At 36.6% G+C, this 113,354-nt stretch overlaps 2 protein-coding genes across 2 annotated transcripts; both read right to left on the reverse strand.

The window, feature by feature from the left end:
- Nucleotides 1–9,500: 9,500 nt before the first annotated feature.
- Nucleotides 9,501–83,705, reverse strand: COMMD10 (COMM domain containing 10). Its single transcript, XM_058169654.1, has 7 exons — nt 83,490–83,705; nt 74,479–74,569; nt 72,361–72,471; nt 71,028–71,183; nt 58,116–58,226; nt 13,738–13,797; nt 9,501–12,828 (listed from the first exon to the last, which is right to left on the reverse strand). Exons 1-7 carry the CDS (start codon nt 83,522–83,524, stop codon nt 12,790–12,792), a joined length of 603 nt encoding a protein of 200 aa, XP_058025637.1. The 5' UTR covers nt 83,525–83,705; the 3' UTR covers nt 9,501–12,789.
- An 8,895-nt stretch (nt 83,706–92,600) lies between these two features.
- ARL14EPL (ADP ribosylation factor like GTPase 14 effector protein like) lies at nt 92,601–111,394 on the reverse strand. The gene is made up of 4 exons (XM_058173449.1): nt 111,360–111,394; nt 107,014–107,130; nt 95,074–95,216; nt 92,601–92,900 (listed from the first exon to the last, which is right to left on the reverse strand). The coding sequence occupies exons 2-4, from the start codon at nt 107,107–107,109 to the stop codon at nt 92,684–92,686; spliced, it is 456 nt and encodes a 151-aa protein (XP_058029432.1). The 5' UTR covers nt 107,110–107,130; nt 111,360–111,394; the 3' UTR covers nt 92,601–92,683.
- Between the last annotated feature and the right edge of the window lie 1,960 nt (nt 111,395–113,354).

A 113,354-nucleotide genomic window follows, 5' to 3' on the forward strand; every position in this document is an offset into this window, starting at 1 on the left:
TAGTAGTGTGGTGTTTTGGAAAAGAAGCTACATAAAATTAGGTTTACAACTCTTAGAGCTTTTTGCTATGTAGTTGCAGTGGGCTTTGGCACTTAGATCATTTGACATGAAAACTCCAAGGTCTTTAACGGGATGGGGGTCGTCTGTAAGGTAATGTCCATCTAGTATGTACTTAGTTTTAGAGTTCTTTTTTCCTATATGTAAGACTGAGCATTTGCTGGTTGAAATTTGGAGCTGCCAATTTTAGACCAAGCGGTTAGATGGTCAAGGTCGTTTTGAATGATAGAAGTGTTGTCTGTGGTGTTAAATAGTTTGACATCGTCAGCAAAGAGAACACAATTACTTGAGATATGGTCACAAAGATCATTAATGTATAGAATAAAGAGTGTTGGTCCAAGGACGCTGCCTTGAGGAACGCCACTCTTGACAGGAACAGGATTTGATAAAGCATTGCCAATTTTGACCACTTGTTGTCTGTTAGACAGAAAAGCAGATATCCATTTGTGGAGGGGTCCTGAGATGCCATAGGATGTTAGTTTAAGGAGAAGTTTATCGTGTACTACTGAGTCAAAAGCTTTGCAGAAGTCTATGTAGATTGCATCTATTGATTTGCCTTGATCTAGATTTGAAGTCCATATGTTTTTGCAGTGGAGAAGTTGTAAGTTACATGATAACTTTTCCTGAAACCAAATTGTTTGTTGGAGAGTAGGTTGTTAGTTTCTAAGTGTGAGGTAATGGATTGATTGATGATAGATTCCATGACTTTGCAGGTGACGCAGCAAAGGGAGATCGGTCTGTAGTTTTCGACTAAGCTGGGGTCTCCTTTTTTGAAGATGGGGATGACTGTGGCTAGTGACCAAAGTTTGGGAAGAGAACTGGTAGTGAAAGCTTTATCAAAGATAATACTTAGGGGTTCAGCTATATTAATGGAAAGTTTTTTTAAGAAATATGCACATAGACCATCAGGTCCAATAGAAAGCGATGGTTTTAAGTTGTGAAGAGCTTTACCAACGTTGTCTTCTGTGAAATCTATATGAGTTAGATCATCATAGTCATTGCTGGTTCGTTTGTGTATATTTCGTTTGTATATTCTTTCTTCTTCTTTTTTTCAAATTTAAAAGAGCCTTCAATTCCAAGGCCTAGAAAAAACATGAAGATTGGTTTAGACTGGGCCCTACTGATACAGTGAAATATATATAATTATATTTAGGGCTGATACAAGTTCACTCAATGGATTTCATTTTTCTAAAATGTTGGTATTTTTTAATCTGGCTAAAGCTTTTGTCTCTTAATAATTTTATTAAACTTATCAAAGTATAGAATAGATATGTAAATTGGGAAGATAAAAGGCGAGAAAAGAAATTTAGGGTAAAGAGGAAAAAAGAAAGAAAAGCATTGACTTCTGATTCCTTTTAGACAATAGAATAAAATCATTACATTGCAGCCTCAACTTTTTAGTTTTACATACTTAATTTGTACTAGCCATTTCTATAACAACAAACTTGTCTTATCAGAAAAATTGAACACCAAAGTTTCATTTTTTTCACAACTCAAGCAGCAAAATCAAGAAGTGCTTTCCAAGTAGAAACAATATTGGATGTATTCTTTTCTCTGCCATCTCTGGTAGTTCTATCAGTGTTTCTAGCATTCAGCCATAAGATGAATTAGAGTATCTTTGTACTTTTGTACATAAAGCATTCTTGCTATTGTCAATAACAACAAAGTTTCACCTTTTTCTCGAAGTTCTTTATCCATTAAGCCTAAAAGAAAAGGCTCTGGTTTAATCTTTATATTCACTTTAAGAATCTTCTAAAATGTTGATATTAAAAGGGAAGTATATCAACAAAAACCTGGAGTGTTTCAAATCATCATCCTAATGGCAGGATTATATTTTAAAAAGAATGAACTGTTTAAGCCTAAACTGCTAAGTCCTTGGGGCTATGATGCCATCTACAGCCTTGCCAACAGTCAGGTGCTCCTGATTGGCTAAGACGTGAGCCATGTAAAAGCGGGAAACCCAAAGCCCCGTCATTGGTGTAGCCATCTGACAGCTCCGTATATAAGCAGCTGTCAGACGGCACTTCTTGTTGTTGCCCTCACTGAAGTTTAGCCAGTTATTGTTAGTTGTTAGCAATTGCACTGTTAGCAATAAAGGTTGATGTTGAATTGCAAATTGTCTGGCCTCAGTTTGTACCCACCGAGTCTCCCTACAGAGCATAAACAGATTCACCTTTCAGAATAGAATACAGATATAAGGTTCCCCTGTTTGATGCTTGGTGCAGGTTCTGCAGTGAAAAACCAGAATAAATCTCTTTAGCAATGGAACAGCAGAAGCAGGTTACTAAAATGCATAAGAAGAAGATGAATTTGCCATTCTCCAAAATGCAATGCCAGCAGCTATGCCAACAGTAGACCAGCAGATGGATTGGAAAGATACTACTCGTTGCCTTTTAATTGGATCCAGACTTTTTAGTAATACCAGTGTTTAACTGTAATCAGTAAAAATGTTGTTGGTTTTAACTTCATTATCATTCAGGTTCTCTACCTGATCCATTTTATAGATTATGCCATTGACAAACAGGATACAAGTCAGCAAGAAACCAATATCCGACATCCAGCTAACCCAAACAAATTCAGCACCTGTTACACACTGTGTCACATTCAACATCTTTTTTCTTTCTGACATTTTAAAAATAAATTTCTAGCGTATCCTTATGTTAACTTAAGCATTTTCCCAATCTGATTTCTCTTCAGTTCATACAATTCTTTGCCTTTGCTATTGGACTTTTCTATTTATAAAAAAAATATTAAACACAGAAAACAAATGGGGTAATTAATCTTGAAGAGGTATAATCCTTTTCTTCCTCCACAGGGCCTTGAGAGGTCACCAGCATAAATCAGCCATTTTGCTTAATTACAAAGGAATGTTCTGCCAGAAGCTAAAGGCACCTGCAGCTTTGGTAGCTGTTAAGTCTGCATTATAGTTTTAGAGAAATATTTTAAATGGAGAATTATAAAAAAGTCTTTGATATTAAGGTTAAAGCCTTCTTCCTCTGGATTTAAAATTATTTGTATAAACAAGTCTAACCATACTCTTCCTTTCATTTAACAGCCATTACTAGCTGTTACTATACTCAGGCCATCTGACCTTATTACACAAAGATCATGAGCTACAATTGGAAGCTTATCTTGAGTCTGTGATATCATTTGAATCCCAAATGGTCGCCATTTTGTATTTCCAAAAACTGGATTTTGAAGTTTATAGCATTGTTTGTTTTAGAACATTTATATAGCCGCCCATCTAATATTAAACTGTGAGTGGATCCCAATCAACAAGTAAAACAACTTCAATAGCCCCTGATCCAGGTAGCACAATAAATCTCCAAGTTAGCTCCAATTCTGCCCAAGAAGCCACATAATGAGGAAGAAAAGATGGCAGCATCTCTAGCTTGAAAATAGGTGGAAGAATTAACTTACAGCAGTGGGGAGAAAATAGTTGTATGATTATTTTTTTTGAGAGAGTTCTATCACTTAAACATATAGAATTTGATTAACTCATGCCTATGTTGTGAAGAATGATGCATTATTTCTAGATTTAAGGAATCCATCCTTCCTTAGACCAAAGCTGGCTGAGGAATTCTGGGAGTTGAAGTCCACAAGTCTTAAAGTTACCAAGGTTGGAGACCCCTGTCTTAGACAGAATTTCCCACATTGAATAGCTACTTCCTGCTGTCAGCTATTATGAAACAGGAAAATGTAGGGCAACTTGGGAAGTCAAATGAATAAGGCTTTTTGCAGGATGAAAATATAGGTCTGTTTAAAAAAAACACATTCATATTTTGCTACATTGCGCATTTTGAAAACAAGGATCTATAGTATCAAATGAAGTAAGAAACAAGGTCCTTATGTGTTGAATTGCTGTTCAGATAAAGTGTGAAAAAAAGATAACACAGACTCTCATTCATTCTTTATATGGATGCTTGGAAAGCAGAATACGTTGCCAGTTGTATCCTATATGCTATACCCAGAGTGCAGCAATTTTGGGTTTGGTTTTTTGTTTTGTTTTGTTATTAACCACACGACTCTTCACCTCTTAGCAACACATTCAGCGAATGCGTGTGTACAATCCAACAATTTCCCCCTTGTATCTTTCCTTTAAACAGTATTGATATTTGATTTTTTTTTAAAAACGTATTTGAAATAACGCTGATGGATAAGACAAGGCTCTTTTCCCAGATGCATTTTACAGACTATTGGAGTGAAGTGTTAGAAAGAAAATGAAACACTTTGTCAGTTCAAGAAGTGCTAAACAAACTAGCCCACTAAAAAAAGGGGGGGGGAGTGAGGCCAGGGGGAAAAGCGCTTAAGAAAAGCAAGTCCTTTAAGCAGGGATCTAGGGAGGCAAATAAGAGATTAATATGGAGCTGAATCCACTGAGTAATTTTCTCATGCAACCAAGCAAAATTAATGCTGTTCTTCCTGAAAGGCCCATTCAGTTCAAGAGGTGGGATGTTCACTGGATTTCATCCACTGTATTATAGGCAGAGGAAATTGTTTTCAGAAATCCAGGAAAGTGGGGACATGGTCAGTTCCACTACTGAAGGATATTATTCAGCAGCTTATTATTACAGTGGTATTATCACTCTGCCTGCCCTTTTCCCAAGAAGCTCTGTAAATGGCAATATTGTGCAGAAGATTTCACTCAGAAATAATATTTTTTTCCCCTTGAAACCATTAAAATTCATAGATGATTAAGGTGTTTGAACGAGCACTTCACTTATGACAGCTTAGTCTTGATGACAACATTTTCAAACCTTTGTTTGCTTTTTCATGTTTTACAGACTTTTAAAAACTTTACATGAAAGTGGAAAAATTTAATCTTGTGGTACAGTTGTTACAGGTGCATTAAAGGCAGCATCCCTTAGTGAGAGAGGTACATAAGGAGGTCATGGTTTTGATGACAGAACTACTGATGACAGGAGAAACATCAGTAGAAAATTTCATTTCTCCCAGAATGACAGATTAACACTTCTCAAGTGTTTAAAGCTCAAAATTATTTAACTGGGTGTAATAAGGCACAGCATCTATTTTCAGTTTTGCTTTCATGCAGATAGATGATGATAGATAGGTAAATAAGTAGGTAGGTAGGTGGATAGGTAGGTAGGTAGGTAGGTAGGTAGGTAGGTAGGTAGATGATAGATAGATAGACCCCTGATCTAGTTGAAATACTCAATCTTGTAACTACAATTATCTGTAATAAATCAAGATAGAAAAACACAACCTGGTTCATAAGAAAGTACTTGCAGTGCTAAGTCTTGACTGATCAATCCACAGACCCATAATAATGTCAGCTTGAGATAAGGCACACATCGATAGGATCTACCAAGTATCTACTCCATTTTGAACATAAAATTGAGTATAAAATGACTTAAACATTTACAGAACTATTAGACAGTTTGCTAAATTAAATTAATTTTATTATGTTATAACAGATCTCATATTAAAATTCAACCTCCATGGAAAGAAACTTCAAGGTAGCCTAGACAGGTATCTGTAAATTGTTTATGATCCAACAATTTGAAATAGGAAATCTGTTTTTAATGCTTACCTTTCAACTTACAGATCTACCTTAAGAGTAAAATTTGATATAGTTTGATTTAAATTTTTCAGAAATGATTTCACTGAATTCAACATATTCTATAACTTGTCATTCCAGTTTATGACACTTCCCCCACAAAAGAGAGAGAGAGAGAGAGAGAGAGAGACAGACAGACAGAGAGAGCGCAAAATAAGTTTAAAAACCAATAGAAGCCATAATAAAACTTATATAGTTTATAGTAATAAAACTTACTATGGATGCAAACTTTTTTTTTTGTTTGATTGATTGATTTGCTCACTAGGACTTTTTTTCTTCCTCCTGATTATATTTCTCAACATTCCCAATGAACTTCTCTCCATGAAGCTTTATTTCACATTAAGCAGAATTTAATAAATCACAGAACTCATCACCCAATGGGCAAAATTCTCATTCACGCTTAGTTTCAATTCCATAGACAGCAGATCAGACAAAAAGAACTGCAAGCAAAGTAGCCTATGAGGCCCAAGATACAATATGCCAGCATTTCATGCTTCATTATTCTAAGCTGTTTCCTCTTGGTTCTTATGATCATCAAAACAGGAAATCTTATTCCAAAATGATGGGCTTCTGTTCATTACTGAAACCACTACTGAAACATCATATAACTGCATGAGTTCTTTACCTGCCATTCCCATATCTTGCATTTTCCCAAAAGAACTCAGTGTGACATATATGGGGACCTACTGTTTTATTCATACCACACTCCTCTTAAATAAATTAGGCTGAAAGTGATGAAGTTTTGCTCAAGGCTTTTATGTTAGTTTCTTGGTTGAGAAGAATTTAAGCACAAAAGATGTTCTTCAGATAATAAACATCTGCAGCTACACATTATTGGAGATAACAATACAGAGAAATAAACAGAGCAAGAAGCTAAGTGCCACCAGTGGCTATAATCCAATAAAAAGATTTAAATGTTTTGCTGCTGGAGAAAAAGGCCTATTTAGTTGAACCTGAAAATTAGAATATGTTAATAACACAAAGAATTGAGATGGGGGGCAGGGGAATGTCCAAAAAGGAGGAAAACCCAATTCATTTTAAATTGGCCCTGAAACCTATTTAAATAGAAATACGTATTTTGAATTGTTAGGCTTCTCATAGGTGAGTGCACCTGGGGAAAAACTCAATCCCTTTTTGAGTTTTTATGCATTGCTTAAGAGTTACAATTCAAATCTGAAGAAAGAATGCTGTGTTATCAAATAAAAATTTAATAAAAAACACTGAAAAAGTTTCATTTTGCAAAATTAATTACAGTAACTAGTTACTTGTCTAAATAACTACGCAACAGAGCTACCTGCTTTCTGCCAGCTCTGATTGTGCCGATTGCTTCCTTACTAATCTAATTATAGACAGAACTTACAGCCAGAAAATACAAAGTAATAAAAATGATGCTAACCTGTTAATTGAATGAATGCAACATTCTGACACAATGTAAATTTCCTTGTTTCATTTGGAAGATACTGCTGGCACGTCACCCAGATAATTGTGAATGTCGACAAATTCTAAAGATTTCACTGACAAATGATATACTGTGGCCAAACTAGACAGAGCATAATTTACAGAAACAGAACCCAACTGAAGCACAATAAGCAAGGGCCCCCAACCCAATTTATGTATAATGGGGTGAGGATTGATAATTTGTTGTCTCCTGCTACTATACTGAGGGAATCCTTCCAATTTGATCTGCTTCAGAAGATTTTCCATATGCATGAACAGAATCTTTTTTTCCAGAAGATAGCAAGTGGATATGCAGCAGGGGTGCTATTCAACAGGTTCTGACAGGTTATGGAGAATCGGTAGCGGAAATTTTGAGTAGTTCGGAGAACCAGCAAATACCATATCTGGCTGGCCCCAGAGTGGGGTGGGAATGGAGATTTTGCAATATCCTTCCACCAGGAGTAGGGAGGAAATGAGGATTTTGCAGTATCCTTCCCCTGGAGTGAGATGGGAATGGAGATTTTGCAGTATCCTTCCCCTGCCATGCCCTCAGAAGCAGTAATAAAAAAAAAATGAATTCCACCACTGATATGCAAGTCAGTGAAACTGGACTATGACTATCAAAAGAAAGCCTGCCTTTCCCTTTACAGGTCACACAATTAGCACTTACTTTTTATTTTTATTTTCAAGTATTTATAGTTTGCCCCAATCCTAATGGATTCCAAGTGGATAACAAGATGAAGCACACAATTAAAAAAAAAAACCGAAGGCAAAAAGAGTGAGGTAAAAAGGCTCTAATCACAACGAAGGATCAAAAGCAGGCTCTTAAAAAGCCATATAATAATTGCTGAGTGAATCAAGTATCCTCCAGGTTTGACCCAGTCAATCTGATAGTAATAAGAGCAATAATTAAGTAATCTCTGTAAAAGTGTAGGTCTAGGTCTAACATGGCCTTCCAGCAGATAGAAAATTCTTTTTTTCAGAATCCACTCATGCTAAAAACATTTATGCCAAGTCATCTGTTTAAAAGTCAATTTCTTGTGCTTTTAGAGGTCTGCTTAAATAAGACTCCTGAAAAATTTATTCTTTCTTTTCTCAGACTTACCACGTTAATAGTGGCATAATGACATTTTTAGGGAATATTTCAGATAAATTCCAAATGCTCAAAATAAGAGGATTTCTTCAGTTCTTGGGTAGACATATTTAGCAACATGAAGAAGAATCCTGTAATGTGTTCAATGAGTACAAATTATACCATTTTAGTTTTGACGATAAGTTATATCTATCTAGTTTAGCAAAAAATAAAAAAATAAAGTATCTAGTATCTTAAGATTTTATATTCAGACCTGCTTAATGCAAAAATGCTCCCACTGCCTTTTTGACATCTTACAGTAGATGTTTTATTGGCCAAGTGTGATTGGGCACACAAAGAATTTGTCTTGGTGCATCTTTCAGCATAAATTATCACAAATTCTGGAAATAATTCATATTTTTAAGATGGGCAGATGTTTTGCTTTAGTCATTTCATAAATTCTACATAACTATAGAGTACAATTATCTATTGTATTTATTCCATTTTAGTCTTGCTTAAAAGAAAGTGGCATTTAGCTCCTTAAAATTATAGCTGTACTTTTACCATTAGCATTTCTGTACAGAATTACGTTTCATTTGGCTTGCAGAGATTAGGAACTTATGTCTTAATAAAGAACATGAGCAAATTCTTGGCCAGCAAATCCAGTTTTTCTTACCCTGGCAGCAGCTCTCTCCAAAGTTTCAGACCAACCAACAAACCAAATTTAATTTGTTAATAAGCAACATAAAACAACCTGGAAAATTAATAAAAAGATGAAAAGCAGAAAGTGTCGTATTTTCAGATCTTCAACATCCTCTTGTTAAGTAGATCTTAACACTTAACACAGCTAGCTACTGGAAGTGAACACAATGTGTTCTGCATCAAAATCATGTCTAGTGTTTTTTTTTTGCTAGTTTAGTATAGTGCAGTGGTTCTCAATCTATGGTTCGCAGACCCCTGGGGGGAACAATGTTGTCACCATGGTTCTACAGAAGCTAGAAATGTTATGATTTAAATCTTTGAGTTATGTCTTGGGGGTATATGGCCATGGTCCGTGGCCACACAAGGTATTTAAAGGTGTAGAAAAGGTTGAGAACCACTGATCTAGTAAAGACACCAGGCTGTAAACCAGGACTCTGAACTGCAGGCCTGTCTTAGGCATGAAAGCCAATTGGGTGACCATAGGCCAGTCACACTCTCAGACCAACCCACCTCACAAGGTTGTTATTGTAGGGAAAATAGGAGGAAGGAATATTAAGTATGTTCATTTTGAGTTATTTATAAAAATAATAAAGGCAAGGGACAAAAAAAAACCCACAAACAAATCAGATCAATAAAGATAATTGTGCAGTAAAATCTTGTATTGACTTGTTTTATTTTAACATTCAGGCAGTATAAATACTTCAACATATAAGAGCCTCTGAAAATCTGAAATTATTTTAGCCCCTTATTACTCAGTAACATTATAGTCAATGCTGCAGACTGCTAAAGCATGCAATATGGAGGTATTTCCCAATCCTCACCATCTAAAACATCTACAAGTTATTTGAAGACTTCCATCCATACATACATTGCTTGTTTTTTTTAAATTATCAACTATGTTAACAGAATTTAATGTGTTGAATTGCAATACTCTTAAAGTACATTAGCCTAAATGAACTGAAAGATTTTAATGCTGACTGCTTGAAAATTATATATATGGATAATTTGGAAAGGTAGAGAATTGTATAGCTTTAATAATCTGATAAATTTATCAGTTTATCATAATCTCCAAGCTAAATGAAACTAGATGAATCAACAGCATGTTTTGTGCTTGTTTCCAACTGTGCCTCGAAATTAATTTTGCTTACAGATTGTATATATCCATATTTTCTACAAAATAGGTAGAGCAAAATTGAAGGTTACTCCTAATTGACTGGGGTGAATTTGAAGTGAGTTTAAGAGTTTGCAGAAATAATTATTTAGACTGGTTTTAATAAGAAAAAAGTCCTTCTGCAATGCAGGTATGGGTATTTTTCAATCAAAATAAGAAAGTTGCAGAAATATTAATGCAGTATCTTGCAGAAAGTTGAAGTGTTAATGTGCCAATCAATAATGCTTGACTTGAACACTGCAAACTAATTTGTCTATGAATCATAATTTCTAAGTGACAATAATCTGATATTGCATTTTCCCCCTATAAATATAGCCTTTAAAAGTTTTAGAATATAAACATATTTCAGTTAACTTACATTGCTTTACACTGACCTACATTATGTTTATTTATAGAATAAACTTAAAAATAAAATTCTGGGGTTAATTCAATTGCATTCCTATCCATTAATAGGACCAAAGGCATTTATGTCTCAAAATCCTTTCCAGTTTTGTATAAATGGCTAAATCATCCACAGGCAATGTCAATCATGACAATGCCATTAGGGAAGTACTGCTCACTCAACTATCAATATAGCTACTTGTGCCCAGTTTTGTGCTGCCTCTTTTATGATCTTTCCATATCATGTGTGTATATACACACACCTAAGGTAGTGGTGGTGAAGAGGTTGCTACTTCACTTCACTCCAAGAGTTGGAGACTTCATTTTCCTTTGTGTCCACATTGTAAGGCTCCATCTTCAGACAAGATTCAAGTCCGTGATCCATAATTCTCCATTCACCATATCAATAACAGGAAGCAGGAGATTCACTTATATAGCCACTTATAATCTCCTTGCAGGGTTGGTTACAGCTGGAAGATTTATGTTGCAGAAACCGTCCACCTTAGTCCATCAATTAGTATCTGTCTGGAAGGCCCTGTCTGGAAGGCCACCTGGATGTAGATCAGAACTGTTTTAAGCCTTGGCCTCAGACCCTTCTGAATCCTTTGTCAAGAGAGGAAGGACTCCTGCCAGAAGGTATAATTAAGACTTCTGCTTCAACTTGCCTATCCTTCATTACTGTAATGATTGCAAACTTTAAAACAAAGATGTGTCACTATGAAATCTATGTGGTTTCTCTGTGTTGCTACTATCTCTCCACTGGGCTCTGCCATCTAACTGTCATGGCTAGAGAGAGGACAGGAAAAAAATTGCTCACTGATCTGAAGAGGAAAAAATACTTCTTCACTTTTATGACTCCTTGTCCTTGTGCTAGAAGCCTGAGGGCTGCAGCTGGAAAGCTTCTCCACTGGCTTTGATTGTCCACTTGTGTGTGTGCCAAAGTTCCTTGTTCACAGGGACAGCCTTCAATTCCTAATAGAAAGCATTTTGTATTTGTTCATATCACTCTGTCACTGATCTGGAGGGAGTTTCCTCCACATGATGACAAAAATCCTACTTTTTGTATCAAAGAGGTGAAGTTAATCTTTCTGTTGGGCCCATTTTATACTGGAATGACATTTTGTTTCTGGCATTGTTCAATTAAGCATCTCTCCAAGTCAACTGCACAACCATAATAAACTACTTGAGTTTGTGGGCAAAAAAAATTAAAAAGCATTCTCCTTTTACTGGTCCAGTAAAGGATGCATGAATTCTTAGAAAAAAGTGGAATTCCTTAAATGAATACCAAAAAGGTGTTGCTGTGTTCACCTGAGGCCCAATACATTTCCATATTACTAATGAAACTTGCTCAATCCTACTCTAAGTATAATATCCCAGATGTAGCAATGGCAATTAGTTATTATACCAAGGACACTTGGCAGAGACTTTTAACCTTCTGCCAGGACTTTTAATTGTCATTGTTAAATGCACTTATTTGTGCACTCAGCAGCTACTTTTGAACGAAAATGAGAAACCTAGGAAAGCTAAGAAATGCATTACCTTTCCCAATTAGTAATGTAATGTGTGCATTATAACTCATCGGCTTCTTACCATTAAGGCACCCTAAAAGGCACATCAACAATCTGCATCGACAACAGTTTCCATCGTCATTGTAGCACAGGACCTCGTCCTCGCTGCCTTGGATTTACTAAAAAGGGCCTTGTTTTTTTAATTTTAATTTAATTTTAATTTCTTTCAAGCTGGGAATCTACAAAATCAAATCTTAATGGTAAAATGTTCATCAAGTAAACAATTTGTTAAGAAATTCTCATTATTCTCTTTTTGATGCATGAGAGGGCAATTGTCCTTTAAAGCGTTTTAGCAATCACTGAAGCATTCAAAAACAAGCAGACCTTGCTATTTGTCATAGCTGGGAAATCTGGCAGCAAATACAAAAGCATTAAGTAATAAACTAAAATAGTCCAAAGTTAGAGTATTTGTACTGTTTTTATGGACAAGATATCATATTGGAGCCAATGTTTTAGTAATTTAATTATCTTTTTCTACTGTTTAAGCATACTTTGGATAATGATTACATGCAGTTTATTATGCTACAGTATTACATAAACTGCCATCCACAATGGAAATGCAAAACAAAAACTGAAGACTTCATAATTCAAAAGTCTGCACAATAATATAGTACATTGCGTCACAAAAAGTTGAATACCCTGTAGTCAAGTGTAACCAAAACTTTCTTAACAATGATTTTATTTACCTAATGTGAATGATCAAAGAAGCTTAAATCATTTATTGATAGCAATCCATTGAGTATTTCAGCAAATATATTCAGCCGTTATATCTTCAGTATCAAAACAGTTGGAATGTGATGGAGAAATTAGTCTTCACATAGTATCACGTCAGTGAATCCAGCTGCATTTGTATTGTTTCCAACTATTTGATCAAAATAGAACAAAAAAGGTATTTAGGAACATAAAAATGGAAGAGAAATAAAAAAATATGCAAATTAAATAAAACCATACATTGATGAGGTAATTCATTAATAATCTGTATTACTATTACTATTAATCTTCCATCATTCCTATCACCAATCTCCTCCCACTTACAACTGTATGACTTTAACTTGTTGCTGTATCCTTACGATTTATATTGTTTCCTAGTATGATTCGATTGCTTATTTTGTATCCTATGACTATCATTAAGTGTTGTACCTTATGATTCTTGACGAATGTGTCTTCTCTTTTTATGTACACTGAGAGCATATGCATCAAAGATAAATTCCTTATGTGTCCAATCACACTTGGCCAATAAAAAATTAATTCTATCTATCTATCTATCTAAAGTAAAAAACCCATTTCTCATTATTAAAGTCGACTTTTTAAAAAACTGCCCAATGACCATTTATAATGTATATGTTTGCAATTTGGAAATGTATGGGTGAATTCATCATCTGCATAATGTAAATAAATATGTTTTATTGATATATGTTTGCAATTTGGAAACCTATGGATATGACTGGGTGAATTCATCACCTGTATAATGTAAATAAGTATGCTTTACAGATTTAAGCTTTTCAGAATTTCTTGCCCTTTTGGTTCTTGTTAGAACTTGCTGGTTCAAGTTATAGCAAACACCACTTTGTTCAAAGCCATTTGAAACAGCAAATGTAAACCCTGTATATACAAGATATAATTCAGAAGAGCTTTGCTTTGGGGGACGAAAGCATTATGTGTTTACAAGCAAGAACAAGTCAGAACTATCAAGTTGATTAAATAAAGTCTTACTAAAGCAAAGTAAATGTTATCAAAGGCTCGAAAAATCTAGTAAAACACCAATACAGACCTTGTTATAGAACTCAAACAGTTCTTTATGATTGAATTCCACAAATATTTTCTCCACATTCTGTAAAGATAAAAAGATGGGCAATAAATTAGTCCACACAAATATAGTACTGTCTGTACCTTCAGCTTATGGCGAACCATTACTGTAATTCTGTAATTTCCTTTAAGGAAGGAATCTTTTACATCTTCATAGAACATGTAAAAATAGCAACATTTTTTCACACTATATATATGCATAATTACCAAAAAAATGATTTTTTTAACTGTTTTTTTGTAAGTTATTCTCTAAGTCATAACAAAATAAATGGCTAGGAAAAAATAATAATTTTATTATCTTTTTTGAGGAACATCTTAAAAAAATTATACTTCCATCTCTGCCAAATGTCATTCTGACAATCAATAAATGTCATTATAACAAGACATTAGATACTGTGCATGTTACTGATTTATTATGGTGGTATGCAAGCACTGACATAACATTTCACATTAATTTAACTGTCAGTATCTTATCATGCTGAACTCTCTACAGACATTTACCCAGACCTCCAACCCAAAGTTTAACACAAAAAAGTGCTTTAAAACTATTTTTAAATATTAAAGACAAAAGCAGCTCATGATGGGAAACACAGAGGATGAGGCAGATGGTAGATAATAACTTTCTGCACCAATAAATCTCTCCTGATTTGCTAGATAATGGCTACGCAAAAACTGTGTTTTACATTTCTAAACTTGTATTTATTTTATTTTCTATATCCTTTGCCTATGTCATATTTCACTTGAGATAAAGAAGAATGTTTCAAAAGTGTTGATTTTTCTATAAATACAGTAATTCTGTACTAACTATACAATATTCTTCATCATAACTGCTCAGGAACATCTACTGTAAAGCACTCCTATTTTAGTATCTCAACAACTCCATCAGTAGGTTAGATAGTAATTTACCTGGAATCATACCGTAGGCCATATATCCTCTCACTCAGCTCCAACACTCTAACTTTACATAATGTTAGGTCTTCTATTCCTAACAGATTTTTTGCTAGTCAAGTTTTCCTGGTCAAGTAATATTTTGGACAGCTGTTAATCTTATACTTCTAATATTACTTCAACTTTTTCCATTTTATTTTTCATTTTAGATTTCCTTAAATATGTTCTTTTTTCATTTTAATGTAAGATCTTATGGATTTTGATTTTACTTCGAAGTTTGGGCAAATTAAAGGACACTCTATTCAATCGGCCTAAAATATCTATTCGCGTAACCTTCATCTCAAGGTTTGTATAAAGATTAGGAATTTAGAACTACACGTAATCCTCAAATTATGAGCGAAATTGGGAGCAGAACTTTTGTTGCTAAGCCAAGATGGTTGTTAATTAACTTACGCCGAATTTTACCACCTTTTTTGTCAGGGTTGTTCATTAAATCTACCTACCTTCACTGACTTTGCTTTTTGGAAGCAGCTGGGAAATCACAAATGATGATCATGTGAGGGATGCTGCGACTATCATAAATACATGCTGGTTGCCAAGCACCCAAATTATGTTCAAGTGACTGCAGGAATGCTACAACAGTTGCTAATGAAGGCCCAGTGGTAAATCACAATTTTCAGCATCATCGTAACATTGAACAGTTAGTAAATGAACGGTCGTAAGTTGAGAATACTAAAATATGAAGTCCATTGTGTAGATATGAAAGACTGAAGGATGAAACTAAAGCAATTCCTTTAGTTAGCATTTTGTTCATGGCAAGTAAAATGGATTCTATGGATTCAGTTCTGCCACTAGACCAGTGATGGCTAACCTTTTCCGGACCCAAAGTGCCCAAAGAGCGCGCCCACACCGAACCCCCAAAATACAATAGCTGCACACACACACACACACACCTCTATGCATGCGTGTGGCAGAGACCTGGAGACAAGCTGGCCAGTGGGAGGAATGTGCGCATGCGTAGCAGAGCTGAACTGGGGTGACAGCTCGTGTGCCATTAGAGAGGGCACTATGTGCCACCTCTGGCATCCGTGCCATAGGTCACCATCAGGGCACTAGACCAATGATTTCCAGGTAATGGGATAAGCAAACAACACATATACTTTGAAATCGATATTAAGAAGTATAAAATCACTGGGACCAGCAGGTTCACGTCACTGCCTCCTCCTCTCTTCTGCAGAAAAATGTCCCATCCTAGTAATTAAAGGAAACTTATATCTATATGAGAATCTAGCCTTACCATAAGGAAAGAAATGAAATGTTATGCTCAAAATGGGGTACAGAATTAAAAAAATAGAAATGCTAGAAAAGAGTTGCAGTCTGTAATGACCCCTGCTGATCCTCTATTTAAAGAACATAAATGTTTTTTAAAAAGGAAAAATGTAAAAGATTCTGATAGGTCACAAAATGAAAATAAGTTTATGCTGGTCTACTATGACATAGTAAACTCTTCGTTCATTCCCAAAATAAGTTAACAGATGCTATTTGAAGGAAAGGGGAATACATTTTTTTAAAAAATACTAGTGTTGCAATGGCATAGATTGTCATCTCCATCTGAATAAATATTCATAAAATTCCAAAAACTGCACCTCTATTTTGGGAAATATTGCTATTTATTCACACTAAATAAAAGTGTAACCAGTTTGCTTAACTGTCAAATGAATTTTGGTGCTGGATTAGTATGTGCTCCTAAGCTGCCAAAAGGCTGACAGTTTATAAATATAAAATTTTATAAAAGAAAATAATTTAAAATGTATATATTTAACAAATGAAAAGAAAAAACTCAGACAAGTCATTTCTATACAAAATACTATTATTTGAACGGCTAACATAAACGTTTGCTTTGTATTTCAAATTAAAATTAGGTGGGATCCACTTGACAATTAGGAAATTTAAAACTTCTCATACATCCCTCTAAATCTGGCTGATCCAACAGTGAATTGGGGAGAACATTTGTTCTTGGATGAAACTGGTTTTCTAGATCCATTTCCATTTGGTTTCAGGACTGCTTATGGAACAGAAACTATCTTGACTGTTGTGTAAGGATGACCAGGGCCAGAAGAAAGATGGAAGAGTACCATCCTGTTAGACTTTCTAGAACTCTCATCAGCTTTCTATACCATCAAACATGGTCTCTCTTGGGTAGACTATCAGAGTTGGGATATGAGGGTAAAATGTACTATAAATACGCTTCCATACTTCCTACTTGGGTGACCATTTCCAAAAAGTATTGCTGGGAGACTATTCTTCTGCCTCAAAATTATAGTCCCCCAGGGCTCCATTTTACTCTTGCTGCTGTTTAACATCTCTATAAATGCTGGGGAGGTTATCCGGCAGTGGGCTCAGGTGCCATCATTCTAATATATCTAGGATGATACCTAGCTCTATATCTCCTTTTCATCTAATACAGGTGAGATGGTTGGTGTCCCGAGTCAATGCTTCACCTGGGGAACGGTCTGGATGAAGGCCAATAATTTAGACAAGATGGAAATACTGTTTGTGGATAGAGTTGTGCCCTTTCACGGAGAGATTTCCAATTATTCTAAAGAAGGGGTGTCAAACTGGCGGTCCGAAAGCCAGATGTGGTCACGCCCACCCCAGCTCCACAAAGGGAAAAACCGCCACAATACATGATGCAGTGAGTTTGACACCCATGTTCTAAAGGAACAGTTCTCTGTTTGGGGTTTGTATTCTTGTAATAACAGAATATTAAATGTCTGATTGTGCTGCACCTCTTTACCTTTCTTTTACTCCTATAAAATAGGAAAGTAACTGTCTAAGCTTTTTCTGAATATGATCTGTCTATTGTTCCCTTAGTTATACTTCATTCATCATTACTTTAATTATGGAAAAATCAAGATCATCTTCCTTATTTTCTGCATAAGGACAGTATTTTGTCATTTACAGTGGCTGATAGCCCATTTCCAGATCCAATTTAAAATGCTGGTTTGACCTTCAAAGCCCTAAACTGATAGATAGGCTCTCTCCCTTGTAGAGCCTTACTTTGTCTCCTTTGGTGCGGGACCTGGAGGACAGCCTCATTAGATGTCCTTAAGGTCTAGGTAGATACATACAGGAGAAGATGCTCCTTCAGATAACCTGTTTAGCTAGGTTTCATCTAACAATAATTAGCTCAATGATTTCTCTTTTGCATATTACTCATTCATACTGCATACTCAATTTTCTGAATGATTGATTGACGTTATTTTAAAGTGCAGTCAGCTGGGAAGGCTGATTTTGTAAAATAGGTGCCAGACTTGAAGCAGAAAAATCTCAGCTGAAATCCCAACTCGGCTATGAAGCTGACAACTTCAGGATCTCTTCGGCATCCATTTTGTCATAGGAATCTGGGCAACATGTAGATCTTTTTTTTTTTAATCTAGCACTTTGTGAAAACTTCTTATCTACACTACTTCTTCAATTAGTGCCATCTCTTTTTTTCCATCTAGTCCATAGCATACTTTGAAGATAAACAACAATTCAAATTATTATGAGTTGGGACTTCATTGTTAACTTGGAATAAATCTCTATCATAAACGCTACAGGAGGAGGAGGAGGGAGGAGGGAGGAGGGAGGAGGAGGGGGAGGAGGAGGAGGAGTTGTTCACTGTTCAAATTCAGAAGGAACACAGGGATCAAGTAGCTATTTCAAATTGTTAAAGAACACATTGCACTTTTTCCCAATTGTAGTCCATGTGATCATAGATATCGGAGTTAAATTCCTTTGTGCATCACACAAGTTGAGGGTGAAGGTTCAGAGAACCTACATCCAAGCTACAGATATTTGCCACTATTGCAAATCACACAGGTTGTTTCATGACTCCACTGAATGTGTCAAATATCAAAGAAATCATAATCTGGTATGCAGATGTATAAGATTGGGATGCCTAGTAGAGTGCTTATCTGTTATAAAGGGCATGAACATTGTGCAGAGAGGTCTTGCTATGAGTGTCATAATTTGTGAATACCATCATGCAGTCACTTACAAACGAGATTTCCAAATGGTGACTGCTGCACTTTGAAATCCTCAATCCTAATAGTCAAAACATGCATACAATTAAATCATTCTTTTCATCCAGGCCTTTTTGTGTGAAGGGTAGAAATAAATCTTTTCCCATTTTCTTTTAATGCAATGTCTGAGAGTAGCTGTTTTATTGTTTTCAAATATGATTGTAAATTGCTACAAGAGATTTTATGGGTTTAAAGGTTTAAGTAAATAAATACTTAATATTTAAGTAAATAAATATTATTCTGTTTATAAGATTATATTATTACTAGATGGGATCTTACACTGGAAATTTTTAAGAAAATGTTGGATAGCCATTTGTCTGAAATGGTGTAGGGTTTCCTGCCTGGGCAGGGTGTTGGACTAGAAGACCTCCAAGGTCCCTTCCAACTCTGTTGTTATGTTGTGTTGTGTTGTGTTGTGTTGTGTTGTGTTGTGTTGTGTTGTGTTGTGTTATGTTATGTTATGTTATGTTATGTTACGTGAAGAGAATACACGAACATTTTACAGATATATATTTTTTTGTTTACATTTATATCCCGCCCTTCTCTGAAGACTCAGGGCGGCTTACAATGCTTTTCAACAAAAGCAAAACAATGAGGCAATTTACTGTCTTTTTTAACCAAGCCCTTCAAATGGCATCATTCTTCTTTCTTTCTTTTCATATTTTTAGAACACCAAGAACAAATCAGGTTACTACTTACTTTATTTGAATTTGAATAAAAGACTCATTAGTGGCAAAATATAACAATATCATTTTAAAAATCACTAGGAAAAAGCTTAGGTGTGGGTATCCTGTGAAATATATTGATTAGAACTGCTTCTAAAACTCCTTAAGGCTTGTCATTGTTCTGTAATACTGATTCTTTCAACTAAGTAAAAAAAAAACAGTGATTCAAGTATGCTTGTATCAGCATTCATCTTCTCCAATGATACGTTACAGATTAAAAACTGAACTTTTTAATGGACTGTATTTTTTCTCTCTCCAAGCATCTTGTATCAACTATAAAAGCATGGAAACTTAATTACATTACCTAGAAATCTGAGAGAGAGAAAGGAATCAAAACAGCAAACTGCCTACTTCAGCAATGTTCTATTTATCTGGAACAGTAATATTTTAATTAGAGGAATGAATTAAGGTACCACTTCATCTTTTAAAGGACATTACTGCTTAAACTCTAGAGTAATGAAGGAATTTAAAGTAAAAAGGCAAAATAATGCTTTTATATAGTAAACTAAACTAAACTATATATACTATTATAGTTTTTAGTTTAGTTTAGTTTACTTTAGTTTACTTTAGTTTACTTTAGTTTACTTTAGTTTACTTTAGTTTACTTTAGTTTGCAGCTTGGGCCACATCTCATTTCTAACTGGCATGAAATTATAACACTGTATTCCAGAGATTTTAATTTGGGAGCTGTGAGTTGTAGGTTGCCCACATCAATAATATTTATCAGTTCTAATATTTCTGTCCATCATGTTGTAAATGTTCTTCTATCTTCAAGTGATATTCTTAAAACTGACTATAAATATACTGCCTTCCTAAAGTACAACTAGAGGTCCAAGGTTAGCTTGCTTTAGAATAGTCATGAACATTCTAAGATGATGTCAATTAGGCAAAAAAAAAAATCAATGCATATCCTATTTCTAAAGCAGAGCATAAAATAAGTGTAGATCAAAATCAATTGAAAGTATGTGACTCAGCTTTAAAATACAGTATTTGCCAATGCACTGACAGAAATTGATGTGAAATTTGGACTAAAATAGATTCATCAGCTTGGCTCTTTTTGGAACTGCCAGGAAAGGTATTGCACAATTACTAGATGATACTGCATTTGATCTGTATTCAAGTGGAATCAGAAGCTTCCCATGTTATTGTATCTTTTCAGTGTGCTGGACTGATTAAGGTGCTGGACTGGGATTCTACCTTAACCACAGAAGAACATTGGTACTTCTGGGGTAGTCATGTTTTCTTAGTTCAAGCCACCTCACAAAACTATTATTATCTTTCAACAGGTTAAGAAATAAGATTCTTAAAAATTCAGAGAAGGAATACAATTAAGTACATCTGTTTTTCCTTACTGGGTGCTGGCTGATAAAGAATAATGGATGAGGACTTTGTTTTTAGTTATGAGAGTTATGGGGAGAAGAGAGTTTATGTTGTATTTAGAGATGGCAATAAGCTATTTAAATCGCTTTTATTTGCTGCAATGAAGAGGGAACTTTCTTTTCTCTCTTTTTTCTTTTCTTTTGTATTTTCATTTTTGTGTTTTTGATAGTTTGGATTAATTTTCATTTGTAATTCTTTATTAAAATTATTTGAAAAGAAACCAAAACTGCTGTGGGAGGAGATTCTTTGATGAAAGGTATGAGTCTAACAAATGAAACAATATAATAAATACATGATATGGCAACAAGCCTCCCATGAATTAAAATTCAAAATGTTATGACAACATTGTAAATTAGTTGAATATCAGTGAAAGAAGTATTCACTCAGACAAAATATTCAGTTCTATTTATTTACTCAATTTATATTATTTCAGCTCCAGAAGACAAGAGCAGTTTCCAGTGATCAAAACTCTTTCAAACAGGGGCAATCAAGATTGCTAAAAGCAAACAGGAATTTTAGGAAGTAGCCACTGATATGTCACTCAAAAAGACTGCAATAATAAAAGAAGCTAAAATTTAATTTCCAGGAAAAGCATGGGGCAAAACAGTGCTCAAACAGGAGAACAAAAACTCTGTAAACAGAGGAGACTCCTTGGAAACTGATAAAGGCAAAACTAACCTTTGGGACGAATAAATGTCAATTTATGACCTAGAAACATCTAGAAAGCCAAAAACTAAGAGGAAATGCTCCCAAAACTTTGATTGAAGGTGGGAGTATATGACCATCAGGCATATCAAGTCAAACATTACTGGAGAAGTAAACTGGAGAAATGTTTCCCGTATGAAGTTAAAAACAAAAAAAGTGGTAGGCAAGCTATCATAGTTATTTGTTTTAAGGTATGCTAGTTCAATTCATGGATTCTGCTATTTTTAATGTCTCTTGACCTTTGTATTGTAAGTTTACTGTCTTTATGCTAACTTCATTCTTATATGCTTTGTTGCACCAAAGCTATTTGAACCGCAAATCTTTCCCATATGGGTCTGTGCATAATTTTTCCATAACTTTCTGTGAATACTGATCTTTGAATAGATTGTTATGATGTATAATGCTAAAGATAATATTTCATTCAACTGTAAAATTTTTATACAATCTTATAATTTTTCAATTACAAGATTATCATTTCTGTTTCATCTTTTTAAAAGAACACAAGTCTTTTGTTTACTGACCATATGCCTCAAGCTTACCAGACTTAGGAAGTAATAGCATGATTATTATTGTTGTTGTTGTTATCATCATAACGATTCACAAATGGATTCCCAATTTACTGGTGAATAATTTGGTCAGACTGTAAACAACCCAAGAGTCTGACCATGGGCAATGCCCATTGGGCATTTCCTTTCTTTCAGGTAGTGGGATAGTGCCAATGGGAAGTCCCATGTGACCCATAATTAGAAATTTGGACAAGTCAGGCAGGAACGAAAGGACATGGTTGAAAAAAGCCGTTGCTAACCAGTTTTTCACAATGCTCAGTTCTGGTTCCAGATTCTTCCTTATCTTCCCACATTGCAGGAGCAATGTCAAACCACTGACCCATGCTGATTTTCAGCTCTGGCAGCGTAAAGCCTTTGAGCAATCTAAGTTTCATTTTTTGAAAGAAGAAGAAGAAGCAATTCCCACAGTCTCTCGCATCTGCTCCATTGTTCTACAACAGTTTTGTTAAAAATAGATCAAATGTGGAAACTGGGATGTGATGCACATGTTATTGCATTAATACCATCTTTGTGCAGTGGCTTCTATCACGTTGGCATAAACTAATGTTTCATCTACTCAGCGTTACAGAGTTATCTACTCAAATAACACTGCATTTATTCAAAGAAACGGAATATTTCATTTCATTTACATATTCAAAATAACTGCATCATTTTTTAAGGGCAGTAATTTATCCTCTGTATTGAAAGACTAATAAATGTGAATTGATGAAGTCTTAAGCACTGGTTGCAGCAAGATCTATGAAGTTAAATGGAAGTTGACGTGAAAAAACAGAAATGAAAAAGTCCGAAGAAGAAAACATAGATTACAAACTGAACTCTGACATTAGCAACTGTGTCTCCCAAGTCATTTCTAGTAAATCATGGAAGATGACATACATCTTAGGTTAGGGAACTAATGGAACCCTTGAAAGTCTTAAGTGCAAGGCTAATGAGCCAGGTATGCCATGAAGTCTGCAAATGGAATCAGAAAGGCTATCACTGGAATGATACTTAGCTGCAATGTTCTCAACAAAAAATGGAAAAGGTTGCAAAGGCTGTTTGTGTCTACAAAAAATTAGAAAACCCATCTATTAAATATTATTTATTTTAAGCATTCATAAAACACATCACTGTCTACCAAGTCTTTTAAAGAAGTATAGATCTAAAATTAAAACAATAGTACAATCAAGTAATCACAGATTAAAAGCCAAAATAAAACAGTCTTTAAAAACAAACCAGAATTATGTTTACTTTCAGAAACTAAATAGGCTAATATTTGGACAGTATTTGGCTAGTATTTGGACAGAATAAATAGACTTTGTAGAATTTATGGTAAATGAGGTACATGGATTTTTTTTTACATATTAAAAATATTTAGTCTAAGACAATATTGAACCTCAACACAGCATTTTATTTTTGCTGAAACAGCCACAATAAGGTTTACAGAAAGGAAAAAAAGTACTGTAATTTTATTATAAATAAAGAGTGAGCAAATAATTTTTCTTAATTACATTGATCATTATTTTGACATAATGCTAATGTGATACAGCTAGGCTAATGCTACAAGTGTTAATAACACCTGATACTGAAACAAATGCTCTGACAGTTTGGTATGCATGTGTTATTTTTTGTGTCCTAAAATAAATAAAAAACAAAATGCTGTTAAAAACCGAAGAGAAAATAAGTATTATCCCTAATCATCAAATGGCTTATGTTTTGTTTTTTTTTTTTGTTTTTTTACAGTTCAAGTAATTATTACATTTCAGGAGAAAAATTATTAAATCTGTTTTCATGTTATATCAGTTTGGAACACCAGGTATAAAACACATTTTAAAAAGTACATGTGACACAAAATTTAATGCAGATGAACGCTCACAGAATATTTCATCTAGTAAATTCAAAATTCAAAGTATTTTTAAAGCAGAATCTACAGTCTTATTTGAATTTTTTTCTTTGCCTTTCAGAAATGGAGTCAATCAGCAAACCCATCTGTCCATTCTAAGAAAGTTAATTTCAGTGACCAAGTATCAATTCCTCTACATAAAAATAAGAAAACTGGCATTTCATGCAATACATTTAACTAGTTCTTGGAAACAAGATGTTAGCTTTATTCTGTAAGCTTTATTAAAGTATATGTTAGGCATACATAATTTCAAATTAATTTTTTAATCAAAATACTTATGGTACTTTCTAGTCAATATATATTTTAAACAAAAAGGGCCAGTAGCAGATAACATATATTAAAAATAATGTTATTACTCTCTGTAGAAGGCACTGCAAACTTATAAAGCAAAAGGGCTGCCAATCGTTTTCTTCAAACTGTCAGTCTGAAACTTCCTCAGATGAACTCAGCTCAAATTATTATTTCAAATTAATTGTGATTATACTACTATTATTCTATACATTGAGGGTATAATACATCAAAGGTCTTCCTAGCAATATGGGAAAAGAAAAAGATACTGAAGATACTGTATTATTTTTGGGGGCATTTAAATCATATGCAGCAATTGCCATGAAGTATGCAACACCACAAATATCTGATGAGTATTCTAGTCTTCAAGGAAAAGGAAGACAAGCATTAATGACCAAAGAACAAAAGGGAGAAGGAAAGACATCCCAAAAGCCAGTGGGGAAAACCTGAATTAAGCAGAATGACTTAATGGTTTCAAAGCAATCAATCTGCAGTATGCAGTATGGGTTGGACCTCATTAACATTTTTCTTTCTTCACTAGCACTTTAGATTTCAACAAGTAGTAATGACATATCCTGTTAAAAAAGTACAAGAAAGATTCTAGACTAGAGCCTTTTGAGCGTTTAGTGCTAAAGTAACATGTTTTTTTTTAAGTCAAATTTATTTTTCAGCGACTTCACAAACCTATCTGTAGTAGACATACAAAAATGGTTTGGTAATGTCTTCTCTTGGCATTTTTTAAAACTTTCTAAACTAATTTCTAATTTGAAAACTGCAGTTTCTATCCAAATGCTAACTACAGGTAGTTCTTGCTTAATGGCCATACATTCGGTGACCACTTGAATTTACAACACCACTGAATAAGTGGTATTTACAACCAGTATTCAGAGTTGCAGCTGTTGCAATGTTCCTACATCCACGTGATTGCAATTTGGGTGCTAAGTAACCAGCCGACAATTAGAGGTTGCAGCATCTCTCAGTCATGTGATCACCACCTTTCTACTGGCAAAATCAATAGGAAAGCTGGAAGGGGGAGGGTCACAGGTGAGGACTACATGACATCATGCTTAATGTGCATGATTAACTTAACAATAGCAATAAGACGTACTGGAACTGGTGTCACCAAGCAGCATGGTTATGTGTGTCACACTTTACAATCATTCTATTTAGTGTCAGAACTTCCAGTCCCATTGTTACCACTGTTAAGTGATAATTATCTGTATGTACAGCCCTGTTTGGTTTTCAAGATCAGTACAAATTGATTAGCTGCATTTCTACTTTATTTCAAGGGATCATTCAAACTATTAGCTGTGCTATGAAATCCTAAACCAATGTTTTTCAAACTTTGCCATTTTAAAATGTGGGTACTTCAATTCCCAGAATTCTCCAGCCAACATGCTGGGGGATTCTGGGAATTGAAGTGGCCAAATTTGAAAGTACTCTAGACAGATTGATGCTAAACTTTTATGAATTGTCTTTTCCTATACAAGAGGTTACCAATACATTTTATTTTGTCCTTCAGAGACTATGTTCTGTATTCTACTGCCCTTCACATGCACAACTAGTGAGAATAAAAAACAGAAACCAATCAGTTATGTCAGAATTGCAAAAGTTCCTCCTTTCGGCCTTTTTTGCCTTTGGAAAAATAGTAAAGATGTTTTTTTCCCAGGTATTCAGATTGTTATAACAATATCTCTTTTCTCTGCTACCCTGCTTGTTTAATATGGAAAGAATTTTAATTCTCCCTTTTTACATTGTTCAGTAAACACTGTTTTTAAACATTCCAAACTTCCTAAAGGGCATTCATAGCCAAAGGGTAAAATGGAAATCTCTAAACAAAATAAACATTAAATACATTAAAATACATTTTAAAAAATGAGGAATAGTGGAAGATCTCAGAAAAGACAATATCATGTTTAACACGATTTTGAATTCAGGCAAGACTTTCTGAGCCCCCCCCCCCTTTTCTATGACTGAACTCAAGAGGTTAAAAAACTTTCTTTTGAGGTTGATTTAGTGAAGGAATTTGGCTTCATGCTCCTCTTTAAAGGGCAATCTCTTATACAAATATTTATACAGACATCCAAGCATTAAATCTATGCCAATAGTCAACTATACAAAGTGTATGCATTTATTATTCATCCCTTACTCCTTTAACACATACAAAATAGAAATAAAATGAACTTCCCTTTGAATACGTGATAAATCACTTGCTGCTCAAAATACATAATTGGCTTCCACATCTGAAGAGACATACAAGTGCTTCAGATAGCCCAATAAATCATAATATATCATGACAAGAAATGAACCAGAATATTTCACAGGATTCTCTGCATATTCTCTTGTTTTCAGATGCAACCCTGAGATCGCTTATGGTTCTGATTGTTATTTGATTGAACTTTACAATATGCTTAATCTTAACTAAGATTTATCTCTAATAAGGCAATTTCAGACTATAAGTCTAAACTGATACAGTAAAAACGTATCCAGTATAATAGTGAAATGCACTACGTCTTCCAACTGAGTATTTCTTTTTTGCTGACCAAAAATTCTATGAAATGTTTGCTGGGTTGATTTTTCTAATGTCTAACATGCATTTAATGAAATGCAACTGGCTTTGCCACAAAGTTTACTCTTACATCTGCCTCCTACTCCCCACTGTATTGTACTGTACCCACTGTACTGTGAAAACAACAGCAGTTTAGTACTATAATCAAAATATTGCCACACAAAGGCCAACCTTTATCCACAGATAAATTATATTTATTTTTCATAAATAAAAATCCGAGATTTTGTTGCTGTATTACTAAGAAAATACTGGGAAAAAGTAACTATACATCATTAAAAAAGGAAAGGAGAGTGTTCTTTAAATGACATACTATAATTGTAGTCTGTATGTTTTGGAGTCACTGGGCATATGTGGACTCATAAGATCATGTCACAGACTCTCACAAAATGGTTGCTATAAAGCTAGGCCCAAAACCACTATTTACCAGAAAGTAAGCTATTGAGGAATGTTTTCATTCTCTCTTCTAGTCTGTGGGATGCTTCTTATCACCCCCAGCATATCTTTGCCTCTTTTCTTGGAAGGTGAACAAACTTTCAAGACAACAACAACACTCGCATCCAACCTAGACTTTCCACTTTTATTTTCTAAGATTTCTGAAGTGGTTTCATGGAGCCATTCCTGCAAAAAATAATAATAATAATGCTAGAAGCTGGGATTTTGTTTTCAATATGCCAGCTCTGCATTTAAAATTAAAATAATCTAAATAAAATTAATATGTGCAGCAGAGGACCTGGCAAATGAAGATACCACATTACGGAGCTAAAGTTATTATACTAATACTGACCACTCCAATTTTTATTTCCAATTTTGCATCTAGCTTTGTTATTTCATTACAGGTAATCCTCAACTTCTGACCGCAATTGAACCCAAAATTTATGGTGCTAATGAGATAGTTGTTAAGTGAATTTTGCCCCATTTTACAACCTTTCTTGCCACAATTGTTAAATGAATTACTGCAGTTGTTAAGTTAGTAAAATGGTTGTTAAATGAATCAGGCTTCCCCCCTGACTTTGCTTGTCAGAAAGTCACCAAAGGTGATCATATGACCCCAGGACACTGCAACCATCATAAATATGAACCAGACGCCAAGCATCTGAATTTTGATCACGTGACCATGGGGATGTTGCAATGGTTGTAAGTGTGAAAATCTGTTGTAAGTCACTTTTTTCAGGGCCAACATAACTTCAAACAGTCACTAAATGAACTGTTGTAAATCGAGGACTATGTATAGTACAAAGAAAAAAAGATGGTCGTTCATCAACAAACCACAACTAAATTCCTTCTCCAAGCAAATTTCTCCACCCATTTTCCAATCTTTAGGAAACATTCTACAAGAATATACAAAATTTTATCTATTTTCATTGTAGTTGTTTTGCCAAGTATATATAGCTTCCAATTGTTTTCTCCAGCTTCTTGCCAAACATGGCTATCTTGATCCTAAATGTTTAAGATCCATCCATACCCTCGGTTGCATCATAATTAACTTTCTAACAAATTATTGGCCAACAAGTATGCATCATCATCTACACACAGAAGTGTGTCTGTATTCACATCCCCAAACACATAGGAAACATGCAGTCATTATCCATGTGTGTTTCAATTCCATTCAGGGTTTCTTCCCTGGTTTGTTTTATGGTTTAGAAGCATTTTAAAATTACGTGTCTAGCTGTTCTGAAAAACAACTTCCATCATTTCCAGCCAGCTTCACCCACAGTAATTCTACACGATGGGAACCAAATATTTCATCTTAAGATTCATATCAACTCATCATAGTGTATGTGTAGATAAGCCTTGAGTGACAAACCAGAGAAGAAAAAGAAGAAAAAGTGTATGTACTGGTTTTCCTCATTGACTTTGCTTGTCAGAAGATCACAAAAGGGAATCACATGACCCTGGAAAAACGGAACCATCATAAATATGAGTCAATTGCCAAGCATCTGAATTTTGTTCATGTGATCATGGGGATGCTGCAATGGTTTAAGTGTGAAAAATGGTCATACATCACTTTTTTCAAAGCTTCAAACGGTCACTAAATGAGCTGTTGTAAATCAAGGATTACCTGTACTGATTTTGCCTTTGAAAATGGCTTTGATTTAAATTTAGCATTAAGCATGACCAAAAAGAAACAATACAAAACCTGACCTTGGCTAAATAGTGTATCATCTACCTTTGTTATATTTATTCTACTATCAGTGCCAGCATAATAGCCATGCTTCCCTACGAAGTATTTCATATAAAGACCCTCCTTTCAGCATCTTCTAGATTTTTCAGTTGCTAAAACAACTCCATACCATTAAAATTACACCCATACATTAACTTAGATTTCTAGAGGGAACCACACAGAGTTAAAAACCCTCTGGTAATAGCCTACTGGGAAGAAAAAGTGCTATAATATAAGCAGTAGTGCTTTTAAGTAGGTTACCTGTGTCACATCTTCAAGATCTCATACAGAGAACTGGACAAATGCACATTATATTTTAACACATCAGCTGAGATTAACAATATGCGGAACGATACAGTTAAAAATCTCTTAATAATTTAAGTCTTACTCTGTTGTACTTTTATAGCATATTGAAGGATTTTCTTTTTAAAAAATTCCCAGTTGAACAGGTGGACAGAATGTTTAAAAAGTTTTAATAACGCTTTTAAATCATTATAATTCATGTCTTGGAATAAAAAAGATAAAAGTATAAAAGATGAACTAATTATTTAGTTTGGATACATAAGTTAACGGCACAAAGGAACATACCTAGAAATTCATTCTCACAGCAAGAGCTTGCATTCCCTAATATGTCTTAGGAAGGACTCCTACAGTTAATTCTTTTATTTTCTACACAGGACTCCATCATTATGAATATATGACTACAGTTTGAAGCTGCATGAACTCTTGAATAGATTTCGAATCAGCCAAATAATAATTACCTACTGCTCTGATATTGAGGTTTCTGCTGGTAGGTTTATAAAATGTAAGAACTGGAATTAATAACTTGGAATAGCAACTTTAAAATAAATCTCACTAACTTTTCCTATAAAAGCCTGAGATCAAACTCAACAATTTCTTATATATTATGTTAGAAGCCATGTTTGTAAATGCATGTACAAAATTACACAAACGCACACTACACTAACATTTTCAACAAATGGAGGCAATTTTGCCAGTCAATGACTTAGAGATCAGAAGCTGGTAATGCCTAAGCCAAATATGGTTAGGATATTTTTGAGGAATATCATCTGGCTCCCACTTGTCAAGCAGAAGACACACCAAAAAAACAAAACTAACCCTCAGTCAAACAAGGGGCAGCTTTACATATGGACAATCTGCTATTGGAAAACAATAGCATAACCTCCAATCTCATACTGTCCTTCTACAGGGAAGCTCCATACCAATCTTCCATTTGCTATTGTAAAGAAATGGCCTTCAAGAAAATAATATATTGTTTTGAGGGATTAGGAAGAATGGGGAAAAGAAACAAATTCTGCTGCAGATTTTTAAATCTACATAAAAGACCTTGGAAGTCATAAACAAGGAGGTTGGAGAGCTGCACATGGCCCTGTGTATGAATTGGGGACTCAGACGGTCCACAACCACTATCACAATCCCCTATCCTATTTTCATGAGGCTGCTGCTGAGAAAAGGAGGCAAAGAAGCTCTAATTCATGAACAGATTTCACATTTCTAATTCACAGATCTTTGGGAACAATTTTAAAAAGGGTATAATATAATATATATTTTAAATAGTAAACGCAAGGAAGAGAACTATTTGAAATAACTTGCTTCATATTTAATAAGTTACCTTTAAAAGTAACATGCAATGATGTAACTTTATGTTTTACAGTATTCATGAAAAGCTTTATCACTGGGAACTGAATTGAGGTCAAATAGCCAGATGAATATTTTTTTAAAAAAAATATTATTCCATTAAGAATGGTTCTTAGTTTCTGTATGGACATGCACCAATAGCATGGTTGTTTTTTTTTGGGAGGAGGGTTGCAATAAACTAGAACTGGTTTGTATCTTCTTCCACAATGATTTTTTTAAACTTCCCTACAGCTTTGGAAGTTCTTGATTATCTACCAAATGGGTACTAATGGGGACCTTGTTATCTTTTTCAGGTTAACCAAGGACAGTTAGAAATCTTTGGTTTTCCTATTCACACATTTCAGAATAACAATTTTATGTTGTGCTATACTTTTGCTTATTATATTTATATACTCTTAAAAATCATTGAAACGATTAAGTCAAAGTTTCCTTTTCACAAGCAACATTCAAATTAAAGTATTTGTAACAAAAGCAGAAAGACACCCAGTTTGGTATAGTGGTCAATGCACCAGTTTGTAAACCTGGAGACTGTGAATTCTAATCCTGCCTTGGGTATAAAGCCAGCTAAATGATTTTGGGCACGTCAATAGCAAAAACACTTCTATAAATATTGCCAAAAAAGTTGCAGGGCAGTCACCAGGAGTCAACAGGACTTAAAGGCACAAAAAACCCACAGAAAAAGGTAATATATATATTAAACTCAAATTTCAAAAGCTTTTAGGAACTGAAAATATTGGACTTTGCTTCCTCTCAAAAGTTTTCATCTCAGTGAGTCACTGTAATTTTAAGAAGTTATGCCTAAAGCGTCTTTCCTCATCTGTTCTGGTTATCTTTTGATTTGATAATTCACATATTAAATCTTCTGGCAAGAAATATTCTAACATGAAACACTCTAAGCTAAAAAGCAGAGTAAATATGTGTTCAATAAACAATTGCAGATGGCACAGAAGTCTGCTGGAAGTGTCCTTGAAAAGTTAGTTTATTTTGACCACTTTCAGGTGTTGTGTTTTTTTTGGGGGGTGGGGGGAGAATCCCATCTGCTTATGGAACTGGATGCTATCTTTTCTAAAAACAGACCACTGGTATAAGAAAGTTCCTTTATTTATTTGCTTGCTTGCTTGCGAGGGAATGGCACTAATAGTTCAATATAGGCAGTTCTTGATTTACTGCCACAACTGGTCCAAAGTCAAGAGCAAAGGGCAAGGAAAGTCCACAGGTAAGGAAAGTCCACAAGGCCAAAGGCAAGTCCATGAGGCAAAGCCAATCCACAAAGAAAAAGGCAAGTCCATCCATGAGGCAAAAAGCAGTCCGCAAAGTAAAGGTAAGGCCACAGGCTGGAGCACAGGTCAAAGCCAGGGAAGCCAAAAAATTGTTCCTGACAAAGACAAACTCCCCCACTCCCGGCTTCTCCTTAAGTCAGGTGTTCTTTGGGAGAGGGGGGGGTGACCTTCTCCTGGCAGCCCTCCTTTGAGCTTGCCTCCATTTCGCTCTCCTGCCCTTGGATCAATTGGGGGAGGCAGCTGTTCCTCATCAGAGGGGATGTGCTATCTATCAGCACCACTGCTTGTCTGCAGCCAATCCTCCCCTCTCTGTCAGGTCGACCACCTCCCCCAATGCCTGAGGGGCCTGGGACAGCATCTTCCTCATCCCCTGGCCTCTCCAAACATACCAAGGGAGATATGCCATCCCTGTCGGATAGTCCTGGGCCTCGGAACTGGGCCAATGAGGCATGACATACGAGCTGGTTTCCAAGGGCTTAAAACGTGATCACGTGACCACAGGTATTGTGCAATGATCATAATGAGGATGGGTCATAAATCACTTTTTCCAAGACCACTGTAATGTTGAACTGTTGTTAAATGAATGGCCGTAAATTAAGGACCACTTGTATAAACTTTTCTGCTCACAGGCATAGTTGTAGACTGTTATCAGTCTTTCTCTTAAAAGGTTTTTTTTTAAATAGACATTAAACAGTTAATACTCCACTTGTAAATCTCTTCTCCTATGCCTTCAGGTAAGTACAGAATGGAAGCAATATAATATTTGTTTTTACAAAATAATATTGACAGAAGTTGTGACATTTCTCCCTCAGTTCCTTAAGCAAATGTTATCTTTCTCTTCAATTTTTATACTATTTAGTGAGATATTTCAAGGTACCAATATTAGTAAGTTTAACTGATCCAATTTGATTGATTTAATCAGAATATTAAATAAGCCATTACACACGTTGAAATGTTTTATGTACATATCTTTAACGCAATGCCCCTTTTGAACTACTACTAACTTCAAAAGGAACAGAGTGCCATTTGGTTCTTCAAAAAAAAAGTTGTGTAAAATAGGACCAAACAAATCTAACATAAAGCTAGATTCCATACCAACTGTAATTTAGTAAGTCTATGATGTCTAACATTATTCAAAACCAAGTGATACTAGGCTCATCATGATATTATCAATGTCCTTGTCATTATTAGAATCTCAGGGTGAACGAAACATTTATTTTGTATTCTGCTTTTATTAACTCAAGGCAGTGAATATATTCAACACATCTTCCTCCTCCTATTTTCCCATAACAATAATCTTATGAAGGGGAGTTGGGCTGAGAGTGTGTGACTGGACCAAAATCACTCAACTGATTCTCATGGCTAAGGCAGGTCTTGAACTCACAGTCTCCTGCTTCCCAGCCTGGTGCCTTAACGACAAGACCAACTGGCTCTAATCAAATCAGGTCATCTTCTCTCTCTTTCTCTAGGACCTAGGAAGCACATCCTGAAAAAAGGAGATTTTCAAATGTACGCCAAGTTGCTGTATAGCTTAAAGACATGCTTTTCCTGTTTTCATAGATTTGTCAATTAGAAGTCACCCAACCAAGAAATAAGTACAAAGTATAGTAATCGCTAGCTGCTCAGCAGGATGCAGCATTCTTAAACTTCCTATTGCAGATTCCTTAATGGTTAAGAGATATTTGAAGAATATTTCTAAAAACATTTTTACTTATATGTGAATCTATTGTGAAACACACATGGGGGAAACTTTGTATTTATTACTGTTTTATTACAGATTTATCTTCTTAAAGAGAGGGACTGGTTCCATTGTCCCTTAAAGAAGTGTTGAGTCAGCCCTGTCCTCAAGAAGACATTATTAGATCAACCATAAGACTCAATCATACCGGAAATTTATGTACAGTATCCAACATTCCCATTTTAGGGACGTTTGTGGAGAAGGTGATTGTACAACCGTTTCAGATGATCCTGACTGAAATAGGTTTCTGCCCTTTTCAGGCCTGGGTTTGGGACTGAAATAACATTGGTCACACTTTTAGATTATCTTTGACAGGAACAGGATGATGGTACAGATAGTCCTTATTCAACAGCCACTCTTCCAGCAACTTCCATTCAAAAGTTAGAAAGGTGCTGAACATGTGGTACTTATGACCATTCCTCAAAGTTCTGGCCATCCCAGCATCTCCATAGTCATGTGATTGTGATCAGGGTATTGGCAATCAGATTGTACTTATAGTGAATGCAGCATCCGGTGCTTACATGATCACCATTTGCAACTTTTCCTGCCAGTTTCCCACAAGCAAACTCAGTGGGGAAGCTGACAGGGAAAGTTGCAAGTCACTTTGATAAGTCACTTGCAGCCTTCCCCACACTGCAGCAACCATCCCAACCCTGGTGCACTCATTTCTGCCTCGCAGGCCCCATGCGTACTCTCCTCTAGCCAGTAGGAGTCATCCCCAGCCCTGGCCCACTTGCAACAAATAGGGAAATGGGAATGGATAAATCTCAATGTCACTGTTCTACAGAGATTATCTCCTCTTTTAAAGTTATGTTCCTGATAGCATAGCATCTTAAAATATGTGAGAAAGTTATTTTAATCTATTCATTATTTTTTCAAAATGCTAGTTGAGTAGGAATAATTAAAACTGCAAACTATTTGATATTTAGCCTAGACCCGCATCACTCAATGCCATTTTCCAACTTTGTTCCAGGAGCATAAACCACAGTGCTTACATGTTTTTCTTTGTAATAATTTAAATAAATCTCAGTGAGTTAACAGTAGCTAACCTAACCATAGAGAACGAATTTCCTGATTCCTAGCCTAAGAATTTAACAGTAAAGCACAGTAAAGCACACAGATATAGTTAGATTTATTTTCAAGTAAATCCATTTAGGACCTCAGTCTAAAAAGAAACAACATATTTTGATTTTCCTTAAGCTAATATTTCACACTGAAGCTCATATTGCAATATGTTAAGTTAGAAATGCTAGGGGCCAATAATTTTGAATTATAACTTTTATTTTTATTAACCATTTACTTAGCCTCATTAGCTTTCACTTCAGCAAAGGGCAACATTCAGCTAATTTTGGTAGATTTCTGATCCAAGAAGAGTCAGCTCAGGTTAGGATTTAAATGTGAGTGCTAAGGTAATTGGTTCAACTAAAAAAAAACCCCAAAATCACCAAAGGGAATAACAACCATTTCTGACAGGTTGTCAAAAACCTGCATGGAGGTAATCATCATGACTCAAGCTCAACTCAACAGCTTCTTTATCGGTGCCCTCTGGTGGCTCAGGCTGCTAAGACAGTCTGTTATTAACACAGCTGCTTGCAATTACTGCAGGTTCTAGTCCCACCAGGCCCAAGGTTGACTCAGCCTTCCATCCTTTATAAGGTAGGTAAAATGAGGACTCAGATTGTTGGGGGCAATAAGTTGACTTTGTATATAACATACAAATGGATGACGACTATTGCTAACATAGTGTAAGCTGCCCTGAATCTTCGGAGAAGGGCGGGATATAAATGCAAATAAAAATAATAATCTTATTGCAGCTTGCTTGGGCTCCTGTGTATAGCTATTATACTATATCTTCTTGGCTTTCAGGTTTCAAAATATTATAGGCACCACACATACCAACATATGGGATCATTAATTTATTTCAACTGAAACTGATTTCAAAACATTTTCCTTCTTTAAGAAAGAGTTAGAAATGTAATTATTTGAGGGCAAAGATCAACAGTTCTTTTAAGACAAAATGAGCTCTATTTTATTCTACATAATAGCAAAGATCTAATTACCTATCCAAATACTTCCATGCACCCAAAACTGTTTAGTAAACAGCTGTCCCCTATCTCAATCAGCAAAAAAAAAAATGCTTGAAATGAAAACAAAAAAGGACTATTGGGGCAAGGAAGGGTCGATTTGCTTTTGAAATCCCAGTGGATGAGGGTATGTCCTTGTGTTAGACTAAAATGTTTCTTTGCACTGTGCCCAAAGCAGCATTTATATAATGCTTTCTATGTACTGTTGTACAGGTATCATTATTTCAATAGCTATGTACTTATTTTACTACATGCCAATCAATAGAAAGTAGCAATTTTTAAAAAAAAAATGTTTATCTGTGCATTCAGCAAAGTATAAAAAATTTGGAAATACTGAAAATTCTTATTTATCTCCAAAATTATAAAATATATCACCATTATCTGATCTTCTGCATCTGTTGCTGAAAAGATAACTTTTCTAAAGTATGAATTTTAAAAAACATTAGGAGGCAAAATTCTTTATTTTTTTGGCTTAGCATGATATACGAATCCAGCCACTGCAGTCTATAATTTAAAGTAAATTATAGCTTGATTTTATGCCGACCATGCAACTATGACTTGTTCAGCAAACCACATTTAAAATAAATCATGGCTTGGTATAATGTGTGAATCTAGCCAAAATAATCGCTTGATAGGCACTCCATTCTAAATTATGGGTAAGTAGGGATTTTTAAAGGAGACTAATTAAAAGTGGAAACAATCCAAGAACACAGATGCACCTCTCATGCATTTATTCCAATCAGGCATATTTAGAAAGCTGTTCTCAAGAGACTTGTTTTACATTGTAATGGCTCCTTAATATAGAAATACATTAAGCCTTCGATCGGTAATAGGTTATTTTGCATAAACATTAACAAAATACATATCCATATATATCTTGCGCTATACGGTACCCAATCTGTTACACAGCATCTCTGGTGGAACACGCTATTTTTCCTTGAATTTCTGCTTAAAGAATCTTTGTCTTCATAAGCATCTAATCAAGACGTCTGGGAGCTACAAGACTGCTATGAATGAACAGGCCTGAATACCAAGTTAGAAAGAGAAAAGGGGTAATAATCAAACTTATTCAAACGTCATTGGTCTGTGTTTTGTTATCATTTTTTGTTCTGAATCATTTAAAAAAATGTTTGTAATTGAGAAAATCTTATTCCCACACTCAGTAACATACTATCAAGGATAAATAAGGTACATTTCTTAATTATTTTGTCCTCCCCACCCAATAAAGAGAAGATGGTGCCAACGAAGACTTAGAGGCAAGAGGTCAGAAATAGGAATGGATGGCTTCCCTCAACAAATTGGTGGCAGTAACAGTGGGATTCTCCTAACATTTACATTGTTTAACTTATACAATAATTTTTATATTTAAAATATAAAATATAGCTATATAATAAATATTTAATTATTTCTTTTATAATTTATAACATAAATAAAATTTTATTTCATAAATATATACATAAAATATAAACATTTAATATTTATGTTATTATTTATTTAAAAATAAAATAACGCTTAACCTATAAAGTAACAAAGTGGCAGGGGAAGAAATCAAATAAATAAAAAACATGCTCTCATCTTCCCAAAACAAATGTGTTGGCAGTGATTTCTCTCCCTATCATTTTCTATACATTGAATTATTGCATCTTAATCAAACCAGGTGCAGCGCAAATATTACAAACTTCAAATCTTGGACTTCAAATTTTGTTATCTATAACTAAGGTGAAATACGGTTCAGCAATAACCATGGAAAAGGAGTAGTTTTGTTTGAACAATTCCTAGATTCTCAGTTTAGATACCTAAAAACTGATTAAAATGTTTACCAAAAACCTGAACAGCCCTTGTTTTTAATACTAGTGAATGCTAAAATACTATCTAAAATGCCAAACTATGGACCTAGTCTTCGATTCTAAATAGAAACCGTAGTTTATGCATAGAAAACTATAGACATCTATTAATTTAATGGCAGCCGCTCTCTGGTACTTTCCTCTTTCTGATCCTTACTCTTGCCAACTTTCATGCATTCAATCAAAGGATCTGAAAGAAGACCTTGGATTCATAACAAGCATAATTTCCTTTAAGCTCTCCTCATGCAAGCTAGTAAGTAAAGGATATCTGCAAATGAAATTATTGCCAACCTGAATCATACATTTTCTACTTAAAACAATGTATTTTCTATAAAGCAACGTTTTTCTTTACTAGAAATACTTGGTTATTTTTTCCAAATAAATATGTATAAAGGAGACATGGAGTTCAAGTATCAAGTGTTTGTTTATAAAACCTATACCCAAGATTTGATTAAATATATGCATATTGAAATAAAGCCAAACTTTTTTACATTATGACAAGGATAAACATAGCACAAATTCAGAGATGAAGTATGAAACCGGTTAGACTTTATACAGAAAGAATTCAAAAACAAACCCTCAACGATTTATATTGTGTTGCATTTAATAAACCAGAAAGAATTATGATAACCTACCTGAAGACCTTTGCAAATTTAGTTACCTTTTTAAAAAGACAGACACCCCTTTTCTTCCAGCATTCATAATTATTAAGTTTCTGAATACAAGCAAGTAGGCAACATAGTAAACCTCTAGATTATTTAATGCAATCATTCATTCATCCATCATTAAAAACCAATGGAATAAAAAGATCTTTAGCCATGTTATCTATAAAAGCTTTTAGAGTACCTCACAAATTTATGCATAGATGGCTCTTTCAAGTGACATTTAACTTATTTTTCTGCCTTACTGACATTTATTGAATGACCTACTTTGGCTGAAATTATTAGAGTGAAAAACTATCTTCAGTATTATAAATAATGTTGACCAGACATAATGTCTTATTTGAACAATATGCAAGTACTAATGTCCCTGGTTGGAGAAGGTTAGTTATTCCAACATGACTCTCAGAAATTGGCAGTGATGAGCAATCCAATTAGAAAAGGTTCAGAAGGACATTTTAAAACAAAACTGAAAAGCCAAAGTTGTTATATCTCTACCATTATGAATCAGACACCAAAATATATCCTTACATAATGACCAATATGATACTGAATTCACATGCTAACCCATTTGATACGGCAGAAAAGCTTTAGCTTAGATATATTTTTTAAGGCTCACTTTCCTTCGAAAGTTCATGGATAGCACTCTTTCTCCTTTCATAACAGCTAGTTGAAACTGAGGCCAGTGGCTTCCTGGCCAAGTTAAAAATTTTAATTTGCGTCTTTCCTGCTCTATTTCAACCCCCTAACTGAGCTTTCCCCATCTGCATGCCCTGCAGATATGTAGACTTTGTCCCAGAATGACCCAATCGTTTCAGAAGAATTCTGGAACTCATATATTGCCAGAATCCCACATATCTCAAGGTGGGAAAAACTTTTGGAGAATTCCTCTAATCCAGTGATGGCAAACCTTTTCAGCACCAAGTGCCGAAAAGGTTGCACGGAAACATTGTGCACATGCTCATCAGGGCCGTGCTCTGGAAAAGCAAAACTTGTGGGTTCTAGCGCGCATGTGTGTGTGATTAGCTGGCCAGCGTGCATGTGCAGGCTGGTTTTCAGCACTGCCACGTGCACGGAGGGATCGCGCTCCAGGAAAGCTGAACTTGCGGGTTCTGGTGTACATGCGCAGCCAACAATCAACTGGCCAGTGTGCATGTGCACACTGGTTTTTGCACCGTCCCGCATGCAAAGGAAAGCTGATAATCGTGCGCACATGCGCACCAGAAATCTAGAAGATAAACAGGCAAGGCTGCGCGTGCCAGGAGACATTGCTTCACGTGCCACTTTGGGCATGCGTGCCATAGGTTCGCCATCACAATTCTAATCACTAAACAACTCTAACTGTGGCTCTAATTTACAAAGAATTCTACACGTCCTTATAATGTTTTTCACAGTGCTTGTTACCTAAATAATATACATAATTGTATGTCTTTTTAATTTACATTTTTAATTTTACTTTTTTTTCTTACAAACAAGGCACAATTCCTTTATTTTTGCAATCATTTCCTTCACTCTGTTATAAAGCAATACAAATTTAATGCAGCACAGTACAGGAATTCAATAAACATCATGGAGATTATCTACGTGGTTCCTAAGAATCAACAATGATTAGATAGCACGATCACTCAACGGAGGAGAGAATAAGGTTTTATAGGTAAAAACCAACACTTTTAATTTTACCCAAAAGTGGCAATAAATGAAATACCCATAATATTGATGTAGCACTGCTGCAGCACTTGTTTTAATAGCTCTTGCCTGCCAAAATACGGAGCTGAATTTGCACCAATTAAAGATTCTAAGTAGTCTTCAAAGACAATTCCAGAAAAAAAGAGGGGAACATTGATGTTGTCCAATTTTAAAGTAAGAAGGGCAAAATAATAGTACTAACACATCTAGTCTAGAAAACTGAACCCTTCTTTTAAATAGGAGTATTTTTAAAAATATATGTATTATCAAGGTAATTAACATAAACCCACAATCATACAACTTTGTTAATAAATTAAAAGGCTATGATTCATTTTTAAGCACATTCTCATGATACAATGCATATTTAAGCACATTCTCATGACAATTGCCCTGTATCATGTCTTATACAGGGTAATTGACAAAGGCATTTAAAGCTCCTATTGACATACTATAGAATTGAAAATGGCTCTTTTCTAGGCTATTAACATTGAAATCTATAGGCTGAGTTTTATATTAACTGAAATGAAAGAATAATTTTTACAAATGTGTCAATTTAATAGTATAGCAACATGTATTCTTTAAAAAGCGGTAGGTGTTAAGTGCTGGAGGACACAGTGGGCATCCTGTCCTGATGGTTAATGTTTCTCAAAAATTATGTAACATCACTGCATCTCTCAAGAATCTGAATGTTTTCAACAAAACTGTGCATCTTAACAAATTCTTTAAATAGGAAGAAACTTAGTTTACGAATGGAATAATAATTTCTGAAATATAATTCCCTTTCTAATCATGAAATTGAAGTCCAAATTGGTTTTTTTTTAATAGTGTTGACCCAGCATTATTATTATAATCATTTTTTACAGTTCAAGATATATAGCTGAATATGTAAAGCAAATGTTCAGGTCATGTAAACAAGCCATCTGTTTTTTACATTAAGTCTCTCTGTGATCCTTCTTTCTGGAAATGAATTAGCCCATAGATCATGAAGATAAATTTGCACATGATCCAACTTGCAGCACTATTAAATATTAATGATTAACACTAATAAAAAATATTGATCACAACGTAGTTGCTCCTAAAATAATATGGACTGAGAAATAGAAGAGAATACACTTATTTAAAAAACGTTGTCAATGATCGATTAAATACATGGGGCTGTTCTTAAAATGTTGGCCTAGGATTGGGAAGATGCAGACTGGGTTCCAATTTCATTCATGGAAGATCACTGGGTAAAATTGGCCAGTCACTATCTCCTAACCTAACCTACATTTATAGGTTATTGTTGTGGAAAACAGTAGAGAAACGCTATTCGAACGCTATGTAATAGGACTATGAAAAGAATCCACAAAGCTTGTTAGCACAAGCGAATCCAGAGACATTAAAGCAACTGTATCCTTTGGAACGCTTGGGTGACTGCTTCAAGACTATCCCTGGCTGTCTTTGTATTAACACAGAAACATGTTGGGATTGTCAGAAATGAAGTGGTTGTGTATGCGTGCACCAACAGCCAACAACGGGCTTAGAAGCAGCCACAGGGGAAAAAATCAAAGAATGCAGCTGCTTTAAGGCTTCAAGGAAAAAGATTTTACTTGTGCTAATTTATTTACATTCCTGGGGGGGAAAAGTTGATATACATACCTAATGAATAATTAAAAGAGAACAAAATTAGAAAAGCTGACAGAAAGTTTATTATTTTTTTAAGTGAAAAACTGAACTAAAACATGAATCGCAGCACTACAGCCAGCATCTTGACTTCTTTTACCAAACTCTGCGGACAGAACTGGCCATTACTCCGATCATAAAGCACCAAGTTGAACCTGTCCTTGGATAAACAAATCAGTACTAAATTAAACATTGGAGACAAAACAATTATTTTATGAGATTTGGATAAAACATCACTGGGTATAACTTTCTACTCAGAGATCAGCCACATACTCCTCCATTTGTAATCTATCTCAGATTTCCACAGATACAATTCATTACCTGTTTTCAGTCTGAAAAGTCACAGCTGATAAGACCAAGATCAGTTATTTTTAATGGAAAGTTTAATTAAGAAGCCAAGTAATGATCTAATAAGAGTCCTATGTTTACGATGTATAATGCTAAAAAATGCTTAAATATGCCTTCTTAAAGTTTCAAAATCATACCTAAGGGATAGCTTTTTTAAAAATCCTTTTGAATTAGAATCTGAAACCACAATTAAGAGAAAAAGATACAGAAATACAAAGATACCTTGTTTCCTAAAAAAAAAAAAGCTTGTTTAGCTTACAATCAAACTTAATTAAAACTCTTTACATTTTAATAAGCCCCCTGATGGAATTTATCCTCTTAGTACATTTTTTACCTGGGTGGTCATTATGTCATCACTTAAATGCTTTACAAAAGGGCCTTATTTACTTCAAGCAATGCAGAACAAGTTCCCATGAATGTGAATGGGCAAGGAAATGTTTAGGGAAGAAAAACTGCCTCAAAAGAATAAACATTGCTACAATGGCCCACTATTCCAACAGAATATAAACTTCATCTGAGCACATAATTCAACATAATTCTATTTTGTTTACATAGCAATTTTATGTCCAATACTGTAATAAATGTTGCGATCATAATGCAGTTATAATCATAGATATTTCCTGCCAGGATTATCACTCGTAAATGACTTTTCAGCTGAAATTTTGTATGAATAGGCTGGCATCCAAGGTCTTCCCTCTGGATGATCATGATTTCAGATTATACTATTTTAAACACAACTGAGAAAGGAAATTACTACTGGCTTAATTATCACAGAAAATGATTTTGAAACACTCAGACTTGTCCATGTTTGTTCATTTATTTCTAATCCCATCAATAATCCCATAGAGCAAAATGGTGAAACCCAGTCCTTCTCTCTCTCTCTCTGTCTCTCTCTCCCTCTCTTTCTCCCTCCCTTCCTCCCTCCGTCTCTGTATATTTCAAAATACTTTCCCCATTGTTTAGTCACAACAGAATACAGATAGTCCTCAAAAAATAACTAGTCACTTAACATCTATTCAAAGTTATGACAAACCCCACCCTCCAAAAGCTATACACATTATGGCAGCTGCAATCTCTCATGATCATTCATCTTTATGACCAAACACAGGGACACTGCAGTGCCGTTCTCTCCACTCCCCCCCACAAGACCCCCACAGGTCTTATTCCTGTTTACCATCCCACCTCTACCATCGATCGTGCCACTCCGCCCCTCAGTGTATGTGGGTTCCTGAGTTTTATCCCAGAATGGGCACCATTTTCCAAGCAGTTGCAATGGGGCAACAGCTAGCTTCATAGAGAAAGAAAGAAAAAAGCTGCCTCCACTTTTCTTCATCTGTGGATGGCACTGCTAAGCCAGATTGTTTTGAAATGTTTCAGCTTGTCTTTCATGGGTTAATAGCAGGGGTGTCAAACTGGCAGCCCCGCAGGCCAGATGAATCACACATAGGCCAAACCCACCCCAGCTCCACAAAGGCAAAAAACATGACATCAACATGATGCAGTGAGTTTGACAGACGTGGGTTAAAGCCATCAAGCGCAATTCACAATTTCAAGGAGATCGGCTTTAATGGAAGTAGTCATTTCACTGAAAGTAGCCACGTCCAGAGCAGAGTTTGCACAGAAGAAAAAGAATGCTAAATTTTGCTTTTCGAATTGGGCTTTCTCTGCACAGTTTTGGGACGCTGTGCAGAGAAACACATAAATAACACATATATAACCTCGCAGAGGTCACCAGGCTTTGTGGCCTACCATGTGCTTACAAAATGTATACCTTTTCCTATAGACATCTGTTGCAAAACCTCAACCTACCTTAATAAATTATTTTCCATGTCCTTTACTATTGTATCCTCAGAATTCATTAGAATGGATTGAGTTGGATTGCCCACATTCTTCTTATACTCTAACATGTTTTTCTCCTATTTCTACAAGAATACTATTCTTGAGAATGTTTTAAATAAGATCAACTTTAATTTTCATGCCATTCACATATGAGTTAAACCAAAAGAGAATGCCCTTATAGCGAAGTTTTAACCTTTTCTGTTTAAACTATTATGTGACACACATTATAGTTTCCCACTCTGTTGGTATTTTATTTTCTTATTTCCCAAGTTAAACATCATGCTGTTTAGATTACCTGACCTGTTGATGAAAACCGTAAGAAACAGTTGCTGTAGAAAATGTGGTTATGCATGAGGATATATTAGTCCATATTAATCAGTTTGAAAAAAGAAAACAGAAGTTCATGTAAATGCTATCTGCTGCAGATTGGAACAAAATTATCGCTGCTGACATGGGTATAATAATTCATTTACCACCTGTACATAGATCGTGAATCTTGAAGCCAGAACATCCACCTAAAGAAAAAGCTAAGTTAGTTAGTTGGTAAGTGAAATAGAAAAGTTTTGAAATGGTACAAGAAATAAGAGAGTTTCTAGAGATGTATAAATTCTAGACTACAGGCAGTATATTATTCATGTATGTGGACTTTATTCAGAATGTGAAGTGTTTTACTTAATACTCCAGCAACTATTTTAAGGTTTGATATTTGGGTCAGAAATTCTCAAACTGCTCTAGCAACTACTAAGAAATCATTTTGTTGTTTATTTTATCATTATAAATCACAATGCAATATAAATTGTTGAGGATTTGAGATTGCATTATTAAGAATCAGAGCTTTAAAAGAAAATATACATATTAAATCTTCCATGAGAAGTGTCTGCAGTTTCTTTGTTCTTTGAGAAGAAATTAGGATAAATGTTGGCCTGAAATGAATAATCTTTGATGCAAACAGATATTGTGTGTGTGTTTGTTTGTTCGTGTATATGTATGTGTGTGTTTTGGTAGAGGAACAAGAAATAGTTACTATGTATTGATATAGCACTTTGATATCCAGATTGAATATCTGAATAATTAAAACACCTAATTGTTTTCATTAAAAACATAAGATTAATAGAACATTAACACGTATTTCTACAGAAATCAATGCTCACTGTTGCAGTTAATGAGGTTTTCGCCTCGTTGTGAATATCACATATATTGAACCACTAAACAACTCTTAAAATTCTGCATATATATTTCTTTTTCTTACATTTTCCTATTATAAAATTTTTGTATAATATTTTTGAAAAAGTATTATTTCAAAGAAAATGCCTACAAATGCCAGTAATTATATGTTTGCTTGTGAGACAATCAATTCTTTTGCATGGATTATAGGATTTCATTTGAAAAGAAACCCATGCTAGACTTCTGTTATTCTTAAATTTTAGTTATCAAGCTAGGATGATAATGTTAATAAGAAAAATCTGTTAATTTATTTGGAATAAGACTTTCAATTGAACAGAAAACTAAACTATTTGAAACAAAAAGAATGAAATATTCTAAACAGGACCATAACATAGCACATGTGTGTTTGTGTACTTTTTAAATTTAATGTGATGTATGAATTCTGTTTCTTTCTTGGGGTGGATTCAGATATAATGCTAAGCTAGGCATAAACACATCGTTTGGTGGCTTAGGGTTATTCCTATCAAGCTCGCAAAAATAATGTAACAGCAATTGGAGAAAAGCAGAATAGATGCACAGATACTATTCTGAGATTTGCATATTCCAGGACAAAAGACCAAATATTTTGTTTGTTCCAAATTTATAATTTTCTACAACAAATCTAATAGCAGCTTGCTACAATATGGGATTGGTCCATTTTATCGAACTATTATGCTGTTGTTTTCATTACTCTGGTCTTATACTTTAGTTTTCTTAATTACTCAGAAATCAACTACCATGTTTCCCCAAAAATAAGACCTGGTCTTATTTTTTGGGGGGCCCCTGTTTTTTCCACACAGGCAGCTGCAGAGCGTCCAGCAGGCCAGTGCCGTCACCACAGGATGAAGCAGGAGGCAGGGCAGGGATAGCGCCATGCCGCAGCACTGCACGCTCCACCCTTGTTGTCCTACATCATCTTCCAGCACTCCTCTAGCTTTGCCCGCCCATGCTTATTCGCTCCTGCAGCGGGAAAGAGGCAAGAAACTCACTCAAGATTCCAAGACTCTGTCCATTGCTGCGCCAAAATGCCAACTCAAGGAGAAGGGATTGATTTTTCTGTGATGGTTTCAGGAGGATGCGCTGAATCCATTCAGGACAGCAAATTGCTGCAGATCTGCCACTGAACGATCAGGCAAGGAATGCACACCCCCGCCCCATGCCCCCAGCCAGGCACCAAAGCGCCACCACAGCCGCAGCGGAGTCTGTGTACACACCTACCACCTGTTCATCCTGCATCATCCTTGCTCTCCACAGTATATTGCAGTTGATCTGAGGCGCAAAGATGATGCCGATGCCCTTTGGCCACCTGCCTTCCTCTATTTCCTGTTGCAACCTGGTGGGGGGATGACCTGCCGGCTCCCGCCTCGCATCCCATGCCTCTCCCCAGTTCTTCAGCCATGGCCATGCCAGCTTTCCCTTTCTAAAGATGAAGCAATCTGGCATGGGGGAGGAAGGCACACAATCCTGCCTGATGGATGTGCCACATGACTGTCTGCCTCATGATGGTTGTGGTGCAGGCAAACAACAACAGACAGTGGGAGAGTGGGCGGGCTCTTAACTAGGGCTTATTTTTGGGATAGGTTTTATTTTCAGAGAAACACGGTATAAACTCAGATGATTGCTACTATATATTTCTGTAGCACTTGCATCTAAAGTCTTACGAATGTTTTAAAATATTTTAAGATATGAGACATTGGGAAAAATGTTCTTTGTATCTTTGCAAAAGTGACAAGAAACTGTAATGGAAAGAAATATGAAATTATTTTACTTATTTGAAGTTAATATATACTTTCTGATAACTCTTAATGGATTTTTGCTGAATAACACTGAATGATGAGCCTCTCTTATTTGCTAATAGATAAAAGATGAGATATGGAATGAAATGATTTCTGGCTGAAATATTAGAGGAGGTGTTAAGTTACTGAAAATATTTTTACTTGTCTTGATGAAAAGGGAAGTCATTTCTTTCTATATTTTTCTTTAATATATTTTCCCTCTTTCCCTTTTACTTTTTCTCTGTATTTTTACTTTTCCTTAGTTTTATATATGTCTCATTTTGTATTAATTTTATACCTTTCTATTTTTAAACTTGAAGAAAAATTATTATAAAAAACAGACCCTTATAAATATTATCTAAATATTGAAATAAACAAATAAATATGGCCATCCAATCAGAATCAGCCTTTCCAAAGTACTGTAACTACTTTTAAAAGTAAAGCAACTAAAAATAAAATAGTACCTTTACTGTCTTACATAAGATCAGTAAAAAAGATGGTGCCAGGTGTTCCATATCATAGGCACCCTTACAGAGAAAAATTGCCTTTGGGTGTATATCTCTTTTATTTCTCACTGGGACCATAAGCCTTCCGTTTTGTATTCTCAACACAAACCAGGTGGATTTAACTTGAGGAGTCAGCTCCATAATATCCGGAGCCTAAGCCACACAAGGCTTTCTAGGTCAAAATTAGTATTTTGAATTAAATTTGAAAGCCTGCTTGTAACCATAACTGTTGCCACAGAATAACCTTATAACCTTCACAGACCAACTCTCATATTTGGCTGTTGTGTTTTGTACCAACTGTAGCTTTGAGTCAATTTCAAGGGCAGTCTCATGAAAAGTATCATACAATAATTTAAATGTGCAGTGATAAGGGCATTTATTGTTTCCTGGCTTACTACGGGTAACATCTTTAGTCAAATACATTTCTGGACAAACCAGAACTCAAGTCTTGCTGGGTTTTAGTTTGTTTCTATCTATTCCAATTTCTAAGCCTCCAGGCATTAAAAACTACCATAGTATCTCTGGTTTGGCCCGATATGGCAATGTAGAATTGAGTTCCATCAATGTATTGATAAAACTTTATCCCTTCTTCTGTTGTTCCCACCTCTCTTGTCTACGAAACCGGGGGTCTAACCAGGACTGATTGTCCACAGCTGGGTCTGGAAGCGTTGCCTGGGCAGGGGGAGATACAGGAGACAGAGGCCTCGTCACCTCCTCCACCTGGCCTGCCTCTGGCTCCTGGAGCTGAGCCAGAGAGGCCGGCCCTGCAGAGGGGAGCTCCGACGGCCCTCCCCACTCACTCTCTGAGTCACTTTCTGGCAGGGGGGCAGGCCCGGGGGGGGGGGGCTGGAGCCACAACACACCCTATGCTTTACTTTTGTCATTCTTGGACAGCAGCAAGGATTAAAGGTGTGATTCATTTCTCCTTATTGCCTTTAACTGGATGATTGCTAAGCAAACACAAGTAATATTTTTGTACTTGTGCTGGTATAAATGTCTCCAATTTCTCCAGATTCAGCTTGTTTATTGGCCAAGAAAAGGGCATATAAAATAATGCTGAATCACTGACCTCAAGCTCCTCTGGACGCAGCCACATAACCTTCTATGTGCAGAGATCCATTTGAGTAGAGTAGCCCAGCATGTAATATACAAAATCCAATCTATCTATTCATCTGGATATCAATCATTTTCCTTGTGAGGAGATTACAGTTTTCATCTGGGAACTGATTATTCTTGGCAGATTATTTCTCTTCCTCCCCAGATAGTCCCTTGTGTTCTTCGGATCTATTTTGGAGGGAATTCTAGATTTCAATATTATTTTGGAAAGATAAATCAGTGGGGGAAAGCACACATAATAGGCAAATGGATTTGCCAACAGTGGATATTTCACAAGCATTGAAGATGAAATCCATTACAATTCATTCAATAACAACACTATATCCCAAGGACACAAGTACAACAGTATATGACAGTGATGGCTAACCTTTTTGCTGTTGCATGCCAAAAATGGGGATCGCGTGGGGGGGGTCGCGCACATGTATGCCCACAGCCATAATTCAATGAGCCCCACCCCCCACACATGCGCACATCTCCCCCCCGCACCCCCCCATTTTTGGCACGCGATGGCATGGTGGGCCTGTTTTTCACCCTCCTCAGGCTCCAGAGGCTTTCTTGGAGCCTGGGGAGGGTGAAAATGGCCTTCCCTTCCCTCCCTAGAGCCCTCCAGAGGCTGGATACAGCCCGTTTCCCAACTTCCGATGGGACTGGAAGGCCCGAAAATCAGCTGGCCAGTGCGCGCATGCATGCTGGAGCTGAGCTAGGGCAATGCTCGCGTGCCCACAGATATGGCTCCACGTGTCACCTGTGGCACTCATGCCATAGGTTCATCATCACAGGTATATGAGCTCCGTATTTTTATAGAAATGAATTAAAGATAAAGAAATTATGAAGAGCCACTTATAATCTGATATGGTCAACACAACTGATTTATATAATATATAGAATATCCTACCTAATAATGGCTCCTGTATTTTCTAAAAATTCATAATGCATGAAGCTGTAATTAGGCTGGCTTTCTTGAAAGAAACAGGAAAAAGCAAATTTGCTCCAAAAGGGGGTAGAGAAAGCAGAAGGAAATAATTATTTTCATTGCTATGTGGTCTCAGCCTAAAAACTGGCTGTCATTAGATACAGTGAAGGTGGGATGACATAGTTCAAAAGGAAGCATATTGAGAAAATGTTCACTAAATTTCTCAGTAACTGATACAAACAAGATAAAAAGAAGTTACAAACTTAGGAAAACATAATATTCATTTAAAATATCATTGGCATGTTTCTTATCAACTTTAACTAGTGTTCAATCTTATTAATTATGACTACTATATTTCAAATAGTTTTTTTATTATTAAAATGAAATATTTAACAGTGGAGAAAATGACAATAAACTTACAGCAATCTCCCACCAAAAGGAGGTCCTTTTACCATATTCTCATTGATTACAAAATGTGTTTTAAAGGTAAGCTATTGGAGCAAAATATAAATTTTCGTATCTGGTAAGTATGATTATTTAGATTTTATCAGGCAGTAACTTAAAAAAAAGAACCGATCAAACATATTGCTTCTTTGTATTTACACTGTAATATTATCTGATTTTATTTGATTTTACTTTAATCAAAACCATCAAGAAGACTATCTAACATAATAAGCTGATTTTTAATGAGTTGTTCATTCTGCATTGCAATGCTCTATCTAATAACATATTGTTACTCTCTTTACCATTCAGATAAGGGAATCTTGTAATAAAATCAAATTAATTAGCATAATGGATTTAACCTTCTGGCATATATTATCAAGTACAAATAAAGGCAGTCAGATCAATGGGATCCATGAGATGGGGCTAGATGGGGCTAGTGTTGTGATTCTTGTTGTCTTCAGCTGCCTCTGCATATGTATTCATTATTATTTTGGTTCTTTTCATTTTGACGACCACCCAGAGTCAGTATTGATTACAATTAGCTGCTGTAATATCTCCACACACAAAAGTTATGCCAAGATGTTTACGACAGAGATATTGAGAGAAAAGCAAAAGACCTGGTAAGACTTTTGGCTAATCGCTTAAAACGAAAGAAACATAGGGAAATGATTCAATTATTAGAAATAAAAAATGAAATATATAAAACTTCAGTGGAATAATAAACTATTGATTTTCAAATTTAATTCAAAATTATAAACCAGAGAATGTATCGAATGAAGCTATACAGGTCTTTTAAATTTTTGACTAAAACTTGAATTTTTAACTTCAACTAACCATCCAGAGTCACTTAACACTCAGAGTTAAGAGATGGGCAGCCATAACTGGAGTACATCTCTTTTGTGGCAGGTATTTACTGCTTGTCACATTTTCTGAAGAACTGAAGTGATCAATAGAAGAGATTATCTGTAGCTCAGGAATGAATTGTGGAGGACTTGGTGCTCTCTGAGCTTAGATGTTTGCTTGCAGACATTTTATTACCAATTAGGCACAGTAATTGCTGTATGCTGACATTACCTAGTTGAGTAATGAAACATCAACAGAACCCAATAGAACTGAAATGAGGTTAAGGCAAAAGAAAACTACTTCAATGATACATTTAATTTGGTCATGATTTATATTTAAAAGCATGTTTTCATTTTTCAGTATGGTTGAAATACAAAAATACCATAGTGTTAGGGCTTTGGAATCGATGAAGGAATAACATCACTGTTAGACATCCACTATCACTGTAGCATTACACCATGGTCCAACAATTGTGAAACAGATTGTTTCAGTTATCCGAAACTCTTTTGACCTTGAAACATTTCCAAAGTAATAGAAATAGGACAAACTGTCTCACTCTCAAAATTTTGTTTCCAACTAAAAAATAGTGTTCTGTAATTCGAAATGTATATAAATTGTTTGCACATGTCTATTACCATATTATTCCAAAATTGGCTAAAATAGAATTTTGTTTCATAAGATAAAAATATGTTAATAAAATCATTTACTTTAAATTTGACACAGAGAGATTCCAAGTAAACATATCTATAACTGAACTGGAAGTTAACAGCAATACTTTTACATTAAAAATAAAGAAATATAAAAAAAACCTAGAAACTATGCTGATGAAACCAATAATTTTGAACCCAGAAAACTGATTATTTATTCATTTATTTATTTGCTCTACATCCTAGCTTTCTGTTCTGGAAAACCTTACAGTAACATAGTTTGTCTTCTGTTTAAAATTCTTCCCACAAATAAAGACTCCTGTAATATCACTATTTAATACAATTTTCAGAAAACTAAATTATATTTTGTCATTAAGATGATTTCATGGAAGCATCTTGGGGAAAGTTAGATTAAATACAAAACGGAACATTTTATCACGTTTATTTCTACCAGAAGGTAGTAGATCTGAATTTATCAAAATCGCTATTCATCATTTCATTGGTGCTAGTTTTAAAGTTAATTTTTACATGGATTCTGGCCCTGTGACACAAATATAATAATACTGACAATATTAAGCTCTAGATAAGTGGGAATAAACTCCTGGAGAGGATCATATTGGCAAAGAACTACAGTCCAATATATCTGATTGTATTATTGTATTAGTGGGTCAATCAACTAATCCATAGAGTTCGGTTCTTTCATAACTGCATCTCAATCAGTCAATTTTTTTTAATTAAATAAATTTAAAACTTGATTATTCTTTTCCACTAATGGAGTATATCAAAAAGTAGCAAATTCCCATATCACAGTAAGGGTTATTATTTCTATTTTCAACCAATCCCATTTTAAATTAAAAGGCCAGTTCTTAGAGTTTGACTACCAATATGGGCCAGTCTGGTGTAATGGTGAAAGCATCAAACTAGAAACTGAGGAAACGATGTGTTTTAATCCTGCCTTAAATATAAAGCCAGCAGGATCACCTAGGGCAATCACTCTCTCACCTCTAAGAAGCAGGAAATGGTAAAGCACTTCCAAAATCTTGCCAAGAAAACTGCAGGCAGTCACCCAGGGTCAACACTGGTGGCTCAACAGACTAATGCAGTCTGTTATTAACAGCAGCTGCTTGCAATTACTGCAGGTTCAAGTCCCACCAGGCCCAAGGTTGACTCAGCCTTCCATCCTTTCTAAGGTAGGTAAAATGAGGACCCAGATTGTTGGGGGCAATAAGTTGACTTTGTATATAATATACAAATGGATGAAGACTATTGCTTGACATAGTGTAAGCTGCCCTGAGTCTTCGGAGAAGGGCGGGATATAAATGCAAAAAAAAAAAACAACCCACTGACCTAAAGTCCCCCCCCCTGAAAAAAAGAGCAAAGGGAATCAATACCCCCATAGTTAGTTTTTGCTTTTGTGATCACACTGAGAAGTGGAACACCATGAGAGACAAGCCACCATGGAGTTAGTTTCATTTGGATCCCCATTAATAATTACTACCAATAGAGCCATAATAGGTTACCACACAATTCGTCAAATTCATGTTTCCTAAATAGGGAGATTATTGACAGGGGGCCCATGAAGGGACAATGCTGGATTTTAAAATTATTATTATTATACATCTGAGGAGAAATCAACGATATCAGACTATTCATTTTAGTAGCAGCCCACTAATGGAATAGAAAAGATAGAATAGAAAAAACAAACATAGCAATAGCAATAGCACTTAAACTTGTATACTGCTTCACAGTGTTTTCTAGCCCGCTATAATCAGTTTACAGAGTCAACATATTGCCCCCAAAAATCTGGGTCCTCATTTTACTGACCTTAGAAGGATGGAAGGCTGAATCAACCTTGACCCTGGCGAGATTCGATCTGCCAAACCAGTGGCAGCCAGTGATTGGCAGAAATAACCTGCAGTACTGTGTTCTAACCACTGCGCCACCACGGCTCAATCATATTGCATTCTTTGACAAAGTGACAAAATTAGTAGACCAGAGGAATGCTGTCGATATAATTTACTTGGACTTCAGTAAAGCATTTGATAAAGTAGACCATAACCTACTACTAGATAAAAGTAGAAAAATGTGGGTTAGACAGCACCACGACCAGATGGATTCATAACTGGCTGACCAACCACACTCAACGTGTAGTCCTTAAAGGAACTACATCCACATGGAGGGAAGTATGCAGTGGAGTACCCCAAGGCTCTGTTTTAGGCCCTCTTCACTCTTCAACATCTTCATCAATGACTTGGACAAGGGATAGGTGGGGAACTCATCAAATTTGCAGATGACACCAAGCTGGCAGGAATAGCCAACACTCCAGAAGATAGGCTCTAGTTACAGAAGGATCTTGACAGACTTGAACATTGGGCTCTATCTAACAATATTCAACAGTGAAAAAAGGAAGGTTCTACATTTAGGCCAAAAAAACAAAATGCACAGGTACCGTATATGTGGTGCCTTGCTCAAGAGTAGTACCTGTGACAGGGATCTTGGAATCCTAGTGGACAACCATTTAGATATAAGCCAGCAGTGTGCAGCAGCTGCTAAAAAAGCCAACACAGTTCTGGGCTGCATAAACAGAGGGATAGAATCAAGATCATGTGAAGTGTTAGTGCCACTTTATAATGCCTTGATAAGGCCACACTTGGAATACTGCATTCAGTTTTGGTCGCCACGATGTAAAAAAGATGCTGAGACTCTAGAAAGAGTGCAGAGAAGAGCAACAAAGATTAGGGGACTGGAGGCTAAAACATATGAAGAACGGTTGCAGGAACTGGGTATGTCAGTTTAATAAAAAGAAGGACTAGGGAGACATGATAGCAGTGTTCCAATATCTCAGGGGCTGCCACAAAGAAGAGGGAGTCAGGCTGTTCTCCAAAGCACCTGAGGGTAGAACAAGAAGCAATGGGTGGAAACTGTTCAAGGAAAGAAGCAACTTAGAACTAAGGAGAAATTTCCTGACAGTTAGAACAATTAATAAGTGGAACGACTTGCCTGCAGAAGTTGTGAATGCTCCAACACTGGAAATTTTTAAGAAAATGTTGGATAGCCATCTGTCTGAGATGGTGTAGGGTTTTCCTGCCTGGGCAGGGGGTTGGACTAGAAGGCCTCCAAGGTCCCTTCCAACTCTGTTGTTGTTGTTATTATTATTATTATATATATGAATACTGTGAACTGCAACCATTACATCCCAAAAATGCTGCTCCATTGATGGGATTTAACAAAATGTTGCTCACAAACATTTGCAAAAACGTTTATTTTCAAAGGATGGAAGTATTTTAGAATGAGCAATAGTTTATCCTTACTAACTTGGAAAGTACAAAGATTGCTCACTGTCTTTGCCTGATGCAGGATCCTTCCTTTCATTCCCATCTAGCAATAATAATCTAAAATGAGTTTATTAGGTTTTATTAACTATGGCAGATTTTTAAAAGAAAAAATCTGAGCTAATAAAAATATTTGTAGATTTGCAATCTCTTGATATTCCTTCAGTTAGAGTTAATTCCTTTTACAAATATATTTCACATACTAAAATGCTTTTACCTTTCAGACATTAATTTTAAATATCTCTTGAAGTATTTATTATATTTGAAATACAAATAAAAATTGAACCAATATTTACTATTTTAATTTCATGTCAGCTAAAGACATTAGATCTGAATACTATCAATTGTTCTATTGTATGCAGATTAGAAAAGTAAACACAGTTTCCCTCAGCTACTTAAATCCACAACTGAGTCAATATTATTGAGGGGGGGAAACACACCCACAACATCAAAGAAACTTTAAAGAGCTCTATCGCCCTCTAGTGAGCCAATGCAATGAATTTAGGTCAAGGAGTATTGAAACAAAAGTTACTATCAGTAAACTCATGCGTTTTAGAATTCATAATATATCCTTGGCTAGAATTAATCTTAATTACGGAAAGGTAAAAAGGTATTTAAGAACATATGAAAACAAGTTGTGTATGGTCCATTAAAGCAAGAATTAAATCAAAGAAAGAATTTATTTCCAAAGGGAATCATCACTTTATTCCAAAAAGCAACATACTTTTACAAAAAGCTTTCTACTGTACAATTTTGTTCCAGTTCGCCTTCTTATAATTTAAGCTGCAAATTAACATGCAGTGCTACTAACATTTGCTTGCGGTAAGTGACACCCTTAAGGGAAGGGAAGATTCACCAATGCTGATAAATCCACTAATTTGGGATGTTTATACTTTGCTTTTCAATGCAAAGTAGCTCATTATTTCTAAAAATTGGTATTTGCAGAGTTCCTTTAAAGTAGCTAATATGTGAGTACAAAATGAAGCACTTCTATTTGCTTACTATCAGCCTCTGTGTCAATAATGCATACATGAGCTAAGCAAAACCGCAGCCTATAATACAAAGATCATCTTTTGGTCCAAGGATGCATAATAGATCTGCTTTAGGGTTTTTTCTTCTTTGGAGACCAAAATTGCTATCACTGTCCATTTATCTTAAGATTTTGACTGAAGATATTCCCATAGGACAAGTTAGGAGGGAAAAAAATTTTTTCCCCTGAATACAGTGTCTCCATTTGCACAATTTCTCTACCACCTCAGCCTCTTGATTCTGGGAGTATAAATCAATCTCAACAAGCAATCCCAAAATCAAATTATTTATTTAATCAATCAATCACAATATCAAATAAAGCTATCCACCTTCACTATTGGACCTTCAGTCAGGAGTTTAGGATATGCACCAACAGCTGTTGCTGTGTTTGATTTCCTTCTATATTTGTCATTAATCTTTAGTACCTGCACAGTTGCATCATTCCATTGGTTATCAGATTTTTAGTCCACAGATGTTTTTGAATCCACAGATGTTTTAGGTGTTCAAGTTACAATGGTAGCAATGGTAGTTATAAGTGCAATTTCTTCCAATCTATGAGGAAAAACCCTTGAGGCTACAATATAGTAAGAAGGCATATGTAGAACTGTTCTTTGTAACTTCCAATAAGCTTATAACACAATTGCTCATTTCTTCAAATAGGGACCACTACGCCATCGATCCACTACTGGCACAAGTTTCTATCTGCCACAGGCATAATCTAAAATGCTTTCACTTACAAAGCTTTTTAAAAATTGGACTATACGTAACACTTTGATACTGAATCACTTCTAAATTCTTCCATTATCTTTAAGATCAACCACAGGCATACCATTATTATAATACTAAGATTCTCGATTTAGCTGTGTGCCAAGTTCAAATAGGTAAATATGGAGCAGGTGTTCTTGCTGATTCCTGCATATCAGCTAATTCTTCAGACTGCCAGGAGTTTGATTTTGGCCAGTTCAAGGTTGACCCATCTTTCCGAGGTCAGTAAAATGAGGACCCAGATTGTTGGGGTCAATATGCTGATTCTGTAAACCATGTAGAGGGCTGTAATGCATTACTGAAGTGATATGTAAGTCTAAATGCCATTGCTTATTGCTGCATCTTCAGATCTTTTTTTTTTTTGCAAAAAAATCAAAATTTAAATCAAATTATTTTCATAAAGCACTGAATTCTCAACTCAACATTCAATAGGGTGGAACAGTACAAAATAATCTTCATTATTTTATATAATTTTACCAATATTCTGAACAATTGTTGCCTGCTCTTAAAAGAGGGGAGGAAATTGGGGAAAATTGTACAATGAAATCCAACTTTACAATGACAAGATTAATTGTGGGCACTTTCATATATCACTGTTTCCATCTCCAATCTGTCATAAAATCTGAAGCTGATCCGCAATCATTGTCAGTTCTACTGACATCATATCACCCAAAACACAAAAGAGAATATGATGAGCTTATCAATACTCACAGGCTAATGTCCAAATAAATGTTATTCTACCCACAATTCTGGAGTAACAAAAACCTCTTCATCTCTACTCTACACAAAAGGAAAATCAATTCCTAGCAGTATACATGGTTTCCATTATATATTTGTCTAATAGGTTAAAAAAAAGTTAGCAGAGGGGAAAGGAAAGTTTTAAAATTGTCCAGTCATGATTCCATTGTATTTAAAAACTCCAAAGGATTATGAAAATAAAAAAAAACACCAGCATCTCAGTAATTTCATTAACGAATATAATCAAAGTTGTAACACCATATGGTGGCATCCCAGATGAGCATGGGTATAAATTCCTCAATACAGTGTTGCTTGTTGCTAAGGTGGCAAAACAATGGATAACAAATCAGTTTTAGGAACAAGGCACTGAATTTCAGTGTGGTGAGGAGTTAAAAGAGGGAACCAAATGAGTAGCTTAAGTCCAGGGACATGGAGACAAAATGAGAGGAAAGTTCTACCAATGAGAAAAAAGATCACACAAAATTGTGCAAAGAAACACTTCAAAAGAAAACACCTTTGATATAATTTCCAATGAACCAGAAATTAATCATTTTAGCTTCCCAAAATGAACCAACACTATAAGATTAGACCAAAATAGTGTAAATCTTTTGTTTAGAAGTATCCTCAGCTATCTATAATTCAATGCCCCATTTAAATTTGCATCTTGTTTCTAACACCTGAAGTATAAAGGCTTAGTGTTGTCCACATCTGCCTCTACCCGTCAGCGCACACTTATGCGGCGAAAGGTTTGATGGGTAAGCATAGGTCGCAAATGACCACAGACAGGCTGTGGTCCCAAATCCCAACTGCACCTTGTGCAGAGAATGCCCCCTGGCCAGAATGTTAAAATTCACAGACCTATGAATGCAATAACTATGCAACTGTCTACGAACAACAGATACATATGTTCCCTCAGGTGCAGTGCTCGGTCCTTAATTCATTCGTTATCTGCAAAGCTGCTAGAACACAACTGAAAAAAAAAATGTGACAAAGAGCTCTTACCTTTGAATCTTCGCTGCTGACTCCAAGTTCTAAAACAGCTTGAGGAGATTTTTGTTTTGCCTGCATGGACTGAGCCATCTGAAGGTTAAGTTGCCATCCGATTGTCTCAAGCTACAAAACACATATCATATTGATTATTAATGTGGTAAATAAAGTATGGCAGTATTTTGTTTTTCAACAATGCTTAGGAACAATTGTCAGGCAATGTGAAGCACAGAGACAGAAAGAAAAATAATTCTACCATCTTTCTTCACTTCTCTATACCGTCTGCCGGGCTTATTTTTACAATTATGTTAAAGAATAAACATTACTTATGGTTGTGATAACAACCTCAGAATGAAGTAAATTACAATTATCACTGTTATTAAAACACACAAAACCGCAAATATTTCTTAAAATCCCAGTTACCACAGATATTAACTCCCAAAGCCTTAAAATGTGACTAGAGTGAAGCTATTGCTGAATAAAGAAAGATTAAGTCAATAGATTTTGTTCTTTAACAGTACTCCTGTTCCTTGCCGATTTGTGACAGTATTAAATAAATAGAAAGGACCCTGATTTCTTAGCCCTAAAAAAGAGTTGGACCTTTGTATTATGCAGATCATATTGAAATATTTTTATAAATATTTTTTAAAAGCTAACATCTCAAAAACTTTACCAGCTTTTGCACACATAATCTGAATTTTGCATTCATAATCAGGAAATCCAGTATCAGTTTTAAATATATATATATAATCTTAATTTTATGCAATATTGAAAAGCAAGTTATTTATATTTCGTTCATATATAAATATACATTCATATATCATTTATTTAGATGTACGACAAACACATAATATATGCTATTTTAATTTAAACCAATATATTAAAATATGTAAAACTACAAACAGAAAGAATTATTTTTAGAAATTGGGGAAATAAAAAATGTATTTCTAATGCTGCATTTACATTTCTCAGTGAATTACTTACGCAGTCTTGTACCTGTTGATATAAAATATATAGAAGAATAAAGTTCTTCTATAATTCAACAAGCATAAAAATGCTCATTTACAAGTATAACTTCCTTAAATAAAAAGTACCGGTATATGAGTGGAATGTTTATTTGTGGACAAAAGTATATAGGAAAGTAAAATCATTTTGGAATAATTTCTTCCTCATAGTTCTAAATATTTAAGGAAGGACTGCATGTTACTGTACATAGATAGTCACCTATAAAACATGCAGAACAGGTAGGCCTTGATTTAGGACCATTCATTTAGCTACAGCTTGAAGTTACAACAGTACTGAGAAAAGTGACTTACAATCGGTCTTCACACAACTATCACAGCATCCCAATGGTCATGTGATCAGAGTTTGGGCGCTTGGCAACTGGAACGTATCTATGACAGTTGTGGTATCCCAGAGTTATGTGATTGCTATCTGCAACCTTTATGCAGACCTCCGACAAAGCAAAGGAAAACCGTCTTCACATAACAATCATGTGATTCACTTAACAACTGCAGTGATTCACACTTGAAAACCATAATAAAATGGTCATAAAGTCAGGCACGACTCACTTAACAACTGCAGTGATTCACACTTGAAAACCATAATAAAATGGTCATAAAGTCAGGCACGACTCACTTAACAACTGCAGTGATTCACACTTGAAAACCATAATAAAATGGTCATAAAGTCAGGCACGACTCACTTAACAACTGCAGTGATTCACACTTGAAAACCATAATAAAATGGTCATAAAGTCAGGCACGACTCACTTAACAACTGCAGTGATTCACACTTGAAAACCATAATAAAATGGTCATAAAGTCAGGCACGACTCCTACAACTGACCCCATTTCATTGGGTTCACAACCCCTAGTGATCACAGAAAAGGAAGTGCAGGACCTATTTCACAGACAAAAGCCAGGAAAAGCTCCAGGCCCAGACAAGATAACTCCTTCTTGCTTAAAAGTCTGTGCTGACCAATTGGCCCCATCTTCACCCATATTTTCAATAAATCACTAGAGATGTGCTATGTTCCTTCTTGCTTCAAACGCTCTACCATCATCCCAGTGCCGAAGAAGCCCACCATCAAGGAACTGAATGACTACAGACCAGTTGCTCTAACATCTGTAGTCATGAAAACCAAATGTTATAGATATACGTATAATCTGTCCCTTCATTTTAATCCATAGCTAAATAAATACTGCTGGCAGACAGTATATAATTTGTACAAGCTAAAATACATTAATTTGCTTATAACCATCCTGGAAAATAACTTTCCAAGCTATCTGCTTAATCCATGTCATGCTGAAATAGTTTGCTATTAAGAAATATTTCCCTCACAGCTGAATATTCTTTATGATAGATTATTTCATCACTTCTTTTAGCTGAGAACACAAATAAAATACATTAATTTGCTTATAACCATCCTGGAAAATAACTTTCCAAGCTATCTGCTTAATCCATGTCATGCTGAAATAGTTTGCTATTAAGAAATATTTCCCTCACAGCTGAATATTCTTTATGATAGATTATTTCATCACTTCTTTTAGCTGAGAACACAAATAAAATACATTAATTTGCTTATAACCATCCTGGAAAATAACTTTCCAAGCTATCTGCTTAATCCATGTCATGCTGAAATAGTTTGCTATTAAGAAATATTTCCCTCACAGCTGAATATTCTTTATGATAGATTATTTCATCACTTCTTTTAGCTGAGAACACAAATAAAATACATTAATTTGCTTATAACCATCCTGGAAAATAACTTTCCAAGCTATCTGCTTAATCCATGTCATGCTGAAATAGTTTGCTATTAAGAAATATTTCCCTCACAGCTGAATATTCTTTATGATAGATTATTTCATCACTTCTTTTAGCTGAGAACACAAATAAAATACATTAATTTGCTTATAACCATCCTGGAAAATAACTTTCCAAGCTATCTGCTTAATCCATGTCATGCTGAAATAGTTTGCTATTAAGAAATATTTCCCTCACAGCTGAATATTCTTTATGATAGATTATTTCATCACTTCTTTTAGCTGAGAACACAAATAAAATACATTAATTTGCTTATAACCATCCTGGAAAATATCTTTCCAAGCTATCTGCTTAATCCATGTCATGCTGAAATAGTTTGCTATTAAGAAATATTTCCCTCACAGCTGAATATTCTTTATGATAGATTATTTCATCACTTCTTTTAGCTGAGAACACAAATAAAATACATTTATATTTAATTCATACTGAACTGCAAAAGTATTGGAAAAATGACATAACTGATTAAGCAGTCAAAGGAAAGGCAGAAAACCTTTTCATAAATTTAATAGTCTTACTTTTTAATGCTTGCTTCCCACCCACTCCAACCTCCCGCACCCGGGTTCTGGAACTAAGCTATGTTTTCAGAATCCTTGATTAATGAACCCTATGCAGCCTGAGGTTGCAGAATGTGTTACCTATTTATTTTATTGAAGGGAAAATTGAATATAATAGACCAATTCAGACCACTTAAGGTACATGATATATGGCCACAGTAAAATTGGACAAAGGATAGAAGTAGAAAAACATGCAAAGAATTAAGCTTTCCAAATAAGAAGTGTTTCCTTAGATAACAATCATGTGATTCACTTAACAACTGCAGTGATTCACACTTGAAAACCATAATAAAATGGTCATAAAGTCAGGCACGACTCACTTAACAACTGCAGTGATTCACACTTGAAAACCATAATAAAATGGTCATAAAGTCAGGCACGACTCACTTAACAACTGCAGTGATTCACACTTGAAAACCATAATAAAATGGTCATAAAGTCAGGCACGACTCACTTAACAACTGCAGTGATTCACACTTGAAAACCATAATAAAATGGTCATAAAGTCAGGCACGACTCACTTAACAACTGCAGTGATTCACACTTGAAAACCATAATAAAATGGTCATAAAGTCAGGCACGACTCACTTAACAACTATTTTGTTTAGCAATAGAAATTCTGGACCAAGAGTGGTTGTAAGTAGAGGACTACCTGTACAGAATAGCTGAATTCCTTCAATACTGCAACAGATTTATGTTAATTCAATGCTTAACTTACATAGGCATTCCTGCAGAAAAATTAAATGAGTGGAAATATAGACAGTGGTGAAACTAATCAGAACTCTATTTCATTCAGCTACCATATTTTTCTGTGTATAAGATGCTACCTTTTCTTAAAATATTTACTTGAAAATGTAAGAGGCGCATCTTATACATGGGGGCGTCTTAAAGACGGAAAAGTGTGCTATTTATACAATACTCAATGATAGAAAGTAAAAGTGGGTCTTTCTCAATCTTATCTAGAAATATAGTACTTAATAACATAGAATGGAAGGGTGAAGTAGGCAGAATTTAACTTTAAGAACCATATGTTTTGCTGACTGAGGAACTCTGGGAGTTGAAGGCCACAAGTCTTAAAAGAGCCAAGTTTGCAGACCCCTGTATTAGACCATAAACTTGATCCAGAATCCTTTGAAAGTATGCAGGCAGGTAGGTAGGTATGGATGAATGAATGTATGAACAATGCTCCTCAAGAAATAAATGAGAACGTAGCCTAGAACCTTAGTATCTGAGGGATTATGAAACATATTGTCACTTATAAATAAACATGTGGATAGTCATAAAAATAAATGATAGCAAAACAAACATCACTTCTCCCAAGCCCTAACATTTTAATTGCTCTAAGTATTTTGTTATACTTAGCAAAGAATGACTTGCTCTACCAAAAATAAATTGAGTAATATAGTACAGCAAGATGAGCTATGTATCAGGAAGTTCAAATCTTGAATCTCTGAAAAACTTTCTATAAGACTTTAAGCAAACTTGCTACTTTCAGGATCATCTTACAGACTATGCAGATCATATCCAATTCCAATTTTAAAATAATAAAAATCAGTTTTAAAAACTGTTTTAAAAAGTAATATTTATTAAAGCTGTAGAATCTGTTTTCTGACTTATTTTTCTGGGCCAAATGATTTAATGGTGTGATTTATTGGCAAGATTAGCCACTTTTGGAAATGATACATTACATGCTGCTTGTGCAACTAAATGTGCAACTAACTAAAAAAACCTGAGCAGTATACATAGAATCACTATTGTTTATTCAATATGCCATAATGAAAATAAATAATCTGCATTAGTCTAACAGCAGGTACACTTATACCAATTCATGCCTTGAAGAAAACTCAGAACTAAATCAAGACAAATGCAGATAGAGAACAGAAAATATTAAAAATAATTGTAGCAAGGATAAGGATAAGAAAGTATGTAAGGCAGAAGCTCACATACAAAAGCAAAACAAACATCACTTCTCCCAAGCCCTAACATTTTAATTGCTCTAAGTATTTTGTTATACTTAGCAAAGAATGACTTGCTCTACCAAAAATAAATTGAGTAATATAGTACAGCAAGATGAGCTATGTATCAGGAAGTTCAAATCTTGAATCTCTGAAAAACTTTCTATAAGACTTTAAGCAAACTTGCTACTTTCAGGATCATCTTACAGACTATGCAGATCATATCCAATTCCAATTTTAAAATAATAAAAATCAGTTTTAAAAACTGTTTTAAAAAGTAATATTTATTAAAGCTGTAGAATCTGTTTTCTGACTTATTTTTCTGGGCCAAATGATTTAATGGTGTGATTTATTGGCAAGATTAGCCACTTTTGAAATGATACATTACATGCTGCTTGTGCAACTAAATGTGCAACTAAATGTGCAACTAAATGTGCAACTAAATGTGCAACTAAATGTGCAACTAAATGTGCAACTAACTAAAAACCTGAGCAGTATACATAGAATCACTATTGTTTATTCAATATGCCATAATGAAAATAAATTGAGTAATATAGTACAGCAAGATGAGCTATGTATCAGGAAGTTCAAATCTTGAATCTCTGAAAAACTTTCTATAAGACTTTAAGCAAACTTGCTACTTTCAGGATCATCTTACAGACTATGCAGATCATATCCAATTCCAATTTTAAAATAATAAAAATCAGTTTTAAAAACTGTTTTAAAAAGTAATATTTATTAAAGCTGTAGAATCTGTTTTCTGACTTATTTTTCTGGGCCAAATGATTTAATGGTGTGATTTATTGGCAAGATTAGCCACTTTTGGAAATGATACATTACATGCTGCTTGTGCAACTAAATGTGCAACTAAATGTGCAACTAAATGTGCAACTAAATGTGCAACTAAATGTGCAACTAACTAAAAACCTGAGCAGTATACATAGAATCACTATTGTTTATTCAATATGCCATAATGAAAATAAATTGAGTAATATAGTACAGCAAGATGAGCTATGTATCAGGAAGTTCAAATCTTGAATCTCTGAAAAACTTTCTATAAGACTTTAAGCAAACTTGCTACTTTCAGGATCATCTTACAGACTATGCAGATCATATCCAATTCCAATTTTAAAATAATAAAATCAGTTTTAAAAACTGTTTTAAAAAGTAATATTTATTAAAGCTGTAGAATCTGTTTTCTGACTTATTTTTCTGGGCCAAATGATTTAATGGTGTGATTTATTGGCAAGATTAGCCACTTTTGGAAATGATACATTACATGCTGCTTGTGCAACTAAATGTGCAACTAACTAAAAAAACCTGAGCAGTATACATAGAATCACTATTGTTTATTCAATATGCCATAATGAAAATAAATAATCTGCATTAGTCTAACAGCAGGTACACTTATACCAATTCATGCCTTGAAGAAAACTCAGAACTAAATCAAGACAAATGCAGATAGAGAACAGAAAATATTAAAAATAATTGTAGCAAGGATAAGGATAAGAAAGTATGTAAGGCAGAAGCTCACATACAAAAAAGCAAAACAAAACCAAAAACCCACTAGCAGAACAAACCACTCTCCAAGATCTATGATGCTAATAAAATTCATCAAGTAATTATTTTAAATTACCATTCAAGCCTTATACTTTTCTTAGCTTGGCCTATATAGGTAGTCTTTGGGGTATGATCGTAATTGGGATCAGAATTATAAGCAAGCAGTTGTTAAGCAAAACATTATGTGACCATCCTGCTTAGCAATGGCAATCCCAGCAATTCAGATTGCAGTTCTTAGGCCAGGACCACATGGTCATTAGGTTAGGGACCCATGTTTTTCCTGCCCTGCATGAACTGCCTCTGTTTCAACTCCTCCCACGTGTCTATCTCGCATTTGTTTTGGCAGTATTCCACCATCTAACCCTGCAGCCCCCACCACAGTCCCCAACTGAAAGTCATGTTCTTCCTTTCACTGCTTGCTCAGAATTCAGGCAATGATCAAGGGACCAGCCCTGCAATATGTGTGGCAAGTACAACACAGCCTCAGCTGCTGAAGAGGTGAAGGCTTTGTAGGAGAACGACTGGGTCAAGTCAACAGATAGCCTCTGGATAGCCTTCGTTGGCTCTCTATCCTTTGCTGAACCCCCTTTGCTCTGGATAGCGTCTGTTGGCACTCCATCCTTTGCTGGACAGCCTCCCCCCCCCCCAGGCCAGTTGTCTAGCAGCACTTCTAAAATAAACCACAAAGCACACACTACACCTCCAGGAAGCTCTTGCCCCTTCACTTTGTCCAATTCTCCTGTCAGCCTCTTGCAAAATACTAGACAGGATGATGAGCATGCTGCACCTCAACATCCCATTGTGCTCTCCACAGCCTGTAGGCCCATGATGGCGAACCTATGGCACATGCCAGAAGTGACACGCAGCACCCTCTCTGATGGCACGTGAGCCATCACCCCAGTTCAGCTCCGCTGAGCATGCATGTGCGCCTCCTGCTGGACAGCTGGTCTTCAGGTCTCTGCTGGACCTGCATGGGGGGCACGCAGGGAGCTGCACATGCATGCATGGGAAGTGGGGTCTATGCAGGGGGCATGCATGCATGTGCAGGAGCAGGACTCATGCAGGGTCTGCACGCGCATGCATGGGTGGGCTGCGCACGCATTGCATTTTGAGAGTTTAGGCGTGCATGTGCGCTTTGCACACTCAGTCCAGAAAAGGTTAGCCATCACTGCTGTAGGCTATCGCTTCTGGCCAGGCCTGGCAAACTGCTTTTATCAGTCAAGGTTCCGCCTCCCTGCCTCTCACCAAGTTCACCAAGCACATCCTTGAGTTGCATCTTCAGCCAATGCCTAGAACACAGGCCCACAGGAGAGGGAAGAAGACAGCAAAGATTAGCTGGTGGTTGCCATGGCAGAAGGAGGTAGTGGAGTGCAGGGTGCCAAAAAGGCAGAGGTGGGGGAAAGATAGGTGGGCAGGGGGAGTTTAAGTAGAGGCAGTTTGCACAGGTGTCGTGTCCCACTCCTCCGCTGACGGCCGGGTCAGGGAAATCCGAATCAGGCTTGCCTCTGCAGCTCTGCCCAAAGTCCTAGCAGTCCTCAGAGCAGGCAGGAGACCAGAAAGTGACTTCAGCAAGATAAGTTCGACTTTGCCTGACTCAGAGACTGCCAGAAAGCAGATCCTTTATATAGGCCATGGGGTGTGGCTCCATGACTCAGCAATCATTAAGGCCTGCCCCTCCCTTCCTTCTGTTGCCTCCGCCTATCCAGTCTTCTGATGCGAGGGTCACTCCAATCAGCAGCTGTTGGAAATAAACCCTCCTCAGGCTCACATGCTGTGGAGGAGGGGGAGGGGTCTAGCTGCTCCGTTTGCCTGGGCATGGAGCCAGGGCTGGGGCCGGGAGGTGCTCCTTCCTCTGCAGCTTGTCTGGGCATGGAGCCAGGACTGGGGCCGGGAGGCATATATTCCTCCGTGTTCGGGAGCAGGTAAGAAGGCCCCGGCTGCTGTAAGAGCGGGCAAGACACAACAACAGGGCAGGAGAACATGGTTGTGGCACACTGAGACTGGTGATGAATAACGAGGTCCGGTCAAAAAGTAACTAAATCACATGACTATGGGGATGCTTCAATGACCAGAACATCAAAGACTGGTCATGGTAGTCATTCAGGCCCATCATAGTTTCAAACAGTTGCTGAACATAGGACAGCAATCTGAGGGACTCTATAAAATTAGAAGTACTGAAAGCCTTCAAAGCTTGAAATCATCTACAAATTGCTCCAACTCGAAGCCGCATGATTATATTTGATATCTCAAATCAATTTAAGGGAATACTTTGATCCAATTATTCCTTTGAAGCTCCATGAAGGCCTAAAAGATAGTCAACATGAAATATAACAGCATGAATATCTATTTAAGGCTGGTAGCTCCTGAAAGATCACATTGCCAGGGAAGAATGGAGGGAGAACGAAAAGTCAGACCAGTAATGTTTTGACTCCAGTAAACATCCTGCCTTCTCAAGGAAAAAAATGCCTCCCAAAAGGAATAACATTACATTGTATCTGTATAATTTCTGAAAAATATAAAATACTTAAGTTTATTAAGAATGGGCCTTACATCTTCAATAAGTATGAATAACTCTTATGTCCCTAAATTAACAAATTAATGTACTGAGCACTGTTTATTGTTGTACTCACACAGAAACAAACCTACTGGCATTTCCTTTTTTGGTGGAAGATTCACTCTCAGATAATAATAACTTCTCTGATAAGTTTACTATTTTTCTATGCTTTTCTTTTTTATATCTAGGAGAGATTCTCAATCATCCTGGTCATGGTTGTCCCGAAGGTGCTTTTCAAAAGGCAACTTGTTTTTTTTCCTTGAAAAACCTTTCACTTCCCATCCAAGAAGCTTCTTTAGTTCTTTTTTTTATATATTTCCCAGAAGAATCAAGATAGGATGGTTTATGACACAATATTTAAAACTTTTACTATGTTAAGCAGAAAGCAGTTCAATAAATTCAGCCTCATACATTTGGAAGGTGGAATAGTATATCAGTCATATATTTTATGCTAGCATTAAAAAGGGGCCGGATAGCTCAGGCTAAGGCCTGTTATTAAGAACACAAAGCCTGCAATTACTGCAGGTTCAAGCCCAAGGTTGACTCAGCCTTCCATCCTTTATAACAGTGAGCGGCTCCCAGGTGAATATCCGCTGGGTCTGGCGCCACGCGCCATTGCGTCTGGTGCGCATGCGCAGTTGCAGGTCGGATTTCCGGGGGAGCCGCGGGCGAAAAAGATTGGGAACCTCTGCTTTATAAGGTAGGTAAAATGAGGACCCAGATTGTTGGGGGGGCAATAAGTTGACTTTGTAAAAATATACAAATAGAATGAAACTATTGCCTTATACACTGTAAGCCGCCCTGAGTCTTCGGAGAAGGGCGGGGTATAAATGTAAAAAAAAAAAAAAAAAGTTCTGAATTTTATCTGCGCAAGCACAACTTTTTTCCAGTCAGAATTGGTGGTGTCAAAAAATGAAATTATTCCAGCCATTGGACCAGACAGTATATCTATAGCTCACTTTACGACCACAACTGGAACTGGCAATGCTATCATAAAGTGAAAAACCATGTACTGCAACCCTATTATAGCATTTCCTATTTGGTCATTAAGTGACAGACAAATCATGACTGCGACTTGCAATTTTACTTTGGTCACAAAGCTGGGATATTTTAACCGTGTTACTTTGAACAATCATTAAAGTAGGCACTCGGTAAGCAAGAACTAACTGTAACTCCTATGAAGAGTCTTGATGCCTGGTTGCTTATATATAAATCCAGCAAGGGGGAGGGGGAAAACGTGTCCTATTAAGATTATTTAAATCAACAGAATTCAAAATATTACGTTTTTATTTTGGAGATTTTTATTCAGTGTGATGAGAAGCTTCTTGTCAGCAGAAAAGAAGGAAATCTTTTACAACAAATAAATAATTTGCTTTGGAAAAGGACTTCCTAATGCAGTACTTTACATCATTGAAGTGAAATAACCACCAGCAAAAGTTGTTGATGGCATAATAATAAAAGTTTCTTGAATTACAGTATCTCATAATACACTATGAGTCAGCCCATTCTAGTCCCACTTGAGGTCACTCCCGCACTTAAGTAAAAACGGTAAAAAAAAACCTTTACTTGTTAGATCTTGGCTCATATCAGGAGCTATTTCTAGTAGTTCTGACACTCCTGACATTAATAGCGCTCTAATTAAGATGTTAATATGATGATTAATGCCCTGGATTCCTTCCAATTAATTTCAAGGCAACTATTAACATGACTTCCAAAATTCTCTCTGCTTTGCAGAAATATTAAAAATGCAGCCACAAACATTTGATGTCAATTACTAACAGAACACCACTATCCATCCCACCGCACCCACTTCAAAGATACAAACTGCAAGACTGCTCAGTGCTCAGGTTACCAAGTAAGAAAAAGCAAAGCTCCAAGATCCTTAATATTGTATGATGGATTCATTCACAATATCTTCCAATCTAAAAAAAGATATTGGCAGAAGCTATGCAAGTAATTGTTCTGCCTTGTAGTAATCTTTCCACACAATTTTCTACAGTTAGGTTTCTAGCCATGACTTTGGTGGGATGCCTTTCTTACTTCTTCACACTTCATGCTTTATGTCTTCACCTGCCAGTTACTGAGCATATATCCTTTTGATCAAAGGTTTTCAAATTTGGCAATTTTAAGATGTATGGTTTTCAATTCCCAGAATTCCCCAGCAACTATGTGGGAGTCCATACATCTTAAAGTTGCCAAGTTTGAAAAACACTGCTATACATATTTTAGATACTTCCACTTTCAAAAATTTCAGCCAGTGTGACCTTCATGGAAGCTCAGGTCCAACAAATACAGGGAACACCAAAATACAGAAGGGTACAGTATATAAGTATGCATTAAATAGAAAGACAGTGATTAAGTACCTTCCATTTTGCTCCCACCTTCCCAACTCAGCTCATTTACCATCTTAATTACACTTTAACTGCAGCAGACTTTCTTTTTGTAGAATGTAAGTTTTATAACAGAGTACATTCTAACTTCTGCCACCTCTTTAATGTATTCTTCTCATGTGCAGACTTTTTAATTACACAAAGAAAAAACTGTAAACCTTCAAACAGTGACAACCAATTAAAATAAGACAAGGCACAATGAAGAATAAGGTCCTCAGCAATAAGAGTAACTGTTCAACAGTTCACACTGCACAGCATGCCTCACTCTAATTGTATAGCTCACTTCCACTTTTAAAGCAAATAATGGTTCATCAAGGTGCATTCAAATAGTTTACTTTTTCGTATCAGGAAAGCTGATTTTTTTATTATATATCACGGGTAACAATCTCTCTGCATCATGTTGTTGTCCCGTGACGTATTGTGATGGTTTTTCCCTTCACAAAGCTGGTGTGGGCATCGCCCACACGTGATGCATCCAAACTTTGATTTAAACGAATTCTGGGAAACTTTTAAACCCCGTTTGAAGCCACAGTTTGCCTTAGGCTATGATCATGCTTGTCAGGCCAATGGAAAAACTAAGCTAAATAATGATTTAGCATTATATCTGAATCAATCCAGTTTGTGAAGTATATCCTCTGTGAGATATACTGTGAGAACTAAACTATTCAAAACAATGTACAAAAACCATCCCTTTACAGAAATTGTTTCAATGTCTTACTTGATTAATATAAGGTTATATTTATATTAGGAAAGGATTTTATTCAATAGAAAAATCTTCTATAAATAAAATAATGGGAAGCTCGCCAATATCACAAATATTGTTCACAATTGTTTCTTTTAAGCATAATATGAATTTAAAATTCATAAAGCTGATTTATGAACAATGTATTTGTATCCATAGACATTTTTATGTTGCTTGGCTCTTATTAATAAAATACAGGCTTTTTTTAACAGAAATTTTGGTACATATAGTTATTGGTGGAAATGCTACTCATTTGCTACAACTCTGTCCAATCTTGCCTGTGCTTAGAAAAAACTACTATTTTCCTGATTATTTAATGTATTGCACACATTTCAATCATAATTACCTTATGTGGTGACAAAATTCTTTGTCTAAACTTTTCCACAATTTCTGGACCTGCAACTGCCCATGTGGTAACAAATACTTCTATTTTATCATGACTCAAGTTAGAATGCTGCAGCTGCTGTTGCAAAATAGTGTGTTTCAAGTTATGATATACGGCCTGTAAAAAAAAAATATCCAATGTATTGTACATATTTTTATAAATGTTATTTTACATTACAATTATGAAGAACCCAGGGAATACTGAACAAGTGTTATCTACTATGCAAATGTGATCTAGGATTTTCAGTAACAATAGAAGCATAGGATTGAAAAATGGAAATCGTTTATTAATAAAATGACCATAAAATAATATCCCTGAAACAGAAAAGCTAGTTTCTAAAGAAAACTGATTCCGTGAGGACAAAATGATTTGTACAGTATATATAATCACAGGTGGCGCAGTGGTTAGAATGCAGTATTTCAGGCTACTTCTGCTGACTGCTGGCTGCCTGCAATTTGGTAGTTTGAATCTCACCAGGCCCAAGGTTGACTCAGCCTTCCATCCTTCTGAAGTGGGTAAAATGAGGAGCCAGATTATTGGGGACAATATCCTGACTCTGTAGACCGATTAGAGAGGCCTGTGAAGTGGTATATAAGTCTAAATGCTATTGCTATATTTAGCAGTCTGAAAATTATTATTATTAAAACATGACATGTAAAACCAGAAATGTACATCTCTTCAAGTAATTCAAAGAAAGATTCCAATGCTATTATTTTTCTTTATTTTTATTTGCTTGAATTTCATGTGCTGCACTATAGCAATGATCTATGCTAAGCCATGATTTAAGAAACCACAATTATAAGTCTGCTTTATATCTTAAGCCTTTAAAAATAGTTGAAACAACAGTGGATGGATTCACACATCTAATGACCTTTCTCTGTTTCTGGCTTAACATGTTGCATGAATTCAACTAATCATGGTAAGCCTGAAACATACAGAATTATATCAGCAATCTAAGAAACAAGACATTTTCGTCCTTGCATAGCTATGTATTTCAACAACGTATCATCTTATTATACAGTTCAATCCAAAACATATTTTTTTTAGAAATTCAATTGTGAGCATATATAATATGCTCTTTATATAATAAACTTATCACTGTAGCAATAATTCTTTAATGCATAGTGACGATCTCTACTTTTTTCCAAGGCACCAAGACATCCATTTTTAAAAAACCAAAAAACTAGCCATTTGGAGCACTATCTTTTAACGTCAAACTTTGAAAAATCTTTTTCTCTATATCAAGTTAAATATTTACAAACATATCAAAATTATAACATTAAAAAGTGAATACCTGTTCCAAAATGAATGTTATGGTTTCAAGTACAAGATGAAGGTCTTGTTTTTCTATTGAGAATGCAGCTTGAAGTTTTTCTTCCTCTTCTTGTGTGAAAGTACTCTCTGTCTGAAATTTGTAAAAAGTCTCCAGTTTAATTTTTTAAAATAAGGAAATTATTTAAATGATTGCACCATGTCCAATTCCATACCTGCTGCTCAAGATAAATATGAAAAGAATAAAAAACTAATCAAATGCAAACTTAAATACAAAGGCAAAGAGTTTACCTGAAAATATAAATAAATTTCCCTAGCTAGCAATGTTTCTTTCAAAGTCACTAGGGGGGAAAATGTCTGTTATCTAACGTTAAAGTGAGAAACCCAGGAGAACAGAATGCTTCACAAGAATTTCATTTGTGCTGCTTTGACTCTTTGTAATAAGGAAGCTTCCCAATTTACCTTCTATAATATCTAACTTCCTTGACTAAAATATTGTTGTCTATATATATCATGAAACAGTATATAAACTGTTTCAACTCTTACCCTCAAAACGACGCTATAGAGCACTGCACACCAGAACAACTAGACACAAGAACAGTTTTTTACCGAATGCCATCACTCTGCTAAACAAATAATTCCCTCAACACTGTCAAACTATTTACTAAATCTGCAATACTATTTATCTTCTCATTGTTGCCATCACCCATCTCCTTCCACTTATGACTGTAACTTTGTTGCTTGTATCCTTATGATTTGTACTGATATTGTTTCCTGATTGCTTATTTGTAGCCTATGACTATCATTAAGTGGTTTATCATTAAGTGTTAAATTTGTACCCTATGACTATCATTAAGTGTTGTAAGTGTTGTACCTTGATGAAGGTATCTTTTCTTTTATGTACACTGAGAGCATATGCACCAAGACAAATTCCTTGTGTGTCCAATCACACTTGGCCAATAAAAATTCTATTCTGTTCTATATTGTATTCTTTATTTATGTAAATGTGTTTTCTGCACCCTCTGAGCCACTGATGATCGTGATAGCTAAACACTGCTAAAATTGCTATTCAGTTGTGAAAAAACAAAAACTGCAATATAAAATAAACAAAACTTACTGCTGCCACTAAAAAAACCACTGCCTTTTAATTTTTTTCAAACAATTGTTTTTATTACATTAGGAGATACAAGTGATCTATCAGGAATTATTATCTATTAGCTGAATTCAATAGGGTTTTTTGCAATCTAAACTAAAAATTGTTAATATGACGATTTAGATAAGGCTTTAAAAAGCTTTGCAAGGGATGTTAAATGCAGCTCTTGGGCACTCCAAAAGAAGGATGTCCTTCAGTTAATTATCGCCAGATAGATTACAGCTATCATTTTTAGTTTTAGAACTATTGTACCATACTATAAACTTGGAATGGCATGGGTTGAAGAAATGCCTATCTCCTATCTCCCACAGTACATGCCCAGCCAATTCATTAATCTGGAACTTGTAGGAACCATCAATTAAACAATGCCACTTATCTTGACCTGAAAACACAGTTTCTTATCTGTAGCAGCACCTATCCCTAGAATGTGGTTCCCCCAAAATCCCAACAGCCTCCATCCTGCTGAGGTTTTGAATGACCTTGAAGACCTGACTCTTCACCCAGGCTTTAGACAAGGATGGCCAAAGGCTTCCTTTGTTTTCCTTTGTTCCCATCTGATCTTGTCATTCTACCATCTTTACCTTTCTTTTTGTTTTTCTTGCTTGTAATATGCTAAACAATTTATAAATTGTCCAGAGTCACTGAAAGTCAGGAAGGATATAATTTAATTATTAGTGTCCCTAATGACTCAATTATCAGATAATGAGAGAGAAGTTGATTTGATGTTTGAACAACGTTATTTGTATTTTTATCCTATTTTAATGAAAAATAGATTAAAAGAATGTCAACCTACTCTGAAACAGAATGCATGGTTATAATTATTTTACAACCTTATTCCCTTATTAGAGAATCCTCCAGAGGTGTATTCTATGCTCAGAATTTATTGGCCCACATGGCTACTTGTAGCTGACAATTGAAGGTCACATATTTGGAAGCTGCCCAGATAATATTGAAGGATTTGGGGTCATTTTCACTTTCTATACCAACCTTTATGTGAAGCTTCTGAAGAATGCGGGAGAGAAGGCGGGAGAATCTGCCTGTATCCAGAGCATTGATCAAGGTCACAGCTTTTTGAACTCTTAAAAAAAAAGGAATGAAAATTTTAAAAAGCGAGCCACATTTTTCAGATAGATAGATATTTAAAATAACAGATTTTGAATTTATCTCCTTCCCAGCTTTTACCAAGTTGTCAAATAGCAATTTAATATTAAATTAAGTAAGTTGACTGAATTTTAAGGCAATCTGAAAATCTCCAGCCAACCTCCAGGAAACAGAAGTCAAGTGATTCCAACCTCCCTTATTGGTCTTGCAAAGAAAAACAAGGGCAACGACTTATTTTATTTTAAAACAATCTATTCAGAAGTAAGTCTGATGGAGCCAGCAGATCCAACTGATAAGCCAGTAAAGGAAATAAATAAAGGTTATTCTTTTATAAATTGTAACAAATGTAATACCAAAGTGTGAGACTATCTGTTTGCTCTTTTCTGACTATGCAAAGTGACTACAATTGGTAATGTAATCAATTGTGGAGACAATGTATTATGACTTGATAAGAGTTCCCCAGAGACAGAAACTACACCTGAGCCAAAAATCCTATCAGGAGACAGGAACATCGGCCCAAGGTGAAAATTGTAAGTAAATAAGAAAAGATATCAGAGAATGGACGGAAATTGCCAAGATGACCCTTAAAGGTGTAAAACAACTAAAAGGACAAAGTGGGTAAGGGGGGAATTTCTTAGGCGTGGCGTGCATTGTGTAGGAGTATAAAATGTGTAGCTTGAAAACTGCTTCTTGCACTCTTTGAACTCAATCCAATTGGGAAGAGTCTAAGAGGCCGTGCTTGCAACCGCTTTTTTTTTTTATTTTCATATTTTTTTACAATAAATCTTTGATTTTGTTAATCAGACTTGTCTTGGAGTTGTGAATATCAAATTTGGGTTTTAAATCTCACAATCTTGGCGCCCAGTGTGGGGCTCAAAGAATCTCTAGGGGATGCTGTTCTCAGTAAAATCCAGGAGCGCGCCAGTTGTTTTCAACTGCCTGGAGTTGCCTGAGATCTAGTTTCCCATTGCGGGTTCCGAGCCAAAATAAATTAACAACTCTGATTTACAAAATCAAAGAATAGGAAAGAGAAAGAAAGTCAACAACAGAGGTCCAGGACGACCAAGTAATCCTAGTGCACAGGTCCCAGGTAGGAAACTTTTGTCCCGAAGGAGGAAACATGCAATTGTACCTGGGTGGTCAGGAGAGCGATTATGGGAGGTTTCTGCGATAATGGCTGTGTGTGTGTTGGACTGTGTTCTGGGAACACTGGTAAGTCCAGAGCGAGTGAGGACCTGAAAGGTTGCGTTTCCTTAACTCCCGCGAGGGGGAAGGCCAGCCTGAAGGGAAGCGAATTGGTGTTGTGGATTTTGAGTGGCCATAAGATCGAGAACCTCAGGGAACCATAGTCAGGAAAACTCTCAAGAGTCTAAGTAATTGTTGTTGTAAAAACAGTTGTTGTTGTTGTAAAGCAAATAATAAGAAAGTAACTGTAAAACTAACAAATAGGGAGGTAGAAATCCCTTCCAATAGTCTTTTAGAACAGCTGCTAAGGAGATGTGCAAATTAGATAGAGAAGAGTCTGGATCTTTAAAGATAAGCCAGCGATTGCTGGGAGATCTAAGATAGATAGAGAATAGTCTGGATCTTTAAAAATAAGCCAGCGCTGGCTGGGAGATTCAAGCTAGAATCAGAAGGGACAAACATCCTCAGGGCAAAAACAATTAGCAACAATCCAGTGCTTGAGGAGATAGAACAATGGATGTAACTTTGAGTAAAAGTGAGAAGTTCACTGAAACAATTAAGAAGAACCCCAAATTGTAAATAGTCCTTTAGGGAAAAATACTTAGAGGTTGGGGAAGCCCCTCCATACAGTAAGATGATTTAGAAGCTGGGGCTGACCAAAGAAGATATGGTTAGTTTATGTTTTATGTAATTTGACTTGAACAATTTGATGTGATTTCTGTTAAAAAGTCTTAGATGTGCATGTAGAATTGAATGGAACTGAATTGATTGTGACATGTTTGGCTGGTCGGCAAATTAAGTAAACTAAGTAAATTAAGTAAGCTTGGGCTTGAAGTTGTGGGAAACTGGCAGTGGTTAGGGCCCAAAATCACATTTGATTAAAACCACTTCCTTAGTTTTCCCACTGCTTGAGGAACGAGGTACAGATTGACCTAGATGGAGGATGAAACCCTCTGATAATAGTACACAAAATTATTTAGCAAATGGAGCTCATTGGTTTGTGAGAAAGCTCCCTGAAATAATGGTAATGTTTGTTTTTCATGAAAGGGATTTTGATTGTGAAATTGGTTTACACAAGCAGTTTGATTGCAGTGCAAATGTAAGTATGTTGAGGGTAAAAGTTGGTGTGAATGTACTTTAATTCCCTTTCGTATAAAGAAACAGTAAGTTGCAAGGAAAAGAAATGAGAAAGATCCCATGGAAAATATGGGGAAAATGTGTGATTTACTAAAGCTAGAAAGAGAGGGAGAAACGGAAAAAATTATTTTGTTGAGAGACTGCTGAGTGGAGGAAAGGGGTGAGATTTCTGTGCAGTGTTTTAAACATTTTTTCCTTTCGCTGGTTGTTACTTTTCTTTCTCTTACTCAAGGACCTTCTTGCCTTAGAGATGCAAGAGAAGTAGGAAAGGGAGGGGGAGTGAGGCTTTTCTGCTCCTTTTAACCATTTTTTTTCTCTTACATCCCCCCCCCCCTCTGTTGAGCCTGTCTGGGAAAGGTGGGGCAAATGGGAGACCTGCTTGTGCAGCCTTGCCTCTCATTGTTTTGGTCTCTTTCATCTGCATATAAAAGCTATGCAGATATATTTTCTTTTCTGCTCTGAATACAATTTTGATTTTATTTTCTTTTGGAAATTTTTGTTTAAAATGCTTAATTAAACCTATATATAAAAGAAATTATTTTGAAAGACTTTGCTTATATTTGCAAATGTTTTAACCTATTCAATGAGAATATGCTTCCATCTGAATGGAATCTGAATCTGACTCACATTTTACTTAAAACAGATAACAGATACTAAAGTTTGGCCCGAATATATTTCAGAGCATTGATCCAAAATACCTCGTTTAGATTTTGTGTTTTCTTTTTTAAAGCTGTTTTTTTTACTTCAAATGTCTGTGTGTGGGATACACTGATTTTGAATGCTTAGGTACTCCATTCTAAGGCATTATTTGTTAGCAGCATATAGTTGTTGCCCTTTTAGGAATTGTTTCAAACATGAGTTAGCAATTACAATATGTAGAAAGAAAGATAAAATACTTAGGATTTTACATTAATCAAAATACATTTGATTAATGTAAGAACTACAAAAATAACACCTGAAGGAGTTGAGGATTAGATCTTGAACATTATTTTGTTGGGGTAGTTGTATTATAGTCTAAGGTTAAATTTGGTTTAATGGATTTTCCCTTGGGAGAAAGAGCTAATTTGTTTATAGATGGATCCTCCCGAGTGGGAGAAGGGGGACAAAAGTAATGGATATGCAATAGTAGAAGGGAGAGAGGATGTTTTAATGGAAGCCAGGAAGTTGGTCTGCATAGACATAGCTGACTTGGAAGCCAGGATGGCAGTGGTAGGAGGAATGTTATGAGAAGAAAGAGTTAGAGAAAGTAGGACTGGATGGAAGGCAGATGTTGAATAAGTCAATGTGATTTGTTTTTGGAAACTTATGGATGTTGTGGGTGGTACATGGTAGCAACGGTAAGGAAGTGGTAGAGGGAAATCTGAAACCCCAGCTAGCTATCACAGGGAACCTTCAGACAGGGAAGGAATAAAGGAATGCAAGGGTGGAACCAAGTGATAATGGGAAGAAGACATGGTGGGGCAGGGAGAACAGAGTTTAAGACTGCCTGATTAGAAGAAGGGAGGCATAAGTGTACAATATGATGGTAGAAGATGAAAGTCAATAGTAGTAGTGTCATGGGCGATTCCTTTTTGGATTCCATGGAGATCCCATGATAAATTTAGTAGTGGGACCTAAGGAAGAGGAAGTGGTGTTTTTAATTGACACCGGGGCAGTGTGCTTTGATATCAGTATTAACTGCAGAGATGAGATTAAGTGGACAAAGCATTAGAATACACAATTAGTGAAGGGAGTAGGAAAGTCACTCCTGATAGAATAGAAGAGGTGGCATCTCAGCCTCTATCTAAAAACAAGCAAGAACTAAGGAAATTATTAGGTTTGGTTGGATATTGCAGACTCTGGATTGATTGATGGGTATGCTGATCTCACCAAATCCCGGTATGCAAAGTTAATGCAATCTGAACCTTGGAATTTGAAATGGGAGGGATACGAAAAAGAAAGCTTTGAAAATTTGAAACAAGCTTTAACCAAGGCTCCTGTATTAAGTTTACCAAATTTGGAAAAACCATTTCATCTATTTGTAAACACAGAGAATGGAATTGCACAAGAGGTGTTGGCTCAGGACTGGGCAGGACAAAAGAAGCCTGTGGCATTCTTGTCAAAAATAATGGATCCAATAATAAGGGGATGGCCAATATGTATTCAAGCAATTGCTGCTACCGCAATATTGGTCTAAGAAAGTAGGAAATTGACCTTTGGGAGAGCCCTCATTGTGAGCACCCCATCTAAAATATGATGCAGCAGACAGATTGGGTTTTAATTACAGATCACAATTTGAATCCAGCATAGTTCTTAGCCAACACCAGATCAATGGATCAGTATGGGTTAGAAAATTATTGTTCTGAAGTAATGAACTTACAAACTAAAATAAGGCCTGAATTGGAGGAAAAACCCCTGGAGAAAGGAGATAAACTGGCATACTAAAGAGATCCTGGAAGCAGGGGGTTTGCCTCAAAATTGGTCTGCTTAAACTTGTGAATTGTATGCACTAAATCAAACTCTTATGTATTTTGGAGGAAAATTGGGACAATATACACAGATTCCAGATGTGCATTTGAGATAGTATATGCCTTTGGCCAAATATAATAATAATAACAATAAGGGAAAGTGGTTCCTCCCAGATGGGAGGCAAGTAATAAGTAAACCAATAGCACCAGAATAAATAGAAAAACTTCATGAAGGGACTCATTGGGGAATTCAAGCTATTGTAGATGAACTTTTAAAATGCTATGGTTGTATTGGAATTTATCCTGTAGCAAAGTCAATTATAGACAAATATTTAATGTATTCAAGTAGATTTTACAGAATTACCAAAAGTGGGGAGAGTAAAATATTTATTGGTCATAGTGGACCACCTCACAGGATGGGTTGAAGATTTTCCCTGCAGTAATGCTACAGCAGCAGTGGTGTCAAGAGTTTTGTTACACTCAACCTAGAAAGAATATTGGATTATCACCATATGAATTGTTGTTTGGAGTAGCTTTCAATCCAGGAAGCATATGCATGGATTCCCTGAAAACCAGAGACAAAGTGTTGAAACAACATGTGCATAAACTGTCCAGATATTTTGATTTTCTTAGGAAAAAGGACTATTGGCTCGAACACCACCTTTGGAGTTTCCAGTCCACAAATTCCACCACAGTGATTGGGTGCTGATCTGGAGCTGGAAGGAGGAAAAGTTAACCCCGAAGTGGGAGGGACCATTCCAAGTACTACTCACTTCCGAAACTGCAGTCCAGACAGCCGAGAAGGGTTGGACTCACTACACTCGAGTGAAAGGACCCGTGCCAGCCCCAGAGAGGTGGGAGGTGGAGTCTCACCAAGGAGACCCACTCAAGACAAAGTTCAAAGGACTTAATGTACCAATAGTCGATCTTCTTGAAAGAAGGAGGGGTAATAAGAGGCATAAGGATCAAAACTTTGCAAATTTTTCTATCCAGAACTGTATTGTTGTTTATATTTCTGCCTCAACCAAAAGAAACAAAGAGTGAGAAAATCCACTACCTCCTGGATGTGCTGGTTTTGCAGGTGCCTTTGTGGGTGTTGTTGTTGTTCTCACTGTATTGATTGTGTTCTGTGTACAGAGTGTAAAATAGTGTGTGATATTAAGATCATAGAAGATGTATTGGCACATTACAAGGTGGTATGTGTGGGGAAGCCTTCTTATTATACTCTTAAAACCTGCCCAACCATTAGAGCCATGCGTAAAAATGACAAAGAGAGAGGGGAAGATTGAGAACACAATGATATACCACACTATGATTCCTGATTGTTTGCAAACTGACTTAACAGATTGCATACAAAATGAAATTTAATACAGAACAAGGAATCCAATATAAAGAATTTGGAATAGGAATAGACGGAACCGGAAAGGATCCATGGGGGTGGCTAGTATTAAAAATAGAAACAACCAAAGTAAAATCAATACGCAAAAGTATCTTTTGGTCATATTACCAGGAATTTGAGAAATTAGAATTACCTGAATTTCCTAAGAAAGCAGTGAATATGTTTGTGCAACTGGCTGAAGAAATTGCTAAAACTTTAATCGTAAGTAATTGTTTTGTGTGTGGAGGAACAAATATGGGAGAACAATGGCCATGGGAAGCTCAAGAATTGAAACATGATATTGTGATAAATATGTGGAAAAATAAAACTCTCAATTTCACAAAAGGAAAAGAGGGGACCTGGGCATTAACTACGAATTTAGTAGGGAAAGTATGTTATGAAAGAAAAAGGAAAAATAGGAGAATAGCAGTAGGGGACATGATTTGCTTGATTGTATGGAGCAATAATAGTTGGTGGGGGGAAAGTGGAATATCAAAGGAGGAGATATTAAGTGAAATAACTAAGATGGCTTATTTAAAGGATCCTGAAAACGACACCCTGGACTGGGTAGCCCTGGAAGGTATGTATTGGATATGTGGAAAAGATGCCTATGGGTATCTACCCAAGGGGTAGTACGGATCTTGCATCCTAGGAATAATAAAGCCAAGTTTTTTTTCTCCTCCCCATTGAACAGAAACAATTGCTGGGACTAACTGTATATGATGATTTATCAGATAAAGTCCGAGCAAAAAGAGCCATACAACCAAGCGATATAAAAATCGGAAGTTGGAAGGGTGATGATTGGACTCCAGAGAGGATCATCCACTATTATGGACCTGCTAGATGGGTGGAAGATGGCACCTTAGGTACCAGAGAGCCCATTTAAACAGGGTAATTTGGCTGCAAGCAGTGCTCGAAGTAATTAATTTGAGTAATTGCTGCATTGAAATAGATGAGAGTGGAAAGGTAGTAAAGGAAATTACAGATAAGATTAGCTCATGTCCCAGTCCAAACCTGGAGAGGATTGACCTTAGATGGGGTAAATAACTGGTTCGGAGGATGGTTTGCAAATTGGAAAGAATTAGCAAAATTTGCAATATTAGGATTCTTGGCTATTATGTTTTTACCATGTTTGATTCCTCTCATACAAATGATGATAAAACTAATAATGAAAAGCATGACTTTAATAACAACTTCAATAGAAAGCGGAAGGAAAGAAACAATGTTAATAATGAAGGTAGGAAAACGGGTTGGGGAAAGAAGATTCAGAATATAAAAACTTGCTTCCACAGGAACCTAAAGAAAACATAGGAGTTATGAATTATTAAAAGTATAAAAGAATAATTAAGGTAGAAGAGAAAAAGAATGGAATTAAAGGAAATAAATAAAGGTTATTCTTTTATAAATTGTAACAAATGTAATACCAAAGTGTGAGACTATCTGTTTGCTGTTTTCTGACTATGCAAAGTGACTACAATTGGTAATGTAATCAATTGTGGAGACAATGTATTATGACTTGATAAGAGTTCCCCAGAGACAGAAACTTACACCTGAGCCAAAAATCCTATCAGGAGACAGGAACATCGGCCCAAGGTGAAAATTATAAGTAAATAAGAAAAGATATCAGAGAATGGACGGAAATTGCCAAGATGACCCTTAAAGGTGTAAAACAACTAAAAGGACAAAGTGGGTAAGGGGGGAATTTCTTAGGCGTGGCGTGCATTGTGTAGGAGTATAAAATGTGTAGCTTGAAAACTGCTTCTTGCGCTCTTTGAACTCAATCCAATTGGGAAGAGTCTAAGAGGCCGCGCTTGCAACCGCTTTTTTTATTTTATTTTATTTTCATATTTTTTTACAATAAATCTTTGATTTTGTTAATCAGACTTGTCTTGGAGTTGTGAATATCAAATTTGGGTTTTAAATCTCACACCAGTGTTCCTCAACCTTAGCAACAGCTGGTAAAAAGGCCATCTATGTCAAAATTGAACATCCCTATCTCAGTAGAGGGGGAGGGATACATCATCATCTATCTCCAGTTTACAACACAATCCCTTCAACAGTTCCAAGAAGGCTCCACACCCATTTGCGCCACTCAGGTGACCCTGAGGACACAGATAAACCTCCAAGTGGCCTCAACAACTGGCTAAAAGAATGCAAATGACCAGCTGTCTGCAAGAAGTATAAATCCTTCCATTCTCCACCATCCAGTCAGAGCTGAAGAAGCTTCTTGGATGAGAAGAGAAACGTCTTCAAAGAAAAAACAGAAAGTCCAGTTGCCTCTTGAAAAGAAAAGAAAAAAAGCACCTTGGGACAACCATGACTGAGAATCTCCATAGGCATTTAAACCTTAGCAACTGTGAAGCTCTGCAGACTTCACGTCCCACAATTCTGGGATTTAAAGTCCGCACGTTTCGAAGTTGCCAAAGCTGAAAAATACTGCGCTCAGAAAATATGACAAGGCCAGGAAGCCCCTTCTTAGAAAGTCAGGAATGATTCTGCGTGGGTGGCCCTTGGCTCCTTATTCCCCCTTTGCAGCCTCCGCTGGTGCAGCATTTTCTCTCTGCTCCACGGTCCAAGCGTTAACATTGAAAGAGAGGCTTCCCCCTCCCCCCGCCCGTCTGCATTTTAGCCTGCATCACTTATTTGCATTATTTTTAAAGGGCGTCTCCTATCCAAACGCAGCCGAGATGGTATTAACACGCAGCGCCTTTTATGCAAGAGGGGAAACATCAGAAGAGTCTCGTCCTTACCTTTCGGTATCGGGAATAACCATGGGCGCCGCCATTTTGAGCGCCGTCAATCATACCATCCCCTTTCCCCGGAAAGCCAATCAGCGGCTCAAAAAGCTTGGTCCAGGAAAAGCTAATCCCAGCGGCGCAAATCAGGCAAGCTCCGCCTTTCGCCTTCTAAGCCTTCTCCGGGGATTCATCCCCAGGGAGCGTCAGAAAGGAGCGTGTAGTTGCTGCTGCCGGCGAGTAGTACGCGGCGGAGCATGCGCGTAGAAGCGCTACCTCTTCCAAACTTGTCTATCGTTCCATTGGCTGAGTGTCATAATCATGGGTCATTGGCCAAAAGATTAGTGTTTATCCATTTCCGAGGTACGTGACTTCTCACCCATACTTTAGTATGATACAGAAAATGATGCTTTGGAGGAGGGATATTCACAGCAAAGCAGGACAAATTTGAACATGCCCTACAGCAATGCCACTGTGCAAATTCACTTTTAGGTGCCTTTCTTCAGATGCTGGAGCAGGTTAGAAACTGTAAAAGATACTTTGATTCTTGCTTCTTGCAAAAAAGAAAAAGATCCTTTTTTGGTAATTACCAATTGCTAACAAGAAAATCGGTTGCTTCTTGTCACTGGACATTTTCTTTGCCGAAAAGGAATGATTAAAATGGCTTTTATCATGTGTACGTGTGTGCTTTAAACAAGGTTTCGCAGTTTTGGGCTAAGGCACTGTCCTAGGTGTCCATACCACCCTCCTTCAAAAAACAAAATATTCTAAAAATGAAATGTTCACATTGGCAAGAAGTGATGCCATCAGATTGGCCTAGAGGCACCATAAACATTTGAATCAGCACTGATTGTGAATCAAGTTTTATTCACTGACTTAATAATGAACTGTAGTCCAGTACCCTGCACATTGCCATAAAATATGTCATCTCCATTTTTGCCCCTATCCTGCCTCTATTTCTTTTTTCCAGACTGCCAAGCACTGGCCTTTTCTCTAAGAAGAAAGCTCTCCTTGACTGAGCTAAAGTGCTGTGCTATATCTTTGAGTCTATAGAAAACTATGCCAGCATAACATATTTTTTGTTACCACAGGTTTCTATGGGATTTCCAGACACAAAGTTGTAAATGATGCTAATATAAATTTGCAGAGCACTTAAGGAAGGGAATTCTCAATTCTCCAGCCTTCTTTTTCTCTCCCCGGTCCAAGTGTCATTAGCTGGCCGGAAACATCCACTAATCACTCTCCTTAATATAGAGTTCTTTGCACAATGGGGAGAAGCAGATTTAGCTACCTGTCAAACTCATTATGAGTTTGACAAATGCAAGTGTTTTGTAAAGGCGTATTTAAAACAGACTTCAGAGGATAATTAGAACTGCAGAAAAAATAATTGCTACCAACCTGCCTTCCATTGAGCACCTGTATACTGCACGAATCAAGAAGAGGGCCATGAAAATATTTACAGATCCCTCACATCCAGGACATAAACTGTTTCAACTCCTACCCTCAAAACGATGCTATAGAGCACTGCACACCAGAACAACTAAACACAAGAACACTTTTTTCCCCGAAGGCCATCACTCTGCTAAACAAATAATTCCCTCAACACTGTCAAACTATTTACTAAATCTGCACTACTATTAATCTTCTCATCGTTCCCATCACCAATCTCTTTCCACTTATGACTGTATGACTGTAACTTTGTTGCTGGCAATCCTTATGATTTATATTGATATATTGACCATCAATTGTGTTGTAAATGTTGTACCTTGATGAATGTATCTTTTCTTTTATGTACACTGAGAGCATATGCACCAAGACAAATTCCTTGTGTGTCCAATCACACTTGGCCAATAAAAAAAAATTCAAATTCAATTCAAAAGGTATTGGGCACAAGGCTACAGCTGTTCCAGAATAAGTCTAAAACCATGTACATCAGCATCCTAACTATCAGCTGGTAATCAGGCTCCCTTCCGTACACACCTCTGCAAAACACTTGTGTAAACAAAGCAACTTTTGGTATCTAGTTTGTATAACTGTATAATTCAAAAATATTGATCATGAAAAAGTGATTGCCAAGCCGTATAGCTTCAAAGACATGAAAACACAAGAGAAAGAGATGGGGAGAGAAAGAGGGGGAAAAGTAGTTCTTGCACCAATTTTTCAAACTGCCTTTATGATTATAAACTAGGATCAAAACAATCCAAATTGTTTATTCACTTTTCTCTGCCCATCTCTTTCTCTTGAGTTCTATGTCTTTAATACTGTAAGGCTTGGGCAATCTTTTTCTTTTTTTCCTTCGCTTCTACTATTTAGCTGAATGGAGGAAATACTATATCTATCCAAGAAAAGCATTTAACTACACTCTATTTGTGGCTATTCAGTAATAAATAATTCCAAATAAAATTTCAGATTAATGCCAGGTCAGTGTGGAAGTGCTTCAATCTTGAACATGTATATCTAACTAACTGTAACCCCAATTTATCTTAATGGAGTTTATCTAAGTAGATTTGTTTAGGAGTGTAAAATTGCCCTAGATCAAAGGTGATCTGAGGTTTTCCAGATGTTGTTGACTCTAATTTCTAGCAGTTTTAGTGTTTCCAGTGGTAAGGGTTACGCTGTGGGTTATAGAGAAACAAGTGAGAAAAACAAGTTCCAATCCTGTTTCTTTTTAAAGCAGAGAACACTGACCAAATTATTTTGTTCTGCATGTGTATTCTTATTGAAGACTACTTACTACAATTAAATTCCCTAGATCAGGGGTCTCCAACCTTGGCAACTTTAAGACTTGTGGACTTCAACTCCCAGAGTTCCTCAGCCAGCTTGGCTGGCGGAGGAACTCTGGGAGTTGAAGTCCACAAGTCTTAAAGTTGCCAAGGTTGGAGACCCCTGCCCCTAGATAAAGGATCAGATCTCCAGCTGAACTCCGCTCTGACTTGAAGCAACAGTAATTAGCATTAGGGATCCTGGGTGTTGTAGCTTGGAAATATCTGGGGGTCATTAATTCCTCAATCCTGTCATAAAAGATAGTATTTGTTGGATCTATTCATTTGCAAAATTGTTTAAAGTGGTTTTTTTATATCCATCTCTAAAATACACTAAAATGGGAACACACAAAGTGCAATAAAATAACACTAGCAAATGGCAGTAGAACTAACATAAAATAAAATTTAGTCAATAAATGAAAATGATTTTTGAGTAAATACTATCATAGGACAGTTCCTCCTAGAGGGAGCAATTCTTCAACTGATCATTTAGGACAACTCTCTCCAATATTGGGTATTCCATATGTGCTCCCATTATCTTCATGTTCTGTTATCAACAGCTTTTAGTCACAGAGGCGTGGCCAGCGTCGCGACGAAACAGTTGCACACCCCGATAGTTCTGAATCCCCCCCCCCGATATGGGGGTCCGTCTTGGACCATAGCTGCCCTTAGAGGCAATGAAGAATGGGGGAGCCGCCAGAGCGAACAGGGAGGCTGCAAACTGCCTGCAGCTCAGGCTTTTTTCCCCTGACCCAGTGGGGAGAAACAGCAGCCGCCATCAATAGCTGCTTCAAAGTCGGGACGGCCACAAGTTCGGGCAGGAGGATAAAGCACAATTTTAGAACAGAATATTGAAGTTGGGTGAGTTGATCAACCCACGAAGAAGTTTTGCATAAAAATAGGCACAAGGATTGAAAAAACATTGAACTAGCGGCTAAATTGAATGAAAAGTGAAAACGGAAAGAAATAATTTAAAGGATACCTAAATTCTGAAAGAGAGGGCTTGGAATTGAAGTCTAGAGCCCTAATTAAGCAAAAGGGACTGTTTGAGAATGCTGGGAGTCTGATAAATAAATATAAGTTTAAAACATTGAAAAAAGCGGTTAATCTTAAGTGAAAGTGAAAGTGAAAAAAGATACTTGGACAGTGATTGAGGGCTTGATGCTTAGAGCCCCAACTGAATAAGGAAAATAAGTTCCTCTCTAATTAAATATATTTGAACTTTGACAATGGAGGCTTGGAATTGAAGTTTAGAGTCCCAATTAAAAAAGGAAAATAAGTTTGTTTTTAATTAAACAATTGTTTTGATATCCTTGGAAGCTTTGATACTATTTAAGATATACATAAGAAAAGAAAAAAGAGAAAGGAGCTAAAGGAATACTACATTAACTTTAATGGAATACCTTAAATCCCTCTATCCTCTGTAATTTGGGACCAAAAGAAACATAAAGAAATTATTAAATTGGGATAAGATTTGGAAAAAGGGAAACAAGTGGAGACAACGGAAAGGCATGGTCTAGTATCACAGAAACAAAATGGAGACTGTGTTATAAATTAAAGACACCTAAAGGCAGAGGAAGAAATGACACAAGAAGTTGTTTAACTGTTTTTAACTACGATAGAAATGAAATGGCCACTTTGTTATTTGTGAACTGCAACTGTATCAAGAGGACTTCTAGAGGCAGAGAAAGAAATACAAGAATGGAATGTTTTTTGTGATTTCAGAACTATTCCTAGGAAGATGGATATGTTGGTGTGATTGCACGACAGCTTTAAGAAAGGATTTTGGATGGCTGACCTCAGATTTAAATATATCAAAGAACTAAGCAGAGAATTGTGTCATTTAAGAAAGAATACAAGTGATAATTACAGAATAATTATTAATATTGTTTTGGGGAATGGAGTAAAGGATTATAGAAAATAACGGGGAAAGAGGGAAATGAGTGTTAAGGAATCTTTGTTGAGGAAATAAGGTTTATTTTATTTATTTTATTTTTTTTGCTTTTCAGAATATGGATGGAACTGAAATAATTTATCATAAAATTTCCAAAGCAGTAGTTGAATACAACGAGGGAAATTATTTGAGAAATAAGAAGTATTTACCCCTTTTAATTTTTAGATGGTTGATTTTTTATTTAAAAGTAATACAGAATAAGTTGAGATTTGTGAAATTTAAGAATTTCAGAGATAATTAATAGAATGATTACATATGATGTTTTGGGGAATTAAGAGAAATATGAAATTGAAACTGAAATAGTATGTAAGAGAAATTTTATGTTGTTTCCTTTTTGTATTTGTTTTCTTTTGTTTTCTTGTTCCTTTTTTTTTTGGGGTACTGGGCAATGTAATAACAATTGTTTTTATGAGATTAGATTAATAAAGGAGGATAGAAGGGGTTTAAAATATGGGGACTAGACTTGATTTAAATATTGATTTCAGAATGGGGGGATGGAATAGAATCTGGTGATAGATATGTGCAAATAAAAATAATTTTAAGAGGGAGAAGGAAATATATTGCATTTAATGCAATGGGGGGGTGAAATTTGAAATTTGTTTAATGATGTACCTGACTGATATCCTGTTCAAAAAATAAAAAATTTCTTGGGAAGAAAAAAACAGCAGGCTTTTAGTCAGGCAGGCTTTGGGACTTATGAAATCTTGAGTTTTCCAGGCTAAGAAAAGCTTTTTAGGATAATTGCTTTGGTATTTTCCATTGAAAGCAAAGAATCAACCCATGAATGAGGAAACATAAAGATGAGCATCTACTACTATGACTTGCTTGGCTATCCTTCTCATGTTAGCAGGATAACTTTTGCAGTAATTGTTCAACAATCCCTGAATAAAGCTTTGCTTATACTATAAATCTGTTTTTTATCGGGACTCTAAACTTCAGCAGGGTAACCTACTCTCCATTAATCACATGGAAAAACCTTCACATCTACTAGATTTGAGATGCCTATTGTGTTTATAGGGTCAATATTTTCAAGAACTCCCTCTTTTCTGAACAAATTTTCAAAAAAAAAGAATGTCAGCTAAAGTACACATTTGCCCCAAGATCTGCAGAAGAGGATCATGACAAATGACTATGAAACCTCTGGACTGAATTCCTAAATACTGTAAGATCTGATCAAAGAGAAAATGCATATGCAAAGCCTGTTTCTTTTGTAACCTTAGTTGCCCTCAGGCTGCTGAATAAAAGTTCAAGACATCTTAGCTTTTTGGCTAGTATCAAATATGCTGGTTATTTTGAACAATATCATCCTATTAATGTGCCCATTATGGAAACCATCTCATTTTTATATATATTTTTTAAAAAGTTATTAAAATACTGTATAAAAAGGTGAAAATGATTCTTAACTGTTATATTCTACTGTACTAACATTCTGTTAAAAATTTAAGGTTGTATTTTATTAAAGCCTTCTAAATTCTCAAAAATGTTTTATAGAAGCACAATCTTCTTTATACTGTATATGTAAAATCAAATGTCGGAAGATGTTTTGTGTTCAACCCCAAAAGATTGAACTAAACAACTAGTAAATAACATTTTATATATTTTAAATTCATCCTACAATATTGAGAACAAGAAACAATGGCACTTTCAGAAAAATGAAATTATGAAGTTTCTTAAAAAGTATGTATATGTTATGAATAGACTGTCATTTCTCAAGACTGTTTGGGAATATCAGTCGACTTAACATTAAACACATAGCATCTGGTTTTGTTTTGTTTTTAAAAAAGACTCATTTCCCGAAAGTTCTTTGATTCCCAATTCCTACAATGTAGAATTGGGAATACAGAATGTGTTCATTTGAGAACTACAAATTTAAGCATTGTCTTTGTTACAAACATACCCAGACTCAAAAATGTATCTGGACTATATCTTGAAATATTTGTCATGGCAGAATTCCAATTTCACCTGATTTTTCAGACAGGAATTCTTAATCAAATTTCTAGTTTCATTTGGAGATGTAGTTTATATTTAATTTACCATTTTTTTCCTATTTTTTTTTACATTTTTTTTTACAAATGTCTTCAAAGGATGTGATCTATGCATTTTCTAGCATAATTGTACAAGCAGAGAGTGATGGATATAAAATATAAAGGACTTTACCTTCTCAATTGTTTATGGGTAAGTGTTGTAAACAGTAGGACCAGCTAGACTTATTTCCCATCAAATAATGAAGTGGGATCATTTGGCCCAAAAAAAAATCTGCCCAAAAAATCTGAATCTATTACTGAAACCTAGACGAATGGGTTACTAGTCAAAATCTGGTTGACATTTTCTAAGAAAAGTACTTAAATGAACCATGTTTGTAATCATTACTGTGGGGAAAATTTTGAGCCAATCCAAAACAAATTACTTAATTTGTATTATTTTTATTACTTATAAGGTCTCTGTGACACATTGAATGTCCAGAAATTGTGATATTGGTGCATATTCATTGTGGCATAACCCTAACCAACACAATGTGATCATACATATTTATGAAATTGAGCACATGATGCCCCAATGTGGGATACCATAGGGTTCAGTCATCCCTTTCCTGATACAGGTAGTCCTCGACTTACAACAATTCATTTATTGACCATTTCATAGGCACAACTTTTTTTCTGAGCAGCACCAAGGAATGATTGTATAATGCATGCATAGACAAATTCAAGCAATGAGCAATTGAAGTTGGTTTTTTTCAATTTACTCAGCTGGTTTTACATTCTTTATCCTTGGCCAATTCTACTGAACAAAAAGGGTTTTAACCACACATGCCCTTCTACTTGACCCTAGCGGTGAGGAATATTCAGTCAATTCCCTAGAGCCTAGATAAGCCTGGAGGTTCTCCAAATATTTTACAGCTGTAACTTCCAGGATTCCCCAGCCAGCTTAGTTTCTGAAATTATTGTTTTCCCAGCACATCTGGAAGCTACCAAAGTGAAGAAGGCTTAATGCTAATATTTTCTAACTAAAGACACTTGCAGGCAGCTGCACACTACATTGCAATAACCTAAGATGAAATTCTAATACCCATTTGCTGAGGATCACAGTAACTTTGGCTCAGAGGAGGAAGGAGAAAAATAGTATTTGAAACATTATTCATTTTTTTTTCTTTTACCTATCATCTCCTTCCATCACTACCAGGGGTGGTATTCACTTACCTTCGCTATTGGTTTGCAACTGTGAGCGCGCGCTTCACTCGCAAGCACCACCTCCACACAAGCGCAGAGCCTTCCGCGCATCTGCAGAGGGTCAAAAACAGGATGTGATGGCATCCAGGCAGATGGGCGGATGTAACCTGCTGAATACCACCACTGATCCCTACCATGCGAAATTTCTCTTAATCACATAGGGATTCTAGTAGCAAACCATCCACTTCATGCACTTCAAGTGTGCTATAAAAAGCACATGGGGGGGAGGCACTGATGTGTAATGGAGAAACAAAGCTAGACAAATGTGAAGAACCTTTTCTCCGATTCCGCCCAGATTCTCCTGATGCTTTTTGATAACAAACTATCAAACTATCTTCTCTCTCCCCTGCAATTATGGTTCTGTTGTGCTATTTTTCCCTCAAGACATATACTTTTCCAAGTTTTCTTGTGTCATTTAAGCTATTTATTTTCCTTCCATCAAATAGTATGGCAGCCCTGCAGTTTCCTAAAGAAAACGAGCCATAACTGTTCTTTGGAAGGCAGATACTGAAGCTGAAGCTCAAATACTTCGGCAGCTAATGAGAAAAAAGGACTCGTTGGAAAAGACCCGGATCGGGATGAAATCCAACAGGTTCTGACAGGTTCTGGAGAACCGGCAGCGGAAATTTTGAGCAGTACGGAGAACCAGTAAACACCACCTCTGGCTGGCCCCAGACTGAGATGGGAATGGAGATTTTGCAATATCCCTCCCCCAGGAGTGGGGTGGGAATGGAGATTTTGCAGTATCCTTCCCCTGCCACGCCCACCAAGCCACACCACATCCACCAAGCCATGCCCACAGAACCGGTAGTAAAAATAATTGGATTTCACACTAACCCTGCTGCTAGGAAAAGTGGAAGGCAAAATGAGAAAGGGACAGTAGAGGATGGGATGGTTAGATAGTGTCATCAACGCAATGAACATGGCTTTGGGCAAACTCTGGGAAACAGTGGAAGAAAGTGGCATGCTGTGGTCAATGGGTTTGTGAAGAGTCAGACTGGCTAAGTGGCTGAGTGGTTAAGATGCTGAGCTTGTCGTTCAGAAAGGTCGGCAGTTTGGCGGTTCGAATCCCTAGTATAGGTCTCCTGCATGAGCAGGGGTTGGACTAGATGACCTCTAAGGTCCCTTCCAACTCTGTTACAGTTAAAGACTTAGTGAGTGATCCACAACAACAATCCTGCCTTTATTTGTTGAAAATAAAAATAAAAAAAACCTTTTTTTTCTTTACAAAGAGAAGACAAATAATATCAGGAAACGTAATGTGATCTAGTTGTTTCGAAATGGAAATCGGATGATTTGGCCAGCCTCCACCTGAATTTGCTCATAGACCCATTTCCGGTTGCAGCGACATTCTGCCCCACACTTGGTTGAATTACACTTAGGACAAGGGTAAAAGCAGCCCAGGCAGTTCTTCTCTAGACAATCACACAAATCTGTTTTATTGGAAATCAGATGGCCGTGTTTGTCATATTTCTTCACAGTCCTATAAAAATAGCAGACAAAGGAAGATTGTTAGAATATGAAGTTTTTTTAAAAAATGAAAAATGCACTCTAAAGCAAAAAAAAAATTTTTTTTCCAGAATTCCCCTCTGATACTATTTTAATGTATAAATAAAGAACACTTTTAACTTTATCTCAGAATGGAATGCAGCCTTACCAGAGACCTATTTAAAAGAGGAGGAAGAAAATTGCTTTGACAGATGGTTCCTCAGGACTGCTTAGCATGGGATTTTTTTTAACTCAGGTAAACTATAAATGGCAGCAGTGGTGTGCCAGATTGTGTCCTGTTAGGATATGCACTTTTTTTTTTAATATATTAAAGCGATATCCCCAGTGGAAAAGAGAAATATTAGGATTCTGATCAGCTATGTAAATCTTAAAAGCAGGGCATGCAGAGCAGCAAATTAAATTCCAATTAAGCAGAGGCTTACCAGATTGCTAATGTGGAAAACAGCCAGCCACAAAGACTGGATAGCGAATTTAATACCCATCCAAACTAACTCTAGATAAAAACTGACATGTGGCTATATTTCTTGGAAACTGCATATATATACAGGTAGTTCTTCACTTATGACTGGTCCTTTAACAACCATTAAAATGTATGACAGGCCTAGAATAGGTGCTAGCCAGTAAAGCACTTCGGGCCATCATAAAATGTCATTCCACCTCCTCCCCCCCACCCCCATATCAATGATCACATTTTGGATACTTGGCAACTAGCTTGCAGGGTCCTGTGATCACTTGGCCATGATTTTTGCTGGTTTCTGGCAAAAATCACCCATTCAGAAGAATGGGTTCTCGTTTACAAGCATGGCATTTGCTTAACGAACACAGTTTCATTTAACAACCACTGCAAAAAATGTTATAAATTCAGGTTCAGTCACATGGGTGTCTTGACTTATGACCAGTGGTGGGATTCAGCTGGTTCTGTCCGGATCGTGCAAACTGGTAGCAGCGACTATGAGAAGCACCGCCCACCTACCCAGATGTAATGTGTGACTACTGCGCACAATGCTCACATTTGCAAACCAGTAGTGAAGGTAAGTGAATCCTACCTCTGCTTAGGACCATAATGATTTACAGCCAAAAATCTGATTTTAATTGCTATCATAAATCAAAGACTATTATATATATGTAATGTATGTACTGTATGTGTATCAGTGTGTATGTGTGTGCATGCAAGTGTCTGTATACACAAACACAACTGCATATAAAATAAATAAATAAATAAATAAAATGCATGAGGACCAGAAAATAGTACTATATATAGCACACAAAATAACACTCCTAATTTACTCTTGCCCCTTAAATCTTCTTTAAGGGGGAAAAAAATCTTCTCTAGGGGGGGAAAAAAAGTCTGGAATTTAGAAGAGACATTATGAATATGAAACAGCGTTTCAGCCTTGAAATTTCGAATCCAGAAAACTTTGCACCATTAATGTTAATTGTATTTCATTTAATCTTCTGTGCATGTGTGTATGTGTGTGCATGCAAGTGTCTGTATACACAAACACAACTGCATATAAAATAAATAAATAAATAAATAAAATGCATGAGGACCAGAAAATAGTACTATATATAGCACACAAAATAACACTCCTAATTTACTCTTGCCCCTTAAATCTTCTTTAAGGGGAAAAAAATCTTCTCTGGGGGGAAAAAAAAGTCTGGAATTTGGAAGAGACATTCTGAATATGAAACAGCGTTTCAGCCTTGAAATTTCGAATCCAGAAAACTTTGCACCATTAATGTTAATTGTATTTCATTTAATCTTCTGTGCATGTGTGTATGTGTATGCATAACACACTAAGTTTAAACCAATATTTGTATTCATCTTGGCTACCCACTTGTAGTATGATACACTCTACTCTCTATGACCAAATGCAGTCTTTAGCCCAAAACCAATTGTACACCCTTAATCTTCCAAATGACCTATAATTTAATTCTGAGCAGAGAATTTTAAGGACCAATAGCCATGATTGCAGCAATCATGGTAATTATGAATATGTATTTTTTCCGCTAACTGGAATAGAAGTTTCAAGAAGGCATGCATTAGTCTGGAATCTTAAGCATCTGATGATGACTAAACAACCCTGTAAATTTCTATTTCCAAAGCTAATTTAAAATATAGGAAAAACTTGGATACATCATCTTACTTCTTTGTCGTATTAAAACATTCCTGGTTTATCATAGACATACAGACTTTCTTTTGTTGTTCCCGAGTTTCTGGGTTGAAATCTGCCAGCAGAGGTCCTGGATTTTGAAATGCCAAGCATTTTAGCTGTCGTTCAATTTGTTGCTGTCAACAAACACAGTAGTGGTTATGATAAAACGGTCACAGTTACATTTAGGAATTCAGTATTAAATGAAAGCAGAAACCTAAAAAAAAACCCTCCAGCAATTAAACTGCAGAATTCACAGTAATTCCTGTTAAAACATAGAATTAAATTCCCTTTTAATTAATATACTGCTTAAAGATTAAAAAAAACATAAAATTGTATCTGGTCTGTAATTTTGAATTGTATGTGATCTATCTTGGTGAATCAATCTTGGTGAAACCATCACTATAAATCTCCAGTCTACCTCAAATCAGAAGACCTACTTTTGGATTATAGGTAATTTATTCAGCATGAATTGCAGATGTTTCATTAGATGAATTTAGTGGAATAGACAAATTATGTCAGAGTCAATTTACCTGACCTGCTAAAAAGGCAGAAAAAACCTCAACTCTTATTATTTCATTTGTAAAATATCATTTTCAGCATAAGCTATCTGTTTAGTCCAGTGATTTCCCAACCTTCGCAGCTTGGCTGCTCAGTGCGGGGAAGAGGAACCGGGCCATGTAAGTAAGCAAGTTTTGCGGCATGTGCATGCCGGCTTGCCACTCGTGAGGCCTAGTTGCAAATAGGCCATGGCCAGGTAGGAGGCCACAGTCTGGGCCAGATTCGGGACCCCCGATTTAGTCCATCTGAATTATATCACATTGAAGTAAGGTTAGGGATTCTAGTAGCTAGCTGAGGCTGCTGCTAGCATGTTCCTCTGTGGTTCTCCCACGGATTAGCAAGATTCTCCTACTGTGCCTATAGTAGAAAAAAATGAACCTAACTAACAAAATGAAGACTTTACCCACCCCCATACCCCACCTTGACTTTTGGATATGACCAAGGTAAAACCCTCTTTTTGCGTAACCTGATCAGAGTTGAATTGACTCCCTGTGTTTTGCCTTAGCAAATTCTCCCTGCCCCCACTTCCATCAAGACCAAAGAATAGAAGCATCCTCACCTACTCACAGCATAGCACAAAAGCAACAGAAAGTTGTGATCTAGTTCTGATCTTATCAGCTGATGACCTCAACATTTCATCTCTTCCACAATGAACATCTCCAGCTCTGCTGCGTTTCTAAAGTCCCACTCTGCCTGACAATAGGAACAAGGACAAAAACCTGCCGAGCTTCCCCAAACTAACCAGCCACTTAGATCCCTAGGATTTCCTGCCTTGTAGCCCTCTACTGCTATTAAAAACTGCTTTTCCATTGGTCAGGGACACTTTTTCCCCCCCTAAAACATGAATCCAATGATCATTGCAATAACTATGGTTTATTTTTTATTTTATTTTTATTTTATTTTTATTTTCATTTATATCCCGCCCTTCTCCGAAGACTCAGGGCGGCTTACACTATGTCAAGCAATAGTCTTCATCCATTTGTATATTATATACAAAGTCAACTTATTGCCCCCAACAATCTGGGTCCTCATTTTACCTACCTTATAAAGGATGGAAGGCTGAGTCAACCTTGGGCCTGGTGGGGCTTGAACCTGCAGTAATTGCAAGCAGCTGCTGTTAATAACAGACTGTCTTACCAGTCTGAGCCACAGAGGCCCTTATGGTTCTTATCAGTGTTGTACTCCTTACTTTGGCAAAGTTCCACAACAGTGCCAAACAGAAACCCATCTCTCACAAACAACACATTTTCCCATTTCACTTCCCAACCCTTGGGTGACAGGAGAAGAAAGGGAAAGGATTGATTTAAGTTGGCTTGCCTCTATAGTCAAGCTTACTGTGACTCAGTAGCAAGGTAGGAAGTGTTGCTGTCCTTAAAAATTCAAGGTAATGACTGATGGGTTCACCAGTTTCATTTTCATTCCTATCAATTAAAAAAAACCACCTCCAATTGTTCTCAATACTGTATGGAAAGATAGGGCTAAAGACTGTGGATACACTTTCCTGTTGGCCAGATTTTGAAAGTACTGTATTTATTTATTTCCCGTTACTTGTCCCAGCTTCTGCCAACCTAGCAGTTTGAAAGCACATAAGAAATGCAAGTAGAAAATTAGAGACCACCTTTGGTGGGAAGGTAACAGCGTTCCGTGCGCCTTTGGCGTTTAGTCATGCCAGCCACATGACCATGGAGACGTCTTCAGACAGCGCTGGCTCTTCAGCTTTGAAACAGAGATGAGCACCACCCCCTCAGGAACGACTAGCACATATGTGCGAGGGGAACCTTTACCTTTATCTTTATGGGACTAACAATCTCCTTCCTACGTTTCTTTAAAAAGTCCAAATGTCTTCTGGGATTGATTATTTCTGTGTCGAAAAGCAGACCAATAAAAGGCTTTGCAAAACAGACATCTGATCTGATCTGATCTGATCTGTATTGCAAACCAAGCCTGAGTGACCATAGGCATCAACATCCAATGACATGCTAAAAAAAAGAGGGAAAGTTCACAGCAGACTTCAGCAGTTGGACAGAGCCCTCTCCCTGACCATTTAGTTGACAGACTCATTTCTGAGGGACTGTAAATGATCCTTACTACAAGACTTGTTTTGGGAGAAAATCGAAAATATCACTTCAGCAGCAGAACAACCAAAAACAACTTTAAGCTGCTCCTGCAGCAAACTGGGGATGAAGCAAGCAATGTTACAATTATATTGACCCTTAGAAATGGTTGGGCTCTTTATCTTTGTTGTGCAAAGGGTCTCAAGATCAACACCTGTCCTTGGAATTTATATAAGATAGACATTTCAGGAACTTTACAGATATTAGTTCATTAGTAATGTCCTAATATATATATATATATATATACTGGTTTACTAAAAACTGCTGATTTTTTTTCCTCACAAAGTTTGGCTTTATTGTTTTGTCTCAATTTAAACCAAATAAAACCAAACTTTAGAAGAAAAACACAGTTTCTAGCAAACCGGTGATAGCACAAGGTAGGGGTGTCAAACTCACATCGTCACAGCATCATCACATGATGGATCATAACGTTTTCCCCTGTTGTGGTCCGTCAGCAGCCTACGGAGCTGGCAACGGAGTCGGACAGCAATGAGGCTGAGGTGAGGCCAGGGTCATCGGGAAGTGAGATGTGGACTCCAGAGCCTCCAGAGACTGATAGTAGTGAAGCAGAGGAACAGGAGGAGCCTGTTCCTAATGCACGCATGAGAAGAGCTGCCAGAAGGCAGGAGCAGCTCAAGCAGAGAGGACAACTCGGGAGTTGGGCAAAGAGATGATTGGCCCCTCCCATAAGGCTTAAAACAGACCAGGTGTTTCAGCTTTGCCGGAAAACAACGTTGTAGCTGCGTCTTCTGCTCCGTCTTCTGCTTCGTGTGCGTCTTTGTTTTTGTGGCTTCTGGACTTTTGCCAGGAAGGGCCTTTGGCATTTTGCTTAATTGGACTAAGGTTTGTTAGATAACTGAGGAATTTGTGTTGGGAGGTATTTGTTTTACTTTTGAGTTGAACGATGCTGGAAATGAAGTAATTTCCAGCTGTTCAAATAAAGTTTGTTTTACTACGGACCAAGTTTATTACTACCTACTTGGGTCTGCGTCACAACACCCCCCTTCGCTTAACCGGGCATGGGTGTGGCCAGCGTGTGACGCATCCAGCCTGTGGGCTGTGAGTTTGACAGCCCTGGCACAAGGAATCTGCCATCCACTCTGGCCCAAGGCCTGTAGGAAGAACCAGATACTATTGACTCATTTAAATAAGGTCAGGGTAGGGGCAGTGGGGATTTTGTTCTTGAAGGCAGACCCCACAGGAGAGGAGGCCTGCTTCTCTATCTGGCATGTCAGTTGTCCTGCTGTGGCTAAATATTTGCTATCTAATTACTTGGAAGAAAAACTCCATGGTCTGATACCTGAGCAGGTTTATTTAGCACATGGGACATCAAACTGCATCACATTTATTCAGGTCTTGGGACACATTTACCTGTACATGTTTGAGACTTCAAAAATAAACCAGAAATAAAATGAAGCCTGCCTCAGGCAATTTATGCACCCAGCATTTCATGATTGCAGCAATAAACCTCAAAGCATTCCGGCAGAAGTCTTTCTATGCTCACATATTAGTCTAATATATAACATTATTCAAACTTAGAGTGCTTATTGTCTCCTGGTAAAAATGAAGTCTGACTAGATAAATTATTATTCTGTCTACGAGGTAAGGGCTGAATGCCCTGCCCTTGGAACTTTATAGGATAGACATTTCAGAAACTTTACAGGTAGTACTTCACATGGTGTGCTAATCCATACTTGTAATGGTATGTGGGAATGACCTTAGGAAAAGGGGTGCCTAGGAAATAATCAGATAGCAGAGGACATAGCATGCAGCTGCATAATGGCCAGAGAAGGAAACCCAGAAAGGAACCTCCTTAACCTCTCAGGCTGTAAAAGAAACAGCGGGAGATTTATATTAGCAGTCTTGCAAGATTCTGTTTATGTGCCTTTACAATGGAATTGGCTCATCTGTTTGCGTTTCCTGCCTGGGAAAGCTGACAATAATGTGAATTGCTTAAAGCTGAGGAAAAACTAGTGGGGCTTGCTATGGATTGATATACATAAGAAACAGAGCAGTGGTGAAATCTGAACCGGTTTACTACCGGTTCGGTGGCTGCGCATGCACTCTGCGCGCCAAATGTGTGCTACGCGCACACATGCACAGTGCGCACTATGCACCAAATGCGAGGTGCACACCCACACACATGCAGTGTATGCCAAAAGGAGGCATGGGGAGGAAGGTAAGTAGAACAGCACATGGAGGGGGGGAATCAGCTGTGGCACACGATCGTCGGAGCCTTTTTTAAACTTTTTTAAAGCATTTTTTTACTACCTATTCGGGCGAATAGGTAGTATGCTTTAAAAAAGTAAAAAAAAAAAGGTTTTGACAATGCCACACTACAGCTGTGATCATCAGAGCCTTTTTTTACCTTTTAAAAGCATTTTTACTACCTATTTGGACAATGAGGTCGTAAAAAATGCTTTTAAAAGTAAAAAAAGGCTCAGACAATCGCATGGCTCAACTGTGATCATTGGAGCCTTTTTTTTTACCTTTTAAAAGCATTTTTTACAATCTACTCCTACCATTCGGGTGGGAAAAGCGAGTGAGCCAGAAAGAAGCGGCAAGTGGGCAAGCGGGTGACCAGGCAATTGGGTGGGCATGGGCGGGGGGGCAGGGATTTTTGCTACTGGTTCGCCGAACCACCCGCTGCCGTTGCTACCAGATTGACTGATCCGGTCTGAACCGGGAGCATTTCACCCCTGAAACAGAGGGAATGGTTCCTACCTCTGTATTTTGTTTGGAATGTTATGTTCTATCTGTGGCTCTTAAACAAATCTTGCTAATTCTCTGTTAGCTGTATTCTAGACAAACACAGCTTGTAAAGACGGGCATAGCTTTCCTAGGACTGATATTTTGATCCTAGTATTGTCATGTTGCCTACCTTGTTAATAAATCATTGGGATAGTGGGATCCTTCAACCCATAAGTAAATTGTGCATTTATTCAACATTAGGCGGCATATCTTAGAAAAACAGAGGCAACTTTTTCTGTGTTAAATAGTGAGACTGAGTAAATGTGTATACTATAACTCACAATGTTTTCCTCAGACCATGTTCATTTGGAGTATAAATATATTATTGCCTTTTATTAATTATTCAATTTGCAAGGTAACTTGCTTTAGAACAGGGGTCTCCAACCTTGGCAACTTTAAGACTCGTGGACTTCAACTCCTAGAGTTCTTCATCCAGCAAAGAGAGACTCAAGAGCAATCGATCATTTAGGTGGTCACCATAAGCATATCAGGAGCTAATAGATGATAAAGTAAGGGCGGTAATAGAGGGGATGCTTTAACCCAGTGTTTCTCAACCACATATCTTAGTTGACAAAGTGGCAAGGTGGTGTCAGTTCTGATAGGTGGTCTATGTGGTACCCAGGCTATTCCCTGGGTATGCAAACATCTCAGTAAGTACTGTTGGACCAAAAGTGGCTGTGACTTTGGCTCTGTTGGAATTGATTGGGCATATCTGTCTGTTTGTCTGCCTGCCTGCCTGCCTGTCTAGCTTGGGATTTCTACCTCATCCTGCCATTGGCTCAAATGGTTTTATGCTGCACCAGTTTAAAGTGCTGCCCAGCTTGATTTTGCCTGCAGGGGAAAGGCTAGTAAAGAGAAAGCAAAACAGAAGGCTGAGCATCAGGGAAAAGAAAAGCTAAAACAAAAATAATCTGAACAGGATCATCCATAAAAACCTCAGACCAGGGATCCGGAAGCTGCTTTCAGTCTTGATTTATTTGCATCATATTTGGAATGGTGCTAACAGTAACTTCCCACTCAAAAGATCTTCAGTTGCAAAATACTCCTATAAATTAAAGCTACAAAGTGTTCAGGAAACGGCACCCACACTTCACGAATTTTATAGGCTGGAAAAAATAATTACATGGAATAGAGAACAAGATAAGAATGAGATTATTTGTGTCATTCTAAGACATCCTGGGCGGGGAGGGTGGAAAAAAGAAAAAGAAATACTGTTTGTCTTTGTCTTGCGCTATAGTTATTAGACCAGAAGGACAAAAAGAAATTTATATCATTCCACAGACGGCACTGAATCAGTGGTGGGTTGCCTCCGGTTCGGTCTGGTTCTTGAGAACTGGTAGTAAAACCGGGGGGGAGAGGCTCCACTCAACCATCCGGATGTTATCATAGATGAACTGCACATCTGCAGAAGCTTGGCACGTGTGGAGCAAAGTGAGCGCACACGTGCGATCCCGTTGCGAACGAGTAGTAAAGCTAAGTAGAACCCACCCCTGCACTGAATCAAGGTGTATGGACAGAGAGTTGTATTAATTTATCTTATGTCAATATGACATATCTACAGCAAAAGGGTGCCTTTCAATACCTGTACAATTAACACAGGGGGCCCCCCAAGGCTGTGTGCTCTCTCCACTTCTCTTCTCTCTATATACCAATTGTTGTGGCTCCAGCCTCCGAACCTGGCCCCATGCCCGAAAGTGATTCTGAGAGTGAGGGGGAAGGGCCAGTAAGGCTTACCTCAGGAGCACCGATTCCTTTGGCCCGGCTCCAGGAGCCAGAACCAGGCCAGTCGGAGGACGTAATGAGGCCAACATCCCCTGATTCCTCCCTTCCTCAGGCTACACCTACAGATGCAGCTGATAACCATACCAATCAAGCCTGGACCAATCCGCGCTTCAGAAGATTAGAGAGGCGTCGTCATCAAAGGGAATATATAAAGAGTTTTGGGACTGCTTTCAGTTCTACGGGAAGCAAATTAGCTGAACCGTGTCGAAGTGAGCTGAAGTCTTAATCTATTTGAACTTTTTGGTAGTCCCGGCCAGAACTGATAACAACCGTGTATCCACTGGCTGAAGGCCAGCTCGTTACTCCAGAGTGAGGACGGAGACAGAACACCAATGACTGCATCTCAAATGAGCCGTCTGTTAAACTACTGAAGTTTTCAGATGATACAACATTGATTGGTCTCATTCTAGACAACAATGAATCCGCATACAGACAAGAAATTGAACAACTAGCCTCGTGGTGCAACTGGAACAATCTAGAACTGAACACACTCAAACCCGTAGAAATGGTTGTAGACTTTAGGAGAAACCCTCCCATACTACCACCTCTTACAATACTAGACAACACAGTATCAATAGTAGAGACCTTCAAATTTCTAGATTATATCATATCTCAAGACCTAAAATGGACACCTAACATCAAAAACATCATCAACAAAGAATGTTCTTTCTGCTCCAACTCAGAAAACTCAAACTGCCCAAGAAGCTGCTGATACAGTTCTACAGAGGAACTACTGAATCTGTCTTCTGCTTCTTTATATCTGTCTGGTTTGGTTCTGCAACCCAACAAGACAGACACAGACTTCAGAGAATAATTAGAACAGAATTGCAGAAAAAACAATTGCTACCAATCTGCCTTCCATTGAGGACATGTATACTTCACGTGTCAAAAAGAGGGCTGTGAAAATATTTACAGACCCCTCGCATCCTGGACATAAATTGTTTCAACGCCTACCCTCAAAACGACACACTAGAGCACTGTACACCAAGACAACTAGATTCAAGAACAGTTTTTTCCCGAACGCCATCACTCTGCTAAACAAATAATTCCCTCAACACTGTCAAACTATTCACTAAGGCTCTATTAGTATTGCTATTGGTCTTCTCAGCGTTCCTGTCACCCATCTCCTCCCACTTGTGACTGTAATTTGTTGCTTATATCCTTGCGATTTATATTGATATTGATTGTTTCCTAGTATGATTTGATTGCTTATTGTAGCGTATGACTGTCACTGGGTGTTGTGCCTTGTGATTCTTGATGAGTGTACCTTGTCTTTTTATGTACACTGACAGCATATGCACCAAAGACAAATTCCTTGTGTGTCCAATCACACTTGGCCAATAAAGAATTCTATTCTGTTCTGTTCTGTTCTGTTCTGTTCTGTTCTATTCTATTCTATCTGAAATTGGTAGCAGCTGCAGAAAAGCAAAAAAAATGTGGTGGTGAAGACACTGGAGCAAAAGTTAAGAATAAATAAGGAGATTGTGATTCTGAATGGTATGCTAGTTGATGTTTGCGTTACCATCCCAAAATGGTGCTATGTTGTTGTTGCTGCTGCTACTGCTGCTTTTTATTTTTCTAACAGCACAAAGGGAGCTAGAATGGCTCTATTTTTCTGACTTTTATTTTAGATCTTTTATGAGTTGCAGATACGTTAAAAGATATTTTAAAAAATCGGAAAAAGGCCTTGACCACCAGAAAAGAGATATAGATTCCACGCTTTGGTCAGACTTAAATTCTGAAGCTCTCGCTTAGTGACTCAGTATTGTAGGTTATATAAATGGAGCTAAAAAGTTAGCATCATAAATGATTTATACACCACAGCCTCAGCCCAGCTTGTGAACATTTGGCCATTGTCTTTGTTTTCTTGCACCAATAATTGCAGAATCATCTGGACACCATGATGGATGCACACATGAAAAAAGTCTGAAATGAAGCATATGCTCTGATACAATCTTATCTGAAAAAACAAGCATTAGCTCTAAGAATTTGGGTAAATTATATGTAGGCGGGGCCATTGAAGCACTTTCTATGAAATTATGCAGCCAATGCCCCACAACTTTTCAAAGAGAAGAGCAACCAGGATGATTAGGGGACTGGATATGAAGAACGGTAACAGGAACTGGGCATGGCTAGTCTAGTGAAGAGAAGGACCAGGGGAGACATGGTAGCAGTGTTCCAATATTTGAGGGGCTGCTACAGAGAGGAAGGGGTCAAGCTATTTTCCAAGGCACCTGAAGGCCAGACAGGAATAATGGATGGAAACTGACCAAGGAGAAATTCAACCAATAAAGAGAAAATTTTCTGATAGTGAGAATAATCAACCAATGGAACAGCTTTCCTTTGGAAGTTGTAGGAGTTTCATCACTGGAGCCTTTCAGGAAGAAATTAGACTATCATTTGTTGGAAATGGTGTATGGTCTCATGCTTGGGAAAGGGGTTGGACTACAGGGTCCCTTCCAACTTTGTTAATCTAATCTAATCTAAAGTTTCTCCTGGGTGCATACTAGAGGGAAGGCAGGGATATTTGGATAGTTGAATATGAGGAATGTGAACAATGGCTACAGCATATGAAGAGAACTTGTATAAAATGTTTTATAGATGGCACATGTCACCGGAAAGATTGGCAAAAATGTTCATGTTCAGAAGCAAGAAATTATTGGGCAAAAATTCAAATATGACTAGAGAAAATGATACAGCAACACATTGATCTTAAACCAGAGCTGTCCCTGTTGGGTATCTTACCGGAGAAATTCAGTAAAGAAAATGCATATTTTATTATATATTAATAACGACAGCAAGAATGGTATTTGCACAAAATCGGAAAGCCGAAAAAATTCCTACAAAGGGAGAGTTAATTAAGAAAATATTAGAATGTGCAGAAATAGTAGCTTAATAATAGCAATTAGAGGGAAGGAAGAATCGGAGTATTACAACATATGGGGGCAATTTTATCAATGGATAGAGACTGAATATAGACAATAGACAATGTAAAAATAAGAAACATGGGGAAAATATGTTGTAATACATTAAATTTAAATGGAAAAAGAAAGATAAATATGTACTAAGAAAATGATGATAAATGTTGAATACGACGACACAAAAATTTTGTACCCAGATGTTACACTGATTGATTAATGAGGAATTGTTGGTTTAAAAATTAAAATTAAAAAATCTAATAATAATAATAAAAAGAATATGAGGAATGTGGCAGATTATCAACATTGGTTCAAGCTTAGTGAGACCTGAAGATAGATAGGCCAAGATTGTAGAACTTGTTTAGGCAATGTTAGCACAGGTGAACTTACCCAACTAAAGAACAGACTGAACACAAATTATAAACCTGAAAAGAGCAAATAGATCAGAGAAGGCAACCCAAGTGAAAAGTTTCCAGGAGCTCTTGAGAGTGGGGCAAAAGGCCTTATCAGACTGAAACCAGCAGCATTATGTACATTTCTTCCCAAATGGGCTGGAAAGATTAATCATTCAATTACTAAGCTTAACTTGGAAAACTTCTAAAAGGTGACCATGCAGAATTTGGCTGAACTATGTATCTTAATTAGGTATTAAAATGTCTATGTGCAACGCAATTGGAATTATCGGATATTCAACCTGGAACCTGGGTTTCTTCCTTTGTGTTGCCACTTGTAACTTGCTCTTACATTTTTTGGAGGGAGTGTCCTTGGAGCCCATATCTCTGGTAAAGTTTTTTTGTATTTGAAAAATATTCACATTGGTTTCTGAACCATTTTTTTTTTTTGCCTCTGATTGTAACGTTTGCTTTGCATCCTGGTTTAAATAAAATATTTGAAATCTGCCTTGAGATTTTTTTGAGTATCTTCCTGTGGATCACTGAGCTAATAAGCCAACTGTGATTTATCAAATAAATTATGGTCAAGTTAATAGTTTAGAATAATGTGTAAATGTATAAAGTGCAATTCACTGCATTAAATCATAGTTGCTTTAAATGATGGATTGCTGAATACACCACAGTGGCTAGATGCACGTAAAACATTAAACCATAGGCAAAGGCTTGTAAAAATGTCATGGTTGGGTTCAAATATTATGCTAAGTGAAAAAGGAGCCACTGTAGGGCTTAGCATTAGACAGAATACAGGCAGTATTTATCACCATGAGCTTCCGTTTAGGAAGGGATTCATGACAAGAGCCCACAACATTTAAGCAGATTCCTAGATTATATTCTTTGTTCTCATTCAAGTCCTCTGATGTATCCTTGGTTTGAATCAGGTACATTTCTAACTTTAGGGTTACCTTAGGCATCCAATATATTTCAATCAATACCAAATTCCAGGAAAAGAAATGTATAGAGATTCATAACAGAAAAGCATAACATATGAATCAAAAGCAAGGCCTATTTTTTTAATCTTTAGAATAGAATAGAATAGAATAGAATAGAATTGAATTGAATTGAATTGAATTGAATTGAATTGAATTGAATTGAATTTTTATTGGCCAAGTGTGATTGGACACACAAGGAATTTGTCTTGGTGCATATGCTCTCGGTGTACATAAAAGAAAAGATATCTTCATCAAGGTACAACATTTACAACAATAATGCTGATCATAGGGTACAAATTTAACACTTAATGATACAACACTTAATGATAATCACAGGGTACAAATAAGCAATCAGGAATTATATAAAAGTGAATTATAAAACACTTTCTGAAAGTTATAAATACTTCGGAGAATTCTGAAGTTGTACCTGTTGTTTTTGCTCCAAGGTCATCTCCTTGGTGCATACGCTGCTCCCTCTTGCCAATTCCGCTGCTGCAGATGGGCCTTCCAAACGATCCCCCATTTTTAAAGGTATGCAAAAAATCTGCAATGAGAAATCATGGATGTAGAACTTTGTCAGGGAAAATGCCAGTGTTATGTACCATATAAGGAGCGAGCTATAGGCTTCACTCAGGTCCTCCAAAAAGGTGGGAAAATACTTAAAGCTCATTGGTTAAGCCATCTGGCAACCCTCTATAAAAGAGGACACTGCCAGACAAGCAAGTTGTTGGGTTGCACTGGTCTACTAATAAAGTTAGTTACTGAAAGACCTGTGTTTGTCTCTTCCATCATTGAATCTAACAGCCAGGATCTTGGACTGTTGAATTAAACACCATGATAATATCCATAGGTGAAGCACTCACCCAGTTTCATTCCCCGAACTTCAGCTTGGTTTTAAGGCAGAACTGTGACTCTCTGACCTTAGGTTAAGTTGTTACATTCTAAAGCAGGGGTTTCCAACCTTGGTCCCTTTAAGACTTGTGGACTTCAACTCCCAGAGTCCCTCAGCCAGCAAAGCTGGCTGAGGAACTCTTGGAGTTGAAGTCCACAAGTCTTAAAGGGACCAAGGTTGGAGACTCCTGTTCTAAAGCACATAGGTTCTGCTTCAGTGTGGCCAGTAAGTGGAATGACTTGAATTATAGTCTAATAATAACTGGTATTATTACAGTTATAATGGTACAAGTGGTCCTAGATTTACGACTGCAATTGAGAGCAAAATTTCTGAGGCTAAGCAAACTATTTGTTATGTGATTTCCCCCCTCCCTCCCATTTTATGACCTTTCTTGCTTCAGTTGCTGAGTGCATCACTGCAGCTGTTAAATTAGTAACACAGTTAATAAATGAATTTGGCTTCCCATTGACTTTGCTTATCAGAGGGTCGCATAATGACCCCAGGACATTGCAACTGTCATAAATATGAGCTCAGTTGCCAAGTGTCCGAATTTTGTGACTGCAGGGATGCTGCAACAGTTGTTAAGTGTGAAAAACTTGAGGTGCGCCTGGAGGCTGCAGTTGGTCCAGAATGCGGCTGCGCGAGTAGTAACGGGAGCCACTCATTGCTCCCACGTAACACCACTGCTACGCAGTCTGCACTGGCTTCCTGTAGTCTTTCGGGTGCGCTTCAAGATTTTGGTTACCACCTTTAAAGCGCTCCATGGCTTAGGACCCGGGTACTTACGGGACCGCCTGCTGTTACCTTATGCCTCCCACCGACCCGTACGCTCACACAGAGAGGGTCTTCTCAGGGTGCCGTCCGCCAAACAATGTCGGCTGGCGGCCCCCAGGGGCAGGGCCTTCTCTGTTGGAGCTCCTACGCTCTGGAACAAACTTCCCCCTGGCCTACGCCAAGTGCCTGATCTTCGGACCTTTCGCCGTGAGCTAAAAACATACTTATTTATTCAAGCGGGACTGGCTTAATAGTTTTATTAAATTTTAATTGGGGTTTTATTGTTTTAGGGTTTTTAAGTTTTTAAATTTTTAAATTTTTAAATTTTTAATGTCGGCCTTTTTTCTAATATGCTCTGTTTTAAATTTTTGTTTTTAATTGTATATATATTGAGTTTTTATCTTTTTGGCCCTGAGTCCTTCGGGAGAAGGGCGGTATAAAAATCTAATAAATAAATAAAATAAATAAATAAAAATAAAACTGTCATAAGTCATTTTTTTCAGTGATGTTGTAACTTTGAACAGTCATTAAACAAACTGTTGTAAGTTAAGGACTACCTGTACACCAACAGTTCCTTGTCCCTTTCTTTAATGGAATCTGCTGCCTTTATACATCTTAAAAAGGTTCCTGAACTTTCTATTTTAGACAGCAACGCCAAGCTGTTCACCAACATCTTTGCACAGCAATCATCCCAGGAACAAAACATTATGAGATTCAGTTTTGATCACTGGCATTTGTTAGGATTTTTTAAAATTGTTGTATAGCTAAACACTTTATATCACAGGGTCTTTTGCTGTCATTATTCTGTATACCATTCAGGTTATTTGAATGTAAAACATAACTGGGAATATGTACATGTACAGGTGAAACTCAAAAAATTTGAATATCGTGCAAAAGTTCATTTATTTCAGTAATGCAACTTAAAAGGTGAAACTAATATATGAGATAGACTCATTACATGCAAAGCGAGATAGTTCAAGCCTTGATTTGTCATAATTTTGATGATTATGGCTGACAGCTTATGAAAACCCCAAATTCAATTGTCCCACTGACACAGCAGCAAACAGATACTAAGGAGCTAAAGCTTTAGCCCAAAGCTAAAGATATTTATGTGCAAATATATTATTAGCCCTGATGTTAGCCTATGCCAGTGTTGCTCAACCTTCGCAGTTTGAAGAAGTGTGGACTTCAACTTCAAGCTATGCTTGCTGGGGAATTCTGGGAGTTGAAGTTCACACATCTCCAAACTGGCAAGGTTGAGAAACACTATTATACAAAAAAATTCTGCCATAATAAGAATTATAAAACACAGCAACCATAATTAAAGTTAGAAAAGGGTTAAACAGTTTTGGAACTGGTTAATCTACTACCAGTAATATCAAATATTTTTGAACAATCCTATATTAAAGGGGGAAATTGCATTGCACTGATCTTATTTATAGAAAGACTCCAGGTGACAGGGAAGCTACCAGTCCTGAACTCAAACACCAACCTCTGACATGTGCAACTGAGGCTTGATTTTAAAAAAGACAGGTGTCAAATATTAAAATTTGCATATAAATTAAAGGCCAGGACATTCACAGTCAGGGACAGGTGTCAAAAAGTCAAAATAACTGTGGGAACCATAAGATCTTGCTCACATGCTTCATTTCGGTTACAGCCTCAGTCTTTGGTCTGCTTATTTATGTTAACAAATGGGCCAGGTTGACCACCTTCTCTCTCTCCTCTACCTTATAATTACATTGGTTAATTTTATAAATAGAATGCCTTACTTTACAGGCAACAAATATTGCTCCATGGTTATTAGTTGAATTATTTTGTTATTCTGATCTGTCCTATCCTGTTTTCAAATATACTATACTATATATATACTATATAGACAGTGTAAATGTATCAACTTATATTTAAGTTTGATATATTTATTTATTATATATGCTGCTCGCCTCACTAGCCAAAGTGACTCTGGGTGATTTAAGGTAAAGCTAAAGGTTCTCATCTCCGTTTCAAAGCCGAAGAGCCAGCGCTGTCCGAAGACATCTCTGTGGTCATGTGGCCAGCATGACTAAACGCCAAAGGCGCACGGAACGCTGTTACCTTCCCACTAAGGGTGGTCCCTAGTTTTCTACTTGCATTTTTTACGTGCTTTTGAACTGCTAGGTTGGCAGAAGCTGGGACGAGTAATGGGAGCTCACCCCGTTATGCAGCACTAGGGATTCAAACCACTGAACTGCCGACCTTTAGCTTACAATGGTATAAAATCATAAATATAAAAATATTCAAAGCATTAAAATTAAGATAAATAAATAAAATTAACATTAAATAATGGTTAAAACCAAGAGCATGGATTTATGAGGCTGGGTTTTATTTTGTCACTCAACCAACCAGCAGAGGGAGAATGTGTGTGTGTGTGTGTGTGTGTGTGTGTGTGTAAATGTATGTGCACACATGTAAATCTCTGTCTCTCCTCTTTTTGGAGAGAGAGAGGGAATCTTCAGGATTGGTTTCATAAAATGTTTGACTTTACATTTTTTCAGTCTACTTTTTCTTTTGGTTGATTTCTCTTAAGCTTCAGGGTTTCTTTCTGTTGAGTAAATGAACATATTACTACCAGGAGCCATGGTGGCGCAGTGGTAGAATGCAGGCTAACTCACTGTTCGCTGCCAGGAGTTTGATTCTGACCGGCTCAAAGTTGACTCAGGCTTCCATCCTTCTGAAGTCAGTAAAATGAGGATCCAGATTGTTGGGGGCAATATGCTGACTCTCTGAACCGCTTAGAGAGAGCTATAAAGCACTGTGAAGCCGTATATAAGTCTAAGTACTATTGCTATTAATTGTAGGTTTATGTATCCACTTAAAGAACAGCAAGCTTTGGTCTCCCTGTAGCACTTCAAGGTAAACAGAGTTTTATTTTTAAGTGATAGAAAACCAAATTATCTCCCTACCATATGCAGGTAGCTACTTACTGATTGTAACAAAAATACACACAATACACACAAACACAAAAGTTCTGCCTTTAGTGGAATAAGTTGTTTCCCTGCAAATAGTGGACAAAGGTCCTACCTTGAAAAAAAATGCTCAGGAATATTTTTGAAATAGCAATTTGTTACCTTTTAACAGTGCTCCAAAATCTGTTAAGTGAAAGCAGGCTTTTCCTTTCTATCAGCAGGACTAACCTCAGGAACCACTCCCAATTTTGTGGCTCTCGTTATGACTTTTCTCCCTTTAAAAAAAAAACCGGAGCCTTATTTCTTCGGCAGCACTACATGTGTAAGGAAATACAGCCTGGAATGTGTTGTATTTCCATACACGTTTCATCAACTATCACCAAAAGGAATTTCACGAACATAAACAAATAAAAAAAGGCTCACATTAGTTCTGAGGGGGACGGGGAGACGGGACGGACATTCAGCATTTTCAATTGCAAATGCAGCAAATAGTTAACGCAATCTACCGTTAGGTGTCAGTGTTGTTCTATGGAGTTCAACCCCACCACCGTTTACCATTCTTTTATATGTTTCACTTTGCACCGGCTTGCATAGATCGGGTTCCCATTTGTCTAGCACTTGGAGGGGTTTGAAACCACCAGATAATCCCAGATTTGTGTATTAGAGTAGGACTTCAGACAAAATATCCCAGAAGAAAGTAACAGTAAATCACTTTTGTATTACTGTCAGGAGAATCCTTGACTTGTTCGTTGAATATATCATCCTCATCCATAGAGTTGTTCCATTCACATTGTAGAAGAGGATCACTTGCTGTCGTACTTTACATTTCAACTAGGTAGAAATTGGTTGCATGTTTTTGGTTAGGAGCTCCGTAGTTTCAGCTTTAAATTCCTTAGTAACCCTTGGTTGGAAGCCATCAGGACCTAGTGATTTATTTTTAATTTTTATTTATTTATTTTGTCACAACAGTATATATAAGCATAAGCATGAAAATAACTATATAATATATAAGCATATATATGAGCATAAGTATGTAATAACTATATTAATTGGATATAATGAAAGGAAACAATAGGACAGGAATGGTAGGCATGTTTGTGCTCTTAGGCATGCTTATTTATGATGTCCAAGATTTGATGAATTCAGCTAACTTGCTTCAAATACAGACAATCGTATCTGTATCGACGATGCATCAAAACAATTTCTTCCCAACATGGATTAATGAATTTAAAGCAATCTGCCCAGACAGTTCCCTTCCCAAAATGTGAAAAACAAACAGTCACAGTGGCTACAAATTTTTAGAGCTGTAACCCAACACATCTGGAGAGCAGATTAAGAAACACCAACTTAAAGCAAACTCGTAACTGTGTACAGCTATTTTATTGTAATAATGCAAATAATTCTGTTTCCAGAAATCCACTAAAACTCAAAAACAAACATCCAACATAATTCCAAGATTTTGGCTAGCAACAAGCTTGGCATGCAAGACATGGACCCTAAAATGTCAGTATGTGTGTGTGACTAAGATAAATAAAAAATTTTTAAAAAAATCAAGATTGCAATTTCAGTTACATGGTCACAGACATCATTTTCCTTTTTGTGATCTCCCCACCTTGCATCATATAAAGATCTTCATTGCAAAATGGGATAACTATTATTTATTATTTCATTAGCTTAACTTTGAAATTAGCCTGGTCATGATATGTTGTTGTTATATTTGCATTTAAAATATTGCAGATGTGACCTTCAGTGTTACAGATATATGCATCAGCTGTATTCATATTTATCCTTAGATACTTTGTTACTATTCTTTATTTCAGTACTAAAGGATTCAGCTGCACTTTACATGACTTTAATGACATACTTTGTGATAAACTGCTTATTGGAAAAGTAAACTCTCCATTGTGATTGAAGTCAGGAAATACAATTTCTGTGGTTGGAGTGATTTGATAACATTTTGTCTCCTATTCCCCAAAGACTGAAACCAGAGACAATGTCCCTAAAGGATCAGGCTTCTAACAACGTTAGATAAATAAATTTAGTTTTACTGTAATTTCTTTCCATATTTTATAACATATGCAAGTATGAAGATCGAAATATTTTCACATGAAATAGCCACTAATGTTATTTCACAGAGCAGCTGTTTCAAAAGAAGAT

This window comes from Ahaetulla prasina, chromosome 2 (genome assembly GCF_028640845.1).
Source record: "Ahaetulla prasina isolate Xishuangbanna chromosome 2, ASM2864084v1, whole genome shotgun sequence".
In the NCBI taxonomy this organism is placed as follows: Eukaryota; Metazoa; Chordata; class Lepidosauria; order Squamata; family Colubridae; genus Ahaetulla; species Ahaetulla prasina.

Coding starts and splice junctions, on each gene's coding strand:
- COMMD10 (XM_058169654.1), bottom strand. CDS start 83,524: ATGGCGGCGCCCATGGTTATTCCCGATACCGAAAG. Junction 58,227..71,027: donor GAATTTTGTCACCACATAAG/GTAATTATGATT, acceptor TGTGTTTTGTAG/CTTGAGACAATCGGATGGCA. Junction 13,798..58,115: donor TCAGCAGCGAAGATTCAAAG/GTAAGAGCTCTT, acceptor TTATCTTTACAG/AATGTGGAGAAAATATTTGT.
- ARL14EPL (XM_058173449.1), bottom strand. CDS start 107,109: ATGGGGGATCGTTTGGAAGGCCCATCTGCAGCAGCGGAATTGGCAAGA. Junction 95,217..107,013: donor CCTTGGAGCAAAAACAACAG/GTACAACTTCAG, acceptor GTTTGTTGACAG/CAACAAATTGAACGACAGCT. Junction 92,901..95,073: donor TGTTTTAATACGACAAAGAA/GTAAGATGATGT, acceptor CTATTTTTATAG/GACTGTGAAGAAATATGACA.